General features: G+C 38.4%; 1 protein-coding gene and 3 long non-coding RNA genes across 4 annotated transcripts; 1 reads left to right on the top strand and 3 right to left on the bottom strand.

The window, feature by feature from the left end:
- Positions 1-7,097: 7,097 nt before the first annotated feature.
- Positions 7,098-8,773, bottom strand: LOC143220032 (uncharacterized). Its single transcript, XR_013011546.1, has 2 exons — positions 7,806-8,773; positions 7,098-7,703 (listed from the first exon to the last, which is right to left on the bottom strand). It is a non-coding gene; the product is annotated as an uncharacterized LOC143220032 (long non-coding RNA).
- Positions 8,774-49,978: 41,205 nt separating this feature from the next.
- On the top strand, positions 49,979-104,685 carry LOC143220022 (uncharacterized). The gene is made up of 10 exons (XM_076445782.1): positions 49,979-50,099; positions 58,176-58,610; positions 59,644-60,640; positions 64,252-64,908; positions 67,551-67,866; positions 94,576-94,646; positions 94,731-94,924; positions 97,148-97,275; positions 99,682-99,855; positions 104,477-104,685. Exons 1-10 carry the CDS (start codon positions 49,979-49,981, stop codon positions 104,651-104,653), a joined length of 3,270 nt encoding a protein of 1,089 aa, XP_076301897.1. The 3' UTR covers positions 104,654-104,685.
- A 4,532-nt stretch (positions 104,686-109,217) lies between these two features.
- LOC143220043 (uncharacterized) lies at positions 109,218-110,302 on the bottom strand. The gene is made up of 3 exons (XR_013011552.1): positions 110,232-110,302; positions 109,904-109,964; positions 109,218-109,755 (listed from the first exon to the last, which is right to left on the bottom strand). It is a non-coding gene; the product is annotated as an uncharacterized LOC143220043 (long non-coding RNA).
- A 3,782-nt stretch (positions 110,303-114,084) lies between these two features.
- On the bottom strand, positions 114,085-115,030 carry LOC143220042 (uncharacterized). Its single transcript, XR_013011551.1, has 4 exons — positions 114,889-115,030; positions 114,658-114,762; positions 114,432-114,530; positions 114,085-114,305 (listed from the first exon to the last, which is right to left on the bottom strand). It is a non-coding gene; the product is annotated as an uncharacterized LOC143220042 (long non-coding RNA).
- Between the last annotated feature and the right edge of the window lie 29,149 nt (positions 115,031-144,179).

Genomic DNA, 144,179 nt, shown 5'->3' with positions numbered 1-144,179 from the left:
AAAAAACTTTGAAAAAAACGGTATTTTGAGGAAAAAACTGTTAAATTCTATTCAGGGACCCCTAGTGTATGGTATATTCGTGATCAGCGTGAAATTTGCTATAGGAATTCGTCAAGAACAGACTTTTGTCCACTCCGACCATAAGAACGCCGCACTGTGGGTCGGTTCGGAAGTTTTTCGGTGGAAATGCCCGATTCTCACCACGATGTTTTGAACATTTCGGATAATCTGGCAAGAAAATGTTTCAAACAAAAGTTAATCGATACTCAGTCATCTATAAATCCCAATAAAAACATTTCACAAAACTTTTTTTTTTAATCAAAAAATATAATTATGTTAACTTTTTAAACGCCACTAAGTATTTTTTATTACATATTGTTGTAGCTGATGTCAAGAGGAATCCAATGACCTACTTAACTACGGCTTTAAGTCTTAAAATAATGCTAGAATAATTTTGTCCAGCTAAATGGCCCGTTTAGACCACTGTGCGGCGCCGCACAGTGGGACCTTTCGTCCAAATCGGAGACAAAATCGAAGAACTTTCGATAGAAATGAGGTAGAGCGATGAAATTTTTTTTAAATTAAAGCTAAAACTTTGCAGAATATGGGAAAAATAGGGAGATTATTGTACGAACGTTTTATAACCTTGAGAAAATTTGTTAAACTTTCACGATTTCAAGAAAATGTGGTTTCTCCGTTACCATGCGCGGAAATTTTTTTTAACATGCTATATATCATTTCCCGTAGATTTTTTCACGCTGATTTCAAATCTGGTCTTAAAATTTGTCTACGACCTCAGGATTTTGCAAAATCGATTCCTTGTAAACAGAACTAATGTAATCATTTTTTCGTTGAAATGATTTGATAACCCACTAGTTTGAAGGAATATTGTATTCTCAAATATAAAACACAATAAAATTAAACATAATGAAGTATTTGAACGTTTATTTGACGTATATTACTTGGCGAACGATCAACGAATTCTTTAACTTCTGGTGATGAAAATAAGAATAAGGTATCACCAGAAGTTAAAGAATTCATTGATGAGAAGTAAGTTAAAAAGATTAAATACTTATCTTACTTCCTGTGTAAATGAAAATATAATCATGGAAAATAGATATCTAATTTAAATTACATTACAATCACACTATTTTTCCCATATTCTGCCAAGTTTCAGCTTTAATTTTTAAAAAATTGCGCCGCACCGGTTAGAAATTATCCGGTAACAATATGTGCACCGAGGAATCGAGAGGAGCCACGCGAGACGGCAAAAATTCAATCAAGAATCTCATAAATGTCCCGCGAACGCGCCATGTGCCAGTTCACGAAGACTTCCGGGTTCTCTTCTCTACGACGCGACGCGACGCTGTTCCCCTCATTTTCGGGTAGCGAGAATCCCCGCGCTTCCGCCACGATCGGACCCGGTCACGTGACGCATTACGTATATGTCGTGCATGCGTCACAACGTCACGTGACTAATCCGGTAATGACACAGAGAAATAGTAACTGTATTCCCCTCGATTTCCCCGGTCTGACGACACTGCCTCTGTGCTCCTCTGCACTCTGTCCGTGAAAGGATTGCGCGGTTGCGTGACGTCAGTGCTACCAGACGCACGGAACGCGAAACGGACAGAGTACATTGCTGGAGCAAAGTATGTAGTTGTTCGCTACACTTCTGCTCTTCAGCTCTCCTTTCTCGAAAGACGATATGGGAAAAAACGGCATTCACAGCTATGACACAAGGCTCCGAAACTCGGTACTGCTTCTGGGATCACTCTACGTGGACTTGCAATCCCGCAAAATGGGATCCCGCAGGATCCAGCGTCATTTTTTGGTCCCGCATTTCTTAAATATGTAAGGAGGCTCGACACAACGCGGTGTGATGGTTGTTCATCCGTTGCTCGCTCGTGGGGAACTGTCGGTGGTGATTATTTAACAAAACCACAACGTAACGTACATTTTTTTAACAAAACGTTAACGCTACGTATAAATCGATAAAAACATATACAGGATCTGGCGACTTCGGAACTGGCGACGGGAAAAATATTGCAACTTTACTGTATTCAGCCTACAAGTTTAGAGGCTGAACGAGTTTTTTGCTGCAGGATATCTTTCTAATGATTTGAGGAGCAACTTAGGAGATACAACAATTAATTGTCAGCTTTTTACCATTATATTTTCAAAGTTCTACAAATTAAAATTGTGTTCCATACATTTTGTTCTATTTTAATTTAAAACTAGAGTAATAGATATGAAGATAATGTATTATAGATTTCTGTTAATGTTAATTGTATCGATTAATTTGTTAACATTTATTTTGTTTTTGGTTTCCTACCAACAAATGTATTGATATAACAAAATTGTAACAGATTCAAATAAATATTTCAAGAAGTAACACACGTCATTTTATTTAGAGGACTAGCTTACACCTCTACAATTTTAATTTAAACTATTTTAACTTTTGTTATTTTTACCCTTCGCAAAAATATTTTTGTTCTTGTTTTAAATGCCGCTTAAATCATTACGGAATATGATCCGTTTTATTTTCTCAGATTATAACAATACTAGTGAAAATCATCTCAGCGATTTGAATTAAACTTTCTCTGATCGCGCCATATTACATGTTATTGTGAGTTTATAAATATTCATAGTATGTACATAATGTATATACTGTATATCGTACGGCATAGTCTAAAATGTAACATATGGTCAATAGAAAGTACATGTTCAGTAATTTGCATCAAAAGGCTCGTCCTCTAAAAAGATCCCGGGGACGGGGGACGGGAGATAGAGAGGGGAATTTCGTTAATAAGTTGAGCGATGGATGACCATCGAGTAACACTGGTTTGCATTCCCGAACCGGCATGCACCATGCCATACAATAGAACCACAATTCCATACAGGAATTACGTATACCGTGATAACGCAATTGAATCTCCATTGTTGGGGGCAATAACAAGACGAATAGATATCGTGATTTCCTAAAACGGATACATCTGATTCGACATTGTGGCCGACACAAAGACAGATTAAAATTGACGCAATTTACATATTATTCTTTTATTATAGCCCATTGTGTGAGAGCTGTGAAGACTGTCGGCAGAACTGCAAATACAAAATAGGTCTATACATCGGAGTTTCTCAATCCGCTTTTGACTCACAACCAGGGTTACCACTAGAGTGGTCACTTATGAGTAAACTGCGGATGTTTATGCTATTAAAATATTATGAAATATGCAAATAACATATGTGAAATATAAAAATATAATACCGGGTATTTCACCTAACTTGACCACCTTGAATATCTTTGTTGTTTTTAAAGATACGTCAAATGTCTGAAGGACAAAGTTGAATGGTAAAATGGGGCTCATACGATACCAAAAAAATTTTCGTTTTTATGTAATTTTTTTAGAAAATTATGAAGGTCACGTTCATTTTTTTAATGGAATGAGGTATTTTTTAATACATCAATCGATGCAGCTGGACATTCGTTACAAAAAAGTGCTAACCTGTGTATGTCGAAAAGTTAGTAGTTCACGAGATATTTCGATTTAAATAACTCTAAAATACCATTACTGTCGTGTGTGTACTAAGTAAACTCTTAAATACATATCTCTCTCACTCTCTATGTACACAGAGGAATGATATCTGAAATGTCGCTGAAAGTAAGTTCTGCATTAATTAGCAAATTTTAGAGTTCACGGTCATTTCAAGGTCGTGCTATTAAACGTGGATGAATGCACAATAATGTTTGCTATAACATACAACAAAAAATGTGTGTATATATGTAAAAAAACACGAGTGACCTTGAAAAAACCATTAAAAAATTACTATCATAAAAAATTCTACTTTTTTTCTTGATTCGTCTTTTGAAACCATTTAGATTACGTTAGAAACATTTTTTGTATTTTCAAAGATAGAGGAGATATTTAGGTGTCCTGTTTTAGACGAAACACCCTGTATACATATGCATTTGTATGAACATCCGCTGTCTATTTATGAGATACCCGGGTACTCGGGTAAGCCATAAGTACACTGCGGATCTTTATGTATTTACAGCAAAATTGAGTAGATGAAATTCAAAATTGTTGGATAAAGTAGTCCAATCAATAAATGCTCATAAGGCGGGTGTAGAGGGAAATGGAAGGAACACAATTTTTAACTTTGGGACTTTGTTTGGACTAGTTAGGAGATAAACATATTAAAAGTCCGCACTCCTAGGAGGTGAGCGGAGTGCAGGGGGCATGTAGAAGGTCCCCTTTTCCGGTTTTCCGCTTACATCTCGGAAATTATGCGTACTAGCGATAAGACCATTCTACACAAAATTAAAGTTGACGAAATGTGCCACAAGATTGATTGGATCCAGTTTTTCGCTATCTCGCATAGTTTCCGAGATATCCGTGCTCAAAGTTCACTAATTGTGCTGAACAGTTTTGAAAAACTTTGAGCGCAGATATCTCGGAAACTATGCGTCTTAGCGATAAGACCATTCTATACAAAATTAAAGATGACAAAACGTGCCATAAGATTCATTATATTCAGTTTTTCGCTATATCGAATAGTTTCCGAGATATCCGTGCTCAAAGTTCACTAATTATGAAAAAGAAATGTTTGCTTCACGTTTTTTGCCTTATTTGACCAGCTAACTTTTCAGCACAATTAATGAACTTTGAGCGAGGATATCTCGGAACTATGCGAGATAGCGAAAAACTGATCCCATCAATCTTGTGGCACATTTTGTCAACTTTAATTTTGTATAGAATGGTCTTATCGCTAGGACGCATATTTTCCGAGATATAAGCGGAAAACCGAAAAAGGGGACCTTATATGTGCCCCCGTGCACCCCGCTCACCTCCTAGGAGTAGGGATTTTTAGTATGTTTACCTCCTAATTAGTCCAAACAAAGACCCAAAGTTAAAAATTGTGTTCCTTCCATTTCCCTCTACAACTTTTCATTGACTGGACTAAAACTAAAGACGTCAATATATGATTCCTCCTCTATTAAAATCATTAAGAGAAGAAATAACATTCAATTTAGTTTCTGTTCCTTGCAACCGATGCAGACAATTTTTATTTTACATTAAGATCTGCAGTCTATTTATTAGATACCAATGTATTTAATAATGTAAACAATATATTGAATAATGGTACTCTCTCTTTTCTCTCTCCGAGTCACCACGCGAGTGCTAATAGTTAATATAAATGCGCAAGGAAAAATGAGGTCAAAGGCGCGTCGATATCACCGTATCGAGCACACTGACATACACTTTCTCTAGAGTTTCTTTTCAAGGTTAATGATTCAGATGAAGACTCATTCAGGGAAAGATGCTCGATCGTTCGCCTTACAATATAATCACGTAACACGATTCATAGCATGGTTGGGTATCCCATTTGACACGATTCCGTATTATACATACTGTTCTTTTTCATAGAAAGGCAGATGATTCAACAACATGCACGCTGACTCAATTCGGAATTAGTCCGATTGCAGAATTCAGAATAATCTCATCATCGCGTGAGTTGTCGAATCAATTAAACGAATTATTATTATAGTTTGAAGATGTTTGAACTCTGGAAGAATAATTAATTCACGGGAGAACCAAGTGCATGATATATATAAGAAAACATGATAAATAACGAGTTCTGCCAAATCAAATTTGTCAAATCAGCCTAAAAAACTGAAAAAATCTGCTATACACAATATACGGTTTTTTAGCTTTTCAAATGGTATATTACATTCAAAATTCAGCAAAATGCTCTTGAAGATGATCCATAGCTAGATCGAAACGTTGAGAAAAATCTTTTGAATTGCAAAATTGCTTTGTTTTGATTTTGGATCGAACCTGTGCGCCGATAACAAAATAATTTTTTTTAATTCGTTACGATCGACAAAACGGAGTATTTAGTATATTACATTGTTTGTGACCTGGAGATACTGGGTAATAAGAATAAAAAATTATTTCAATATGTTTCGATGCATTTATTACGAGAAGCAATTTTATTGGAAAATATGTAATATTAAACAAAAAATCGGTGCGTCAAAAAGATAGCACACATTTCTTGAAATAACTAAAAAATAAAGTAAGTATATGTATAAAAAAATAGTGTCTTAATATTTTATAACTCCGCCTTTTGTTTGTATAACTTGGAATAAACGTTTCGGTATAGATTTATATAATTATTTAACCACGCTTCTGCTTAGCGATACAACAGTTTCGTTCAATAGAGGTTTTTAATTCGTCAAGGGTTTGAAATTGTCTTCCGTCGGCATATACTGATTTGGCTAACTGTGGGCCCAGCAATTTTCTATAATATTTAAATTTGGAGGCCTAGCTGGCCACTCCAAAATTTGAATATTCTCCCGTCTAAAATATAATATAATTTGTAATTTCGATGTCTGTGGCATAGTGCCTTTCGAAGAATATTTTTCAATACTAACAAAAGAGTATTTCTAGGAATCGAGTCGTTAAAGAATGCGAATAGGATTTCACTATCACTGATGTATTTTACATTACCGATTTCTAGATCTTCCGTTCCTTACTCTGAATTCGCGATTATTATCTATTTAATATCTATACATCGCCACCAAGGTGAAACATTCGAATTGGAATTTCATAAGGTGAAATGAGAAAATGAAATGCAGATATGAAACAGTGATTTCATTTACCGAATAAGCAAATTAAAATTCTTGATCTATATTTTCTTAATGTTTAGGCATTGTCAAAAGTGTCTGTCTTTTTAATGGAAGTACCTGAAAATAGATCAGAAATAATTTTTCATATATTTTTGTTTATTTGGTAATGACTGTTGGGAAACGTTTTCTGCATTCTTGAATTTCTTTACATATTTATTAATACACTGTCCGAAATTTTTATAAAGCCATCTTCTAACTATCATGTAAATATCGGGCAAAATCGTTATTGTCATTATTTTAAGATTGGTAAATATTTATATTATTGAAACTATGTATATGTGTGGAACTTAAAATTGTACCTTAAAATTGGGTGAGGCGCCAGAAACAGGCCACCTGAATAACTCGGCTGCTATTGGTGTTAGGAAGAAATGCATCAGATGGAACTTGCTTGGTTTCGAGGGGGCATTAATCAAATGTTAGTAGCTTTTTTGTAGGCGGACGCGTAAAGGACATATGAAGGTCAACTTCATTTTTTTAAATGGAACGAGGTATTTTTTATTACATCAATCGATGCAGCTGGACATTCATTATAAAAAAGTACTAACCAAGCAATTCGGAATCTATGAGGTTCTAACTTTGATATGAAGGGGAAGCGCGATATCACTATCATGTTGACTCTACGAGATGCAACACGACGTGACACGGTTCGTGACTACGCTAGTACTAGCCCACGAGAGTAAAAATGTAAGGGTTTATATAGCCCTAAAATGGATGGGGTGGTCTGTTCATAATTTGGGACCGCGTAGGGTCAGACTCTTGTTTTTTCTCACTTTCCATTAAATCGGACCAGAGCTCGATCTTCGTTAAGAGGGTCAACTATGATACGAAACGTTATCCAGGACGCTTCCTGGCCAGAGACGATCTTGAAGAGATGTGAGAAAGTCGAACTGAGTCTCCATTCGTAACATCAGCATTTTCATTGCCATGAATACCCAGATGACACGGTATTCAGTAAAATTGAGTTTTATTGGAATCAGGAGATTTCGTTCGGTGTTCATAAATTTTATTCCTGATAATAAGGATGTAAGGATTAAGACTGATACTAGTGGACTTAGGCAGCTTAAAGAACTTAGGCAGCTTAAAAAATCAGAAAATATAATAAAACACTGACCTTTGTTATTGAAGGCAACGTCTACAGCATCCATGAGTGCGATACACTCAGCTGAAAATATTGACGCATTTCTATTTGTGCTCCTTACTTCTGATAAATACAGATTGTGACATATGCAGGATGTTCCATCCACAGCGGCGTCATACAATCAGCAGCTTTTACTACGCAAGACATGATCAATTAAGAGGTTGGGACTCCTGGATTTAACCACGGTTCGACCAAAGTCAACATCAATTGTTATTTCATTAAGTAGGGCGGAATAATTATAATTATGTACATTGTAACAGTTAGAAGAATGTACATTCTGTCAAAAAAGTACCGGGAATTGGCCCATGAAACACAGAATATGTATTATTCAGAGTATTATTCATCCAAATTTATTGTATCGCCTTCAAAGTAGGCCCCTTATAAATAATATACTTATGCCAACGAATAACCCAATCTTCAAAACATTTTTTAAACGCATTTTTTGGAATCAACTTCAGTACTCCCCGCGAATTCTCTGTTATGTCATCTGTCGACTAAAAACGGGTGCCTCGAAGTGGTAATTTGAGTTTTGGAAAAAGAAAAAAGTCGGCCGGAGCCATATCAGAGGAATACGGTGGCTGCTCGATAAGATTTGTTGAGTTTTTGCCCAGAAATTCGTTCACAATGATAGTTCAGTTGAAGACCAGAGCGAGACAAATCTTCCACCACATCTCGACCGCTTTTAAATGCACTGTACCACTCATACGCACGTGTGGTTGATAAAATCGATTCACCGTAAGCCTTATGTAACATTTTCAGCGCTTCGACACACGAAATTCCATTTGCAATGCAAAATTCAAGACAGATTCTTTGTTCGATATTTTTATCCATTGTAAAAATCGCGCAAAACACACTTGAGATGAACTGACAAAATGGCGCACTGTAAACAAACTAATTGACAAGTGACGCTCAAACTCCGCGTGAGTATAGAGGACAGTTGTGCCAACTTAGCGACAAAAAGAATTTCAACAATTCTTTCAAGCGGGCTTTTTAAATGATCGATTCCCGGTACTTTCTTGACAGCATGTATATAATCGACTAGCTAAGATGCCTTGATCTTTTGAACAACGAAGCAACAATCGATTACATACTAAGTTTAAGTTTTGAGTTACAGGTTCTATAGTTCTTCTAAGCCTAGTAACAGTGTTATAAATTAATAGTCCCGTGTTAGAAAGGATTTTACAGAGATAATTATTACGCAGGAATTTGAAGCGCTCTCGCATAAGCTGCAGTTTGGATGTAGATAGAAGAATGTTGGTGGGAGTACTACATCTGTGTCCCAAGGCCAATCTTATGGCACGGTATTGAATTTTTTCAAGTACTTCAATCTATGTTGGAAAATAAACAAAACTACCATAGTCTGCTAGAGACCGAATAAAAGTTGAAGTTTCTTACGCAGTCTTTGGTTCGGTAAACGCTGTTTGTTCAGAAGCGTACTAAGTTCGAAGTAAAATTCCGGTTTCTGCAAGCTATAATCTATAAAATAGACATTTGCATAAACATACGAAGTTAAACAGCTAACTCTTTCCCTGTCCCTATCACGTTTGCGGTGTTATGACGATGTTTTGAAATAACATGTTGCGCGCTTATTGTACCGTAACTTTGCTGATCTGACGCGTGAATGTAAAAGGCGCAGGCTTTGCGTTACACGCAACGGAACGGTGCACAGTGGGTAAAATCGACGTTCTAGCTGTTCACGGGCTAAAAACTCAAAGTCCTCATATCGATTTTTAACGAATGCACAATGTTTCTTAAATGTCTATTACATTCGAAAACTTTATATTACAAGATATTACAAGATCAAACTTTTTCAGATACGATTTATCACCGAAAAAATTCCTTGTCTTCATAATGATGTCCTGGAAAACCTACTGAAGATTAAGTGACCAATTTTTTTTTATATGAAGAATGTATATCTATGTTGAGAACGCACCAGGAACTAAACATCATTGTTCATAATTTATTATAAAAAAAAATATTTAATCAACTAAGGAAAATTGTCGAAGTTTTTCACCTTTGATAAGGGATAAGTTAAAATGTCCGGAGATGTCCATGTTCTGACAAAGTGGAACATTTTCGGCAAGATCTCCTCTAAAAGATCGTGCAAAATTTAGTTCCAGTATAATCCATTATCCGAAGTTATGATAGTTTAAAGCGTCGCGTGACACGCGCACAGTGGTGAGTTCGATCGAAATCGTGGCCAAATTATTCATTATTCACACGAGTTTTCAGACATTTCCGGTGGTGTGACAAAAAAATGTTTCCTACAAAAAGTAATCAGTACACAGTCTTTTACAAATATCAATACAAAAAATTTTCAAAAAAATTTTTTTTCAATAAAAAATTGTGGTCACCTTCATTATTTATTTATAACTATATATTTTTTATACAATAATGTTATAGCTGACGGCAAGACGAATCCAATGACCTATTTAATGTGGTCTTTATGTATTGAAATAATGGTGAAATAGGCGTGAACAGCTAGAACGTCGATTTTACCCACTGTGCGGCGCGGCGCGGCACAGTCACGCCATTTTCTGGCCTACAAATACTAGTGAAAACAATTCCTAACCATAACGCGTTACGAAAGTGTACCAAATTCCTGAAAATTGAACGATACGAGCCTTAAGCATAAAAGCTTAGCATGATTCTTATGTCGTATTTTATTTTTAAGGAAAAAATTCAACTTCACCAAAGTACAGTAAGGCATTGCAATACACCACTATTTTAACAGATTATTAAAACTAATTACACTTATAATTGATTATATACTTTTGAAAACTGTCCCAGATATCATAGTCGGACTAATATAATGTGTAGCTGATGCACAGGATTATCCCGCTTCTGATTCGTCAGAATAAGAGTTAAGCCGCGTTTGCTATTGTTTTACTAAGAATATACACTCCTCAAAAGAATTAAGGGATCACTACTGCGAACCCGAGAAATTGCTCCCACTTTACGTGATCATAACTCCGCAAAAAATTACTGTACCGATATCGTTGAACAATGGTTTGAAAGCGTAAAACCTCTAGTTTCAGATGCTCTGTTTCAAATTGTTGCTATGTTGGTTTTTTACAAAGTTATAGCGAGATGAAGACAACATTGACGGTTAACAAAAATTTTGTGCAACTTTGGAACATAGCACGGGGAGCAAGAAATTTTTTTTATAAATCGCGTTAATATCATTTGGAAGGGCTATCTGTCCAGTGTATTTTGTAACAATTGTGTGGTTGTTGAATCGCACAATAGTGCGATTTTTTTTATTCGAGTTATTCAACATTGAAGTAAATGTTGGCTTTTTAAGTTTAACTGGCTCCAGAAAGCGAAAAAATTATCGTAGAATCTTGTGCAAAAAAGCAATAGAAAGAGCGTTTCTTTCTCTTCAAGGCACTCCTTTTGTTTTTTCAATTTCATTAAAATTTCGATATATCACGTGTTTCTGATAATATGCTTAAAAAATGCACAATTCCCATTTTTCCTTTAACTCGCTATATCTCGGAGAGAAATGATCGTAATACCATGATCCGAACGTCAGATTGAAGCAGAGATTCTGCCGATTCAATTGAGTACCCCATGAACTCGCTGCAACAATTTTTTACCTATGGTAGCTGTGTTTGAAGTTAGTGCTTCGCAGATATTAGCGCGTCACGTACAGCGGCTGCCTGACATCTCTGACAATGAATACGCTACCGCGCCGCGCCGCACAGTGGGACCTTTCGTCCAAATCGGAGACAAAATCAAAGAACTTTCGATAGAAATGAGGTAGAGCGATGAAATTTTTTTAAAATTAAAGCTGAAACATTACAGAATATGGGAAGAATAGGGAGATTATGGTAAGAACGTTTTTTAACGTTGAGAAAATTCGTTATATTGCACAATTTCGAGAAAATTGTGGCTTTTCCAATACCACGCGCGGAAAATTTTTAAAAAATTTTTGCTATATATCATTTCCCATAGATTTTTTCACGTTGATTTCAAATCTGGTCTCAAAATTTTTCTACGACCTCAGGATTCAATTTCTTGCAAAATTAAAATTAAAAAGCCCATATCTACTTCAATGTTGAATAACTCGAACAAAAAAAATCGCACAATATTCAACAACCACACAATTTACACAGGAAAGATAGCCCTTCCAAATGATATTAACGCGGTTTATCAAAAAAATTTCTTGCTCCCCGTGTGATGTTCCAAAGTCGCACAAATTTTTTCTTAACCGTCAATGTTGTCTTCATCTCGCTATAACTTTGTAAAAAACCAACATAGCAACAATTTGAAGCAGAACATCTGAAACTAGAGGTTTTACGCTTTCAAACCATTGTTCAACGATATCGGTACAGCAATTTTTTGCGGAATTATGATCACGTAAAGTGGGAGCAATTTCTCGGGTTCGCAGTAGTGATCCCTTAATTCTTTTGAGGAGTGCAGTTGAAATGTGCAAAAAGAATTGTGTACTTATCGTGTAAATTTGTCTTTTTTTGCATGTTTTGAAATGGCGTTTTCTGTAAAGGTTGGGTCACTCGTGTAGTATGTACTTATACTTATTTCGATACGGCATGTATAGGGTGTTTCAAAATTATCAGTCGCGATCACAATAGTGTGATTCTGCACCTCTAAATAGGTGGAGATTTGTTAGAAAAGTGGACCGCAAAATTGACCTTAACATTGAATTCTAAGGTCAAATTTATTTTTTATTGCATCCTATATAGTACTCATCGCGACGGGAAAAGTCTCACAGAAAACCATAGGTCTTAATTCAACCGTTTTCTTAAAAAACGACTTTAAAGATTCGCCAACTATTTTATTGCATATGTCTGCAGGGTGTCTTGAAATGGTATAAACGTGGAGGAGATGATTCTACACGGGAAAATAAGTCGAAAATATAGAATAAATTTGTTCATTTGTGACGCGTCGTTTTCAAGAAAGTTGACCAACGTTCCGTCAAGTTCGCGTGCCTAGCGTTCTTAAGTAGTAGAATGAGTCGGTAGTGAACAGACATAAATAGCGCCCGCGTGTTTGCCGAATTTTCAAACTCAAATTTTTCAAGAAGGAGGTGACAAGTGAAGCAAATTTGTTCTACATATATTTTCTTCTGTAGAATCAACCCCTCGACGTTTATACCATCCTGGGACACCCTATAGACATATGAAATAAAATAATTTACGAAACTTTAAAGCCGTTTTCGAAGAGAACTGTTCACTTCTACACAAATTTCAAATGCATTGAATATTTGCTTGATGAGATAAGTTCCGTGTCTGTGCGGATAATATAAAAGGACCTTCATCATTGCGCTGATCACAATTTTTAATAAATCTCATTAATTTCGTCGTCGCAATATACATTCAATAAACATCGATTTGGGCAAGTTACTTTTTTACCAAATGAAGTTAGATCGAACGAGTGGACCAGTGTGAGACGGTTCGAAAAGTCCGTACGTCTTTTGGCTATGATAACGTAGCAGCTCGCAGCACTTTGGTGCATTTAATCACAAAATTTGAGAATAGTGGTTCAATTCTGACCGCGAAAAGCAGTGGCCGTTCTCGTACCGGTCGGTCTAATGTCTATAAATCTTACAAGTATTTTCATAGCTATTAAAAATTCGCAATCAAATTTGCAGGGCTATCTGTACGGGTCACGGGGTTAGGAATCTGTATGGGGCTAGTAAAAATTATTTTGCACTTTTTAGTCTGTTTTTTAAACGTGGTATTTTTCAAAAATTTATTTTTATTTTTCGTATACCAAATAGTCTGCAAATAATTTAGGTGGCACACTTACAGGAAGCACTCAATGCTCGGATCGTAGCAGAGTTCTAGTATTTCTGTTTTACCGCATAAGAATAAGCAATGCTCGTGTAATTCAGGATGAATTAATTAAAAAAGCCTCCATAGAGTTAATTGAATAAAAATAAAAATCGTTTCTTTACTTGTTCACGTTTGGAATGTTACGAGAGCGTTGCATATTCGCAAGTGTTGGCATACGACTGTGTAAATAGTAAACGTGATACTGACAGTGAAAGGTTTGCCATTTTAATTGATTTGAAATCGTGCAAGGCCGTACCAGTTGTTAGTAAGCTAACTCGAAGATAACGAATAGTGGTTTAGTAAGCGCAACAGAAGCATGCATTTCTAATTGATGAGATTGAAGAAGTGTAAGCATTCTTGCATTATTATCTTGTTAATTACCTTCTGTACCTGATATGCATTCGCGTACTTATGGATCTGTTTAGAGTGAGTAATGTTATGCGTGTATAGTAGCACAGCTTAACGGTTTCGTCAGATCATAAATCGATGAGAACGAATACAAATAGAGTCAATGAATTTTTCAAAATAGAAAATCAACCGCTCAACTGCTAAACAATTACTATCAACCCTTTGCACTCCTTTGTCGAGTGTGACTCGACATCGGAGAAAGAAAAATGTAAATGAAACGGATTTTTATACTTATTTGGTTCTTCCTTTATTTATTTAATTTTTTATTTTTTAGTTAAAAACAAATATAAAAAATTACAACGAAGTTTATTTGAGAGAGCTGTATTTAATATACCTAGTAAACAAAATTGTTTAAAATAAGTAGCACCCAGATAGCACAAAGACGTCTTTAAGACGTTGGCATTCAGACATCTTAAAGATGTCCCGAATGTCCTACGAACGTCTTGTGTTAGAAAACGGTACGTCTTAAAGACGTCTGACATCTGTTCGGGTGGCCTTTAAGGTATCCCTAAGAAGTCTTAAAGGTCCATAATGTATAAATTAAAAGATGGGAAGACTAAAAATAGATTTCTAAAAATAGAAGAACGCATGTAGAATTGACATAAAAAGTAACAATTACAATTAAAATCACAATGGAATTGAAATTGAGATTGGAATTGGAATTGGAATTGAAATTGGAATTGAAATGGAGATTGGAATTGAAATTGAAATTGAAATTGGAATTGAAATTGAACGTTTTAAAGACGCCTTTTTAGGACGTAAGACATTCAGACTTAAAATAGACGTAAAATGGCCGTCTTTAAGACGTCGTGTGCTATCTGGACAGTCAATACTATATAACTTTTGGTAGACATTTTTGAGGTTGACAACGCTGCATTTTCAAAAATACATGCAGACGAATAAATTACAAGTATCTCTTCAGTTCCGGGGTTGATCAGCATTAGCAAACATCTGAATAAATAAAGTGTATAAAAAAATACAATGTGTAGGAGAAGTAAGGAATAATTCCAAATGTTAAAACCTTATACAGTAAAGCCTTGGGTTAAACTTCACCTGACGAAACCAGAAATTTTTAATTTTTTTATATAACCTTGTATATTTTTACGAGAAAAAGCCGAAAACTCAAGTTCTAATTTTAGGAATCCACTGGTTCGAAAGTTATACGTGTTTAAAGTTCAGCGATTTTCATCGTTTCCGTCGTCTAACGAGCGCAGCCGCTGGATGGCAGCACAAGCACGCGATCATGTTGATAATATACAGTGGTCGAAATTTCTATAAAGTCATCTTCTTTTTCATAGATATTTTAAAAATATCACCATTTTTGTTGATTTATCGTATTTGGTCTTGTGCCTTGTAGACACTCGGATAGAGGGACTGCGTACTTTAGACCGCTATGTTTACTATTTACGTTTTTTTTAATTTTTTTCTGTGTGGTGCAGAACACAAGTGCGAAGTTTCTATAAAGTCACTTAGTGTTTCTCTGTATTCTGAGCAGAGAACTACGGAAAACTGCGAATATTCTAAAAGTATTAGTTTTAGAACTCACAGAAATCCCCTGTTTGTTATAATTTGATTCACGTGTATGAGAATGCCGAGAGGAAAAGTACTAACAAGTGAAGAAAAAGCATCAATCGATGCTTATAAAGATATGGGCTGCTCTAATCGCGCAATTGCTAAGAAAACTAATCGGTCATATACTGTGATTAATAATTATATCAATTTACGTGAAAATTACGGGAAAAATCATCTTAAAGGTAATAAAAAATAGTCAAAGAGACAACATTCAATATTAATGAGGTCTGCAGCTAAGGAAAGGAAAAATGCAGCACAATTTCGAGCTGAATTGGAGCTCCCAGTAACAACAAGACGTGTGCAACAACTTTTAAATTCTTCTGGACAAAAATACAACGTAAATCAGGCCTTAAAGAAGTACATAAACCGGCCCGTATTGATTTCGCACGGGCACAAAACACAGTGACTTTATAGAAATTTCGACCACTGTACATAGAGCGGCTATCATTGAAATGTAAACTTTGTTGTGAGACAAGTTGTCATCGAACAGTAATTAAAATAGTATACAGAATCACACATATACATTATACATTACATTATACATGTAAATATACATTATACATATCTTGTGTTAGTCTGAACGTCCGTTTGACGTCTAACAGACGTTCAGGAGACGTTCGAAGGTCATTCGGAAGGTCTTTAAGACGTACCTAACAAGTCTTAAAAGTCCATAAATGGTAATTAAATTAAAAGAAGGGAAGAGCAAAAATGAATTTCGACACAAACGAGTTTAAAGTTAAACAGATAAATAGCTTTATTAGAAGAACGCATGTGGAATAGACATAAAAAATGTAATAAAAATAACAATTGCAATTAAAACCACAATAAAAATAATAAAAATTAAAATTACAATTACAATTAAAATCACAATAAATACTGAAATTGCAATTGCAATTGAAATTGAAGCAAAAACACTAACTCGAACAAATTATACCAATGCTAATACTTACTGCTAGATTATGGCTATGTATATCCCAGATAGCACACGACGTCTTAGTGACGTAAAATAGACGTAAAATGGAAGTCATTAAGACGTCGTATGCTATATGGGGATGTCTCCAAAAAGACGTCTATTCTGGATATAAAACGTTCTGACCTAAAATAAACGTAAAAGAGTCGTCTTTGAGACGTCGTGTACACAATTTGGGATAAATTCCATAATAGTAACAATTCATTGTATACTGTAAATTAGTAGTACAACAATTTATTGTACAGTGGCCGAAATAATGATAAGTTCACTTCAATTTGTTGACATAATGTTGTGTTTAATGCAGTATTTTTGATTTTACTTATCATTATTTATTCATTCTAATAAAATTAACAAAATACACAGCTCAATTGAATAACACAATGTTAATTAAAGTCAATCACAAATTTTCTATTGCAACTCTTGAATTTTAGTTGCGAAATAAACATAGGTTCATTATGTATTTTCACATAAAAAAAATTTAAAAAAATAAAAAATAAAAATAATTCAGTACTTAGTTGAACCTCCTTTGTGTTTTATAACTGCAAATATTCTGCGTGGAACTGATTAAATTAATTCTTTTAATGTTTCTAATTTAATTTCAGACCACGCCTAATAATCCCATTTTTCATTTTTGAAACAGTGCTGTACTGTTTTTCATTGTCGTGTACCTTTCGTGCTGATATTCCCCAAAGATTTTCAATCGGATTTAAGTCCGGACTCCTTGATGGCCAGGGTAAAACTTCAATTTTTACCCTCTCAAAGTAGTTTTTAATTGTTTTTGCACGATGAATTGCTGAATTATCGTGTTGGAATATTAAATTAGGTCCACCAATCTTGTCGCCATATTCATCCAGTACGTATTCCAATAGTTCCCGATATTTTTTGGCATTGGTTTTTGGAGGGAACCACATTAACGGAGACTTACCGTTCCAGCCGCATGCAGCCCAAACCATTACACATCCTCCTCCATGTACTCTTGTCATTTTTACACTTTTTCATCACGCAGATCGTGCCAGTAATATTAATACCCATCTGGGACGCCCAAATTAAATCTTTTATCATCAGAAAAAAATCACCGTCTTCTACTTTTCGGTCCATGACATATTATGATATCCTGCAAACTTTAATCTCTTCTCCTTGTGGAATTTAGTTAGTGGAGGTTTTTTCGCTTTTTTGGAACATTTAAGTGTCCTACTCGATCTCACAACTTGCTGTACACGTTGAACACCAACTAGCAAGTTAATTTCATTTTTATTTTAGAAGCATTAAGCATATTTTGCCATGCTTCTTGAAAAATTTTATATCTTTGTCCCTATGTGTTAATTTTTTGGATGACCTGTACATGTTTTACTGCATTCTTTTTCATTTAATTTTAAAAAATTGTTTATGACATTTAATGACCTTTTCAATCTTCTTGCAATTTCTCTGTTAGAGAAGCTCATATCGTGGAAAGCAATAATTTGGCCATTTTCGTTATCATTTAACGATTTCCCCGTGTCATATTGTGCTTTAACAATATTAAACGACCATAAAATATTTTTTATAATTCTTAAACATCATAAATCTGGGTACTTACCATACAAAAACGTTCAAAAAATTGCACTAACAATAGTAATTTTTAAATATTTCTCCGTGAACCTAAGATTATTTCGTATTTTGTACTCGATAATTTTCAAAGTATTTTTGAAACAGGTACATACATCATTACACTAATACTGTTGATAGTCGACTGACTGTTTACACAATGTGTAGAACACATTCTTGCGATATAAAAACAAATGTGCCAAGTGCACTTCCGAAAACGAAAATAAAAGTAGAAGCAGTAAACCAGCCAACTAGTGAACCTATCATTATTTCGGCCACTGTATATGCGTCTAAGTTGGCTTATATGTTACCTTTTGAAATAGGGAATCCCAACAAAAACATCCTGTAAACAGGAGCCAAGTTCTTATGGCCGTAAAAAGTTGTGAGATCAAACAAAATACGGCCAAGTTCGTTAGTTTAGAAATACCTCTTGCAATACTGAAAAAAGCGTCTGTAAAAATTAGTTTAAAAGAACGCTATTTAATTTTTAAAGAGTTACATGGAGGGCTAAATTACTCAAACTTGAACGCTACCCAACACCTTTTATGGCCATTGGTTTAAAAAGTAACGGCCAAGTTTGAATAATTTAGCGCTCCATGTAACTCTATAAAAATTAAATAGCGTTCTTTTACGAACTCTTTTTTCAATATTGCAAGAGGTATTTCTAAGCTAACGAACTTGGCCGTATTTTGTTTGATCTTACAACTTTTTACGGCCATAAGAACTTGGCTCCTGTTTACAGGATGTTTTTGTTGGGATTTTATCAATTTTTGGTGAATCGAAGATTAACACTCTGCCGGCGACGTAACGCCCGGATCCGTTTGCCCCCCGCCGCTATAGACGATGCTCGGTGCAGTTTCTTTTGTTTACGTTAGAGCGATTGTTTTTTTCATCAGTATTTGTTGCGACTTCGAAGCTAATAAACGTATACTTATGAATATGTTATGCTGCTATGTTCTATCCTACATACCTATTTCGTAATGTTTTTGTTTCAATACATCACCTTTAAGGTGTACAATTTCAAACTTTGATAATTATTCCTTTGACTGTTTGTTATGGTGGACCTATGTACCAAATTTCAAACTTGTAGGTCAATGGGAGGTACCCAAAAGGTTTTGATGATCTGTCAGTCAGTCAGTCAGTGACAAATTTAACGATTTTTAGGTCCTATATCTCGGAACCTACTAATGTTGGAAGATTAATGTTTTGTCAATATTGAGACATGATAGCATTTAACAAGTGTACGGAATTACATCTCTCCATCTGCCTCCAGTGCCGAGTTATAGGCCTCTAAAAAACGGCTAAGTTGTTTCGTGTAAAAGGAGGTAGTGCGAGAACTTGGCTGGTGCACTACCGTGCAGCTAGATAAAGAATGTATGTGGTCAGAACTTTTGCACTGGATATGGTTGTGATTCTACAGTCGTAATGCTATTTTTATGAAAAATCTGACGAATCTGACAGAGCAATGAAAGAGCCATGATCGGTAATTCGCCGAACAAAACCATAAGTTAAAGCTACGGATTCGTGTAAACGTGTGTGCTGGGAGTACGAGCGACCAAGTCGAAGGACGATCGAAAGGAGAACGGCTGCACTCGGCCCATTATTTACAATTTCGGTGCCTAAGCTTGGCACGCGTGACTACTCGCTCCTTTTCTGCACGTACACCCGTTACAATTCAACCAGACACTTCCTGCTGTTTCGATCGTGAAAGTATCGAACGAGCTCCGGGGAAAATACGAACTAGTATGTAATCGTATAATCGATTTCAAATTGTATCGATCCTCTATAAACTTATCGAATGTTAATCGAAATATGAGCCGTTTATTATGAAACTGCGACTACTCCAATTCTGAAAAAAATTTAATTTCATAGTGTTTCAGCTAGTTTCCAGTTCACCAGAATTTCATTATTCATTTACCATTCGAATTTTATAAACTATTATTGAATCAATCAATATAATATTGATTGATAACTGAGAGTGCAAAATCATTCGCTATGAAAGTAGAACAACTCCATTTGCTATGAACTTTTGTTTTACAATTACTTCAGTTGAAAAGTTACTCTCCAGTATAGACAACGCGACGCACAGTGGGCCCGATTTCAGCATATATGCCCGATTTCAGCGGCCACAGCTGGTTCAAAATTCGCTCAATATTGAAACTGCTGTAACTTTGCTAAAATTTAACCAAATTAGATGAAAAAACAACCATTTTAAAGCTTGAGATTTGTACTGTATACCGTTTTTGCTGAAACGGATGTTCCGAGTGCAAAATTTGTCCATAAAGGGGAGCGTATTAGATTGTAAAGTTTGTAACTATTTTTCAATCAAGTACTGCGGATTATAATCAATATTGTAACATTATTCGTCTATTTTATGTACACTATCGAAAAGTGTAATCATTTACATTTAGAATATGTTTTTTTTTAAATAGTTTTTACAAAGAATAATCTCCGTTACTTATAATAGTATGGAAAAATGTTATCAACAAAATTTGCACGGTTCATAGGGGGACATGTTGTGGCACAAACATTTTCTGGGTGGTTGGAGGCATAGAGGAGATTTCAAGGTCACCTTGATTTTTTTAAAAAGAAAGTCCTTTTTTATACCATAGATCTATAGAGTATCAAATTCTGAGTATAAAAGTGTTGACCTTCGTATGTCCTAAATCTAATAGTTAACGAGATATTATCAAAAGAAGAAAGAAAATTGTTTCGATAATATCTCGTTAACTATTACATTTAAGACATATGGAGGTCCATACATTTTTACTCCGAATTCGATAGTCTATCGATTCATGATACAAAAAGTAGGTCTTTTGATTTTAAAAAATCAAGGTGACCTTGAAATCTCCTCTATGCCTCCACCTACGCAGAAAATGTTTATGTCACAACATGTCCCCATCTGTACCGCGCAAATTTTGTCCATAACATTTTTTCATATTATTACAAATAAAAGCAATATTCAAAGTGGACATAGTTATTGCCCCACCCTGTATATTATTTAAATTTCATGTTGTTAGGGATTATTTAGTGGAAGTGAATAATACAAATAAAATGTAATTTAATTTTACTCAGACATACATGACGTGAACACTTTCAGCGACCAGAGGAGAAGAAGAAGGAGTAAAGAAAAGAACGCCCATTTTTTCTTGCATCTTAATCAGAAAACTTCAAAGAACACAATGGCACAGAAATGAACACCCGGTCGCACCCGGAGGTATAACGAAGTCATTACCAGAGTCTTAGAATCATAAAGAAAGTGACTGAATCGTTGGTTATCTTTGAAAATGAATAACTAAAAAAATGTATATAGTACAAAAGTGAATTTCTCGTATAAGTATACCTTATACGTTAGCTAAAAAAACTTCTATAAAATAAAAATCTGTTAGTGTATGTAAATAAGGTAACAATTACTAATAGGTGAATTCGTTGAAAAATGAAAGCATGTCAACTGAATTTCAAACTTTCGACTTTCAGTGCTTAATGGATACATGAATGGGAAAACGAATGATGGAAGATTGTTCCTCAGATATTCAACTAACTCAAGCTACAAAAATTGTACAATTTATGTAAAGTTTTAAAAATTGAATTTTGACCGCTGAAATCGGGCATACAGCCCACTGTGCGACGCAGTGTTCTGAAACGCCGAAAAGTTACTAAAAGTACCGTGTACCAAGATTTTTGGGGTCGCTGGTCACGAATTCAATGTTACATTTACATTTTAATCAACCGTTCGTTAAGACAAAAGTAAATATTTGTATAAAAATTAATGTTTTACATTTATGTATATATGAATGTAAACGTTTTTCTATCTATGAACATTTGTTTCAATGCCATACTATTCTTATAATAGCATGGTGTGTAAAACAAGGAGGTGTATAAATATAAGAAAAATAACACAATGATGAATAAGTTTCTTAATCTGTTTATTTGTATTATGTTTCATCCGGAGAATCAGAATCAATACATTGATTTTCCACTAGTACTGGTAAAACTTCAGATTTTAGGTTGAATATCACTCTGAGAAATATATACATACGAAGGTACCATCAATCCTGTGAGATATGTCCTCATTTGTTTTATCCGTAATTAAATTTAAATTTAAACAATTTCATTACTTAGTCATAAAGGCACAATTTTCAATCACAAAATTATTCTTTAAAGTGTACAGATTTAACAAAATATGAAGATACCACAAAGACGTTCAGGAGACGTTCGTAGGACATTCGGGAGGTCTTTAAGATGTCCCTAAGAAGTCTTACAGGTCGATAAATGTTAATTAAATTGAAAGAAGAGAAGAGTAAAAATAGTTTTCGACAAAAACGAGTTTAAAGTTAAACCAATAAATATTGTAGGATTTAAATCGTAAATTGAATAATACGTTCGTAAACTCGAAATGTTTTAATACGAAATTTGAATTATAACAAATACAACTAATTAAATTATCGCGTCTGAATCTCCGTCTGAGATCAAACACGTCTTTTCGTTTTCGTACGTCGAACCGGAACGACAAAGAAATCGCATATTACAAATATGAATAACGAAATCGATAAACATAATAACAGATATCGAATCGTCGCGTCGTTACAGTTACTAACGTCGTGACATTCAACGGAATTCTCGCCGCTCAGAGATGGCATCTCCCTACACTCGGCCATCCGACACTAGTCTCTGCCCTTAGAGACTGCGCATACTCTTTACTCTTCCTCTTCCTCTTTTTCATTATCAGTGTCTTCCTCATCTACGCCGACCCAAGATTTCATGGAGTCTGCTACCGTTGTCGTTTTCCGAGGACCCTCGCAGCTCCCAACTTTTTCGACTACGTATCTATCGTGCTGTAATATTCGGATGACTCGATAAGGACCCAGATATTTCGCTGCAAGTTTCAAACCTGGAACTTGTTGTGTTCGCCTGATAGCTACTAGGTCGCCTTCCTTATACGCTATTGCCTTTTTTCGTTTCTTATTAAATGACCATTTGTTTTTTTCCTGGATCTTAACTATGTTCTCTTTGGCCTTCGACCTTGCCTCGTCTCTTTTTTCTTGAAATAGAGCGGCCCACTCTTCTTCCAGTATTTCTTGGATCCGTGAATCATTCCCGACTCGCATTTTTGTCCCAAAGAGCAAAGGGCGTTGCGTTTAGGACGCGTTGTACTCCGTTCACGTATCGATACCAATCCTCCGGGTGTGGTGCTGCCAATTTAGTCAGTAAAGGAATAAGCGTTCGGTTGACCCGCTCTACTTGCCCGTACCCCCTTGGAACGCCAGTCGCAATAAGCGAGTGTTGAATCTTTTCTCGCTGACAAAAGTCTCGGAAATCTCCCGAGGTGAAGGCTGTTCCTCGATCTGAAACGATACGTCGCGGATTTCCGAAAATAAAGGCTTGTTTCTCCAGGTGTCGGAGGACTTCGTCCGTCTTAGTTGTCTTCGTGGTATACAACCACACGAATTTCGTGAATGCATCGACCACCACGAATATGTAGCGATAACTTTTCTTACTCGTCGGAAGTGGTCCCAAATGATCCACGTGGTAGGTGTCCAGAGGTACTTCCCCCTTAGCTATCGGATTCAGCAGACCTTCGAGTTTTCCCATTTTCCTTTCAGCTAAAATGCAATCTAAACAATTCTTAATGGCTTTCTCAATTTTTTGTCGAATACCCTGGAACCAATAGTCTCTCTTCAGCAGAGTTTCCGTTTTTCCCGCTGAAAAGTGGCCGTTTCCGTGAACATGTCGAATGACTTGTAATTGCAGGCTCTTTGGTACTACAAGATTGATGTCTCCGTCGATATTCTTGAACAGCAGTCCCCCCCGCAAGGTATATCCGTCTATTTTACCCTGCTGTGTCAACTCGGCAATCCGTCGCGTTCCTGCGTCGTCTTGCTGCGCTTTACGAATTCTTGCCGTAATATTATTCCGATCCGCGGACAACAAATAGCAAATCGGTAACGGGTTTCTACTCAAAGAGTCCACGTGGGCCATCTTATTACCTGCTCGATGTTCGATAGTGTAGTCGAATTCCTCTAATAAGAGGACCCACCTGGCCACGCGTACACATAAATCTCGTTTGCTCATCGTGAGTGTGAATGCTTTACAATCTGTAATTATTTTAAATTTAATTCCTAACAAATATATTCGGAATTTTCGTAGTGATCGTATAATCGCCAAGACTTCCAGCTCGTAACTCGCGTATCTAGCTTCGGCTGGTGTCGTTTTACCGCTAGCAAAATATATCGGGTGAAATTTGTTATCGTCGTCGCTGCGTTGCATCAAAACTGCTCCGAAACCGAATGACGATGCGTCCGTGTGTAACTCGGTCTCCGCATCTACTTTGTAAATGTTTAACACTGGTTTCTCCATTAATTTTGTTTTCAAGAGATCGAATGCACCTATCGCCGTACCATCGAGCTCGAACGTAATGCCTGCTCGTAACAGGTTCGTCAATGGTCTAGCGATTGTTGAATAACCTTCTATAAATTTTCGAAAGTATCCGGTCAGACCCAAAAAGCTTTGAACTTGTTTGGCGTTCTTCGGTACTGGAAATTTTGCTACGGCCGCTGTTTTACCCTCAGACGGCCGAACAGAGCCATTCTCTACAATGTGTCCCAAAAATTCGACTTTACTGCGTAGCCATGAACATTTTTTCCAATTTATTTCCAGACCGTGATCGCTAGCTACTGCTAAAACTTGTTCCAGTTTTTGTATTCCGCTTTCTAAGTCACTCGATGGTACGATGATGTCATCCATATAGGCCAAAATAACTTTTTGTTGCAAAAGATCTCTGAAAACCATATTAATGAATCTCACGAAGACAGCTGGAGAGTTAGATAAACCGAAAGGAACGCGTAAAAATTCATACTGACCATTGGGTACAACAAACGATGTGAACTTACGGCTATCCTTATGTACCGGCACATGGAAAAATCCATTTCTTAAGTCAAGGGTACTGAACAGTTTAGCGCCCTGTAACGCGTCCAGCTGGTCTTCCACGAAAGGTAAAGGGTAACGGTCCCTTACTATTTTCTGGTTTCATTTTCTATAATCTACGCACAAACGCATAGAGCCGTCTTTTTTCTTTACGAGAACGATGGGACTCGCGTATTCAGAGAGAGACGGCTGAATAATGCCATCCCGTAACCAATCGCTTATTTGTGCGTCTACCGCACTCTTTTCTGCTGGTGCTAAACGTCGTGGTCTCTGAAACACGGGTTCCTCGTCTTTCAGAACAATACTCATTTCTACGTTCACCTCCTTAATTTTTTTAGGCGCGTACTCGACAATAAAATTCTTGACTCGTTCTCGAATCGCAATATCGTCTATATGTGTTACATCTACTTCCTCTCGCTCGCATACGATCCGAAAAACTTCCGGTATACTTTCATCACACCATTTATCAGTGACAGGGTCTTCGCGAATTTTCTCTATCGTTATCTCTCGTCCGTTTCTGACTAACTTAACTTTATTTAAGAAGTCTGCGCCTAAAAGTAAATCGTGTTTTAGTAAAATATCGGAAACTACGTGAAATTCAATTTCATATGCGTGTTCATCGATAACAATGCTGGTTCTAAATTTGCCTAACGTCTTATGTCCGTTTGATCCAACGCCCGCAAAAGTCGTTCCGCTAATCTGTAAACACGGTGCTCCTATTTTTACAAGACAAGACGCGCTCATGAGCGTTAGATCACTCGCGGTATCTATTATCGACATCAGTTCAACATTGTTCAATCTTACCGCCTTACACGATTGAGCAGAAGGAAATCGTGTTACCAATTTCACCGTTTTTTCGGGGCCAGTATCTCGCTTTGGGCAGTTCGGCGCAAGGTGTCCATGTTGGCCGCACCGAAAACATTTGGGACCGCGAGACTTCGCCGGACAGTCTGCACTGAGATGACCTTCAGTGTTGCAGTTGAAGCATCTCCTCGATTTGTCTTTCCGGAACGTTTCCCTATCTTGTTGGGTTGTTTGGTAGTCTCCTCCGCTCGTCGATTAACGAATTTCCCGCGAAGCTCGTTGACGGAAGCATCAACTGTTCAAAAGCCACCAGCAATGCTTCTGGAGTCTTGAAACAATGCATTTTCGCTTGTGACCTCAGAGACCTGTCCGGAATGCCCTCGATGATGTGGTCGACAAGCTCAACTTCGTCGTCTATCGGTATACGGTTCGCCTTTATAATTTTATCGTGGAAATAGTCCTCGAAAGACTCGTTCTTCTTCCACACTCGTTCCCGTAATCGGTCGCGAAGCACAAGGTTGCTCGGCCTGTGGTAGAACATCTGTTCTAACTTCGAGAGTAAATCGTCGGCGAGCAGTTCAATGTATTCAGAACGGGAGTGAACCCAATCTCGTCCTTCGTAACACCTTTATTTGTTTCACCCACGTTGGATAGTCTTCCGACTTCCCATCGAAGTACGCGAGTAGCTCGGCGACAGTTTTCACACCAACTCGTCCGTGTGTGTTTTCTTCTCTCGGATTCGCATGTTCTGCTCCGCTTGAACGTCGTGTTTCTTGTATTAACGCAAGTTCGCGTCTCGTCAATTCTAGCTCCCTCTCTGCTATTTCTCTTTCTCTGTTTAAAAGGATTATCTCGCGCCGAACGTCCACTGCATCGTCATTCCTCGCCGTATTCCCCGAAGTATGACTCTCGTACACGTCTCCGCCCGCATTTTCGTTGACTGTGTCCGTCTGACCGCGGTAGGCCCATTGACATGATGGATCGTGTTCAATTAATCGTGCTATCAGCTCTGACTTCGTTCCAGACGTCTGTAGACTCTCATTTCGCAGAATTTCTTTTAGCTCTGCGACCGTAAGCGCGTTTAGATCCCGAGAAGACATTGCGGATGTACTCCCGTAATATTCCGATCACAATTTAGGCACACTGAACTGTCGTTGCACACGCGAACACTGCTTTCACGCACTGGCTTTAGGACGAGCCCCCAAAAATGTAGGATTTAAATCGTAAATTGAATAATACGTTCGTAAACTCGAAATGTTTTAATACGAAATTTGAATTATAACAAATACGACTAATTAAATTATCCCGTCTGAATCTCCGTCTGAGATCAAACACGTCTTTTCGTTTTCGTACGTCGAACCGGAATGACAAAGAAATCGCATATTACAAATATGAATAACGAAATCGATAAACATAATAACAGATATCGAATCGTCGCGTCGTTACAGTTACTAACGTCGTGACATTCAACGGAATTCTCGCAGCTCAGAGATGGCATCTCCCTACAATATTGGGTTGACAAGAAAGTAATTTCGGTATTTTAAGGTGAAATAAAACCGAATTTCTTTATTCAAGCAATGAACTGTAATCAATAAAATATTTTCTTATTTAATCTTTTTCGCAAAAGATCGTCGAACAAAAGGGAGAATATCTTATTCATTAAAATTCATTGCTTGGATAAAAAAATTGGGCTGTATTTCACCTTAAAATACCGAAATTACTTTCTTGCCAACCCAATAGCTTTATCAGATGAACGCATGTAGAATTGACATAAAAAGTGTAATAAAAATAACAATTACAATTAAGATCACAATAAAAAAAATACAAATTAAAATTACAATTACACTTAAAATCACAATGAATAAAAACGTGGTAAAATTGAAATTGATATTCATATCAAAATTGAAATTGAAGCAAAAACATTAACTGGAACAAATAATACCAATGCTAATACTTACTGCTAGATTATGGGTACATAAAGACCACACTGTTTACGGTCTTAAAGACGTCTTTTTAGGACGTAAGACTTTCAGACCTAAAATAGACGTATAATGGACGTCTTTAAGACGTCGTGTGCTATATATCTGGGTTATAACCTATATACAATCGATAAGTATGATTAGTGAATGTTGATTCGTCCGTAAACAAAACATTAGAAAAGAATGAACGATTTTGATGCAGTCCCCATTGACAAAAATTCACTCAATTTTGAAAATCGCTTCCGTGTAATTCCTGATATAGCGATATGTGAAACGGATGATGAAATTTATGTCGGGTCAGGACTCGTATTACGCTACCTTGACTCATGCTTGCTTTTCGGGCAATTTCTCTTGTACTCACATGTGGATTGACAGCTGTAGCTACTCAAATATTAATTACATTGTCTTCAGTAGTCATGGCATTCTTTCTTTTATGTTTTCTTACACCTACAGTTCCAGTATTTCTAAATAACTTGTAGACATTAGTAAAAGTCAGCCTAGAAGGAGTGTTTCGCTCAGGGTACATTTCTTCATAAAGCAATCGGGCCTGCAATACATTTTGTCTAAATTCACAGTAAACCGTTATCGTGTCACACCTATCAATCATTGAGTGAGGCATAGCGGAATTGCGTTTGGAAACACACTGTAATCGGCTAGGCTAGAGGATATTTGAGAACGTTCCATAGCATTGAAGGACCTTAGCATTAGGGATTGCAATCCCGAGCCATTTTCAATCTCGCGGGATTCATGTGGGATTTATTTAAATCCCACGGGACTGAGGATTTAGTTCTTCGATCTAATATATATTTAATAAAGAAACAAATTTTACTTAATGAGATAATCATCCCTAATCATAGTAGTCAAAATTTATTAAGAAAATACAAACAAAATCTAAATCTACATAAATTAAAATAAATCTCTCTTTGGAAAACAAACTATATAATTGAAATTGTATACATATACGTATATATATATGTGTGTAATATTAAAATAATTAATGTATTAAAAGAAAAATTAAAAAATATTAAAATTACAATAAAAGAAAAAAATTTTAATTTGTAATACTTTGAAAATATGAACGTAAAAAGCAAAGACTATTTATTGTTGAATCTTCTAGCTCCTCAAGTCATTGCAAAAATATCCTGCAGCGGAAAAAGCTCGTTCAGCCTCTACACTTGTCGGTCGAATAAGTTAATAAATATTCGTAAACATAAGTACATAAATATTTCCCCTTTTTGCTGTCGCTTTCAAAGGATGTCATCTCCTTCTTTAAAGTTTTGACGATATCTTCTACCAATTCCTTTGACTCAGCTTCTTCGATACTATTTTCTTGCAGTTGCAATTCTAATTCTTCTTGCAAGGATATGTTGGACTGTTGTCTATCTTCTCGTATATCTTGATCTTGAATATTTTCGTCTTCTTCAAAGTAGTTGAATGCTTCAGCTTCATCGCTATTATTCCCACATGTGTCGGTAAGAACTCTATCTAACAGATTTTTTATTTCTTTGCGTATTACGAATGTAGTATCTCTTAAACTTTTACATTCGTGTTCATATTTCTCGGATTTTGCAAATATACTAATATTCCACTTAAGTCGGTACGACGTTGTCGTATCGTTTTACGGAGTGCTGTGGCTAAATCAGTGCTAAGAGGAGTAGACTGTTTATCTAATTTTTCCAAAATAAATTTAAAGTTGTTTCTGCGGTGATCAGAGTTGAATCTCTTCTGCAGATTACTTCAAGTCCCACCTTAATCGGTTCCAGACACAACTTCAAGTCATTTATTTTGGACCATTCTTCATCGGTGAAATATATTTCTGATTTGATGTCGATTAAAGCCTTGCTTACGCACAATCTTAAGTTGTGAAAACGTTCCACCATACTCGATAAACTATTCCAACGAGTCTTGCAATCTAAAATTAATTCTAGATTTTTTCCCAGTTCTACTTGCACATATTTCTGCAAATAAATGTCATTTTTTGTTGGTGACTTCTTAAAAATCTTCACAGCCTTTCTCACTTTCGCAATAAGATCTTTATAATTTAGAACCACTTGTGCAGATGAAAAGTTTGTAGTTACTGATAAAGAACTTTCTTCGCCTACAACTTCGTTGTCTTCATTGTCAGTGTCAGACATATTGCATTGTAAGCATAGTTCTTCCAGTGATTTCTGCTCCGAATTTTTTTTGTATAAAACTTCAATAACAGCAAGTTGTATGCCGTGTGCATAATGCATAACAGAGTTGTTGATAGCAAGGTATAAGTCTACCAACTTTTACCATCACACTCGCTCCATCTGTTGTTATGCCAATAATGTCGTCTTTTATATTTAATTCGAAGCTTTTTAGACGTTCCTCGACCATCTTGACGCAATGCTCTGCCGTACATGAACCATGGATTCAAACCAAACCGAGATTAAAATATTTATTTTGATAATGTACATTTATGTTTAAGCATCTCCTATTTTTTCGAGAGATGTCCATTCATCAAATGTTAAAGAAAATTGATGATTTTCATTTTGCAGTTTAGTGAATTTTCTTATCATATCCGTTTTTACGGAATCTGCAAATGTAAGAAGGATCTTATTGTATTAGGACATGTTGGATGTTTAAAACCATATTTTATAAACAAATTTCTTAAGTCTACAGATTTGCAGAAAACGTTAAATGTTGAACCATCTTTAGCAACCATTCGTGATACCATTGTCTCCATAGAATTTTCTTTAACGAAAAAGCTGTCAATTGTTTTGGCTCTTTTTGTTGGTATAACATTTTCGCAATTATCGACAACTTGTGGTTGGAGTGGTGCTTGTAATTGCGGTTTTTTTGATTCAATGCAATGTTTGCTTCTCAAGTGTGTCACCAACCCTTTTCTTGATCGTTGACTTATTTTTAAAATCGCACTGTACTTCAAGCATTTGGCAGTTTGAGCAGAATCACTTTTCACAAAATAATCCCAAAGAGTTTTACTGGTATATCCTTTTTCACTGTCACACATGAATTCATTACTGGACATTGTACTTGCACGATACGAACTGGAATAATAGATCGACAAACAGATATGTACGTGGCACGGCAACGGAAAAAGTGAGGAGCGCAGAGCCGTGAAACAAATGCATCATCGAAATAGTTGATCGGGCGCGTCGTCGCGTTCGCAAAATTTTGATTATACGCATAGTCCCGCAAAATTTGCGGGATCCCGCATCACCTATCTAAGAAATGCGGGACCAAGAAATGACGCGGGATCCCACGGGATTGCGGCGTTGCAAACCCTACTTAGCATGTTTACTACAAGTCTCACCGGTGATAAACGTATTCTGCTTCCGTATTTTAGTTCTATAAGTTTTTTCTGTCCGTGACCTTGAATGACCTTATTGACCTTGAGTAATTATAGTCACTGAAATCGCACTAAAAGGAACTATCATTGTAGATGCTTAAAGAAGGGTGGTTCCATTTAAAAACAAAAATTTTTTCGGTATTGTATGAGCCCCATTTTATCATTCAACTTTGTCCTCTAAAGACATTTAATGTATGTTTGAAGATAACAAAGATATTTCAGGTGATAACGTTAGGTGACTCAGCCGACTCACCCTGTTAGTCCAGTCAATGAATGCTCGTAAGGGGAGTGTAGATGGAAATGGAAGGAACACAATTTTTAACTTTGGGACTTTGTTTGGACTAGTCAGGAGGTAAACATACCAGAAGTCCCCACTCCTAGGAGGTGAGCGGAATGCAGAGGGCCACGTAGAAGGTCCCTTTTTTCGGTTTTCCGCTTATATCTCGGAAACTATGTGTCCTAGCGATAAGACCGTTCTATACAAAATTAGAGCTGACAAAATGTGCCATAAGATTGATTGAATTCAGTTTTTCGCTATCTCGCATAGTTTCCGAGAGATCCGCAATCAAAGTTCACTAATTGTAACAAAGGAAATTTTTGCCTTATTTGGCTAGCTAACTCTTCAGCACAATTAGTGAACTTTGAGCGCGGATATCTCGGAAACTATGCGAGATAGCGAAAAACTGAATCCAATCAATCTTGTGGCGTATTTTGTCAGCTTTAATTTTGTATGGAATGGTCTTATCGCTAGGACACATAATTTCCGAGATATAAGCGGAAAACCGAAAAGGGGGACCTTCTACGTGCATTTGAAAAATTGATGTTGAAATTGAAGTTGAAAATGAAGTTCTGAAATTGAAGATAAAATCGAAAAATTGAGGTTGAAATTGGAAAATTGACTTTGAACTTGAAAAATTGAAGTTGAAATTGAGAAATTGTTGTTGAAACTGAAAAATTGATGTTGGAATTGTAGTTGAAATTAAGAAATTGATGTTGAAACTGAAAAATGGACGTGGAAATTGAAAGTGAAGTGGAATTTGAAAAATTGATGTTGGAATTGTAGTTTAATCGAGAAATTGATGTTGAAACTGGAAAATGGGAGTGGAAACTGGAAAATTGACATTGAAATTGTAGCAAAAACACTAACTCGAACAAATAATACCAAAGTTAACTTTCAGCGCGGATATCTCGGAAATTATGCGAGATAGCGAAAAACTGAATCCAATGAATCTTGTGGCACATTTTGTCAGCTTTAATTTTGTATAGAATGGTCTCATCGCTAGGACACATAGTTTCCGAGATATAAGCGGAAAACCGAAAAAGGGGACCTTCTGAATGCCGCCCTGCACCCTGCTCACCTCCTAGGAGTGGGGACTTTTAGTATTTTTACCTCCTAACTAGTAAAAACAAAGACCCAAAGTTAAAAATTGTGTTCCTTCCATTTCCCTCTATAACTTTTCGTTGACTGGACTATGTATATCACAAGCTGCACAAGGAAACGGTTATGTGGCTTTTATGAACGGTTACGAGACAGCCACTGTGTAGACTGATTGCGAAACAAAGACGAAAATAATCTACCGGTTCGCAGCATTTCCCTTGTTTAAAGGAAACGCAGCGAACCGGCTCGGGTTTGAAAAGTGCAAGTGAACTTTACCAGCCTGGAAATAAACAGGTACACGTATCGGACACTTAGATAGCTGTAAAAAGAACGTTCGATCGCAGACGATGGAACGAACGGGTTCCACTGTGTGTGTGTGTATAGTCTATGCAATACACTCTATTCTATATTTTGTGGCATGGGACCTCGCACGAAAGCACGATTAACGCATTCGAGCAGCGTGTGCGCGGTGTGCGCTGCGCCTTAATTTATACATATGCGCGCTCGGATTTCGAAGACCTCGAGGCTTGTCGATTCCATTGCGGCCACACCCACGGAACTATTCCAGTTACGAAACTCGGCGCTGACATAATCCTTTTCAGCAATAATATCTAGTCTTGTTACTGCTTCAATTTTATTCATCGTACGTATTGGATATGGGAATAAATTTCCGCCCCTTTTTGTTGTAAAGAAGCGTATAAACAATTCCCATAGCGTGAAAACGTTTTCCAACAGTAGATCGATCGACGTTTAATTCAATTGACAGTTCTGCAAGTGTTTCACGTGGATTTCCATCAAGTAATGCTGGGAAATCTGAATCTTCGAATTTTTTGGCATCGCGCGCGTCCCCGTAAATATATAATAAATATATATAGTAAATATAAATATATATATATAACACCTTTCTTTAAAACAAAATAATGCAACATGACTTCCCGGAAATGTTGCTTACTTGCAACAAAAGTCGACATTTTTCACGTGAAAAATTGACTGCTGTTCACGCTCGAAACAATTGCCACTAACTGCGTTTTGAAGCTTAGACATAGACCTTTCAAAAACATGTACTACGTTCCATCAAATACGCGATCGGTACTTGGTTAATTTTAGTATTTTCTTGAAAAGTAATAAATTTTAATATTCCGCATGTGTGCTCCATTAACCAATCCGTTTTCAACATCAATGTTATTAATAATTATCATATAGTTTATATTAATTTTCAATTTAAGCTCAGTTAATAATTCGTTTTGAACTGATTGTTTTTTTAAAGATTGTAATATAAATTTTTTTTTGTACTTTCATCGATAGTCTTTGGAAATGTATTCTCGGGAGTAGAGATGATTAACTCACTCTTGCATTGGGATAATTTTCGATTATTGTAAGCGGAAACATCATCGTAAGGTACAAAAAAAATTAAAAAAATCGAAAAAAAATTTTTTGTGTAATTACGTTTGTTTCTTCGGTGGAAACTTTCCGTTCTCTCGTATAAATTGCATTGTTGAATGAACTTCTTTCGAAAAAAACTAAAAAAACTAAAAAACTACTTGACCAAAATGGACCAAAATCTAATCAGCTCTAAGTTACAGCGGGGCACATCGATTGCATCATTCATCATCCTGATCGCGTTGTTACTTTTTCTGAAAACGAAAAATTTGATTACATAGAAACGGACATACGCGCGCGCGCGCGCGCGTACACACACACACACACACATACGAACATTCTGCTGAAAATAGTCTAAAATGACTGCAATGACCATGAAACGTGAAGATCTGCTAAAAAATCGATTTTCGATTTTCGGGGTCATTACAATAACTTCCCTATAAAATCGGGAAGTTAATAATACAAATTAAAATTACACTTAAGGTTCTTCTAGCGAAGATATATGCATAAGTGTATCTAATAAAAATGATTTCATTATTAATACATTAACACTCTCATAAAGCTCGAATTATTTTTCAGAGAACGCGCGTGATAAAAAAAGTTGCACGATAAGAATATCGATGGTAAAATGAGACAAGGCGAATAGTGAAAAATGAGAAAGTCGGGAAACGTACAGATCACTGCATTTTCCTCGATCAGAAAGTTTCATCGGTTTTCACGTTATGTGTAAGTGTCTCTTGCGTGAGGTCTCGAAAGTAGAGCGTACTTTTTTCTTATCGGAAGCTTACTACAAGAGACACAGCCACAATTATGTCCGTCGTAACGCCTATGAAATTGTCCGTGGTTACTCCCCCACTATCCTAAATTAAAGTATTCGTGGGAACAATTGCAAGATAATTGGCAATACATTCAACAACAACAAACAAAAACATTTTATGTATTGTGAAAAACATGCATTGTTATAATATGTATACAGGATGTTTCACGCAATTGTTTCAAATCGTAACTCCGTTATTAATGCATTTACGAAAAAATATCATAAGGGAAAGATAAATTGTTCGAAGAGCGCTACATTTGTAGGTCCTTGGATTTTTTTTAGCGTAAGACGTAAGAGCTACAATTATTTTTCGTGCAACAACTTTGTCGCACATAATAAGAACATTAATCAATTAATGTTCTTATAATATAAATGTATGTCGATTAAGTGACACACACGAGTCAAAGTATATTAAAAATAAACATTTTATACTTCCAATATTAAATAAAGATTTATTTTATATTTGAAACAAATATTTCATTCGTAATATGAAAGGTGTGTATGTCTTCCAACATATATATACATATATTCTGGAACAAATATTTTTCCATGATAAACATAAAATATTTCCTGCATATTTTTAAAAAATATTCTATTTCTAATATTAAATAAAAATTCATTTTATATTTAGAAAAGAATATTTTTCTTGTAACATGAAATAGATATTTCCTGCTTATATAAAAAATAAATTTGTCACGTAATGTAAAATAAATATTATACAGGGTGTTCATTTAAAAACTTTCCAGCCGAATATCTCGAAAAATATGAAAGATATTAACAAAGTGTAAAACTCTTGTCCACGGATTTCGAGGAGGAAGGAGGGGGCAGTATCAGTTTTTTGTTTGGGTGGCTTTTTCAAGGTGATTTGAAGGTCAACTTTGTTTTTTCAAATGGAAACCTATATTTTTTATTATGGAATCTTATTGTACGTAAAAATCCAGCAATTTTTGTAGGATACTTTTTTATCCGTTCACTAGTTTCGGAGATACTTAAAGAGAAGTAGAGCGAGTCATATTTATACTGCGAGAAAGTTTGTAATTTCTTTATAACTATAACAAATTTTCAAAATGTTCTCCGTTGTCTTCTAAACAATAATACAGACGATTCTCAAATTCTGAACGAACATTTTTGAAGGTATCTGTTGGAATAGCTCTACATTCCTGTACAATTCTGCGACGCAAATTGTTGACACCTTCTGTTGTGTTTTATAAACAACAGACATTAAGTGTCCCCACAAAAAAAGTCGACTGGAGTTAGATCTGGTGATCTTCGTGGCCACTCAATAACACCTCTGCTACCGATCCATCTTAGTGGGAATCGATTGTTTAACCACTGGCGAACTGGTAACGTGTAATGCGGGGGAGCACCATCATGTTGGAGTACAAATGATCTTCATTTAACATAAAATTGTTATCTACTTCTCTTTAAATAACTCCGAAACTAGTGAGCAGATAAAAAAAGTATCCTACAAAAACTGCTGGTCTTTTTACGTACAATAAGATCCCATAATAAAAAATATAGGTTTCCATTTGTTCCGGCCGATCTAGACCCGGCTGATCCGCTCCAACCAACATCGCGTAGTCGAGCGGATGACGTCACGTCAGCCGCTCGACCCCCCACTTCGCGATACGCCGAACGCGTGATTTTCGGTTACGCACCTGCTGATCGAGATCACCAGATCACTGTTAACGGCCACCGCGGATCTACCTTCGTTACACCGCTCTCGCGTAACCGCTACTGAAGTCGAAGTATTCATTCGTGGCACCGCGTTTGCACATAATTCAATGTATTTCATTGTTGTGTTTTGTTGAGTACGCTCATTAAACGTGTGTGTGAAACAACGTGTACTAGCTGCAATTTATAACCCACTGACTCCCACTGATCCTCGTATCCGATCTCCAACATTTTTTGGTCCTTCGAGCCGGATGCACGAGAGCGGAAGCGCGTGAGCGAACGAGAGCGGAGGCGCGTGGGCGCACGAGAGCGGAAGCGCGTGGGCGCACGAGAGCGGAAGCGCGTGAGCGCACGAGCGGAGACGCAAAGCGCACGGGCGGAGGCGCGAAAACTCGGCGTAACAGCTCACAAGCGGAGGTGTGAGAACACGAAAGCGGAGGCGCGGTAGCGCACGAGCGGAGGCGTAAGAGCCCACAAGCGTCGGTGTGAGAGCGCGAACACGGAGGCGCGATAGCGCACGAGCGGAGGCGTAAGAGCCCACAAGCGGCGGTGTGAGACCGCGAACACGGAGGCGAGATAGCGCGCGAGCGGAGGCGTGAAGACGCACGAGCACAAGTGTAAGAGCGCACAAGCAGAGGTGCGAGAGCACTAGAGCGGATGCACGAGAGCGGAAGCGCGTGAGCGAACGAGAGCGGAGGCGCGTGGGCGCACGAGAGCGGAAGCGCGTGAGCACACGAGAGCGGTGGCGCGAGAGCGCACTAGCGGAGACACGAAAGTGGAAGAGCGGAGGCACGAAAGCGCACGAATGGAGGCGCGAGAGCGCACGAGCGAAGGCGCGATGGCGCACAAGCGGAGCCGCAAGATCGTCCAAGCGGAGGTTCGAGAGCACGAAGGCGGAGGCGCAATGGAGCACGAGCGGAGGCGTAAGATCCCACAAGCGGAGGTGCGAGAACACGTTAGCGGAGGTGCGAGATCACGTTAGCGGAGGCGCGAGAGAGCACTAGCGGAGACACGAAAGCGGAAGAGCGGAGGCACGAAAGCGCACGAATGGAGGCGCGAGCGAAGGAACGAAAGCGCAACTGCGGGAGCGCGGAAGCTTGGTAGCGAGATAGCAGCGGCGCTAGAGCGCACGAATGGAGGCACGAGAGTGTACGAGCTGCGGCACGAGAGCGCAAGAGCGCGAGCGCGAATGCTTGGTTGCGAGATGGCGGATGCGCAAGAGCGCACGAGCGGAGACGCAGAGCGCACGGGCGGAGGCTCGAGAGAGCAAACGCAGCGACCCGAAAGTGCAATCGCGGAAGTCCGAGAGTGTAAACGCGGAGGCCCGAGAGTGTAAACGCGGAGGCCCGAGAGTGCAATCGCGGAGGCTCAAGAGTGCACGAATGCGTGAGCGGAAACACGGGAGCGCAGGAGCGCGAGAGCGGAGGCGCGAACGCGCACAAGTGGAGGCATGCACTCGCGAGAGTGGAGACGCGAGAACATAAGTGCGGACGCGCAAGCGGTGTAAGTCAGGACGTGCTCCTGGAGGCGGTCCTCGGTGGCGGCGATGACTTCGACGAGTGCTGTGGTCAGGAGCATCGGACGGAGCAGCAGTACCATCGGACGAGGCTGGAGTGACTTGATGAGCGGCTACGGATGATGGCTCGCCTGTCGGTGCTGACTCCATAGATGTAGAGGCGGGGGTGATGTTGTATGCGTCGTGCTGCGACGTATGGTGTATGATGTACTCCTTAAGTATGTTGCGCAGCGTGGCTTCGGTGTCGTTGACCAGGGTCTCACACTCGTCACGCAGGTTACGGACGAAATAGTCATGCGTTCGTTGATCGGCGGTACATAGCCTGAGGAGTTTCACATGGTTTGCACGGAAGTCGTCCCAGTTGCGAGAGAGTGCCTTCAACCGTACATGTATATAGGTGTCAGTGATGTTGGCCATTCCCTTCTTCTGTGTATTGGCGATGGTTTTCCCGATGATAGTATACGATTCAAATTGTAGGTAGAGAAGTGCTTTGGCCGTTGTCATCTTGAACGTACCGGTGTTGTACAGCACGCGAGGTCACGACACAAGCCGGCGCGACACAAACACCAAACACGCGAGTGGTAGCCAACGGTTAACGAACCGATTTGAAAGTCCCGTGCGATTTTCCTGTAACTCGCACGCGTGTACTGCTGCGTTTTCACCACTGCGTTACCCACTGATTATGATCTCAAGGAGATGCTGAGAGCCGCCGATCTATCCGGCTCGAAGGACCAAAAAATGTTGGAGATCGGATACGAGGATCAGTGGGACTCAGTGGATTATAAATTGCAGCTAGTACACGTTGTTTCACACACACGTTTAATGAGCGTACTCAACAAAACACAACAATGAAATACATTGAATTATGTGCAAATCCGGTGCCACGAATGAATACTTCGACTTCAGTAGCGGTTACGCGAGAGCGGTGTAACGAAGGTAGATCCGCGGTGGCCGTTAACAGTGATCTGGTGATCTCGATCAGCAGGTGCGTAACTTAAAATCACGCGTTCGACGTATCGCGAAGTGGGGGGTCGAGCGGCTGACGTGACGTCATCCGCTCGACTACGCGATGTCGGTTGGAGCGGATCAGCCGGGTCTAAAAAAAACAAAGTTGACCTTCAAATGACCTTGAAAACGCCACCCAAATAAAAACTGATCTGGCCCCCTTTTTCCCCCTCGAAATCCTTGGACAGGTGTTTTACACTTTTTTAATATCTTTCATACTTTTCGAGATATTCGGCTGGAAAGTATTAGTAGGTATTTTTTAATACATCAATCGATGCAACTAGACATTCGTTATAAAAAAGTACTAACCTATGTACGTCGAAAAGTTAGTAGCTCACGAGATATTTCAATTTAAATAACTCTAAAACACCATTACTGTCGTACTAAGACGTTACACAAGTAAACCCTAACATCAATTTCAATTTCAACTCTTCAACTTCATTTTCAACTTCAATTTCAATATCAACTCTTCAACTTCATTTTCAACTGCAATTTCTATTCTTCCATTTCAACTTCAATTTCTATTCTTCCATTTCAACTTTAATTTCTACTCTTCCATTTCAACCTCAATTTTTCAATTTCATTTCGTTCATATCAACTTCAATTTCAATATCAACCCTTCAACTTCAATTTCAACTTCAATTTCAATATCAACCCTTCAACTTCAATTTCAACTCGTCAATTTCAACTCTTCAATTTCAACTCGTTAATTTCAACTCTTCAATTTCAATTTCAACATCAAATTGCCATTTCAACTTCAATTTCAATATCAACTCTTCAACTTTTCATTTTCAACTTCAATTTTTCCATTTCAACTTTAGTTTCAACTTCAATTTTAACTCTCCCATTTCAACTTCAAAATTTCAACTCTTCCATTTCAACTTCAATTTATACTCTTCCATTTCAACTTCAATTTTTCAATTTCAATTCGTTAATATCAAATCTTCAATTTAATTTTCAACGATTTCAATTTCAACTCTTCAATTTACACTAGCAAGTAAACGCTAACGTCTTAGTACGACAGTAATGGTGTTTTAGAGTTATTTAAATCGAAATATCTCCTGAACTACTAACTTTTCGACATACATGGGTTAGTACTTTTTTATAACGAATGTCCAGCTGTATCGATTGATGTATTAAAAATACCTCATTCCATTTAAAAAAATATCGATGACCTTGAAATCTTGTAAAAATATGACCTTGAAAATTTTTGCCCTTACACCGTTACATGTGGCCCTTCAAACCGTGTAACTTTATCCTAAGAAGTTTTTTTGTACAACGAAAAGTAACGGAGATATTTAGGTGTTCTGTTTCTTCGGACTCACCCTGTATACCATACAAAAAATACTAACAATAAGAGAAAATATGGGACGAAACGATGAGGACATCGCAAAGAACTTTAGCAATTTTGCCTGGTGAAATATGCTACTTTCTATACGCTCTAATTTAAATGATCATAGTAACTAAAATATTTATTCAATTTCATTAATTTCTTCATTTTCAAGGTCCATAGACGCTTACAAAGCAATATGTTAGGATTATAGGGTCGTGAACCTTTGATAGACTTTATTACACGTTCTTGATGGTACAAAATCACATGCTTCCGCATGTAGAGAACAGAACAGAATGTTCGAGCGAAGAGAAGTACGCGAACGGGATCACCGCAAACAAAAACCGATCTGTCCGATAGTTCACGCATTCCCACGGAGATGGCGCTAATACAAAAACAGATGTCGAGTATTAATTCTCAACACTCCCCTTTAATATCGACGTATAAGCGAACTTCATTTCCATTTAATGCATCTTAAATAATTCCTAATTTATTCACGCAAAAATTGTGTTTTTGTCGCGGTAGCGCTTTGGTGAGTACATCAGCCGCCATCTCATTGGTTGATAAATATTCCAATCTGATATCCTCCTCCTTAAGAGCGCTTCTAATAAAATGGTACCGCATATCAATATGCTTTGTGCGGTGGTGAAAAACAGGGTTCTGCGTAAGCATTCCTGCCCCTCGATTATCGTTGAAAAGAACTGTTTTCGCTATATCATGAAAACCTAATTCATGGAGAAAAGTTCTTAAATGGATGGCTTCCTTGACTGCTTCTGCTATTGCCATGTATTCCGCTTCCGTTGAAGATAGGGCAACGGTGCGTTGTTTTCGTGATTCCCAACTCACGGTGCCGCCACCCAGCAAAAATGAAAAACCAGTATACGATCTCCGGTCTATGCTACAGCTTCCCCAGTCAGCATCTACGTAGCACAACAAATTTTCATCCGTCTTTCTGTAAACAATACAATAATTAGAAGTCCCGCTGAGATATCTAAGCACACGCTTAGCAGCTCTCCAATGTGTGCTGTTATGACAATCGTTAAATTGGCTCAGCACGCTCATTGAATGAGCAATATCGGGTCTGGTGGAAGTAGCCAAATACATAAGAGCCCCGACCAACTCTCTATAAGGCTTCCTCTCTCCATCGTCTTCATTCTGCTCATTTTTGACGAGACGACTTCCTACATCCAGTGGCGTAGAGACAGGGTTACAATCATTCATTCCAAATTTGTGTAATATATCCTGAATGTACCCCTTCTGTGAAATTGACACTTTATCCTCCGTTTGGTCTATTTCGATTCCCAAACAGTATTTTGCGGGTCCAAGATCCTTTATCTTAAAATTCTTCTGAAGACCCTGAATTATGTCTTGTATCCAATCCTTATTATCTGATGCAATTATAATGTCATCTACATATACTAGTAATAACATAATGGTATTTCCGCGTCGAGCAAAATATATACATGAATCGGCATTTGTTGCCATTAAACCCAAATCAAGAAGTTTTTTATTTAGTGTTGCATTCCATTGGCGTCCTGCTTGGCGTAAACCATACAGAGCTTTACGAAGACGACATACCTCGCCCCCATGATGCATTTCCTTGAGCATTCTTTGGGCTTGTTTGACCGCCATACTCTTCTTATCCTCACGGCTGACGATCAATTTTAGCATTTCCTCTAAGAAATCAGGTTTTTCCATGAATACCTCTTCTTCCAAATGTCCATTCAAGTATGCGGTTTCAACATCCACTTGATGTAGTTTTAGGTTATATCTAGCTGCCAAACTTAAAATCATGCGTAACGAACTCATTCGCGCTACTGGTGAAAATGTCTCCTTGAAATCAATTCCAGGACGTTGTGAGAAACCCCTAGCAACCACTCGTGCCTTTCGTCGCACAATCGATCCATCAGGAGCACGCTTGTTTGTTAAAACTGTACGACAAGTTACAACATTTTTACTCACGGGTCTACGAACGATGTCCCATGTGCCATTGTCCACAAGGCTTTTAACTTCTGAGTAAATCGCCTCCTTCCACTCATGGGCATTTTGACTCGCCATTGCCTCGTGTATGGTGACCTCGGAAAAGCAAACGGTCTCGTCACCAGAAACCGCATCAACGAATGCATCATCATCGCTCTCCGTTGTCGTAGCACCATTTTCACAATGCTCGTCATTCACAGTTTCCTCTAAGCATCCTTCAGTAGCATTTTCTTCAGTCTGTTGGCTAACTTCATTTTAGACTGTAATGGATTGATATATTTTCTTTGGTCTCCCTCTATTTCCTGTATGCACCTTACGAGGCCTACCACGTGTTCGTTTTATTGTAATGGGTTGACGAGGATCTGGCAGTATATCTTGATTTTGCTCAGCTTCTGAAAAAATAACATCAGTACCACAATTTTGATTGTCATTTCTTAACACGCCTCCTTAAATTTAACTCTCATCTTACACTCCCATTTGTTTACATAGTTTTAGCTTAATTGTGTATGTTTTATTTTCTCATCAATACTAACATATCTTCAAACTTTCTCTAAAAGTTTCAAATTTAATTCTTCCTAAAGACTTAGTTAATATATCAGCCGGATTTTCCTCAGAGTCTATTTTTATTACATCAATAATTCGATTCATGTAATTTTCATTAACAAAGTGGTAATGCGTCTCAATGTACTTTGAGTTTTTTGTAAGATTCCCAAACTTACTTATACATATTGATCCTGCGTTATCCTCATAAATACGTATTGGATTTTTAATTTCAATACCAAAATCCTTTAATAAGTCTCTCATTAATTTTACTTCGCTTACGCACACGGATAAGGCTACATACTCGGCCGCAGTCGACGATTTTGTTACAATGTCTTGCTTCTTAGATTTCCAAAATACAGTATTACCATACATTCTGATTACATAGCCGGTTGTCGATTTCCTATCCACAACATCTCCTGCCCAATCAGCATCAACGCAACAGTCTAGTATATCCGCATTTATGTTTCTTTCAAACTTCAATTTTAAATTTTGAGTATAATACAAGTATTTTAAGATTCTTAGAGCATACTTGTAATGACTTTGGTCATAACAATTTTGAAATCTACTTAAGTAGTTTACACAATAACATATGTCTGGTCTAGTTCCAGAGCCTATGTACAACAATGCTCCAATTAGATTTCTATATTTTATATCATTAGATGCTGATAGAGCAGGTTCACATCTTAAACTTTGCTCCATTGGAGTAGCGTATAATTTTGCATTTTCAATTCCATATTTTCTCGCGAGTGATTCAATATAATTTCTTTGATCTAGTGTCATATTTTTCCGCTCACAGTCATACTCAATATTTATACCTAAATAAGTTTTTATTTGGCCCATATCTTTCATTCGAAATCTTACTGCTAGTAATCTTTTAATATATTCTAGTTTTTGTTTATTTTTGCTGCAAATCAACAAATCATCTACAAACATTATCAAGTAAATCTTATCATCTTTGTTATTCATGAAATATAAACAATAATCAATTTTGCTACGATTGAATCCTAATGTTCTCAGATATTCATCTAAACATTCGTACCACACTCGTGGGCTCTCTCGCAATCCATACAAAGCCTTGTTTAGTTTGCATACTTTCCCTGTATTATCATCGTAACCTTGAGGCTGTTTCACATACACCTCTGATTTTATTTTTCCATTTAAAAATGCAGACTCTACGTCCATTTGATTTACCTCTAAACCGTTTTGCACACAATAATTTAACATAATTTTTAATGTTTGCGTTCTCGCTACTGGCGAATATATATCTTTCAGCACTTCTCTTTGTTGAAACCCTCTTACAACAATCCTAGCTTTGAATTTGTTATCCGCCTTTTTTGTATATATCCACTTTAAGTATAATACCTTCTTATCTTTTGGTCTGTTAACTAATCTCCATGTATTATTTTTATTTAAACATTCAATTTCTCTATTCATCGCTTCTATCCAATGTTCACTATCGCTACTACTTATTGCTTCATTATAATTTTCTGGTGTGTCTACACTAACATAGTTCACATAAATACAATTAGCATTCATCTGCGGGTTATATCTATCTGGCGGTTTTCTGTCTCTATTAGACCTTCTCGGTTCAGGAGTTACTTTTGGATCCTTAGGAGTTACGCTATCATTATCAGAGTCACAGTCTTTATTATCATTTTCAACGCCATTTTCATTTTGACTGTTTTCTAATGAATCATTTTCATCATTACCATTGAATCCTATTAACTTTACATTCTCTTCAACAATATCTACATGGCGAGCTACAATTACTCTATTATTTATCAACACTCTGTAGCCTACATTTTCATATCCTACTAAAATCCCCACGTCAGCTTTTCTATCCCATTTACTCCTTCTATTAACCTCTGGTACTCTTACAAATACTCTACTTCCATATAGTTTCAAATTACTAATATTAGGTTTTTCTCCCATCATAATCTCGTATGGAGTTTTTTTCACAATAGTATTCGCCAAGGTTCTGTTTTTCAAATAAACAGCGGTTTTGACTACCTCTGGCCAAAATCTGTTGTGTAACTTTGCATCAGCCAATAGACATCGCGCAGTATCCATTACTGACCTATTGTATCTCTCCGCAGTTCCGTTCAATTCGTGAACGTACGGAGGACACGGTTCAATGTAGATTCCCTTCTCCTTAGCAAAATTGTATATTTCTTTATTTAAGAATTCTCTACCGTTATCGCATCTTAACTTTTTTGTTCTTTTTCCTGTTAAATTTTCAAGTTGATTAATGTATGTTACGAGACAGTCATAAACTTCATTTTTTCCTTTAATCGTATAAACTTTTCCAACTTTACTATAATCGTCTATCAAAATCAAAAAATATTTTTCACCCATAAAACCTACTGTACTGTGTGGTCCATTTAGATCTGCGTGTATAATTTCAGCTACATCTTTTGCTCTAGTTCTATTATTTTCAAAACTTACATTATGCATTTTATTTTGTACACAGGTACCACATTTTAAGTAATCGCCTTCTAGTTTTTCTGGCAAACCATGGACTAAATTATTCTCGGTCAGAATGTTTAAATACTTGAAATTTACGTGACCTAAAACTCTATGATATTTTTCTTTCAATATCATATTTATATTCTCTGTTACATATGTTTGTTTTTTATCAACAAAACTACTTATTCTGTATAAATTATTCACTTTATTTGCAACTGCCACTAAATTATTTTCTTTAGAATAAATCTTCGAGGTATTTCCAATTGATACTATTTTATTCTTTTCGGCAATTTTTCCAAAACTCATTAAATTTCCACTCATTTCTTTTACATAGAACACGTCTTGAAGTTTTACTTCTACCTCGTTGTTATTTGTTATAAATTTTGTTATTAAGTCACCTACTCTAGTTGCCTTTAACGTTCTACCGTCCCCTATTTTAACATTAATGGGATTTTCTAGCCTATTAGATTTAACAAAGTATCTATCATCATTTATTATATGATCTGTCCAACCACTGTCGAGTACCCATTCTAACCTATTTTCACAATTATTTACTTCAATATTGCAACCTACCCTACCGACCACCTCTGTTGCGAACGTAAGCCTCTCTTGATCCGCATTCTGGCGGTGTTGTTGTTGATGTTGTTGCCAATTGCCACCTCGTCCTTGGTGGTATATGCCTCTGCCTCGGTTGTAGTTGCCACTGCCTCTGCTGTAGTAACCAGTGTTACCGACATCTCGATGCTGTTGAGGTTGAGGCTGTTAGCGCGCGCCTCCTCGCGCGTACTGCTGTCCTCTTCCTCTTGCGCTTCTCCACGATGTTCCTGCGCTGCTTTGGCTCGTACACTCGAATTGAACATGTCCGGACTTTCCACACTTATAACACGTTCTTTCCCTTTTCTTCTCAGTTTTGAATACATTTGAATATCCGGTTTTGTTCTTTGTATTGTCATTTTCATCCTTTTCCTTGTCTTCATACATTTTGATTTTATTAATCACAAACTCAACTGTTTGGTCTTCTTCTTTTAAGACATCGATCAAATCTCCAATATGACTTAGCGAGGTTGGTAGCGTTCTTAGTAAATAGTTCAGCTTTTCCTTTTCACTCACTTTAGCTCCGGCATTTTTCAATTCAATTATTAGTTTTTCAAAATCACCGTAAAATTGACTAGATTCAGTGTAATCTTTCAATTTTATTTTTTCCAACTTGTTTCTCACACATATCTGCAGTGCAGTTGACTCGCGTAAATACATCTTATCTAATTTCTTAATTATACCATAACTTGTATCTTCTTCATCGATGAGTTCCATTTGTCTGTTCGATAAAGCGCTGTACATGTAGTTCATCGCTTTCAAGTCAGCTTCATTCCACGTGGCTTCATTTTCAGTTCCAGCTCTCTCTCGCTGAATAACTTTCTCACATTTCTTCATTTTTAGAAATATCGTTATTCTTTTCTTCCATGTACTATAGTCGTTACCATCGAATACAGGTAGCATCATTTTGAATTCGTCAGCCATATTTGTTTTAGAACTTTCACTTTTGTAGTTTTCAAATATCACCTTTTTTATAATTATTACGTTTGTCGCAATTTGCAGAAATCTTCTCCTTAGTTCTTCAACATTTATTTCAACTTTACTCTTCGATTCACTTTTCGAACCGCCACGTGTTTTCATAACCTCTTAGTCACACTTCTCGAACTTTCTTCCATAGAACGGATTTTGTACGTTAACCACGCTCTGCTACCATGTTGAGAATCAGAGGTTAGATCGTAGAAATCCGTAATACACTGACTTTTACAAATATTTTAATCACAAACTTCCTCTTCCTTACATTTCATCAGATCTTACACACGCAGTTGCTTCGCTTGCTACCTGAGAGCTACTACGCATGCGTTGCGTCTTCTCTTCCTTCTACACTCCTTCCAGCGACACTCAACTCTCTCTCTGTGATATACATACATACATACACATGCCAGTACCGTTAAATTTAGTCATTTCTTAACAGCTATATTTATCGAGGAATCGGACATCCCTAGCAATGGTAACTCTTCTGTCTTGTGGTATCCAGACTCTATAGCCTTTCGTTTCGTCGGAATAACCCACCAGCATGCCTTCCTTTCCTCTTGGTGCAAATTTATCCTTATTTGGCGACTTATCCAGAATATACGCCTTAATGCCGAAAGAATGTAGATATTTTAACTTGACATTCCTCCCGGTCCATAACTCGTATGGTATTTTTCCATTTAAAGACTTCGTAGGACATCGGTTCCTGATGTGATTTGCCATTGCGACGGCTTCTGCCCAAAAAGATGATGGCGCTCTTGATTCCATGATCATGCACCTAGCCATCTCAACCAGTGTCCGATTTTTCCTCTCCGCGATGCCATTCTGCTGCGGAGTGTAGGGTACTGTCAGTCTCCTTTTAATGCCCTCCATACGCAGGAAATTATCAAACTCATGATTGCAAAATTCTGTCCCATTGTCTGACTGGAGATTTTTGATATGCTTCCCAGTCTGCTTTTCGGCCATATTTTTATATTCTTTAAATGCTTTTAGGGCATCCTTCTTACTTGTCAGGAATCTTACTTCACACCACCTAGTAAACTCATCGGTAAAGGTAATGAAGTATTTTGCCTTACCTTGAGATTCCGTACGCATAGGCCCACAGATATCCATATGTACAATCTCCAAAACCTGAACAGCTGATTCTTTCCGCTCACAAAATGGTAAAGCGGTTAGCTTCCCTCGGAGACAAATTTCACATTTACTTGGCATCGGCTTTCCTTCAAACTGGGTTATAGCACCTCTTTTGCTTAACTCGATGACATCTCTGTGATTTAAGTGACCTAATCTTCTGTGCCACAACTCTAAGGCTGGATACTGTTCATGAACCACACTATTAGCGTGTTCTGTTCCTTGTCTAATATAAAAGAGATCACCCTGACGATCTGCAACAAGTCTTGTTTTCCCTTCCTGGTCTTTTATCAGAGCAATGTTTTTCTTAAACACAACCTCATGACCCCTGTCAGTTATTTTTGCCACTGACATTAAGTTTGTATGCAATTCGGGTACATGCAGTACATCCTTTAGCTTCGTTGGATGTCTATCGTTTGACACTGATGCTATAAATTCAACTACGCCAGCCTGGGAAACACTTACAGAGGTATCGTTTGCTAAATTTACATTTTTAGGTTCTGTACTGTTTATGTGTGTGAACTTTGTCCTGTCCTTGCATAAGTGTGTGGTGCACCCACTATCAAGACACCATTTACTGCTTGATACTTTATCGCTTGCTTGCAGCGCAAGGAAATTTTCAGAAAATACACTTGCAAGGAAGTGTTAGCCTGACTATCTGAGTGTTTCTTATCGTTACCTCTATGCCAACATTGAGAACTTTTGTGCCCCAATTTATTACAAATATGACATCGCACTTGGAATCTGTCATTTGATAACTGTTTCCCCTCGCTCTTCGATTCAGTCCACTTCTTGACGAAAGGTTTCTTCTTTTGCTTTGCCATGAAAGCCCCTGTGGTACTTTCTCCGTTACCTTTTTGTGATCTGGCCTCGTACTCCTCTAATATTTTTATTTTTAATTGATCTGGATCAGGCAGCTCATCTCTACTCTCTATGGCACATCGGAAGTTTTCAAACGTACTAGGCAAACTATATAATAATAAGGTAGCAAGCATATCTTTGTGTATAGTTACATCCATGGATTTGAGTTTATCTACTGCATCAAAAAATTTCATGATATGGTCTCGTACATTACCGCTTTCACTTAACTTCTGCAATGTGAGTTGCTTCAGCAGTGTGGTCTTCCGGGCCGGTCCCTTTGATGCATAAACGGCCTCTAACTTTTCCCATAAATCATGTGAAGTCTCACATCCTCGTGCATTGTGCAGTTCCAATGGGCTTATCGATAAAATCAAATCAGATTTTGCTTTTTGATCTGCCCGTGTCCACGCTGCTTGATCCGCTGCGGCTTCCGGTTTAGGCAAAGTTCCATTTACATACATCCATCCATCGTTTTTTATCAGGAGTGCCTCAATTTGCATGCGCCACGTGTCGTAATTATCTTTTGATAATAATTCAATTCTGGTCGAGTTGACTAATCCCGCCATTTTTCGTCCTTATACACGCCACGTGGTGATCTAACCTCAAACTCACTCGTACAGCTCCCAAAAAAAAAATGGATTTCGATTAACCGATTTTAATTATTTACGTAATTTTTGTCTATCCGACACGTTATCTGGGCCCATAACCTGTTAGGATTATAGGGTCGTGAACCTTTGATAGACTTTATTACACGTTCTCGATGGTACAAAATCACATGCTTCCGCATGTAGAGAACAGAACAGAATGTTCGAGCGAAGAGAAGTACGCGAACGGGATCACCGCAAACAAAAACCGATCTGTCCGATAGTTCACGCATTCCCACGGAGATGGCGCGAATACAAAAACAGATGTCGAGTATTAATTCTCAACACAATACAAATTCATTAGTTTATACATATTTCGAAAAGTCGACTTTTTGGTCAAATGTCCCTAAATTCTTCGATCCGGACCATTGTGCGGCGGGCCGGATTTGGCCCGCGGGGCATAGTTGCCGGTCCCTGATTGAAGAGATCGTGTCGGAGAATAGAACGTAACGCCTTCATTGTTTCTGCCCGAATTTTCCACAGAGATGGGCGAACGATACGGTCTCTTATTCGAACAAACGATCGTTACAAAACATAGAAAAACAATGCTGGAAAACGTGTTCGCTTTCATTCAGACGGGACTCGGGACAGATTCTCACAAAATGCGTTAGTTTCGTCTGTAAGGCAACAATTCCTGCTTGATAATCCGTGAATATTCTGCCTGCCTATGTAAATTTCAATTCTTCTTACATAGTAGCAGAGGTGGGCATTATATATTTGGCGAAAAAAATATTTGAAATACTATTTAATATTTTTTAGATTTTATTTTGCTTAAAGATAATAGTATTTTATTTGAACAATCTGAACCTCGAAATAAAATATTTCTATTTTAATAATCTGAAACACAAAATAGAATATTTTATTTTTTGCATCGTTATACCTAATACTTTCAGAAATCGCATTGCTTATTTAATATTTCTTATTTTAGCAATAATTTTGAAGAATAAATAGTTTCTGAATATAAGAAACTATATCATTTGCCACATTTTCGTTTTATTTTTTTGTTTGATTGCTGCTATTACTGCGTACTGCGTATATCCACTTCAGTTCACAGCATGTGCCTACTGAGGTTTGTTAATAAACATACAGTGTATCTTATCACCAGGAAACTATTTATACTCAGAAATCTATCGAATGCGAACCATTATTTTGAACAATAATATTTAAAATTGAAATTGAAAATAAAGACATGTTACGGATAGAGAATATATTCCGTTCGTTTTCTCACAGGAATCTTTTCCAGATCGTCTCTGGCGGGAAGTGTCCTGGATAACCTTTCGAACCCTTTCATTTAGGACCGAGCTCTGGCTCCGATTTCATTAGAAGTGACAAAAATAAGAGTCTGGCCCTAATCTCTAAGCGCGATTAGATAATGAACAAAGTATTCCATTCATTGTAGGGGTATATGTATAAACCCTTAGATTCTCACTCTCGCGGGTTAGTACTGCAGTAGACACGTATCGCGTCACGTCGTGCTGCATTTCGGAAAGTTAACTTCTAACGAGATCGGGCTAAAGTACCTTTCGGGTCAAAGTCTAACATTATAGATTCCGTTTGATCGGTTTATAGTCTATTAGTCAGTGTTGAAGTTGTTTCCGAGTCCCCCGCATTGCCAGTGCGTGAAAACCGAGCACCGTAGTGTTTAGGTAAATTCTTTCTTTCACATTTTATATCTTTTACTCTCATTTCCAATCGCGACACATACACACTTGTATTACAGAATTTTATAAGTAGAATATATTTGTGTTATTGGTAATTAGAGCAAATTCATTGAACCTATAATTATCGTCCAAAATCCTTATACATATAGTAATTGAACGTTCCCACACGATACAACCTTACCGCTCGGGTTGTATCAATTAGATTATATTAGTTACGAGGCCTATTAACTATCCTAGCGACTCCCTGATTTCGCATCAGGTTCGTCTGTGCTTTTATCCAACCTCCCAGCGGCTCCCCAATCTCGCATTGGGTTCGTCCGCACTGTTCTACAACCTCCTAGCAGCTCCCCGGTTTCGCATCGGGTTCGTCTGCGCATCATTTCCTAGTGACTCCCCAATTTCGCATTGGGTTCGTTCACGAAGTTTCACCTTCCCAGCAGCTCCCTGATTTCGCATCAGGTTCGTCTGCGTCTGATTCCATTCCTAGAGGCTCCCCAGTTTCTCATTGGGTTCGTCCTCACTGTCTACATTCCTAGCGGCTCCCCAGTTTCTCATTGGGTTCGTCCGCGTACCTTAACTAACAAATTGATACCATATTCCTGGGTTTATAACCCTTCGCCGGCCACTCGTGCTACTCGCGGCCCTGGCTCGTAACAGACAAAGTCCAAATATTTTCAATATTCTTAAAATAAAATACTATTTTCAAATACTATTTTCAAAAATTATTGCTACAAATAAAATATTTTATTTTCATAAATTACTGCATCAAATAAAATATTTTATTTTCAAAGTGTTGAATTTATAGCGGTGCACCTGCGTTCGACTATTTAAATAAATGTACAGTAGAGTTTCTGTAATACTTATTTATTAATAATATAGTTATTAACATAAACTGCTAAATATAACACGAGGACAAAATGCTACTTTTCAGATCACGCAGTACAATCAAAACCGTTACAAGCGCGTCTTTCGTTAGACTAGATCGAACGCGCACGCGCATCAAGCATCATACCACGCACGACCAAACGGCTCAGAGCTGCCAACCTGAGCCAAGATGATGATTATTTTTCACACAAAGTTGTACAGACACTGTAAAAAAATAAATGGGATTATATATACATTATATATATATATATATATATATATATATATATATTTAAATTTACTATTTACTATTTCAAATACTATTTTCCCCAGCTCTGCATAGTAGGTAGGCAATCTCCGTGCCAAAGAAAAATTCTTCCCATCAATTGCGACAAAGCAATCGAACAAATTAAAGGTCCTTTCTTTATTTATAAGCTTATTCAGTTGTAAACAATATGTCAACATTCTTGAATTTCTTAAATCGTTTTACTGTTTGAAATTGGACCTATCTGTTTTTATCATAAATTCTAAACTGTACAATGATTGGCACCCTAAACTAAAATCGTGGCATAAATCTTTTTATCTCTTTTTGAAATGTATACACGATTTTAACTTTCTATTATTAGAAACTAATAGAGATTTTTCAGCGAAATCAAACAGTTTTACGAGTCATAAATCTTTCATTATAAAATATATTCAGTGAATAACAATCGTAAGACAAATGCTACAGTCATTGGCACGTTTGCTAACAGTCATATGTAGAACTTTGTTGTGAAAACTTACAACGTTGCTTTGAAATATGAATAAGAAGCAATAAAAAATGATTTTCTATACCAGGAATTCTTAATATTTGCCGTTTAAATCAAAAGTGCCAATAACTACTGCAGTGCCAGCAATAGTACAGTTTGTCCTTTTTATTCGAGTGAGTTCAATTCATGCACCACATTATGTTGGCAATCCTGTACTTTTATGTACAGGGTGTATAAAAAGTAATGGTCATCCGTCCTAGGAGTGAATCTACACCTCTACATCAGTGGACATTTGTAAGAGAAACTTGCCGCAAAATTGTTTATAACAAAGAAAATTGTTGTTAAAGTTTTTTTTTACAGCAACGCCTTCTACTCATCGAAAAGAGAAAATGTTTGAAAGGAACCATATGTTGCAAACAAATAGTTATTGATATATTAGCTGTTAAAGTTTTTGCAAAATTTGATTGTGTGCCTCGAGCTTGGTACGGGTCTAGCGACGAATGTCCCTTTTTTACCACGTTTTTATTAGCTCGCTTTCTTGTTTGTGTGTTTGTCTGTTTGTTCGGTAGCAAATTTTGCAATTGATTTTGAACTAACTTCCTGATGAGCTAGAGGCTTGAAATTTTAAACATAGCTCAGAACTGGATGACAATGCATTATTAAAAAAAAAAAATTTTTTAAAGTCTATCCGTTTTTTCGTTTGGCTCGAGGCACGCACACATGATCGTTCTGTCTCATCGACACGGTCGTGTGGACTGTGTAGTAGGCTTTTGTCTATGTATATACGTATAATTCCACACAGTCAAATTTTGCAAAAACTTTAACAGCTAATATATCAATAACTATTTGTTTGCGACATATATATATGGTTCCTTTCAAACATTTTCTCTTTTCGATGAGTAGAAGACGTTGATGTAAAAAAAAAAGTTTCTCTTACAAATGTCCACCGATCTAGAGGTGTAGATTCACCCCTAGGACGGATGACCATTAGTTTCTATACACCTTGTATACTCTTCAAAAGAATTAAGGGATCACTTGTGCGAACCCGAAAAATTGCTCCCAATTTACGTGATCATAATTCCGTCAAAAATTGCCGTACCGATATCGGTAAACAATGGTTTGAAAGCGTGAAACCTCTAGTTTCAGATGCTCTGTTTCAAATTGTTGCTATGTTGGTTTCTTACAAAGTTATAGCGGGATGAAGACAACATTGACGGTGAACAAAAATTTTGTATAAATTTGGAACATCACACGGGGAGCAAGAAATTTTTTTGATAAATCGAGTTGATATAATTGGGAACGGCTATCTTTCCTGCGTAAATTGTGTGGTTGTCGAATATTGTGCGATTTTTTTTATTCGAGTTATTCAACATTGAGGTAAATATGGGCTTTTTAACTTTAACTGGCTCCAGAAAGCGAAAAAATTATCGTAGAAACTTGTGCAAAAAGCAATGAAAAGAGCGTTTCTTTCTTTTCAAGGCATTCCTTTTGTTTTTTGAATTTTATTATCATTTCGATAGACCAGGTGTGTTTCTCAAAATATGCTTAAAAAATTCAAAATTTCCATTTTTCCTTTAACTGGCTATACCTCGGCGAGAAATGATCGTAACACCATGATCCGAACGTTTGAAATTTTGAAAATCTGAAATTTCGAGACCATATTTGAAAGCAGTGTGAAAAAATCTACGGGAAATGATATATAGCATGTTAAAAAAAATTTATCCGCGCATGGTACTGGAGAAACCACATTTTCTTGAAATTCTACATGTTTAACGAATTTTCTCAAAGTTAAAAAACGTTCGTACCACAATCTCCCTATTTTACCCATATTCTGCAAAGTTTCAGCTTTAATTTAAAAAAAATTTCATAGCTCTACCTCATTTCTATCGAAAGTTCTTTGATTTTGACACAGATTTCGTCGGTTTGGCCCACTGTTTGTCGCGTCGGCGCACAGTGGAAAATTTGGACCAGACTCGATTCAAAATCAAAGAACTTTCGATAGAAATGAGGTAGAGCGATGAAATTTTTTAAAAATTAAAGCTGAAACTTTGCAGAACACGGGAAAATAGGGAGATTATGGTACGAATGTTTTTTAACCTTGAGAAAATTCGTTAAACATGTAGAACTTCAAGCAATCGATTTTGCAATATCCTGAGGTCGTAGAAAAATTTTGAGACCAGATTTGAAATCAGCGTGAAAAAATCTACGGGAAATGATATATAGCAAAAATTTTTTAAAAATTTTCCGCGCGTGGTATTGGAAAAGCCACAATTTTCTCGAAATTGTGCAATATAACGAATTTTCTCAACGTTAAAAAACGTTCTTACCATAATCTCCCTATTTTTCCCATATTCTGTAATGTTTCAGCTTTAATTTTTAAAAAATTTCATCGCTCTACCTCATTTCTATCGAAAGTTCTTTGATTTTGTCTCCGATTTGGACGAAAGGTCCCACTGTGCGGCGCGGCGCGGTAGCGTATTCATTGTCAGAGATGTCAGGCAGCCGCTGTACGTGACGCGCTAATTTCTGCGAAGCACTAACTTCAAACACAGCTACCATAGGTAAAAAATTGTTGCAGCGAGTTCATGGGGTACTCAATTGAATCGGCAGAATCTCTGCTTCAATCTGACGTTCGGATCATGGTATTACGATCATTTCTCTCCGAGATATAGCGAGTTAAAGGAAAAATGGGAATTGTGCATTTTTTAAGCATATTATCAGAAACACCTGATATATCGAAATTTTAATGAAATTGAAAAAACAAAAGGAGTGCCGTGAAGAGAAAGAAACGCTCTTTCTATTGCTTTTTTGCACAAGATTCTACGATAATTTTTTCGCTTTCTGGAGCCAGTTAACCTTAAAAAGCCAACATTTACTTCAATGTTGAATAACTCGAATAAAAAAAATCGCACTATTGTGCGATTCAACAACCACACAATTGTTACAAAATACACTGGACAGATAGCCCTTCCAAATGATATTAACGCGATTTATAAAAAAAATTTCTTGCTCCCCGTGCTATGTTCCAAAGTTGCACAAAATTTTTGTTAACCGTCAATGTTGTCTTCATCTCGCTATAACTTTGTAAAAAACCAACATAGCAACAATTTGAAACAGAGCATCTGAAACTAGAGGTTTCAAGCTTTCAAACCATTGTTTACCGATATCGGTACGGCAATTTTTGACGGAGTTATGATCACGTAAAGTGGGAGCAATTTTTCGGGTTCGCAGTAGTGATCCCTTAATTTTTTTGAGGAGTGTACATATGTGTGAATCGCGTTTGTTCTTGCAGCGTAAGATGGGATACCGCAAACCTGCAATCCGCGTCATCTTTTGGACCCGCATTTCTTAAATAGGTGATGCGATATCCCGCAAATGTTGCGGGACTATGGGTGTAATTAAAATTGCGGGAATGACGACGCGCAAGATGAGGTATTTCGATGTTGCATTCATACTAACTATTCGACATACAAATGTAGAGGCTGAGATACAACAATTAATAGTCTTCGCTTTTTACGATCTTATTTCCGAAGTTCGACAAATAAAAATTTTGATTTCTAATTTGGACATTTTTCTGATTTTAATGTCATTAAAGTTACATTTACAGATAGCTCATTTATACAGGGTGAGTGACCTAACTCTTCGGCACAATTAGTGAACTTTGAGCGCGGATATCTCGGAAACTATGCGAGATAGCGAAAAACTGAATTGAATCAATCTTATGGCACATCTTGTCAGCTCTAATTTTGTATAGAATGGTCTCATCGCTAGGACACATAGTTTCCGAGATATAAGCGGAAAACCGAAAAAGGGGTCCTTCTACGTGCCCTCCAGCACCCTGCTTACCTCCTAGGAGTGGGGACTTTTAGTATGTTTACCTCCTAACTAGTCCAAACAAAGTCCCAAAGTTAAAAATTGTGTTCCTTCCATTTCCTTCTACAACTTTTCGTTGACTAGACTAACACGCGAGTACGAGAGAAATTGCCGGCGAGAAGCAAGCATGAGAAAAATTTCATCCGTTTCACATATCGCTACATCAGGAATTCATAAGATTTTCTCTGTCCGTGACCTTGCATGACCTTGAGTAAACATAGTCACTGAAGGTACAATGAAGGTGACCTTGATATCTCTAAAAAAAATTACATAAAAACAAAAATATTTTTGGTGTCGTATCAGCCCCATTTTACCATTCAATTTTGTCCTCAAGACATTTAATGTATTTTTGAAAACAACAAAGATATTTGAGGTGATAACGTTAGGTGACTCACCCTGTTCGTTCTAAACAATTCGTACCTTTACTTAAATTCCTTAACTTCACTAATAACTAAAAAAACGAAACCAACTACATTTAGGTAAAGAAAAAAATTCTTTCGATTCACGATTATTGAATTGATTATTTTATTTAAATACCTACTTTTCATAATTGTTAAATATAATTAATTATTATATATAATTATTATATTATATATTTTAAATTGTTACACATATATCGATTGTATACACAGGATGCCCCCCGTAACATTTTCACAATTTTTCAAGCACTTGTGATAATCTAACAAAATAATATTTTCAACAAAAGTTGATCAGTTTTCGAGTATTTTTTTGTCTGCTTACAGGGTGAGTCCGAAGAAACAGAACACCTAAATATCTCCGTTACTTTTCCTTGTACAAAAAAACTTCTTAAGACAAAGTTACACTGTTTGAAGGACCACATGTAACGGTGTAAGGGAAAAAATTTTCAAGGTCATTTTTATACACGATTTCAAGGTCATCGATATTTTTTTAAATGGAATGAGGTATTTTTGAATACATTAATCGATGCAGCTGGACATTCGTTATAAAAAAGTACTAACCTATGTATGCCGAAAAGTTAATAGTTCAGGAAATATTTCGATTTAAATAACTCTAAAACACCAATACTGTCGTACTAAAACGTTGCACAAGTAAGTAAATGCTAACCTTATTGTTAGTACGACAATATTGGTGTTTTCGAGTTATTTAAATCGGAATATCTCCTGAACTACTAACTTTTCGACATACATAGGTTAGTACATTTTTATAACGAATGTCCAACTGCATCGATCTGTGGTATAAAAAATACCTCGTTCGATTAAAAAAAATATCGATGACCTTGAAATCTTGTAAAAATATGACCTTGAAAATTTTTGCCCTTACACCGTTACATGTGGCCCTTCAAACCGTGTAACTTTGTCCGAAGAAGTTTTTTTGTACAACGAAAAGTAACGGAGATATTTAGGTGTTCTGTTTCTTCGGACCCACTCTGTATGTGAAAGGTTGGCCACCCCTGCTCTAGCACGAACTAAATCATTTAAAAGTCTTAAAAGTCGATAAAAAAGTATTGTCGAAGAAAGAATGATGTTTGATTGATATTTTCTTTCTGTTTGAAGGAGGAGCTGACTCCTGGGACAAGTTTTCACGGTTAATACCGACGAATTCTGTGTACGAGCAACAGGAGAAAAATGCTTCGCCAACCGGTAAGCCGACGGAAACGTTTTCACGATCCTTGGACGAAAACAACGTCATGGAAACGTCGAAGACAAACGAGAAAAACAATGCTCGCGAACAGATAGAGGAAGAAGAAGTTTACGCGGACGAATATGAGACTGAATATGATTCGAAATCGGAATTCGAACAATCGAAACAATCTAAATCACTCGACGATACAGAGACGCGTGAACAGTCATTCGCTGATTTATCTTCGAAAATGAAGGACTCCTCCAGAGATGAAGATTACGTTGAAGACCCATCGACGGGCCAATACGACACATATTATTACTATGACGATTATGAGCATAACAATAGATCACGATACGAAGCTGTAGGTGAGTTTTATGAAGCCAGCTACTTATAGTTAGTAGATTTTCAACTCCTATTATAAGTAATTAATAATGTTGGTAAAAAACATTTATCAATAGAATAGAACTTTCATTTAGGCTTGTCTACAAATGTCACAATTAACCCCTTGCCCTACGATTTATTTTACGGTTTCATAATTTCCTAAAAGGGAGAACATTTATATTTATTGTATGCCTAAACGTTCTCCAATAGCTGTACATTAACAAAACCAAAATAGAATTTTATTTCGGTTTAAAGAAAATTATTAACATATATTTTTATCAGAATGTGTTAAGAATCGTAATCGCGAGGCATTTAAGACAGACAGTGCCAACTAGCAGCTCCGGAGCTATCACCTTCCCCGCTTAGGTTCTTCCCCCACTCTTAGACTTCATCGTTATACAGGGTGGGGCAACAACTATGTCCACCTTGAATACCTCCGTTATTTGCGATTGTATGGAAAAATGTTATCAACAAAAATAGTACAGTACAGGGGGGGGGGCATGTTGTGACAAAAACAGTTTTTGCGTAGTGGAGGCATAGAGGAGATTCCAAGATCACCTTGATTTTTTTAATGGAATGTCCTATTTTTTATACCATAGATCGATAGAGTATCAAATTCTGAGTATAAAAGTGTAGACCTTCATATGTCCTAAACCTAATAGTTAACGAGATATTATTCAAATTAGAAAGAAAATTGTTTCGATCTATTTAAATAAATCAAGGTGACCTTGGAATCTCCTCTATGTCTCCACCCACGCAAAAAAAGTTTTTGTCACATGTCCCCCCCTGTACGGTGCAATTTTTCTTGATAACATTTTTCCATATTATGCAGCACTGTCGCGCCGCCACATTGCTTCTCGCGACTCCGCTGCATGCAGCCGAATAATGAAAAAATTACGTCTCGAAAATGCAAAAGTAGGCCACCTTCGGACACTTCCGTGCGTGATGTTATAAACATGAAAATTAAAAAATTAATAAAAGAAAAGAACCTATTGACGAGAAAAATTCATTTTCCAGTCAACGCCGACAACCTCGATTATCTGGACGTCGAGGAGGAAAAAGAAAAAGAGGTAGAAGGAGAAGAGAAGAGGATAGAAAACTCGATGAGGAACACAGCAAAGCATAGTCCACCGGAAAGAGACGAAGAGGAAGAGGAAGAAGAAGAGGAAGGGGAAGAGGAAGGAGAGAGAAATGCATTTGATTCGTCGAGCGCAAACGATACTTCCTCGGACCTGCTTGAGGAAACGGACCTGGAGTCATTGGTCCCTCTAACAGACGCGAAAGACGGTTCGTCGATGGAAGGTAGCCACAAACACTTCTCGTTCCTGGGACCGCCAGACGCAGAAACAAATTCGTCGGCAGACAGGTCGATTCTGATTGGCGAGGCGGTAGTGTCGGTGGTGACGACGAAAAGTGTGGTGAACGGGACAATATCCGTCCCAACGACATCTGCGCCGACCACCGTGGAGCAGGTGGCTGCGCCGCCATCGCCGTCGACGACGTTGATGACGGAGCGACCGGGAGTGACTGTCACCACAGAGGACACGTCCAGGATCCTGGCATCCGTGCAAACGAGCCGCAGCATTTCCGGTGCGCGGTTCTTACCGTACCCCGTGATAGATCGCGTCGAACCCATCGTACACAATGGCGAGAAAAAGACCTCGCCGCCCTCGGAATCTACGGAGAGCATCATCGACAAGCTGGACAGGGTACAATCCGAGTTGTCCAGCGGCATCCTCGTGGACGGCTTTAGAACAGCTGGCAACTCTCTGCAACTGGACGTCCTCGCCGAAGGGGGCAAGAATAATAGACGAAGATTCACTACCACCACGAAGACTCCGGTTATTAGTAAATTTGTCCCAAGACGTTATAACGATAAGCGAACCGATTATGGGAACGTCACGCCGAAACCGCGCATCGAAACCACGCTTGATAGTCTGGAAGGCCTCTTACCGCGAGATTATGTCGCCAAGAATCCTGCCGTCACCCCCGCACCCGTAAAGATTGGATTCAGGTTGGTAACCGATTGATAGTCGTTTAATTACATTTTCCAGCGACGGCGTTGAGAGAAAACTTCTTTTTCAAATGTTGCGCTACAGTGCTTCTATCGACAAGTGCAGTTTATTGGTGCAAAGGTGACGCTTGTCGAAGCACCACAGTCCAGTATAATTGACAGGAGTTTGCCGTGTCGCAGCGTCAAAGCATTTAGCTATCATGGTAAGATAAGAAGAAGAGCCCTGAACAGAGGAAAGGAGAGTACAGGGGCAAGAGGTATCTATTAGGGGTGTGCGGGTACCCGAAATTTCGGGTTCGGGTTGAGTCGGGAAATTTGTTCGGGTTCGAGTCGGGATCCCGAAAGTTTATAAACTTCGGCTACCCGCGATTTCAGGTAATGGCAGTCCGAAATGGCAGTCGGGTCGGGTCGGGTCGAGTCGGAGTCGGAGTCCCGAAAGTTTGCAATATTCGGGTACCCGAATGGTGGAAATACAATTGTAAACAACTACCTATATTTGCAGAAACAACAAGACAATACCTTGGCATTTCTGCCGCTCAAGTATCCAGCGAACGATTAATTCTGACGCTGGAAATATTGTCACAGCCACGAGATCAAAACTTGTATCGGAAAAGGTAGAGCAATTATGTTCCCTACACGCGAATTTAAAATAAAATACTGTTATTAACTTCCCGATTTTATTGTAGTTATTGGGAAGTTATTGTAATGACCCCGAAAATCTTTTAAAATTTTTTAGCAGATCTTCACGTTTCATGGTCTTTGCAGTCATTTTAGACTATTTTCCTGTGTGCGTATGTATGTCCGTTTGTATGGTATCAAATTTTTCGTTAACGTTTTCTGAAAAAGTAACAACGCGATCAGAATGATGAATGATGCAATCGATGTGCCCCGTCGTAACTTAGAGCTGATTAGATTTTGGTCCATATTGGTCAAGTAGTTTTTTAGATTTTTAGTTTTTTTCGAAAGGAGTTAATTCAGCAATGCAATTTATACGAGAGAACGGAAAGTTTCTACCGAAGAAACAAACGTAATTACACAAAAAAATTTTTTTTCATTTTTTTAGAATTTAAAAAAATTTTTTTTTGTACCTTACGATGATGTTTCCGCTTACAATAATCGAAAATTATCCCAATGCAAGACTGAGTTAATCATCTCTACTCCCAAGAATACATTTTCAAAGAATATCGATGAAAGTACAAAAATATTTATATAACAATCTTTAAAAAAACAATCAGCTCAAAACGAATTATTAACTGAGATTAAATTGAAAATTAATATAAACTATATGATAATTATTAATAACATTGATGTTGAAAACGGATTGGTTAATGGAGCACACACATGCGGAATATTAAAATTTATTACTTTCCAAGAAAATACTAAAATTTCGTGTATATTGTGGTTAGATTTTCAATTGGCCAGAGTAGGAGTGAAAGTAAGAACTCGTGATCGTGATTATATGAAAAATGCAAATATTCATCAACATTTAACACCAATAATAAAAATCTCGAATCATGTAAATATGTCGAGTGAGGAAAAATATCAAATCACACGTAGTCAATTTCCAGTGGTTCCTGCTGAAGCGATTACAATTCATAAAAGTCAGGGACAAACATACGAGAAAGTATGTTTGGATTTTAAAAAATCAGAAAGGCGAACTTTACAAATGTTGTATGTAGCACTGAGCAGAGTTTCAAAATTGAGCGCGGTTTATATATTTTGGGACAATTTAAATTAACAGTATCGAAGAAAACCAAGATCAATACTGCAAACCCGGATAATGAGGAGTTGTATCGTTTGCGAAAAACTAATTAAGACAATTTATTTTGCAACATTAGTATGCTATAACAAGGAACCAAGCGAGCAACGAGCCTACGATGTTGGTTTAATGCGACGCCATATAGCAAACATTTTAATAAGTAGAAAACTATTGAATTTCCCTGAAAACGTATAATCTTCTTAAAACGTACTAAAAATAATGATAATAATATACTGCAACTAACGAATCGGGAAGTTCTTTGTGTTGCTCTTGGAGAGTCACACACCAAATAAAAAACATTAATAGCTACAGGCCCTACTAGCCATGCGTACCACTAACCCTCTCGCAAGAGCAGTCCTACCCGCGAGCAAAAACAACCCTAATCGCAAGCGAACGAAGCGAGCGAGCAACAATAACCCTCTAGTTTCACATAATGTATTCGAAATTATTTCTTTTCGTCGCGAAGTTCGAGAACCAATTATACGGGAAATATAAAAATCATTCTGAACCTGCCACTGAAAATAAAAGATTGAACTGAAAAATCATACAACAGCCATTATACTTACATATATAAATACAACTTTAACTTCGGGTACCCGAATTTTGCAAACTTTCGGGACCCCGACTCGACCCGACCCGACTGTCATTTCGGGTACCCGAAGTTTATAAACTTTCGGGATCCCGTCCCGAACCCGAACAAATTTCCCGACCCGAGCCAAACCCGAAATTTCGGGTACCCGCGCATCCCTATTAGATACATTACCGTATTTCTGCGAAGGATCTTCTTCTTATGTCTCCACGGTACAGTACAATGTCTTATGTCTGACAAAGGGGCGCACAGTGGTACCAAGTCCCGAAAGCACGGCCAAAACCTCAAAAATGAACTTCCTTCTAGGAGTTTGTAATTGAATGCCAGCAGGGAAAAAGGTAAAATGTTTATGGTATGGTTCAGTAGTCAGTTCAAAGTTAGCCTTCGTTTGATGAGCATTTGTCGCGCGCATTAGTAGGAAATTCAACGGCCTCTTCTAAAGTGCATAAGTTTCAAAATAGTGCATCAATTTAAATTCTGGAAGTAAGTAGAATGTTTATCTGTTTTTGTATCTCCAAAATTGTTAGTCATTACGTTACACGATGGCAATATACTTTGGAGAACGTAGAAGGTAAAACTTGATGCGCGTATTGTAGAAACGTAGACGTAAGTTAAAAGTTTCACGTCGTGCCCTGGGGTTGTCTCGTTCCTCGTTGCGTTACACTTTCAAAATTTATAAAACCCAACTTCCAATAGATGCGCCTGTTTGCTCATACAAGGCTAAACTTTGTTTCTTTTCTATGGATTTTAAAAATACGATTTTACAACTTTTAGTAATGAAAAACGATTCGGACGATTAAATGTTATGTATTTATAATACAATTTATATAATACATAATTTACAATTATACTAATTCTTGATATACAAAGTGCAATTTTTTTGACATTTATACATTTTTACCTATCAACCACTCAAAACACATTTAATCCGAATTGTTGTCTAAATTTTAATCGGCCATTTTGTTTTTCAAATTTTCGAGTTCATATTTGTGATAAGTGATTCCAAAGGCTCCAAAAAGATCATTTTCCAAGCAGACCTAACCATTTTTTAATGTATATGTCCGCCATATTGGATCCGCCATTTTGTTTTTTGGAATTTGTACTTCATATTCGTAATCAGCGATCCCGAAAACCCCCGAGTATGAATTTTTGAGTGCATTAATGTACGTTTAGAGGTTTCGGCCGATTTTTTGCGATTTGGGAGCATTGTGTTAACTTTTACTTAAATCCAGGATACTATAAAGATCAACTGCTTAAATTTAGGTGGCCATCGAAGAGCACAACAGTGTCAGAAACGACAACTCAAATGCCAACTACCACAACGACTACCTCTGCTCCAACCACGAAAAAGCTAAAGACGAACACAGTGGTGCAAGATATCAGCCCGTTTTTGCCACCAGGTTACAAACTGAAGCAGGAGGACACCACCGTCACCGAAAGCTCTCTTTTAGGCGACATCCTTGCGAAATCGAAAGTCGATATCGCGTCGTTGTTACCACCGGATTATAATAAGAAGAAGGTCGAACCAAGCTCGACCGCGACGAGCGTGACTACTACCACGACTACGAAAAAGTCCGTGGATGTTTCGACAGAGAAATTGCCAGCGGAGAAAACGATACAAGATCTGTTCGCGAAATCCAAGTTCGATATTTCGTCTCTGCTGCCACGTGATTACGGGCAAAAGAATAAGAATCTTACCTCGGAGTCGAAAGACACTGAACCGTCTGCTGAACAGTCTACCGAGCCGTCTACCACGGAATCTGCATCCGCCACGACTGCAAAACCTGGTGGTTTGAAAATAGTGTTTCCCAGCAGACCCGGAGGCCGAAAGCCTATTCACAAAATTACTACGCCGCAAACTCCTCGCGGCGAAGCGGCTGGCGCTGTTACGCCGAAAATACAAAGAGGATGGCCGACCAGGTGAATATTAGAAACTATTCTCGTAATAAGTGAAGAAAGTATTTAGTAACGTTAGCAATTCAAATTCCTCTGGTAGAATGTATGTACTCTACGTCCAACCAAAGGTGGCACAGAAAAACTTGTAGGTACCACATGGTATCCCTACTTCGCGCTACACGTCCTCCGCGATTGGCCTAATCGTTTGACGAAGACAGCAAACGAGCGCCTTCAGTGCGACTGCAATAGAGCGATGTGGTGACCAGGGTTGCCATATGAGAGTCTCGCCAGGCCCCTTACCCTTCCGCTCCTCGCCCAGCTTGTCTGCTGAGTCCGCCCCACTCTTCCCACTCACACTGACGCGCAGTGATTTGATCAGACCCACCGTAACTCGCGCATGCGCGGCTATTTCAGCCTCAGTAGCGTAACTATTTCGATGAAATCGTGTAGCTTGAGCACCCCCCGCAGACTTTTATAATTGTAACTTATTCTTTATTTTGAGTATGGGATAGGGAAAGAGCACTGCAATAACTACGCAAAAGAATACATAATCGTCTCTCGTCCATCAGTCGTCCCGCCAATAACACTGGTACATTCCCGCCAGAATAACTGCCTCAAGGCGTCAGGGCCCTGGCCGCTCGGCTGCATCATTGTAGATACGCTACTGTCTTGGCCGCGCATGCGCGAGTTACGGTGGGTCTGATCACATCACTGCTGACGCGTACCGCTAACTTAACTTGCTCCGCGTGGTACGCGTGGTACCACATGGTATCCCTACTTCGCGCTACACGTCCTCCGCGATTGGCCTAATCGTTTGACGAAGACAGCAAACGAGCGCCTTGAGTGCGACTGCAATAGAGCGATGTGGTGACCAGGGTTACCATATTCTAGTCTCGCCAGGCCCCTTACCCTTCCGCCCCTCGCCCAGCTGCGCAGCGAAGCCTGCCTTTACTTCCCTCACTCTTCTCACTAAAGCTAACTTAGCTTGCTCCAGGTGGTACGCGTCAGCGTTAGTGGGAATAGTGGGGGAAGCAAAGGCAGGCTTCGCTGCGCAGCTGGACGAGGGGCAGAAGAGTAAGGAGCCTGGCGAGACTAGAATATGGTAAGCCTGGTGGTGACGCCGAGCTGCTATGACGACCGTTCTCGCTAGAACCTAAGAGCAAGAGGGAGATCCGCAGCCTAGCATCAGGAGTGGGTCTCGCAGATCCCCCTGCACACCGCTGCCAAAATCTCTGCCATCGCTCGTTGGACGTAGAGTACGTAGCCTGTCCGGAAAGTATCCGACCTTGTGCTGTAGCAGGTGGAAGTATCATTCCTGGTTGATATCAATGGTGTCCCCTTCAAAGTATTGTCCGTTAGAAAAGTCACAACATTCTTCCAGCGATCCTCGTACTTGCAGAAACACTCCCTAAATTAATCTTCTTTAGGGATAACGAACAGCTGGCTCGTCGTATTCTGTTTTATTGATTCTACGTCTGCAAATCTTTGTCCTTCGAGAGGTTTGTATTATCGAGAAATGAGAACGCGAATCCCGCACCTCTACAATCCTTGAAAAAGGAGTGTACTCCCTTAAATTTGCAATTAAAAGGGGTAAACTTTACTTTACCGTACTCCAAATTTTTGCCTTCCTCCTATAAATTATTATGTATTCGGTATGTAATCCAGTAGATTTGTACCCGGAGAATCTGCAGATCAAAGTTTCGATCCTGTAGGATCAATGGGGTTCAGGAGTTATGGTTGCTTAAAGTTGAGCAATCTGCAGTGTTTTTGACAGGTAAGGGCGCCGCCATATTGGTTTGTAGTGACGATCGCGACCCGCTTACCGAGCAGAACCGCTAGATTGCAGCACGGGCACACACTAATGTCGCTAACATAGAGAAAATATTCCAGAAAATGTTTGAGAAAAAATATCGTGGAAAATATTTACAGTAACCTAACCCAGACTTAACCCAGACCAGTTAAAACGCAACACCGTGGCCATGTCTTCCAAAATTCAAACAACAATCGCAATACCCGCTCTATATTATCAGCATTAACGCATGCCTGTGCTGTCATCTAGCGGTTCTGCTCGGTAAGCGGCGCGCGATCGTCACTACAAACCAATAATGCGGCGCTCTTACCTGTCAAAAACACTGCAGATTGCTCAAGTTTAAGCAACCATAACTCCTGAATCCCATTGATACGACGCGATCGAAACTTCGATCTGCAGATTCTCCGGGTACAAATCTACTGGATTACATACCAAATACATGTAGAATGGGTTATCAGGAAGAAATAATTGGGAGTACAGGGATCACGAAACTTGATAAAAAAAACGAGTTTATTGAGAAATTACGATACGCGTCCGTCGACGACTCGTCAAAGACTGCCGTTTCGGCCGCGTCTCTCGTTCAATTCCTTTTCGCGTTTTCGACTTTTTCGATCGTCGTTTATTAGTTCTTCATTTTCGTTTCGCTCGTCGCTTTTGTCATTACGCACACACATACATGCACACGCTCGTACACACGCTCACACACACACACACGCTGCGATCAAGCATCGATGGATCCACATACATAATAATTTATAGGAGAAACGAATAAATTTTGAGTCCGGTAAAGTAAACAGCAGCCAAAATTAGAAACTGGCAATGAGCGTAGAAATTCAGATTAAAATTGAATTTTTAGAGCTACCACAGAATTTACTGGTTGGCCGACTCCATCGACAACACCAATCTCGATAGAAAAATTGCTGGAGGCTGCCCGAACGGCAACCATATCTTCGCTGAATGCATCTCTTATACCAATAACGAAAGTAGCATCGAGTACTTCAACGACGACTACAACAACCACAACAACTAGACCTACTACTCCAGGAATTTGTGAGCAAGATTGCGAGGTCGCTGGCACGATAAAAATAATTGGTAATGCAACCTGGGTACCGGAATTGCTTAACCGGAATACTCAAGAATGGCAGAAACTGGCCAATGAGATTGAACAAGAGGTAAATTTATAATCGTAAGTGTATAGAGCAGGGTGAGAATTTTTTGCTAGATTGAGACAATAACCGTCCCCACCATAGCGCCCAATGTCCCCCACCAGCATCCATTGTTACCATGCACAGTGGACCAGGAGCCAGTTTTTTCTGGCCGAAGCTCAATTTTTCAAGTTTAATGTATTAAAACAATTTTTTCTCTAGAAACTGACAACCGATTAAAACTCCCAAGTCCAAAATATTATTCATTTTATATGATTTTGTGATCAGATACAGCGTTCTACAAACAAAATCATAAAATTCAAAGTAAAATTTAGCGTGTTCCATATCTATTTGTATATATTGCGACGTTGTCCCTTTTTCAAACGGTTTTATGGCCGACGAAAAACGGTCAACCCCGAGATTTTATAGGCTCTGAGACCGGGCCGTGCGCGGCCGTGCGGACACGGTCCTCTCGGTGCAAAGGCGGAACTCGGTGGAGGCTTGAACGAACAACGCGACGATAGTTCGGGCGCCAGGTATTTAGAAAATACCACGCGAAACACGATGGTGACCTCGAACTCGGGGAAGCCGAGTCCGAGAGTCAAGCCTCCACGAAACGCGGTCTGAAATAATGACGCGAACGGCCAGATGATTCGAGCGCAGGAGATAACGGGGACAGCCCTCACGGCAGGACGGATCTCGCAGGTGAAGAATCAACAAACGGAATTGGCTCTTAATCTTTAATGGTCACGAAAGTAAAAGATACAGGTGAGCGGCCACGAGGCCGCGAACCGGGAGCCCGCGCTCCTTGTACACTTTAGCGGAAGATGATCGTTCGCTGAGCGCGTTAGTCTATCGTGATTCTATCGCGGACGTACGATGCTACGTTACAATATTCGATTTGTTCGTCGATACAAGATTCCGCGAGGCGCGGATGAACGGCGCAATTCCTACGACTGTCGCGAGAGTCCGAGACGAAGCGAAATTGCCGACGTGCGATGGATAATCCACGGCCGTACGCGGGATTCGAGGCGCGTAGACCGCCGCGGTTCACGCGTAATTCCGCCTACGCTTCTACCGTCGCCGACTATCCGAACCGAAGACTATTCGAGACTTATTCGATTCCGACACAACTCCCGAGGAAGACTTCCGATTTACGAAATTAAGGGAACTCTTGTCGCGAAGGCTCACAGCGTCCTTGAGGAGGACGCGAGCGAAGGCTCGAGGCGCCCTGCGCCTCGGCTCTTACGAAATCTCCGAGGACGAGACGAACACGTGTCGTCCTCGCGCGAATAACACGAGCCACCACGATTAACGAATCGAGGAATCACAGAATCGGCTTACCGTTGACGATATTTACGCTAGCCGCTACCGATGGACGTCGTAGGCCTCGCTAAAGGTTGCCCCTCGACCGAAATTCCGAGCTGGATCCGGAAAAGCCACCCGCGACGCGAAACTAAGCGGTATTCGGTAGTTGCAAGGACGAGATTATTTGAAGCGAAACGCGACTATACTCGATGAGCCTCTGTGCGACAGTGGTTCCTCGATCCGCATCGACGGAACGCATCGATCCTGGTTCCCCCCACTCCGAGCGTATTGCCGAATTTTCCGATAGGTGCCGTACGCAACGCAACTAGGTTGTCGCAGGATCGCAACTACGAAAAAGTCCTAGGGCCCCAGACTTTACGCGACCACTTAATTTACCGCGACCTTTGAATTCCCGCTCGCCCTCGGCGAGCGGTTCGCATAATCCTCGGCAGCCAATTCGACACACCACCCACGCTGAGATCCTAGTTGAGCGGGATGAGACGGCGGCGGGACTCGGGCATGCTGTTGTTCGCTATAGGATCTCTTCGTCCCACGACGGCGCCTCCGGGTTTGTTCGCCCGTGTGTGGTGACTTGTTTTGCTGCTTCCGGCGCCGGATTTGTTCGTTGGCCATCCTTTTATTCGGTATTTGATCCTTCGGCACCTTTTCGGACTCGTACGCTTTCTTTAGGGTCGATAATTGCCTGAAACGTCGTACTCCGTACGCACAACAGATGGCATTAGTACGGTGCACGAAATCGGAAGATTTTCCTCTCGGAGTGCTCTTATGGCCTGCGGGTGGCTTACGTAACCGAAAAAGGTCGGTCCGGTCCACACGTAATTCGGCTGTTTGACCGAGTTCAAACGGCGAAGTGACGTCGCACGCTTGCAACGTCACAACTCCCCCCCCCCCTTAAAAATGGACCGGACTGCCCCGTGGCTTGTCGACTCTGTGACCTATGGCTCGCCAAATAAGAGCATTCCCTTCGGAAGTCAACCTTTACAGTAGAGCCTCCACCAGTGGACAAACACATACCCAATTCTTACCCTTCGATTACCGCTATCTTCTTCATGCTTTTTCCTTCTACTTCGGACGAGACCTGTTCACAACACCAAAAACGGAGGGAGAAGGTTCGCAAACTCGCAATGAATGTTACTACCTGTTACATACGAAAATATAAAGTTTTATTTATTCCCGCCTAACGGTCGGGACTGTCAACTTTCCGCTGCTGCGGATTTATAATCAGTGGATCGGGTCCGTATGGAACTGAAATCTATACTAAACAAAACGATTTTGATTCGATTTTTAACGTAACTCTTTGGCAAACTCTTTGGGTGACCGAAGTTGTTTCGGGAGTCGGTATTGCTCCTCACGCTTTTATACTTCGTAATATTCCCTTTTTGGGGCCCCGATCTTCGCGCGGTATTCTTCATTCATTTTCCGCCAAGCAGGCCCGCACGTCGGACACGTGCGCACCGACTTGCCGGGCTGGCCGCATTTGTAACAGTGCTCCTCCGCTTCCTTCTTACACTGGCTGCGGACGTGGCCATATTCACCGCAATTCCAGCAAGCGTCCGGGTCTTTGGCCCTGCTGGTGCTCGTCCCCTCGATCCTGGCCTCGAACTGCTTCCAGTTCGGGAGTTGGCGGCGGGGTTTATGGTACTCCGGTACCTCCGCGGTCGCTTGCTGGGGTGTATTCGGTGTCGGTGGCCGTGCCGACGGTGCGGGTGCCGAGATTGGCAATTCCTCTCTCCTCGGGGCTGTTGCCATTAGCCCGTACGGGGCTGCTCGTCTGGCCTCACAAACGGGGCACTTCGGTTCCGTTTTTGGAGGCTGGCGGAAGTATTCTCTCACGGCCCTCAAGTGCTGGATGGCCTTGCCGAAGTCCTTGGCTACCGCCTGGTAGCAACTGTCCAGCTCCGGCCGGACTATTAAGGCCTCCTCTTCTGGTTCATCGCGTGGTTCCTCCGTCATGGTCCCCTTCTCCACTGAGACCGGCTCGGGAGTAAGCAGTAACGTCAAGTTACTCTCCTCTTCGACCAAGGGTCCCAATAAGTCGTCGATCGGGACTTCCTCGTTGGTCTTGGTCGGCGGACGGAGTGCCAACTCGAGACCTTCGAGAGTTTTCTCGAGTGACTCGAGGTCGGAGTCGATTTGGCGGTACTGCTCCCGCACCTCCGGATTCACCTCGAGATTCTGCATCTGTAATTGATTCCGTTGTCGTATCGAGTTGTTCTTCCTCGCTCTTATCCGGCGGGGTGTACGTCTTAAGGTCTGACACGTGTGCTTTTCCTACGTCTTTGCCTTCCATTGTGGTCAGGCCGTAAACTACCGTCGAAAGTTTTTTCGCAATTCGCAACGGTCCGGCGTATTTCGGACATAATTTCGCAGCTATGTTCTGCGCTGCGGATGACAATACGCGATTTCGTCGCAGCACTAAGTCCCCTACCTCAAAACGCGTGTCCCTATGCCGTAGATTGTAATACCGCGATTGCGTTTCGTACGCCCTATCCAGATTTTCGGTTACCCAATGTCGTAGGGTCGCGAGGTGAGTCATGCGATTCCTCCATTCTCCTGTGAACGATACTTCAAGATCTACCGGCGGTTCCTGTTCCGCTCGACAACATTTTGCAGGTCTCGGCTCTCGTCCGAAGTTTAGGAACGCTGGCGATGTTTGCAGTACTGTGTGGTGTGCGGTATTGTATGCGAATCGAAATTTCGAGATATTCGCATCCCAATCGCGATGGTCTTTTCCGATATACGCGACGATCATTGTTTTCAATATCCTATTAACCCGTTCGACGGGATTTGCTTGGGGATGGTACGGCGGAGTTGTCGCGATTGTTATCCCGTAATCTTCTGCCAATTCGTGAATGGCCTTATTGACAAATTCGGTACCGTTGTCTGTTAGTAATACGTCGGGGGTTCCCCATCGCGAAAATATTTGATCTTCTAATACTTCGGAAATTTTCGGTCCCGTGGCTCTACGGAGGGGGCAACATTCAACCCATTTCGTGAATAAATCTTGCATTACTAATAGATACGAGAATCCAGCACGACTGGGTGGAAGCGGGCCCATTATATCAGTGGCTACGACCATCCATGGTGCTGCGATGCGACGCCTTCCCATGAGCCCGGAGGGGAGGGATTGTTCCACCTTCGTAGCTTGGCACGTAGGGCAGCGTCGCACGTATTCCACGGCGGTTCGAAACATCCCCGGCCAATAATACTTGGTCGCGATGCGATGATATGTTTTCTCTACCCCTAGGTGCGCCGCTTGCACTTCGTCGTGTGCCTCTCTTAGTATCTCGGTTCTTTCGGCTAACGGGACTACGAGTTTCCACTCATTTAAATCTCCCCCAAGAATTTCCGAAATCAATGGGTCGGTACGACGGTGATATAGCCTACCCTCGCGAATTGACCAGTCGGGGTATTTTTCCGGATTCGATTCTACTACTTTGAATCTCTCGTCATGCCAGTCTAACTGTGTCGCGGCTACTATCGGAATCTGTTCCCCTTCTCCTTCTGTTCCTTCGAACATTCGCGAAAGTGCGTCTGGTACGTGATTTAACGCTCCTTGTCGATATGTAATGTCGAAATCATACTCTAGCAGTTGTAATGCCCACCGCGCGAGCCTTCCCGAAGGGTTTTTCAATTGCCGTAACCAACGCAAACTACTATGATCCGTAATGATCGTAAAGTGATACCCTTCGAGGTATGCTCGAAATTTTTCCACGGCCCACACGATAGCGAGACACTCTAATTCCGTCGCGGAGTACTTTCGTTCGGCGGAATTCAACGAGCGGCTCGCGAACGCGACTACCCTTTCCTCCCCCTCGATTTCTTGAACCAGTACTGCACCGAGCCCTACCGTGCTTGCGTCGGTCTGCAGGACGAATGGGATGTCAAAATGTGGACAAGCGAGAGTTGGCGCGGTTGCCACTAACGATCTTAATTTTTCGAAGGCGGTTTGTTGTCCGTCCTCCCATTTCCACGTCTTGCCTTTCCGTAGTAAGATATTTAAGGGCTCCGCTACAGTCGCGAAATCCGGAATAAATCTTCGATACCACGAAGCCATTCCGAGAAATCGTCGTAACTGTTTTAAATTCTTTGGAGCTGGGAAAGACAAGACGGGTTCAATTTTATCCGCGTCAACTTTTAACCCTTCGCGACTCACTACAAATCCCAGGTACCGAACTTCTTCCCTGCAGAACTCGCATTTTTCGGGATTTATAATTAATCCAGCTGATTTTATTTTATTTAATACCCGACGCAGCCACTCGAGGTGCTTTTCGAAAGTTGTTGTTGCGATAATTATATCGTCCAGATACGCAAAAACATGTGGCTCCATTTCTGGACCGATCAATCGATCTAACAGTTTCTGAAATGTTGCCGGTGCTCCTGTGAGTCCGTACGGCATTCGCTTAAATTGAAATAGCCCTTTTCCGGGGACTGTAAACGCGGTAATCTCACGGCTGTCTTTCTCTAGTGGTATTTGGAAATAAGCCTGGCTCAGATCGAGAGTGGAAATGTAGCGCGCGGCGCGTAATTTATCGAGAATGCTCGTCATTATCGGTAGCGGGTACGCGTCCTTCTTGGAAACCGCATTGACTTTGCGAAAATCTAAACAAAATCGGTATTTGCCGTTGGGTTTTTTCACCATTACTACCGGACTGGACCATTCACTTTCAGATGGTTCAATAATATCGTTGGCCAGTAACGAATCTACCTCCTTGTAAATCGCTTCCTGTACCATAGGTGAGACAGGATAGTACCTTTGTTTAATAGGCCTATTCTCTCCCACATCAATTCTGTGAGTAGTCAAAGTGGTTAATCCCGGTACTTTGGCAAAGTCACTGAGTTCCTTTTCCAAGAATTCGCATAATTGTTCTTTTTCGCCGCCCGATAATATTTGCAGGCCGCAGCAAAGTTGCTCGTTCGAAATTGAACCGAAAGGGAATTCGATTCTCGGTCGCGACGCGAAGTACCAGCTTCCCCGGTGGTATTCGACAACGATACCGAATTGCGCTATTACGTCAATCCCTAGCAACAATGGATTCACAAGGTTATCGAGAACGCGGACGAAAATTTTTCGAGTTTCGTTCCGTATTGTTATATCTAATTCGGCCTGTTCCGAAGCTCTATCTACGGCCCCTGTTGCTAACAGAAAGTAGCAAGGTCTCTCCGAGATTGTTAACTTCGCGTGATTTCCGACAGCTTGTATTAACGCTCGATTAGCAAACGAAATGGATGATCCGGAATCTATTAACGCTCGTGCCCTGTACGTGCCGATTTGCGCGTCGATAATTAATAAAGACGGTCGAGACTTGGAATCGTTCTCCGCGTTAGTTTCCGAAATTCGGGCCGAGATTATCATTTGGGAAACCGTTCCGACCCCTACGAGCGGTTCCGTCGGTAGTTTTCCGACTTCCGATCGCATTTACGACAGTCGCGAGTTGTTACGTCCGGTTCTCCGCAGCGATAGCAATGAATACGCGGTTTTTCCTTGCAATTCCTGGATCGATGACCAGGTTTAGTGCAATTCCAACAAAGCTCGTTGCTTCTCGGTTTGAATTCCGAGGAGCAGATAGCGCAGATGGTTTCGTATTCGACGCGTTTGCTATTCGGCTGATTTCGGGAGTTCCCGCGCCTACTCGGATTTTCTGTCTGGCACGCGTGTCGTATTACCGGACGGGACTGTTCGCGGAACCGGGGATTCCGTCCTCGGCAACCTCCCTTACATTCGGTCTCGGCGGTGGCGTTTACCGATTCGTAACGCGGATTTCGATAAAACCTACCGCGACCAGATTCCTTCGACTGATTACTATCCTTCGGCGGTTGATAGGCATAAATTTTATTGGCGATCTGCTGCGATCGATAATTATCTGCTCTACCGGGCGACACGTTGCTTTCCGCTTCGCGTAGTTTCTTTTCTACCTCTTTCATCGTTTTGATGTTATCGATCCCTAATACATTTCGAAGCTTTTCCCTCGCGTTCCAGATTATTCTCTTTACGCATTTTTCCTCCGACCACGGTTTATCTAATCGGCTCATCATAATTTCCATGCAAGCAAGATAATCTCGTACCGGTTCTTCTTCGCCCTGTTTCCGTACTCGTAAATCGTGTTCTAATAATTCCTGATAATCGGGATCGAAAAAATTTTGTCGCCACTCGGAGACGAATTCGGCCCACGAGGTTAATCTTCCGCGAGTCTTATACCAGAAGGCCGCGTTTCCCGAAAAACAAATTGGTAGACAGTCGAGGAGGTCTTCGTCCTCGATTTTCGAACTCGATCTCAAATCCTCTAGAGTGGAGAGAAACGTTTCCGCGTCCTCGTCCGCTCTCCCGGCAAAATTCAAACGCCACTTTCTAATGGTGTCGAATGCTGCTGAGGATTTATCTCGCTCATCGTCTGATGATTCGGAACTATCGTCTGTCCTTCCTCCTCGAATCTCCGGTACTTTACGCGATCCGTATTGACGTGGGGACGGGCGTGGTGGCCGAAGTCTCGTATTATCGCTAGCTTTCGTTTCGTTTACGGTCTCTTCCTGTATGAATGGACCGTGCGAGGGAGGATCGCGAGACGTCCCTTCTCCCGGATCATAATCGCTATCGCTGTAAGCGGAGCGATAGTCTCTGTCCATTTTCGAGTCACCCGATATATTCGGTACGAAATTCGGATGTTTATTTTCCCTACGATAGCTAGCGCGCGGTCCTTCGTCGCCAAGGCCTTCGGTCGCTCGCGTTGTTTACTTTCCGCGTCCGGACGCTCTATCTCCCCGTACGAGATCTCTTGTTACGCTCTGTCGCCACGCGGCTCGAAATTGTCTCTCGAAAGTCTCTTTGTTCTCGATAACCCTGACTCTCGAATTTGAAACCGTTGCCACACAGTACGCCTCTTGTTCCTATTACCTTGAAGCGTTCTTGCTTCAACAAGGTCGCGAAGAGAAAAAAAAGAATTTAACCGATCGCGTAAATATTCTGTTCACGAACAAAGACGTGTACGACGAAATTCTAGGCTACGAAATTCTGGCCCAGCACCGTAAGACGTACACTCCCGTAATACAATTTATTACAATTTCACAATTATTACACGAAAATCAGTAAATCATGGCAATAAAATTGCTCGTCAATTTTGTACACAGAATATTTCGTGCTGGCTCTTCGGAATCTTCCTCGCCAGACTCGCAACGAATCGAAATCAAAATTTTTCGCTTTCGAATTGAGTGTGTTTCTCGTGTCTCACTGGGTCGGATCGAACAGTCTCTTTCGAACGTTCGCGATTTCACGATTCTACGAGAATACGACCTCGGGATTCCCGTAATTTACCACGATCAGGTAGTACCGTACGCTACCTGCGAGAGTCACCCGTTATTTTCCTGTGCCTCTCTCCGTTGTCGGGAAAAACCCTTGCGAGAGAGAGGTCCCTGTTCGGGCGCCAATTTGCGACGTTGTCCCTTTTTCGAACGGTTTTATGGCCGACGAAAAACGGTCAACCCCGAGATTTTATAGGCTCTGAGACCGGGCCGTGCGCGGCCGTGCGGACACGGTCCTCTCGGTGCAAAGGCGGAACTCGGTGGAGGCTTGAACGAACAACGCGACGATAGTTCGGGCGCCAGGTATTTAGAAAATACCACGCGAAACACGATGGTGACCTCGAACTCGGGGAAGCCGAGTCCGAGAGTCAAGCCTCCACGAAACGCGGTCTGAAATAATGACGCGAACGGCCAGATGATTCGAGCGCAGGAGATAACGGGGACAGCCCTCACGGCAGGACGGATCTCGCAGGTGAAGAATCAACAAACGGAATTGGCTCTTAATCTTTAATGGTCACGAAAGTAAAAGATACAGGTGAGCGGCCACGAGGCCGCGAACCGGGAGCCCGCGCTCCTTGTACACTTTAGCGGAAGATGATCGTTCGCTGAGCGCGTTAGTCTATCGTGATTCTATCGCGGACGTACGATGCTACGTTACAATATTCGATTTGTTCGTCGATACAAGATTCCGCGAGGCGCGGATGAACGGCGCAATTCCTACGACTGTCGCGAGAGTCCGAGACGAAGCGAAATTGCCGACGTGCGATGGATAATCCACGGCCGTACGCGGGATTCGAGGCGCGTAGACCGCCGCGGTTCACGCGTAATTCCGCCTACGCTTCTACCGTCGCCGACTATCCGAACCGAAGACTATTCGAGACTTATTCGATTCCGACACAACTCCCGAGGAAGACTTCCGATTTACGAAATTAAGGGAACTCTTGTCGCGAAGGCTCACAGCGTCCTTGAGGAGGACGCGAGCGAAGGCTCGAGGCGCCCTGCGCCTCGGCTCTTACGAAATCTCCGAGGACGAGACGAACACGTGTCGTCCTCGCGCGAATAACACGAGCCACCACGATTAACGAATCGAGGAATCACAGAATCGGCTTACCGTTGACGATATTTACGCTAGCCGCTACCGATGGACGTCGTAGGCCTCGCTAAAGGTTGCCCCTCGACCGAAATTCCGAGCTGGATCCGGAAAAGCCACCCGCGACGCGAAACTAAGCGGTATTCGGTAGTTGCAAGGACGAGATTATTTGAAGCGAAACGCGACTATACTCGATGAGCCTCTGTGCGACAGTGGTTCCTCGATCCGCATCGACGGAACGCATCGATCCTGGTTCCCCCCACTCCGAGCGTATTGCCGAATTTTCCGATAGGTGCCGTACGCAACGCAACTAGGTTGTCGCAGGATCGCAACTACGAAAAAGTCCTAGGGCCCCAGACTTTACGCGACCACTTAATTTACCGCGACCTTTGAATTCCCGCTCGCCCTCGGCGAGCGGTTCGCATAATCCTCGGCAGCCAATTCGACACACCACCCACGCTGAGATCCTAGTTGAGCGGGATGAGACGGCGGCGGGACTCGGGCATGCTGTTGTTCGCTATAGGATCTCTTCGTCCCACGACGGCGCCTCCGGGTTTGTTCGCCCGTGTGTGGTGACTTGTTTTGCTGCTTCCGGCGCCGGATTTGTTCGTTGGCCATCCTTTTATTCGGTATTTGATCCTTCGGCACCTTTTCGGACTCGTACGCTTTCTTTAGGGTCGATAATTGCCTGAAACGTCGTACTCCGTACGCACAACAGATGGCATTAGTACGGTGCACGAAATCGGAAGATTTTCCTCTCGGAGTGCTCTTATGGCCTGCGGGTGGCTTACGTAACCGAAAAAGGTCGGTCCGGTCCACACGTAATTCGGTTGTTTGACCGAGTTCAAACGGCGAAGTGACGTCGCACGCTTGCAACGTCACAATATACATATATCTATTTATATATATACTATTTATACAGGGTGTCCCAAAATTCGTGAAAATCCCGAAAGGGGGTGGTTCCTGAGACCATTTCAAGCGACATTTTCCTTTGCAAAAATGTTATCCGCGGCTTTGTTTAGGAGTTATTAGCGAAAAACACGGACCAATCAGAGCGCGACCTAGACGCGAGTTGCCACAGTCGGCCAATAGAGAGTTGGCGCGCCGCAGTGGGCAAGATCGACGCGCTAGCTGTTCATGAGCTAAAAAATGAAAGTCCTCCTATCGATTTTTAACCAATGCACAGTGATTCTTAAATGTCTATTACATTCGAAAACGATAATATTAATTAAAGTTATTAAGAACTCTTGTTACAATAAGCGTTCAAAGATCAAACTGTTTTAGATACGATTTATCACCGAAAAAATTCCGTTTCTTCATAACGATGTCCTGGAAAACCTACTGAAGATTAAGTGCCCAAATTTTTTTTATGAATAATGTATATCTATATTGAGAACGCCCCAGGAACTAAACGTTAAGGCTGCGCCGGACCAAAACTAGTAACTTCAACAGCGCCACTCGAGGTGAACTACGAAGACAGAGAGCAGATTTGTTTCTCGCAGGAAAGACACTGACGGAGAATATGAAACAGCTTGATTTTTTCGATCACGCGGGTAAGCCGCATTTCGCGAAGAAGCAATATTTTTTTATGCTCTTTGTGTTGTATTCTCTGTATATTCTGTATATTCTGTACTCTGTGTATTCTGTATATTCTCTGCATTCTTACGGGGTCCCGTACAGAGCCCTTTTTTGCAATTTGGCTCTTGGAACTTTATAAACAACAAAAGTGTACGTTTTTATTGAAGAACTTTTTTTCTGTACACTTTTTTGAAAAAAGAGCTCGGCATGCTAATCCCCAATAATACAGAGAGTATTTCAACGCAAAGAGCATTTGGAAAAAGTGTACAGAAAAAAAGTTCTTCAATAAAAACGTACACTTTTGTTGTTTACAAAGTTCCAAGAGCCAAATTGCAAAAAAGGGCTCTGTACGGGACCCCGCAATAATGCAGAGAATATTTCAACACAAAGAGCATCAAAAAATATTGCTTCTTCGCGAAATGCGGCTTCCCCGCGTGATCGAAAAAATCAAGCTGTTCCATATATTCTCTGTCAGTGTCTTTCCTGCGAGAAACATATCTGCTTCTCTGTCTCTGTCAACAGCGCCACTCGAGGTGAACTACGAAGACAGAGAAGCAGATATGTTTCTCGCAGGAAAGACACTGACAGAGAATATATGGAACAGCTTGATTTTTTCGATCACGCGGGGAAGCCGCATTTCGCGAAGAAGCAATATTTTTTGATGCTCTTTGTGTTGAAATATTCTCTGCATTATTGCGGGGTCCCGTACAGAGCCCTTTTTTGCAATTTGGCTCTTGGAACTTTGTAAACAACAAAAGTGTACGTTTTTATTGAAGAACTTTTTTTCTGTACACTTTTTCCAAATGCTCTTTGCGTTGAAATACTCTCTGTATTATTGGGGATTAGCATGCCGAGCTCTTTTTTCGAAAAAGTGTACAGAAAAAAAGTTCTTCAATAAAAACGTACACTTTTGTTGTTTACAAAGTTCCAAGAGCCAAATTGCAAAAAAGGGCTCTGTACGGGACCCCGCAATAATGCAGAGAATATTTCAACACAAAGAGCATCAAAAAATATTGCTTCTTCGCGAAATGCAGCTTACCCGCGTGATCGAAAAAATCAAGCTGTTTCATATTCTCTATCAGTGTCTTTCCTGCGAGAAACAAATCTGCTCTCTGTCTTCGTAGTTCACCTCGAGTGGCGCTGTTGAAGTTACTATTTTTGCTCCGGCGCAATAATTTATTATTTTAAAAAATGCTTAGCCAACTAAGGAAAATCGTCAAAGTTTTTCACCTTTGACAAGGGATAAGTTAAAATGTAAGCGGATGTAAGGGCTCTAACAAAGTATTGCTGAGAGCTGACAAGAAGATCCCCGGGGGGGCACAGAGGCAAGAGGGGTCTCCAGCTAGCGCCGCCTACCCCCACCTCTGACGGTCCGTACTCGCCGCCTACCCCCACCTCTGACGGTCCCGTACTCGCCGCGTGACCACGCCTTTTCAGCTGCTATGTCACACGACGCATAGTAGCAGGATTCCCGTATTTACGGAGGGCTACGATGTTTCACGACTTACAGCCCAGGGCTTGAAAACAGTTATGATATCGGTTTCGGTCCTTGAAACAGTTATGAAGGACCGATATTCTCAATAACTGTTATGAAGGCCCGAAATTTTGGTTGATATCGGTTTCGATTACGGTCCCTCGTACATGGATATCGGTCGTAGCATAACGGTCTAGGACCGTTATTTTTTCGGTCCTATATCGGTCCTCATATGAGTTCTAAGTTCTAAGTTTCAAGTTATAGCAATCAGGGCTTGAAACGGGTCCGAAAATAACTACCAACATTAAAAACGGTTATATTTTGGTCATAATTCAAAGTTGTTTTATTATAACAATAAATGTATACATTATTGACTATTTTTGAAGTGAAACTTCATTTGGCAGGGTGTAGGCCTAATTCGCGTCACGGAATTCGCGATACGAAAATGCGTAACGGAAGTGGTGGGGATGGTTAGCCGAGCTAGTCTTAAATAAAAAATGGCTGTATCTCGAGAAAAAATAACGAAATTTTCGAAAGGCTCAACCCCAAAGCATATAGGGTACGCCCAACCACATGACGTACGTAGTCTTTTGAATTTAAAAAAAAAACCACGTGCGGCAAAAGTGAAATTTCTTGCAGTCTAGTAATGTTTAGAAGTAAATTAAGATTGGAAATGGTAAATAATCCTAATGAAGCGACAATAAGATCAGGAACTTCGAAAGTTGCTGAGCTTCTCTCTAGGCTCTAGGTTTTCGCTTGCAGAGTGGTGAGTCTTGTGACCAAGAGGATGTGTTTTGTTTTACCAGAGATCATTCTGATTGGTATCCCCGCAAAAGCGTCACCGATGACGTGGAGTCAACAGTCGCGTCGGCAATCGACAATAAGGTGCCGGTCTCTTTGCCACCGATTACAAAGCATCGGCCGACCCTTAGAAGTCGCTGTGCCTAAAGCATCGGCCGAGCAACAAAGTATTAGAACCGATATGAAGACCGATATAGGACCGAAAAAATATCGGTCTTAGACCGTTATGCTAGGACCGATATCTATGTACGAAGGACCGTAATCGAAACCGATATCAACCAAAATCTCGGGCCTTTATAACAGTTATTCAGAATATCGGTCCTTCATAACTGTTTCGATCAAGCCCGAAATGAAACAGTTTCAAACAGTTATTTCCGGGCCCGTTTCAAGCCCTGCTTACAGCCAATATTCAATGCCGTGAATACGAGGATCCTATTGCAGTCATGAAAAGTGACAATTTACACAAGGAGAATGCAAAGCCTTCGCGTCACAGATTTAGTTGAGACTTTACCGAGTTACAGATCTCGTTCCCCTGATTACGAATATACCCCATTATAGGGGCAACTATTCAGTAATTTCCACATGTCAGTTTACATAGTTCACTCTTTTACTGATAATAAGTAATGGTGTGGCGTAGCGGCAGCGAGCTGAACTGCTATGCCGTGGGCTCGGGTTCGAGTCCCGTCGTAGTAACTTTTTTTATACTTTTTTTTAGCTTTTTACATGAGAGAGAGAGAGAGGGGGAGAGAGGGGGAGAGGGAGAGAGAGGGAGAGAGAGGGAGAGAGAGGGAGAGAGGGAGAGAGAGGGAGAGAGAGGGAGAGAGAGAGGGAGAGAGGGGGAGAGAGAGGGGGAGAGAGAGAGGGAGAGAGGGAGAGAGAGAGGGAGAGAGGGAGAGAGAGAGAGAGCGGTTTCGCCGCTCACGCACATTGGATGATGGAATTATGAATTCTGGAATAAACTTACCAAAATTCTCTCCCGCTCTCTCTCTCAAAAACTATTTTATACAATAGAAAAATACATAAATATAATAGAAAGATTTTAATTTATGGTGTTAATTAAAGATAGGATTACAATATATATACGATTATTAATATGTGCTGTAGACTGTTAATGTCAATACTGATTTGAACGTTTTATAATAAGAATAGGAAAATAAGAAAGTTTGACGTCATGACAGTTTTTCAGCAGTATTCTGAATTTTGTGCCTACGCCGTTGAGTACCCTCACTGAGTACCCTAGGGTACGTCTGATTCCCTCTCTTCGTCACGCGAATCGAGTAGTGGGGATGACTGCGTCGGCCAATAGGACGCTCCAGTCGAAACTGCGTGTGAGCCTAGGCGCCCCCCCCCCCCTCCAAGCCAACCAATCGGGCGCGCATTCTTGCCTACGTCACCGCATTCCTGCCAGGGATCTTCTTGTCAACTCTCAGCAATAGAACATTTTCAGCAACATCTCCTCTAAAAGATCCTGTAAAGTTCTCGTCCCAGCTGGTCCCAGTTCGGAAATTATGATGGTTTAAAGCGTCGCGTGACACGCAATTCCGCGGCGAGTCGCGTTGCACGAGACGCATGACGACCATTCAGCGGCTCTTAGGAGTATAAAGACCTAACCCAGACCTAACTTATGAATTTTTTTGATTATACGGCCATTGATAAACATTCGAACTTCTTGCTAGCTTAGTTGAATCATTTGTATTTGAGAGACTATAGTAACAGCATCATAGTATAGCAACACAGCAGTTTTTGCATATTGAAGACCTGTATTTTACCTTTGTTAAGAGGAATTATAGTATAGATTTTTGTTTATTCATAGATAAATAGAGTTATAAACGGAAAATCCGTATGATCAACTGAATATAGTCAATGACTTTGTAAAATATAATACTTAATTTTGTTTGAATTTTTGTAATTCTTTAAATATAAGACAGTAATAACACATTTTTGTTATTTCATTAAATGTAATAAACTTCATTCATTCAAAAATTATGGATTACTCTTGTATGAATGCCTGAATAGCCAGTTTCCAATTATTATTTATTATTCACACGAGTTTTCAGACATTTCCGGTAGTGTGACAAAAAAATGTTTCCTACAAAAAGTAATCAGTACTCAGTCTTCTACAAATCTCAATACAAAAAATTTGAATAATTTCTTTTTATAAATAAATTGTGGTCACCTTCAATATTTATTTATAACTATATATTTTTTATTTAATAACATTATAGCTGACGCCAAGACGAATTTAACGACCTATTTAATGTGGTCTTTAAGTTTTGAAATAATGGTAAAATAGGCGTGAACAGCTACCGAGCCATTCTGGCCTGTTGTGACAACTCGCGTCTAGGTCGCGCTCTGATTGGTCCGTGTTTTTCGTTAATAACTCCTAAACAAAGCTGCGGATAACATTTTTGCAAAGGAAAATGTCGCTTGAAATGGTTTCAGGAACCACCCCCTCTCGGGATTTTCACGAATTTTGGGACACCCTGTATATCTATTTGTATTTACCTACAGGTGGGAGAAAATTTAAGGGGTGGTTCTCGACGATAATATAAGTCGAAAATGAAGAATAAAAAAATTGCGATGTCGGCTTCGTTATTTAGTTATTTAAAATTTAAAATCTGCCAAAAAAGCGGCAACTTTTCAACAGCGGTGCACGTTGCGTACGTCACACAGGCGCGCGACAGTCTCGTATCAAGTGACAAACGCATGCATACCTTGGTTCTAATTTGGGGCCCCAGCGAGGTGAAAATGTTTAAAAAATCGTTGGACGACATTGAACCTACCTACTCGTTAAAATCCACAAGGGCATTTCTAATATCCGCCCTATGGAATTATCGAGTAGAAGGGGTAAATGCCCTTTCACTTTTAAATTCTTCTCACACATATCCACAAATCCTTATCCTGCACTATAATTGTTCATATAACACCGTACTTAATATACTGGAATAAACGTTCTAGCACTATTTACAATATCATACTCGTACACACGCACTACGAGTTTACAGAGAGTACAAGTTTACTGTGAGGGGAATGAGGAGAATGTAAAGAACTGGTAATCCTTTAATGTTGAAACACTGCACTTTATTGAACTTGATTTACGTCGCGAGACTCGCTCACAGACGGAACGGACCAGTGGAGCACCCAGGGGGGGCCAGGGGGCCAAGTCCCCCCCAAGAATAATGACACTGTAAAATTGGTCAAACTGTAGAATAGCTGCTTCCTCTACGATTTCGATGATTTTTGGATATTTTATGTGTAAAACTCAACATTCTGAACAACTTTACCCTTTACATATAAGGCATGCACTCGCTTGGGTTCCAAGATATTTGCAAAAACTGCCGATACTAGAACACTGAATTCTGCCTATTGTTGTGCGTCTGCGGCCGTGTACGCGTCAGTATTGGTGCTCCTACCGCGCCGCCGCGCCGCGTCGCGGCCGAGTGTCTTCTGTTTAAAAACAATAGTGCCCAAGTATCGGCAGTTTTTTCATTCATAGGCAATGATCACAGAGTCACCTAAGTTACACGTTGCATGCGATGCATCATATGCATTTTTAAATTGTCCGGTTAATGTGTGTTATTTTGTGCATTGACTTTATTAAAAAGCGTATCTTCAACCAACTTGATACTTAGTTTTTCATCTCTGAGGAGTAGCCTTCACTGTAAGTAAATTCTTCAATAACATTTTAAAGTTTTTGTAAAAGATTCGATATCATTTTTAGATTTTATACCTTAATTATGGCTGAAAAACGCAGACAAGGTATTTTGTTAAATTATTTTAACAAGAAACCTAAGATGGACGACTCAAATATTAATAGCAACATCGATGTTGATAATATTATTACTGCCAATTTAGATTCGGTTTCCCCAGCCGCAGATCAGAAAAAACAATATAATTACCTTGAAGAAACTGCATCGTTTATTAATCATAGTTCTTACGATATCGCATTATTAAAAAAAGAGATATTTATAATTCTGATGACAATTTGAATACCATAAGAAAGTTGTGGAATCCGGAACCTAAATTTAATTTTCAATTAATTTTAATTTATTTTTTCAATTCGCATGGTTTGAAAAATACACATGGATTTCGTACTCACAAATTGAAAACAGTGCGTACTGCAAATATTGTGTTTTTTTTTTTTGCACCTGCTAATGTCGGAAAATCGAAATCAGAATTACCTGGACAATTTGTTACACAAGGATATAACAACTGGAAGAAAACCGTTGATAAATTTAATAAGCATCAAAACACAAAATATTACATAGAAGCTGTTATGACTTACGAAAAACTACAAAATATTAGAGATGGAAAATCTCTTTCAGTTGATCGACAAATTGATGCAAGCAGGATATCACAAGCTGCAGTTAACCGGAAACGATTGGAACCGATTATAAAAACAATAATTTTATGTGGTCGGCAAAATATACCTTTGAGAGGACATCGCGATTATGGAGAAATTTCATTTGAACAGGAACCAATCGCTAAGGAAGGCAATTTTCGAACTGTGCTAAGAATGAGAGTCGATGCGGGCGATGAGAACCTCACTGAACATTTTAAACATGCTGCTAAAAACGCTACCTACATTAGCTGGAACATGCAAAATCAAATCATAAATGCTTGTAATGAAGTCATTTTGAACCATTTGGTAAAAAAAATTAATTCGGCGAAATGTTTTTCACTTCTTACCGATGAAACTTGTGACATTTCTACCACTGAGCAACTTTCCTTGTGTGTCAGGTTAGGGTGGACCTAAGCTATACTTGGCGAAAAATTTTTATCGAGATACAAAGCACGACGCCCCCCAGAATGGTTCTCTTTGGTGAGAAAAAAATTTGGGCAAAGTTTGAAATCGATCGAAAAAAAGGATCACGTGGCGCATTTAAATTGAAAATTTTGAAAATTTTGAAATTCATCGTAACTATAAAGTATTATATATCGTTGGATTTGTAATTTTTTTTTAAATAAGAATATGGAAAAATTATATGACCTTAATTAAAAAAAAAATAACGATGACCTTGAAATTTCGAAAATTTAATTTTTAAAAAAAATTTTTTTTGTGCCATTATATTTACCATATTGAACAGTGCAACTTTTTCCTCTGACATTTTTTCGTATAACCACAAATAACAGAGATATGTCATTTTGTATTGTACTATTGTACTATACATGTGAATGAATATTTTGAATATATTCTACAGAATAGTGATAAGGAACTATTTCTTATATTCTAATGTAAGACTATCCGCTTTTAAGATGGCAAGGACAGAGCGGGTCACCAAATAATACGCCGATCAATGGTGAAGCCGCTCGCCAAGAATGCATTTTATTAAATGAACAGACAAACAATACAAAATCTAGAGAGAGAATCCAAACTTGACAAGTCACTGGAAGAACGGGTCCTCAGACCCGAAGTGGCTGTAAGGACCCGCGCTGCCAGCGTATTTTATGACGCTACCCCTCTGGGTTTCCCTGAGAGGGAGGTAGCTGTGTGGTTCGCCTGTGCTGCGGACCCTCGACGTTCGATTTACATGTTTTTCGCTATTGTTGTTTTCGTTGCGTCAGGATATTGCTGGCGGTAATCTTTTACCATTTGCAGTACCAACTGCTTTTCTTCCTCATTGCGAGCTAAAATTTGATTGTATGTAATCCTGTATTAGCTTAACGGCTCTTTCTGCCGAATCATTGACCACAGGTAAAGCCTTAACTATATCTAAACCTAGTTTGTAAGAATCTTCATCTTGCCAAACTACTGGATCTTTTTTTAAAAATTCTGTCAATATATTAAATCTACTAAAAAATTTTCGGCTTTCGTCTGATATAAAACCTGAAATGTCCTCTTGCATGTGATCGGCCACATTAGTTGGTAAAATGACAAATTTTTTATAATAATCGCCGCTACTAAAAGATCACTAATTGATCAAGAAACTCTTGTTCCTGTTGATCTTGTATCTGGGATCGTCGTTTACAACTCTTTTGTAAGACCTTCCACTTGTGGTATAATGACTCCAATTTCTCGACGCAGCGACTGTTTAACTGAACTGGAATTTTGGCCTTTTCCCACAACACCTCCACTTCTTTAACAACAAGGTGTGCACTAGACCGAAGGTTCAATTTCACTTTCCGCAAATTATAAAATAGCACTCCTAAAACTTGTCGTTTCGATGGCAACTTAGCGTCAATTATCTGATTTTCATCATGTTCTAATAAGAACAGTTTTTCGCGACTTCTACTTTCCATTGGGCTTCTCAATTTATATAGAAATTGAGTAGTCTTCCTGTATGACTACTGTAACGTCTCGCGTCTGCCAAATCTGGATTGAACGACGATGATCACGAGTCCGATTTTGTAAGTTGAGGTGATAGTTGATCAAAGACAACACTTGAGGTTGTATGTTCGCTTACTCGATACTGATGATTACAGTTCGTTAGCTCAGACAGATCTAATCGGTGGTTCTCTGATACATCTAAATCTTACTTCGGTGTGGATGTCGTTTGTTTGAAAAAGCGTGATGATTGGTTGATGGAGTTGAAAGTAATTGGTGGAAAAACTTGTAAGGATAGGAGTAGGAATAGGAGTGGGAGTTTAAGTACGGGTTGTTATAAAATTTTTAACGAGGGTTTACATCTGTTTCCCGGGTGTGCGCTTATGAATTTCAAGATAGGTAAAATTGTAAAAAAGTGGACTTAAGGTCCACGGGGTACATCTGGAGGTAACGTAATAAATTATATTGGGTCATAGGTAATAAATGGATATGTTTAAATATCTGTTATTTGTGGTTCTACGAAAAAATGTCAGAGGAAAAAGTTGCATTGTTCAATATGGTAAATATAATGGCATAAAAACATTTTTTTTTAAAAATCAAATTTTCGAAATTTCAAGGTCATCGTTATTTTTTTAAAAATTAAGGTCATATAATTTTTCCATATTCTTATTTAGAAAAAAATTACAAATCCAACGATATATAATACTTTATAGTTACGATGAATTTCAAAATTTTCAAAATTTTCAATTTAAATGCGCCACGTGATCCTTTTATCCGATCGATCTTAAATTTTGCACAAATTTTTTTCTCACCAAAGAGAACCATTCTGGGGGGCGTCGTGAAAAAAATTCGTTGGTCAAAAAATAAGGACCACCCTAGTGTCAGGTACATAGACGAAGAAAATGATAGCAAGCTTTGTGAACAATTCCTACAATTTGTTCCTGTAACAAGTACTACAGGAAAAAACTTATCTCAGACAACATTAGAATGTTTAAATAACTATGGTATCGATTTATCTTATTTACGTGGGCAAGGTTACGACGCGACGGTGCCGCATCAATGAGCGGAAAGTTTAATGGTGTTCACGCTCATATATCAGCTATACATATATCCACAAGCTTTATATGTTCATTGTGCATCACATAGTTTGAATTTGGCAATTGGAAATGCTGTATCTGTGATTGATATAAGAAATGGCATTGGTATAATTGAAAAAGTACACAATTTCTTCAATACCCCTAAGAGACAAAAAATTCTTATCGACAATATTGATAAACATGTACCGGATACTAAGAGACAGAAACTACGTCAAGTTTGTCCCACTAGGTGGGTGGTACGTCATGAAGCCATCATGACCATGGTGGAATTATATGATGCAGTGATTCATAGTCTTGAAACAATCAGTTCTTGGGAAGACAGAGACTCGTCCTCTAATGCAAAACTATTGATTAATTCGTTGTGTGAATTTGGATTTATAATATCTTTATTTAGCTTGCAAAATATATTTGCGTACACTTTACCACTTTCTAAAATCCAGCAAAAGTCTGATAATGATCTATTAATTGCCCTAAACTTTGTTGATGATGTTGTGGCTCAATTAAGAATCGTTCGTGAAAAACCAGATTCTCCTTTTAAAGATATTTTTGATGAAGCCTGCATAGAAGCTAATAATTTTAATATTGACATTAAAAAACCAAGAATTGCATCAAAACAAACATTAAGGTCTAATGTCCCAGCTGATTCTGTAGAGGAGTATTTTAGGAGAAATATTTTCATTCCATTCATTGACCAAATATTGAATCAACTTCATGAACGTTTCACTCGACACCGCAATACGTTAAAACATTTTTTTATTCTTTTACCAAATGGAAAAGACGCTCCAACAGCAAATCTAATGGATGATTTTCGTCAGTTGTGTGAATTTTATGCCCGTGATTTAATTTCAACAAATCCAGCAATTCTAAACGCGGAATTCAAATTGTGGCGTGCAAAATTTGGAAAAGCGGTTGGAACAGATCCATGCACAAATGCCATTGATGCGATTACGAAATGTGATAAAATGATATATATATATATATATATATCCTAATATTTATAATTTATTAAAAATATTAGCAACGCTTCCGGTGACGACGTGCGTCAGTGAAAGATCATTTTCTACATTAAGAATTTTGAAAACATATTTAAGATCCACAATGACACAACCACGACTAAATGGGTTGGCTTTGTTATACATACACAGAGGCATTAATATAACTGTAACCGAAGTAATTGAAGAGCTGTGTAAAAAGAAAAAAAAACTAGATTTTATTCTGTAAATAAATTTCTATAATCATCTTAATGGATTTTATTTAATGTGCATTAAAAATCTTCTTGTGGGCTGATACAAAATGTTTCAATGTCAGTATTGATGAAGTACATATGTTACGGCAAACGCGATCAATCCGGTGACCATGCATAATAACCGGTTATTATACATAATCACCAATTTACCACATTTACCGTAACACACACAGTGAACCGGACCTACACTCGGACGCCCCAAAAAAGACGGCAACCCCCCAAATATTGCACTACATGATTCTAACCCCTCCGGGAAGCCAGAGCAACTAGTCCACTACAGGATGTGGAAAGAAACCCCTTCAAAAATTGCAATCGATGAAATTCTCTATGTGGGCCCATATTGAAAACCCAGAAAACTAGTAGATCTGTGTCGATTACATGCACTGCGAAAGTCTCATCGAAATCGGTTGATGTGGGAATGCAATTTTTACCATCTTTGAACGTTTGTAGCTCATTGCAACGCCGACCGATTCTGTCGAAACCTTCGGAATACTTTTATTTGACACAGATCCACAAAACGTGTTTTTCAAATTTTCAATACAGGCCCACACAAAAAAGTTGTGAATTGTACAATTCCGATCAATTGCAATCCCCACCAAATCTTCCTCACACATCCCGCAGCAAACCCATCGCTCCAGCCCCCCAAAAAAGCCCAAATCGCACGGCACAAAAACTGAATAAGTCAACGTCCCCCCGGAGCGCCCGAATACCAATCCGGCTCACTGTATATAAAACATGTTTAGCTTTTAAAAGTAAACTCGTGGAACAGCCCTGGGTACCGTCAGGGGATATTTTGTCTAAAAGAAAAAAAAAGGTCATTCATTGTCTAATTCGCGCTAACTGTACATTGGCAATTATTGCACCAGGCCACAAAATTTTGTCCGTTCAACTCGCCCCCCCCCCCCCCCAAGAATAAATCCTGGGTGCGCCACTGGAATGGACATCCTGAGGTCGTGTGTGATATCTGCGAACGGAAATCTTCGACGCGTGCAAGAAGAATCGTCCGTACAAGCTAGCATCCGTGTGCACACTGATTCAAGACAGCTGATGAGGTCGATGCCAGATCGATAAAACAAATGAAGATCTACAGCAAACTACCGCCCAAACATCGCGCGTTGCTATACCAATACATTGTCTATCCTGTTTTCACGAATTTCGTGATTCTTTCTCATTCTGTCTGTGACCGCGAAATATCTCATGTATGTGTATTGACCACATCAGCTGTCTTGAATTAGTGTGCATACGGATGCTAGCTCGTATGGACGATTCTTCTCGCACGCGTCGAAGATTTCCGTTCGCAGAAATCGCATGACCTCAAAGATATTCGTTCCGTCTATGAGCGAGTCTCGCGACGTAAATCAAGTTCAAAGAGTGCAGTGTTTCAACATTAAAGGATTATACCAGTTCTTTACATTCTCCTCATTCCTGTCAGTAAACTTGTACTCTCTGTAAACTCGTAGTGCGTGTGTATGATATTGTAAATAGTGCTAGAGCGTTTATTCCAGTATATTAAGTACGGTGTTATAAACAATTATAGTGCAGGATAAGGATTTGTGGATATGTGTGAGAAGAATTTAAAAGCGAAAGGGCATTGACCCCTTCTACTCGAAAATTCTATAGGGCGGATATTAGAAATGTCCTTGTGGATTTTAACGAGTAGGTAGGTTCAATGTCGTCCAACGATTTTTTAAACATTTTCAACTCGCTAGGGCCCCAAATGAGAACCAAGGTATGCATGCGTTTGTCACTTGATACGAGACTGTCGCGCACCTGTGTGACGTACGCAACGTGCACCGCTGTTGAAAAGTTGCCGCTTTTTGGGCAGATTTTTAACTGTTAATAACTTAATAACGAGGCCGAAATCGCAATTTTTTTATTCTTCGTCCTGTAGGTAAACACCCTGTATGTCAGGCGTGGGCACGGGTGGAGCCCCTCAAACGCCTGCTTCCCCCACCAAGCTTCCTTTCGGTGGCGCTCCTCGTGGTTCTGATGCACGAGGCCCGCGCACTGCTTGCGACAAGCGAAACGAGTCCTTCCTACGTAGTAACGACGGATGCTGGTAGGGGACAGTGGGCGCTACGGTGGCGACAGTTTTGCCTCAATTGAGGCAAAATTGCCCACGCCTGCTGTATGTATACATATTCCATATCAATTTGTGTTCCATATAAATTTGGAATATCAGAAAACGGATTTTAATGGTGGTTTTATATGTGTTAGGAGGTGTACTTCTCAAGCATACATGTAATCCAGTTTTTAGTATTTTTTAATTCATATACAGGGTGGGGCAATAACTACATCCACTTTGAATATTATCCTTATTTGTAAGAATATGAAAAAATGTTATATACGAAACTTATATCCTAACTTATACAGGGTAGGGCAATAACTATGTCCACGTCCACCTTGAATATCTCCGTTATTTGTAATAATATAGAAAAATGTTATAAACAAAATTTGCACGGTAGAGAGAGGGGCATATTGTGACACAAACATTTTCTGCGTGGGTGGAGGCATAGAGGACATTTCAAGGTCACCTTGATTTTTTTTAAACGGAAACACCTACTTTCTGTATCGCGAATCGATAGACTATCGAATTCTGATTAAAAATGTATTGACCTCCATACGTCTTAAATCTAATAGTTAACGAGATATTATTAGAATTTGATACTCTATCGATCTATTGTATAAAAAAAAGAACATTCTATTTAAAAAAGTCAAGGTGACCTTCAAATCTCCTCTATGCTTCCACCCACGCAGAAAATGTTTGTGTCACAATATGCCCCCTCTATACCGTGTAAGTTATGTATAGAACATTTTTCTATATTATTACAAATAATATTTTTATATTTTTTATACAGAAAGATTTTACGAACTAGACGCACGAGATATTCGGCAACATTATACACACATATTCTTCACTTTTAGACAACATAGAACTAGAATCATAATATTCAGTATAATATTATTATTTGTGATATTTTTAGCTATATGTATTAGGCACACTAAATGCATTTTGATTAAATATGAACATATTTTTAATTTTGGCCACAACCAGCGTGATTCCGAACCATTGAGAGCATTGTTAACACAATTTTTCAAATATTTTTAATGATCTGACAAAAGAATGTTTCCAACAAAAGTTGATCAGCATTCACTTTTCTACAATTGTCAGTATAAAAAATTTGATGAAAAATATTTTTTTTATAAAAAATGAAGGTCACCTCAGTTTTTAAAATGTTAACGTATATTTTTTACTTTATAAAATATTCTAACTGGTATATCGATACGAATTCAACGACCTATAATAACATAACATTAACTTCGTTACTATTGTTTTGGCCACAAAAAGCGGGCTTCTGGCCCACTGTAGGTGTCTTAAAATCGTATAAACGTGGAGGGGGTGATTCTACACGAGTAAATGTACAACAAGTAATGTTAAATATGTATATTCTGGAAATTAATATAAAATATTTTCAAAATTCCCAAAATGTTAAACCACTTAATTGAATATCTACAATGGAAAGATTATGCGGTCAGAATTAGTTAGGATTAGATGGCAGGGGGGGGGCAAACCGTCCTCGCATACGAAAATACAGGAGCGGTGTCGGTAAGGTAGGGAGTGACATTGAAAAGGTAAAAAATTTTTTTTCGAATCGCCACAAATCCTTCTGACAATCATCATTTTAGTGAAAGAAGAACCTATTCCCAAAATTTCATCCAATTCTGAGGTTGGACGTAAACGGAAACTTCGCCAAACGGTTTACGAAACTCTGGTATAAAGTATAGTAAACATAGAAAATACTAAACTGCGGATTTTTATACAAAATTCAATTTTTACGGTCACGGATGAAATATAGTTCCATTGTCGAATGAAATAATGCTAATACAAATAGCAATAATTGTGGTGAAAGTACAGTAAATTCGCGTTATTTGTCAGCGACCGCGCACGCGATGGTAGTCAGGTGCCTACTCACTCTACTGACAGCCAACGCTGCAGGGCGGCGATGATCGATCTCGGCTCGGATATATCGATGTGAACCACTAATAATCCACACGAAAAATTAATAGTTATGGAGACATTCTTCTCCAAATGATTGTTAATGCAAGCAATGTTTAAAATGTTCTCTACTACAATTAATGCATTTGCGTAATCGATCGATAAGTCCAAGTCAAACACATTTAAGTGTTACTAAATGCAGTTTCTTAAAATGCAATTTGTTCATAATTATAACAATATACATACATATATCATCACTATAAAAATAAAGTTAATATCACTTTTAAAGTTCTGTAAAACAATTTATATTTCACAAATCTTCTCATGTTTTCAATTTTTACAGTCGAGATTTTAAATGAAAAAATTGACAAAATGTCTAATATTTTTCACAATATATATTCACATAAAATAAAAAATAAACAGAATGACACCAGAAAATGGTAATACAAGTTTTTAGATAAACGAAACTTCATATAAAAGAGCTTTCCTTAATAAACTATCAAATAACACGTCGACGATTTACTTCATCTCAAATGCTAATGAATTTACTTCTTTTTTTATAGATGAATTTCGTATTTTCAAAATCTTCTGTTTTGACAAAGTGGTACAAGAAAGTGAAAATTGATTCGTTCAGGTAATGGTTCATACTACGTATGTTTCAGTCGAAAAATTGTTAGACAAACAACTCCTAATTAAGTAGTTAATCGAATAATTACAGCAAGGGAAGTATATTGGTGGACTATTTCGTCGAATTGAAGAACTTGGAGGAAGAAATCAATACGCAAGAGTTGAAAGCCATTTTCCATCATTCATTGCAGACATACAACACAAACAGATGGAATGAAACAAAAGTAAAGGACTCGATAAGATTAGGATCGTATATCATTGATCCAAGTTACACGGACTTTGTTGGTATGTTATTTAATGTATAAATATTTTTTCTAATATATACATCACTTTATTGCTCCCCTCAGGAGCAATAATCTTTACGATTCCCACTCCCCTTCCCTCTTTCTTCGCATTTCCGCCTGACGTCGCACTTATAACTTAACTTTAATCTAACTTAAATCTATCTTATATCCTAACTTATACAGGGTAGGGCAATAACTATGTTATAAACAAAATTTGCACGGTAGAGAGAGGGACATGTTGGGACTCAAACATTTTCTGCGTGGGTGGAGGCATAGAGGACCTTTCAAGGCCATCTTGATTTTTTAAAATGGAAACACCTACTTTCTGTATCATGAATCGATAGAATTCTGAGAAAAAATGTATTGACCTCTATATGTCCTAAATCTAATAGTTTACGAGATATTATCGAAACAATTTTCTTTCTTCTTTGGATAATATCTCATTAACTATTACATTTAGGGCATATGAAGGTCAACACTTTTGTACTCAGAATTTGATACTCGTTTAAGAGGGCAGCACGGTTGCATAGGCAGAATTCATAACCGAACTGCCTACGTTCAGAATGCCTTACATCTGTATCACAATAAGTATCGGCAGGGTGCGCTGTCCAAAATCGAGCAGATTCCGAGCAGATTCCGAGCATCTTCAGCTTCGAGCAGCGTTCTGACAGCATAATGCTCGTCATCTGCTAGCATCGTACGATTGCAGACTATGCTCGATATCTGCTCGAGGCCGAGCTGGCTAACTGAGCTGTTCCCCCATCCAACCTCATGCATACTTTCCATACTTGCTCCTCCTCCCGTCCACACACTCTACATTTTCTCGATTCCTCATCATCCATCCAATATTTCCCATCTATCATCTCATTTCCCAACCAGAATTTAGCCACCCCCTGCCATCTAATCTCCTCCCATCTTTTCCTCAAATATCCCGACAGCCCGTCTCCCTTCTCCAACCCGTACCATTTACTATTCTATTGTATCTAGACTTTCCTACCTTCTCCCACCTCTCCTCCTTCTGCAGTTTCTTTTCTCTTTGCTCTAACTCTTCGCTCACTATCCCTCCCTTTTCCTCTAATATTTTATTCATCCCCTCCGCTGTCCACCCCCTCTTATAAAAAAAGACCCATCTCTCCTTCTGCCACCCGTCCCCTACTTCCCCTTCCTATCCCCTTCTTTTATCTTTTTCCAACATAAATGCGACAAAACTCCCCCTCCCCCTTCTCAGTTACCTGCGCCCTTAAGCCCACCCTCCCCCTCAACAGCTCCATTTGCAGCTCCGACCTCATCATATACCCCGGCATACATCTTCCCACTTTTTTTTTGTTTAGAGGCAGTGGGGAAATGGATGTTACGCAACCTCCCCCCCCCCACTCTCCTGATGATGGTTCTCGTGTCGTAGTAGCTAGGTACCTCCTTTTTTTGTCGCGTGAAAATGCGTTACGCATACCCCGGCACCCTGGGAGGAAGCCGGGGTCATGTGGGGCTTCTTCGGGGAGGCGGTCGCCAAGCTAACAAAGCTTACCGATCCTCTCCCCCAGAGTACCCACTAAAAACACACGCCCGCCTAACAATAAGCTACAGGGGAAGTGCCTGGATCACGCGAGTACTCTACAGGTCACTTCCCAGCTAAACATTCACCCCGCGAGGGAGGGGTTAACCTCCCCCGCTACTTAAGCTGACCGGACCCCGGGCGGAGAGAGCCGCTCGGAGGGGGGACCCGAAGGTTCCCGCCCCGGCCAGGGCAAGAGAGCACCGACACCGGTAAGGGAGGGTCGTCGGAGGTGCATCCGAGACGCTCCGACCCTCCCCACCTCGCCACCCCGCACCTCCCCCCAAGACCTAGGCTCCGGGGGTGGCCGGCACCCCATCAAGACTTGGGTCTAAGGGCACCGGTCCACCCCGAGAGGAGTTAAACTCCTCCCTGGGAACTAGGTACCTCCTGTGGTCCGCTATCAACTAGGAGGACATTCTACGACCCTCAACCACGATCCTGTTCTTTGTTTGTACATCTTACAACCCTTAGGACCCACCTCAAATACCTTTTCAGCATTCTCTCCAGACTTCCCTCTTCTTCCACCCCCAGATTTCCACGCCACAGCTCATCACCCTGCAAATTAATTTGTGGACTAGCCAGATCCTCCTACCCCAGTCTTTCTCTTATGTATAAATATTATGTTGTGAAATTATTTCAATGTATTCTATTGAAAATCATTCTTTTTAGTGATACCTAAAGCTACTGCTCCTCAATATATTGATAAAGACGACAAACTGATGCCGCAGTGGGCTATTGCTGTGATTGTAATCGGAGTTGGCGGACTACTCTTTATTATTATATTTGGTGTTTCTGTTGTAAGTAACATATCGCGACAAGACATTTTCTATTACACTTTTTAATAATATTTATCATTATATAAGTAGACAATAAAATCGGCTGCTCTGAAACTTGCGTAACCAGAAATTTTTGCCTTCTTCATATGCAATTTAGTCGATTTGGATGAGAAAATTCCACAAATACAAGTTTCCATCCTAAGAGATCAGTGGTACAAAAGTTATGAGTGCTTAAAGTTGAGCGATTTTCAGTACTTTTGACAGGTAAGGGTGCCACCATGTTGAAATGTAGTGAGGGTCGGGCACCACTAGGTAGCAGCACAAGCACGCGGTGATGCCGATAATTAATAAGTTGGTTGGTAGTTAGGTCAGATCGTGTGGGGAGCGGAGAGGGCCGGTCTAACGGCTACGCTTGGGAATCTATAGGGTTTTCCTAAATAGACTATAGGAAGTTTCTTTTAAATAAAAAACATATTATTTTTAATTTTATTGGTCTTTTAATTTAATTATCGCGGTTGGGCTGCGCTCGATAAGTGGCGCGCGACCGTCACTACCCAGCAACATGGCGGCACTCTTACCTATCAAAAACACTGAAAATCGCTCAACTTTGAACACTCATAACTTTTGAATCGTTGAGTTTCTAGGATCAAAACTTCGATTTTTGACATTTTTTCGTCCAGGTCTACTGGATTACATAGGAGAAAGGTAAAAATTTCTGGTGACCCAAGTTACAGTTTAACCAAAATGTGCGTTGCGGCAAAAACGTGATTGAAGTTTTTTTACTGACACCGCTACGCCGGAGCATCCTTCTCCTGAAATTGTTATACCTTTGTCATTTCAATGAACCTGAGCATAAAATTTCGGGAAAGTATTTAAAAACACTTTAAATACCTTGAAAGGTTTGTACTTTTAAAAAATACTTACTATTTCTAAAAATCGATCTTTGACCCGTCTATATGAGACTGCCCCCTTAAAGCTGTGCCGGCAAACTGACGGATTTTAGATTTTACAATTTTTGAAATTTGTAGACTATACAGGGTGAGTCCGAAGAAACAGAACACCTAAGTATCTCCGTTACTTTTCGTTGTACAAAAAAACTTCTTAGGACAAAGTTACACTGTTTGAAGGGCCACATGTAACGGTGTAAACGAAAAAATTTTCGAGGTCATTTTCTTATGAGATTTCAAGGTCATCGATATTTTTTTAAACGGAATGAGGTATTTTTTAATACATCAATCGATGCAACTGGACATTCGTTATAAAAAAGTACTAACCTATGTATGTCGAAAAGTTAGTAGTTCAGGAGATATTTCAATTTAAATAACTCTAAAACACCATTACTGTCGTACTAACAATAAGACGTTACACAAGTGAGTAAACGCTAACATCAATTTCAATTTCAATGTCAATTTTTCAGTTTCAACTTCAACTTTTCAATTTCAATTCTTTAAGTTCAACTTCAATTGCAACTCTTCTACTTCGAATTCAACTTCAATTTCAACTCTTCTACTTCGATTTCAACTTCAATTTCAACTCTTCCATTTCAACTTCAATTTCTATTCTTCCATTTCAACTTCAATTTCTACTCTTCCTTTTCAATTTAAATTTTTCAATTTCATTTCGTTAATATCAACTTTTCAATACCAACTCTTCAACTTCAATTTCAACCTCAGTTTTCCAATTTCAACGTCAATTTCAATATCAACCCTTCAACTTCAACTCTTCAATTTCAACTTCAATTTTTCAATTTCAATTCGTTAATTTCAAATCTTCAATTTCATTTTCAACGTCAATTTTTCAATTTCAATTTCAACTCTCCAATTTACACTAGCAAGTAAACGCTAACGTCTTAGTACGACAGTAATGGTGTTTTAGAGTTATTTAAATTGAAATATCTCCTGAACTACTAACTTTTCGACATACATAGGTTAGTACTTTTTTATAACGAATGTCCAGCTGCATCGATTGATGTATTAAAAAATACCTCATTCTACTTAAAAAAATATCAATGACCTTGAAAATTTTTTCCCTCACACCGTTACATGTGGCCCTTCAAACAGTGTAACTTTGTCCTAAGAAGTTTTTTTGTACAACGAAAAGTAACGGAGATATTTAGGTGTCCTGTTTCTTCGGACTCACCCTGTATAAAGAAAATTCTGACTAAATTCTAAGACAACACAAACTAGTTAGTTGTAGTACTTGATGGTTATATTATTAACTACAATTAGAATTACTAGAATTAAGATTAAAATAAAATAAATGGAAGTAAACCCTTGTATTTCAGAAATTCTCATACATCATAAATACATAAATAAATAAAGACTAGCATCCTAAATATGTATAATAAATTACATTTTTAATAATCACACTTACTTGCATGTACGTTTAATAAAAATAAATTTAATTTATCATGTAATTCACTTTTAGCTCTTAAATCGTCATGGCTCAAAATTAAAACCATCTACAACTGCGATTTACGATGAAGAAGTATCGAAAACTATAACCCAGAGATCCACGGATTATTCAAAACCAGTGCACACAATATGGACTGATCCTGATGTTTCTTGGAATGACAAATCTTTTGAATCAACTTCTAATAAGGTAATAATCATTTTAAATGTTGTAGAATGTAGACGGATGAGAGAGAGGATTAAAAATGTTCCCAAATTAAATTGATGTTTGTTCGTTCTATTTGACAGGCTTCTCAATGGTATCACTTTTTTCTAGCAAGTTTCAAAGCGCTACGCTAGAGTGGTTCTTATTTCGACTTTGATTTTTTTTACGGCACCCCCCAAGAATGTTCCAATTGAAAAAAAATCTGTGCAAAGTTTGAGCTCGGCGAATAACGAGAAAACGTGACCCACGACCCTTAAACATTCAAATACATAATTAATTAAATGCTCATGACATCGTTTTTCTAGAATATCTTCTAAATTACATTGACTGTATCGAAATACAGGGTGAGTCCGAAGAAACAGAACACCTAAATATCTCCGTTACTTTTCGTTGTACAAAAAAACTTCTTAGGATAAAGTTACACTGTTTGAAGGGCCACATATAACGGTATAAGGAAAAAATTTTCAAGGTCATTTTTTTACAAGATTTCAGGGTCATTGATATTTTTTTTAATGGAATGAGGTATTTTTAACTTCCCGACTTTATAGGGGAGTTATTGTAATGACCCCGAATATCGAAAATCGATTTTTTAGCAGATCTTCACGTTTCATGGTCATTGCAGTCATTTTAGTCTATTTTCAACAAAATGTTCGTATGTGTGTGTGTGTGTGTGCGCGCGCGCGCGCACGCGCGCGTATGTCCGTTTCTATGTAATCAAATTTTTCGTTAACGTTTTCAGAAAAAGCAACAACGCGATCAGGATGATGAATGATGCAATCGATGTGCCCCGCTGTAACTTAGAGCTGATTAGATTTTGGTCCATTTTGGTCAAGTAGTTTTTTAGTTTTTTTAGTTTTTTTCGAAAGAAGTTCATTCAACAATGCAATTTATACGAGAGAACGGAAAGTTTCCACCGAAGAAACAAACGTAATTACACAAAAAATGTTTTTTTCGATTTTTTTAAAATTAAAAAAAAAATTTTTTTTATTTTTTTTTTGTACCTTACGATGATGTTTCCGCTTACAATAATCGAAAATTATCCCAATGCAAGAGTGAGTTAATCATCTCTACTCCCGAGAATACATTTCCAAAGACTATCGATGAAAGTACAAAAAAAATTTATATTACAATCTTTAAAAAAACAATCAGTTCAAAACGAATTATTAACTGAGCTTAAATTGAAAATTAATATAAACTATATGATAATTATTAATAACATTGATGTTGAAAACGGATTGGTTAATGGAGCACACACATGCGGAATATTAAAATTTATTACTTTTCAAGAAAATACTAAAATTCCGTCTATATTGTGGTTAGATTTTCAATTGGCCAGAGTAGGAGTGAAAGTAAGAACTCGTTATCGTGATTATATGAAAAATGCAAATATTGATCAAAATTTTACACCAATAATAAAAATATCGAATCAAGTAAATATGTCGAGTGACGAAAAATATCAAATCACACGTAGTCGATTTCCAGAGGTTCCTGCTGAAGCGATTACGATTCATAAAAGTCAGGGACAAACATACGAGAAAGTATGTTTGGATTTTAAAAAATCAGAAAGGCGAACTTTACAAATGTTGTATGTACCACTGAGCCGAGTTTCAAAATTGAGAACGGTTTATATATTTTGGGACAATTTAAATTAACACTATCGAAGAAAACCAAGATCAATACTGCAAACCCGGATAATGAGGAGTTGTATCGTTTGCGAAAAACTAATTAAGACAATTTATTTTGCAACATTAGTATGCTATAACAAGGAACCAAGCGAGCAACGAGCATACGATGTTGGTTTAATGCGACGCCATATAGCAAACATTTTGATAAGTAGAAAACTAATGAATTTCCCTGAAAACGTATTTTCTTATTAAAACGTACACTTAATAATGATAATAATATACTGCAACTAACGAATCGGGAAGTTCTTTGTGTGGCTCGTGGAGAGTCACATACCAAATAAAAAAAAACATTAATAGCTATAGGTACTACTAGCCATGCGTATTGTCCGACCGCCGAGAGTTGGCACGAGAAACTCGTAGGTACCACGTGACGCCCCTACTACGCGCTACACGTCTTCCGCGATTGGCCGAATCGCTTGACGAAGGCAGCAAACGAGCGTCGTGAGTGTGACTGCAACAGAGCGATGTGGCGACGCCAGCTCAGAACATTGGCGTAACCCTCCTTCTATGATCAGGTAAACGGCTTAAACCCAGTGGCGGATCTAACGATAAGCGGACTAAACGGCCGCGTGGGGCCCTGGGATACCATAGGGCCCCGAATTTTAAATAAATAAATTTATTACATTTAATGTGCAACACACACACGGTATGAAATTTTTCATTACTTTTCTTTTTTAATAAGTTTGTGAGAGTTTTCTTGCACCTTTTATTTCTAACTTGAGTTTGAGGGCCCCAAAATGTTTACCGCTTGGGGCCTCCACTTGACTTGAGCCGCCACTGCTTAAGCCGTTAAGTTAAAAGTCTAAATTTTTTTTGTAATAGAACACAAAGAAGACAGAATATTCCTGAAAATTGGTTTTAAAAAAATATTCTCATAACGCGTCTGACTTGTTATTATAAGGTAAAAGACTAAGAATATGATATAAAATATACGTGACATTTACATTTTATTAATGCAGTAAGACTCCAGTCTTCGCGGTTAGTGAATCAGAGAATATTATATGCCCCCCCGTTGTTTACGCGGATTCTACTTATTTACGTCTATGTTAACCGGTCACGCCCAACGTCGAAGCGTAAGAGTGGGGTCGGCAGCCTTGCGTCAAGAGTGGGGACTCGGCGAGTCCCCCTGCACCCCACTGACGAGATTCTGTGCCAACTCTCAGCGGACGGACAATACCTCTAACCCTTTCGCAAGAGCAGTCCTATCCGCGAGCAAAAACAACCCTACTCGCGAGCGAGCGAAGCGAGCGAGCAACAATAACCTTCTAGTTTAATACATCAATCGATGCAGCTGGACATTCGTTATAAAAAAGTACTAATCCATGTATGTCGAAAAGTTAGTAATTCAGGAAATATTTCAATTTAAATGTTAACCGGTCACGCCCAACGTCGAAGCGTAAGAGTGGGGTCGGCAGCCTTGCGTCAAGAGTGGGGACTCGGCGAGTCCCCCTGCACCCCACTGACGAGATTCTGTGCCAACTCTCAGCGGACGGACAATACCTCTAACCCTTTCGCAAGAGCAGTCCTATCCGCGAGCAAAAACAACCCTACTCGCGAGCGAGCGAAGCGAGCGAGCAACAATAACCTTCTAGTTTAATACATCAATCGATGCAGCTGGACATTCGTTATAAAAAAGTACTAATCCATGTATGTCGAAAAGTTAGTAATTCAGGAAATATTTCAATTTAAATAACTCTAAAACACCATTACTGTCGTACTAACAATAAGACGTTAGCGTTTAGAGCCGGTTCAGACACGGCGGAAACCGCGCGTTTCCGGCCGCGCGATTTTTGTTTTTGATTGTTCGACCGCGCGATTGCGTGTGAAGTGAACGAATCCATATACGCTAACGCAAATAAGGTCCGCGCGGTCGAAAACGCGCGGAATCCGCCGTGTCTGAACGGGATCTTACTTACTTGTGTAACGTTTTAGTACGTCAGTAATGTTGTTTTAGAGTTATTTGAATTGAAATATCTCCTGAACTACTAACTTTTCGACATACATAGTTTAGTACCTTTTTATAACGAATGTCCAGCTGCATCGATTGATGTATTAAAAAATATCTCATTCCATTTAAAAAAATATCGATGACCTTGAAATCTTGTAAAAAGTGACCTTGAAAATTTTTTCCCTTACACCGTTACATGTGGCCCTTCAAACAGTGTAACTTTGTCCTAAGAAGTTTTTTTGTACAACGAAAAGTAACGGAGATATTTAGGTGTTCTGTTTCTTCGAACTTACCCTGTATACCTGTATCGAACTACAGGGTGTTTCGTCTAAAACAGGACACCTAAATATCTCTTCAGGTTATTGTGATGGAAAAAATGTTTGTTACGTAATGTGTATGGTGTCAATGGACCAAATATGTGACACGAATATTTTTTTCCGAAGGTCATTTTTTCGGAGTTATCAAGGTCATCGATGTTTTTTGATACATAACTACATTTTTATTGTATTGCATCGGGTAACTGATCGAAAAGTACATTCAGATATGTATAATAACATGACCTTGAGCTTGATCTGAAGGTAAAACTTTAATTTTCGAAGATCAAGGTCATTTTAAGGTCATGTTATTATACATATCTGAATGTATTTTTCGATCAGTTACCCGATGCAATAAAATAAAAATGTAGTTGTGTATCAAAAACCATCGATGACCTTTGGAAAAAAATATTCTTGCCAGATATTTGGTCCATTGATGATATGCTTCGAGCGACGTTCGGCCAGTATAATGCATGTTAGGTGGCCTCCGCACGCTGGCCTCGATTTCTGCCTCGACAGGCCTGGTTGACGGGGTAGTTCTTTTTTGTCTGTCGTAAATTTAAATAGTTTAAATACGATATATGTCAGTTGGATATCGTACAACCACAAAACTATATATTATTTGTGAGAAAAATATAACACGATGAATTCATTTACAGGTACTCGTCGAAAAACCATTTCCAGACAATAAAAAATACAACATGTACGATAGTTGGCGATCGGAATGGAATGGCTACTACAATAACGGGTCTCACACCAGCAGCAAATACGAGGGCTACGACAGCACGACAAATTTATCGAGTCGGCATCATCCTGATTATGACACGAATTTCTAGTTGAGTAATAAAATAAACTTTCGATCAATCTATTTCTATTTAATTCATTCTCAGTGCCTTAACTATGCCATCGAATTTCATCATCCTAAAAGTAGGTACGTGTCCATCTGACAATGAGAGCAAAACTATCGCGAGTGACACTCGCTATCAAGAACCAAATTCGTCAGTGTAGACAGTGCGCCCAGATTTCACGCTTTTTTTCGTGCATGCGCGGCTTTTCAGCCTCAGTAAAGTACGCTTCGCGAGGAAATGTGGCACCTTGAGCGCCATGCCGAATGGAACTGATTATGAAAAACGAATGAATGACAAGTGTATTTGTATATATATTCGTATATACATATGAAATATTGAAATATAATATATACATATGAATTGTTATAATATATATATATTCGATTTCGATGAAATTTTCAGTATGCATATAAGTTACCGAAATCTATAAAACACATTTTTTAAATTATCGTTACAGGCCCAGATAAAAAAGTTGGCAAAACATCATATTTTAAAATTTTGTATAATTCCTACCAATTGCAATCGTAATAAATTTTAGTTTACTTATTCTCTAGCGAACTAGTCGGTCTAACATCTTAAAAAAATTCAAGTCCTTTGGACCAATTTCTAAAAAGTTATGCGATTTTTAAGCGTGTCCACTTATTATCGCCGCTGACTGTAGCTGCCTCAGGGCTCTGCTACATCATCGCATCGGCCGCAACATAGCTATACGTTACTATTTTGACGCGCATGCGCGAAAAAAAGCGTGGAATCTGGGCGCACTGAGTGTAGACCAGGCATGGGCAGAAATAGCGCCGAAGCTAGGGAATTCTCGGTGGACGCCTACTTCTCCCGCCCGCGCGTCTTGCTCCCCGTGGCGCCGTATGCACTGCGCGTGGCGCGTTGGGGCGACTCGCGTACCCATAGGTTTCCACATTACCCTATACTTTTCCACTACCCCATAATTTTCCACATTTATTTTTTCAAAATTATCGTGTCGCGCAGTGGAATAGGCCTATAGGGGAAACCACTTACAAAAAAAACGCATTGACCATAGTACCTCATGGGTAATGTGGAAACCTATGGGTACGCGAGTCGCCCCAACGCACCACGCGCAGTGCATACCAGTGCATACGGCGTGCGGTAGGTACGGGCCTGAGGAGCTCCGCGGGACTATGGCCACCACGGGGAGCGAGACGCGCGGGCGGGAGAAGTAGGCGTCCACCGAGAATTCCCTAGCTTCGGCGCTATTTCTGCCCATGCCTGGTGTAGACGGTACCACAGCCTACTCTAGTACTAGCCGTCAGTGATTCCAGACGGGTCACCATTTTTCGCGCATGCGCGGCGTTTTCAGCCTTAGTAAAGTGTGCTTCTCGAGGGAATGTGGCACCTTGAGCGCCACACAGAACGTTAAGAAATTGATATAATCTGATTTTGAAAAACGAATGTATGACAAGTGTATTTGTATATATAACCGTATATACATATGAAATATTGAAATATGATATATATTTATATATATAATCTAATTCACACACTTATTCTATTGTATTTTGAGGATGGGGAAGGGAAGAAGTGCTGAAATAATTATGGAAGATAAATAATAAACAATAAAATCTTTGACTTTTGCAATCCTAAGTCGTCCATTTGGACCACTGTGCGTCCCGTCAATTATATCGGTACATTCCCTAGCTGCCTCAGGGCCACTCAGGGCTCTGCTACATCGTCGCCTCATCATAGATACGTGATACGTTACTGTTTTGGACGCGCATGCGCGAAAAAAGGTGACCCGTCTGGAATCACTGCTAGCCGTGCTGAAGGTAAAAACGGCAACGCTGCGAGAGTCCGATTGATATATATATACAGGGTGTCCCAAGACCCCTTCGACTCCGGGAAATGGGAGGTTCCTTAGGTCATTTGAAGCAACATTTTCCTTTGCACCAATGTCAGCCGGGGCTTTGTTTAGGAGTTATTAACGAAAAACACGGACCAATCAGAGCGCGACCTAGACGCGCGATGGCACGTTCAGCCCGGCGCGCCGGGAGACGAGCGTGGTGTAACGCCGCGATGCCGTAACGAACAAGAGTTTCTCGAGATTATGTGAATCCTCCCCGATTTGGATGAGCTTTGGATATGTTGTCAAGACCATGATTCTGAACAACATTTCCCTTTACAGTTTTTGTCGGCCGGCTTTAGTTTACGCGATAAATGTAAAAACTTTTAATTGTAAATCGATCGATTGTACTATCTTTTAACCGATTTGGATGAGCTTTGGATATGTTGTCAAGACCATGATTCTGAACAACATTTCCTTTAGACTTTTTGACGGTCGCGGAAGAACTTTACTTGTCAATTCATATGGGTGGATCTTTTTACCCGACTTACGGCAACGTTACCCGAACGAGAGAAGAAGCAGAAACTGATTGTATTGAAAACTCACTTATTCAGCCGTAAATCCATTTGCTGCTTCGAAATGTGTGTCACTGGGTCACTCGGTGACGAACTGTACAGATGTCTTCAGGTATACGACAGTACCGAAAGCTAAGGGACGTACGGCCAGGTCGACGAACTGCACAGCCGGTGGTAGAAGGCCTAAGGGATGCGCGGTCAAGTCGACGATCCAGAATTTCAGTTTCACTTTCGAATCGATAAATAATTCGTATGTTTATTTCACACAGATGCCTTGAAATTTTTCCACACTCACAATCACTGTTCACATTTGTCAACACATAGTTATGCACTAATAATAATTGCTTAAACTAATTAAACGATTATTTAATCTAATCACTAGACTGCGGATCTTTATGTAAAATGAAAGTTGGCTGCCGCTATTACAAGGGACAGGAGCCAGACAGATATTTGATTCTTACTGTGATCATTTTAAGAAGTTGAAAATAATACATTGGTGTTCTGAAATTACTTTAATCTCTCTAGTGTCTTAAAATGCACCTATTCATGTTTGCTACAAATGCATGAAATCCGCAGTCTAGTGATTGCATTACCTGATTGTTGTGATTTGTGCAGCTGGACAAGGGATATGGCAATTATTATTAGTGCATAACTATGTGTTGACAAATGTGAACAGTGATTGTGAGTGTGGAAAAATTTCAAGGCATCTGTGTGAAATAAACATACGAATTATTTATCGATTCGAAAGTGAAAGTGAAATTCTGGATCGTCGACTTGACCGCGCATCCCTTAGGCCTTTTACCACCGGCTGTGCAGTTCGTCGACCTGGCCGTACGTCCCTTAGCTTTCGGTACTGTCGTATACCTGAAGACATCTGTGCAGTTCGTCACCGAGTGACCCAGTGACACACATTTCGAAGCAGCAAATGGAATTACGGCTGAATAAGTGAGGTTTTAATACAATCAGTTTCTGCTTTTTCCCTCGTTCGGGTAAAGTTGCCGTAAGTCGGGTAAAGAGATCCACCCATATGAATTGACAAGTAAAGTTCTTCCGACCGACAAAAACTGTAAAGGGTAATGTTGTTCAGAATCATGGTCTTGACAACATATCCAAAGCTCATCGAAATCGGAGAGGAGATAGTTCAGATAGTATTTAATTTAAGTTCAGATTTACAATTACAAGTTTTTACAATTATGTATGTCGTAAACTAAAGCCGGCCGACAAAAACTGTAAAGGGAAATGTTGTTCAGAATCATGGTCTTGACAACATATCCAAAGCTCATCCAAATCGGGGAAGATTCACATAATCTCGAGAAACTCTTGTTCGTTGCGGCATCGCGGCGTTACACCGCGCTCGTCTCCCGGCGCGCCGGGCTGAACGTGCCATCGCGCGTCTAGGTCGCGCTCTGATTGGTCCGTGTTTTTCGTTAATAACTCCTAAACAAAGCCCCGGCTGACATTGGTGCAAAGGAAAATGTTGCTTCAAATGACCTAAGGAACCTCCCATTTCCCGGAGTCGAAGGGGTCTTGGGACACCCTGTATATACCAACATACCTAACCCAACCCACTGAATCAGACTCTCAATCTCCCCTACCGGCCTCTCAGTTTCCCGCGTAGTTTTCAAATGTTCTCATAAATGTGTAGTACACATTGTGTACTTATTATTATGTAGTATAGCTAATTTTCGAAAATAAAAAAGTGCAATAATGGAGATAAGTATTATTTATTAACATTTAGGTCTTTATCTTTGTGTGTAGCACATTTACTTAATAGAATCTATTGTTTTTTCAATACATTTCAATTTAGTATTAATAACATTTTCATAATATCACATCTAAATTTTTACAAAATTATATGTATTATATACATACATACAGAGTTTTTTGAAAATATGTTTTACATAGTTCTTTTCACAAGTTTTATACTGTATTTATTAGTTAATAATGCCACGGCGTTGTTATGTCCCCAATTGTAAGGGTAAGTATAATAGTACGCTGAAAGAAAATAATTATATTTCTATATTTAAATTCCCCAAAAATGAGCAATTACGGAAAAATATGGATGGCTGCTATTCCCCGTAAAAATTGTCACCAACATAATATTCTGCAGTTTGTAGTCTGAATTTGCAGAAACTGATATCCAAAGGTATCAGAATATTCCATCTCCTAACAGTGTACTGGAGAATGTTTTGTTCAGATGTCCAAGACTTATTATGGAAAATGCAATACCTTCCATTTTTTTCCAATTCACCATCAAAATGTGTGGCACCGTAAAGAAAAGATCCTGTAGAGCGCAGGGAAAGAATAATTGAAAAGCATGAAAATTTAGTTATAGAGTTTATTGATTCTGATCTAAATAATTAATGGTTTCTGAAATTTAATAAACAATTATAAAGAAAAGCTTGTAATTTCGAACCATTGGAGTATTAAAACAACAAATTCAAAAATTTATTTTTGCATGCTTATATGTAGTGATACTTTTGATTACTTGGTACTTAAAACACAGATTGTGATTAGTGATGACACGAAATTACAAGTTTTTCAAGAAGGTAATGACGTATTATTTCATGAATTCCGATGATGATAGTAATGATCTTCATAATCTTTCTGTTGATGTCAGCAGTTTTTCAGTGATTATTTATCCACCAATTGTATTGTTGATGATTCCATTAAGATTTATACATCCAGTTATGGGTTCCATTCTGTTACAAAAAAATTAGAGTTTAATATATGTAAATTATTAATTGTGGAGGATAAAGGTACAATTGTAAATAATGTATATTTTGATCATTTACAAAGGGGTAGTCTTTCCCCACTACTATAAAAGATATAACAATTGTATTTACTCACATGTATGCAATAATCGAAGCCATAATAAATGTTCCTAATTTGGAATCAGATTTTCTGAAATCTGAAAATCATAAACACATTTTACGTAAATTAACATATTAGCATACAATCAGATATACATCATTTAGCATTTTTAGATAGATGCATTTGTGGTAAAGATTATCACAGTATTTTGTGTAAATTATTATGAATTTTTTCTAATATTTTACTACATGATTATGTTATAACTATAAACAATAGTCAATTAGAAATTAATGCACATATCATTTCCAAAAATTGACAACAATTATAAAATTATCCTTTATAAGACAATATTATAATATATTACCTGCACAACTTTTCTCATCGGTAACTGATTACCCAACCTCTTTGACTATACACGCAGTCACTTAAGGGGGTAGTCCACCCTGGATTTGTAACTAGAAAATACCTAGAATATTACTAGAAAAATGGCTCGAAACATGGGTTTGCTGGTTTTCAGTTAGTGTCCTTATTTGAGCAAATTTTGGGCTGGGTGAGGGCTCATTCGAAAGAGGAAGGTTCACCGCAGGGGGCTCTGGTCATGAGGTTAACGAGAATATGTTTATATCTAATAATATTAGTGTCCAAAGTAGAGTAAACATCTAGGAAAAAAAACCAGCAGATTTCAATGCATTTTTCTGTCTCCAAAACTCTTTTTGGCTGATGGGATGACCAGAGCCCCCTGCGGTGAACCTTCCTCTTTCGAATGAGCCCTCACCCAGCCCAAAATTTGCTCAAATGAGGACACTAACTGAAAACCAGCAAACCCATGTTTCGAGCCATTTTTCTAGTAAGATTCTAGTTATTTGCTAGATATTTGCTATTTACTAGGATCTTACTAGATTTTGGGTCGAAAACATGGGTTTCCTGGTTTTCAGTTAGTGTCCTCATTTGAGCAAATTTTGGGCTGGATGAGGGCTCATTCGAAAGAGGAAGGTTCACCGCAGGGGGCTCTGGTCATCCCATCAGCCAAAAAGACTTTTGGAGACAGAAAAATGCATTGAAATCTGCTGGTTTTTTTTCCTAGATGTTTACTCTACTTTGGACACTAATATTATTAGATATAAACATATTCTCGTCAACCTCATGACCAGAGCCCCCTGCGGTGAACCTTCCTCTTTCGAATGAGCCCTCACCCAGCCCAAAATTTGCTCAAATAAGGACACTAACTGAAAACCAGCAAACCCATGTTTCGAGCCATTTTTCTAGTAATATTCTAGGTATTTTCTAGTTACAAATCCAGGGTGGACTACCCCCTTAAGGGGGTAGTCTACCCTCGATTTGTAACTAGAAAGGGACTAGAATCTTACTAGAAAAATGGCTCGAAACGTGGGTTTGCGCGAATCGGTTGTTTGCCCTTATTTGAGCTAATTGTGGGCTGGGTGAGGGCTCATTCGAAAGAGGAAGGTTCATCACACACGGGTCTGGTCATGATTTTAACGAGATTATGTTTATATCTAATAATATGAGTGTCCAAAGTAGAGTAAAAATCTAGGAAAAAACCAGCAGATTTCAATGCATTTTTCTGTCCCCAAAAGACTTTTTGACTTATATTATGACCAGACCCGTGTGTGATGAACCATCCTCTTTAGAATGAGCCCTCACCCAGCCCAAAATCTGCTCAAATAAGGACAAACAACCGATTCGCGCAGACCCACTTTTTCGATCGAAAATCTAGTAAGATTCTAGTAAATAGCAAATATCTAGCAAATAACTAGAATCTTACTAGATTTTCGATCGAAAAAGTGGGTCTGCGCGAATCGGTTGTTTGTCCTTATTTGAGCAGATTTTGGGCTGGCTGAGGGCTCATTCTAGAGAGGATGGTTCATCACACACGGGTCTGGTCATAATATAAGTCAAAAAGTCTTTTGGAGACAGAAAAATGCATTGAAATCTGCTGGTTTTTTTCCTAGATTTTTACTCTACTTTGGACACTCATATTATTAGATATAAACATAATCTCGTTAAAATCATGACCAGACCCGTGTGTGATGAACCTTCCTCTTTCGAATGAGCCCTCACCCAGCCCACAATTAGCTCAAATAAGGACAAACAACCGATCCGCGCAGACCCATGTTTCGGACCCAAAATCTAGTAAGATTCTAGTAATTTTCTAGTTCCAAATCGAGGGTAGACTAGCCCCTTAAGGGGGTAGTATACCCTCGATTTGTAACTAGAAAGGAACTAGAATCTTACTAGATTTTGGGTCGAAAATATGGGTTTGCGGCCAGACGTTGATTGACCTTATTAGAACAAATTGTGGGCTGTGTGAGGGCTCATTCGAAAGAGGAAGGTTAGACGCAGCGCGCTTTTCTCACGAGGTTAACGAGATTATGTTTATATCTAATAATATGATGGCCCAAAGTCGAGAAAAAATCTAGGAAAAAATCCCGCAGATTTCAATGCATTTTCTGTCTCTAATAGACTTTTTTGGCTTATGAGATGAGAAAGGCGCGCTGCGTTGAACCTTCCTCTTTCGAATGAGCCCTCACACAGCCCACAATTTGTTCTAATAAGGTCAATCAACGTCTGGGCGCAGATCCATGTTTCGACCCATTTTTCTAGTAAGATTCTAGTAAATAGCAAATATCTAGCAAATAACTAGAATCCTACTAGAAAAATGGGTCGAAACATGGATCTGCGCCCAGACGTTGATTGACCCTATTAGAACAAATTGTGGGCTGTGTGAGGGCTCATTCGAAAGAGGAAGGTTCAACGCAGCGCGCCTTTCTCATCTCATAAGCCAAAAAAGTCTATTAGAGACAGAAAATGCATTGAAATCTGCGGGATTTTTTCCTAGATTTTTTCTCGACTTTGGGCCATCATATTATTAGATATAAACATAATTTCGTTAACCTCGTGAGAAAAGCGCGCTGCGTCTAACCTTCCTCTTTCGAATGAGCCCTCACACAGCCCACAATTTGTTCTAATAAGGTCAATCAACGTCTGGCCGCAAACCCATATTTTCGACCCAAAATCTAGTAAGATTCTAGGTATTTTCTAGTTACAAATCGAGGGTATACTAGCCCCTTAAGGGGGTAGAAGGGGGTAAGAATGAGCCCTCACAGAGCCCAAACTTTGCTCAAATAAGGACAAAAACCGACAGCGCGCAGACCCACTTTTTCGGACCCAAAATCTAGTAAGATCCTAGTAAATAGCAAATATCTAGCAAATAACTAGAATCTTACCAGATTTTCGATCGAAAAAGTGGGTCTGCGCGCTGTCGGTTTTTGTCCTTATTTGAGCAAAGTTTGGGCTGTGTGAGGGCTCATTCTAAAGAGGAAGGTTCAACGCGCTGCGCCCTGGTCATCTCATAAGTCATAAAGTCTTTTGGAGACAGAAAAATGCATTGAAATGTGCTGGTTTTTTTTCCTAGATTTTTTCTCTACTTTCGGCCCTCATATTATTAGTTATAAACATAATCTCGTTAACCTCGTAACCAGGGCGCAGTGTGTTTAACCTTCCTCTTTAGAATAAGCCCTCACTCAGCCCAAAATTTTCTGAAATAAGGACGAAAACCGACAGCGCGCAAACCCATGTTTCGAGCCATTTTTCTAGTAAGATTCTAGTTCCTTTCTAGTTACAAATCGAGGGTATACTACCCCCTTAACCTCTTCGACTTCGTCACAATAATTTCGTCTATTTCAGGCTTCTATTGACTTACATATCCCTTCATTCATTTTTAAATGTTGCATTTTAGATCAAAGATGATTTCCCATTGCCTCATGCTTCCATTTTCTTAAAACCACTGGAAATATTTCACATATTATGTATCACAACACCAAACTATTCCGAGAGTCCACAAAATGTATACCGCATTTATAAATACTAATATGCTTTAATATCACTTCTACTTCCCAATGAGCACAGGACTATTCTATGTACGTCCAAGGGTGGTCTGCTTCGGACGTTCGGGACGATCGGAAAACGTCCAGAATATCCTAGTAAGGGGCTAGAAACATTCTAGTTCACAGCCTCTGAATGGTCATGTTAGGAAGTAGACTATCCTGAGAACGTACGGTGACGACATACCTAGACGGTTTTTAGACTGTTCGAAAGTACCGTTCTCCGGAAATTCCTAGAAACGGTTTTTAGACTGTTCGAAAGTACCGTTCTCCGGAAATTCAGAAATTTTGTGAACGTTTAAAGAAGGAACAACATTTATTTAAAATTTCATTTATTTTAGGATTTTTTTCGCATTTGGTATATGTAACAAACGAGATTTTACAAGATTATACGGACATTTACGAACATAACAAGATTTTAAGTACATTTGCTTCTTATTTCCGACTGCTGCAACTTCTTGGCTCCGCTTCCTGCTGTCTTCTTTCAAACTCTCTGGGTCTGTTTAGAGTCAGCAAATCCCCGCTGGAGGCAGTAACTAAAAATGAAATATGTTTTTATGATAAAAGATATACTAATTACAGTAATAGGATGAGATGTACAGCTATGAATGTAATAAATTAATGTTCAATATGTAGAGCGATTCTTTTTTGTATCTACGTACCAATCTTGCTGCAACTTCTTCGGTCCTCTTCCTGCTGCGGTGTTTCATATACTCTGCATCTCTTCAGGGAGGGCGGCAATTCCTCGCTGTTGGCAGTGACTGCAAATAAAATATGTTTTTATGATAAAAGAAATACTATTTACAGTAAGAGGACGAGATGTACAGCTATATGAATGTAACATTTGATGTTCTATATCGTAAGACGCTTGCTTTTGTATTTACATACCAATCGGGCAGGATCTTCTTGGCTCCTCTTCCGTTTGCTGTCTTCTTTCATGCACTCTGTTTGTTGTGGGGTAGAAGGGCGTCAATTCCTGACTGGCAGCAGTAACTAGAAATAAAATATATTTTTAAGGAAAAAGATATACTGATTACAGTAAGGGAATGAGATGTACAGCCATGAATGTAATAAATTAATGTTCAATATGTAGAGCGATTCTTTTTTGTATCTACGTACCAATCTTGCTGCAACTTCTTCGCTCCTCTTCCTGCTGCGTTGTTTCATATACTCTGCATCTCTTCGGGGAGGGCGGCAATTCCTGGCTGTTGGCAGTGACTGCAAATAAAATATGTTTTTATGATAAAAGAAATACTATTTACAGTAATAGGATGAGATGTACAGCTATGAATGTAATAATTTTTTAATGTTCAATATGTAGAGAGCGATTCTTTTTTGTATCTACATACCAATGTTGGTTTTCTTCACCAAACTTAGGGGAGTGGGTAAACTTGTCTTTTCTGTCCCACACAATACGGTTTTCCTTCGTTTTGACTTCTTCGCCGCTTGCGTATGGTCACAACTCGTTACAGACGAGAACACTCCTCATCTTGGATTTCCAGGATTCATCGTCTACTTTGTCGATATTCTGCGCGCCGTGTAAATAGTAATGAATGGTACCTTCATTTTTTGATCGCGCAATGGCGGCGATTTCAGCTTCAGTAGTCGATGAGATGGCGTCAGATGGGGTACCTCGAACACCCCGCAGCAGTGCTTCGATTGAGCCAACCTTTTTGATACGATGGATGGCCGCTAGAGGCGCTGCGCGGAAAAACAGTAACGTATCTACCAGAGAGTATATGAGAGTGCTCACGCCCGGGTTTTGGCCGTGCCCATATAGTGCTGCCCCCTAGTCTAGTACTTAGCCTGGATCAGCTCCTACATCATCTTTAGCATGGACAAGATCCTACATCATCTTTAGCATGGACAAGATCCTACATCATCTTTAGCCTAGAACAGATCCTACATCATCTTTAGCCTGGATCAGATCCTACATCATCTTTAGCCTGGATCAGATCCTACATCATCTTTAGCCTAGAACAGATCCTACATCATCTTTAGCCTGGATCAGATCCTACATCATCTTTAGACTGGATCAGATCGTACATCATCATTGGCCAGGATTAGGACATACAGTTTATATTGTTTTATATCAAATATGTAACTAATATACAAATCTCTAATAATATAAATTATATTCATAGAAGTATTTTAATTTTTCCCGAGCCTTTGTTGCAAACTCTAGTTTTAAAAAATAGAAAAGCCGGAAGATTTCGAAGAAACACAGATTTTATATCGAAGTTTAAAAGCCACCATCTTGGAAATTAATTTAATGATGAAATACTTACTGTCATCAATACTGTCTCCAATTTTTTTCATATTTTTAGGCACAGTTATTATTAATTAAACCAAATTGAAAACCAATTTTTTCTACGAAAATTTAGAAGAATAACTTTAGGGTTACCCTGAAATTTTCAGAATATGTTTAATAGACACAAATCTATAAAACGTATTTTTTAAATTTTAAGTATACAGGGTGATTCACGCAATTGTTACAAGTCATAACTCGGTTATTATTGCATTTACAAAAAAATGCAAAAGGAGAAAGATAAATGGTTCGAAGAAAACTACATCTGTAGGTCTTTAACTTTTTTTGGATGCAGCAGTGCATGTGCAATTAACAATTGCATCATTTCTTTATGTAGAAATGCATATTGTTGTTTACACAGATCGATTCTTCTGTTCATTCTACGTAAAAAATGATTGGGGTACACATGGCAAAAAATTATTAGATCTCGAGATATTTTCAAAAAATGTCTTTATTGAAGAAGATGCTCAAACGCTTCTCCATTACATTCTAATATTCTATATTAGTTATTTTGTTTTCTGGTTCGAAAAAAACGTCGACGTTACAAACTTGAAAGGGTGGTTTCTCAAGATAAAAGTCTGCTCTATCGCGTGGTATAGTTCGATTTTCCGCTGGACCCTAATTTTTTGAGATAAATTGAAAAATATCCTCAAAAATTGGTGCAAAAGTAGTGTCTCTCCGTCTTTAATCATTGTTTAAACATGTTTAAACAATCATAATGTATTAATATGGATATCACTGTATTCGGGAAAGTCTACAGAATCTTTTGCTGTAAAGAACAATTCAATATCTTTTATAATAACCACAATATTTGTTTAAAGTTGAAAAATATGTTTTTTTTCAAAGCCATGTTTTTCTAAAACTGTGCGTATAGGAGAAAAATTAAGGACAGATTCGGAATCAGCGCAAAAAACTCTATAAGAAGGACCCAACAGTATATTGAAAACAAATTTGGTGTTGGACAGTGTAATCGGTTCTCCAGAACCGTTAGGCCTGTTGCACAGTCGAGCCCAATTTTCCGGTCTCAAATACGTTCTAAAATTCTAAAAAAAATGTTACATATTTTGGATCCTAAGATGCATTTTATAGAATTTTTTCAGATTTTTTGGTTGCAAACTGTAGTCGTAAACAATGAAAAACCCCCAAAAATCGGAAAAATGCAGATTTCTAGAAAATATGAAAACATGCTATTCTACTGTTTGGTTCCTTGATAAAGTACTACAGCAGGCAGTGTCGTCAAGTTTTTTCAGATTTTTTTTATTGTGGGACATCATTGTCAAAATTTTTTCGACGTTTCTGCTGTGAGGACGAAAGTTATACTTACTGATTTTACCGCGGGTGTATATTAAGTAATTTTTAACGTTATTAATATTGTATTAGTATTGTAATATTGTATCTTTAATATTGTACTATACGATTTGAACTTTTTGGGAAGCTAGAACAATTAGTTTAGTACAGGATGTGAAAATAATTTTTTCAAAAATAGCAACTGATCGGAATTGTAGAAAAAATGAGAGACACTTGGGGAAACTAAAACACCTGGCAGAAGACTGTGAAGGGGTAGAAAAAATTAACATAAGTATAGAAAAGATAGTACAGGAGAAAAGAGTGGGAGAAATTGTAGAATGGGTTAGGAGTATAGAGAAAAAAGGAAAGAATTAATCACAAGAGATAATCAAGAGAGAGGCGGGATTAGCGGGGAGACATTGGGATTGGGATAGATCAACATAGACAATAAGGTATTTGATGTGGCATGCGATATGGATGGATGGGTGGAGGAACGGATGAATGGATAAATAGAGGGATGAATGGCTTCGAGAATTATAATCCAAGTCCAATTTCTGGGCCACGAGGCTGAAATAAATAAATAAATACGTATTTACTTACTTACTAAAAGTTGCATTTTACAACATCTTTATATGGGCCTACATTGAAAATTTAAAAAATACGTTTTATAGATATGTGTCAATTAAACATATTCTGAAAATTTCGTCAAAATCGGTCAACGTTGCAATAAGCTACAAACGTTTTAATATAAAATAATAATTCTTAAAAAATATTGTGTTATTAACTTCCCGATTTTATAGGGAAGTTATTGTAATGACCCCGAAAATCGAAAATCGATTTTTTAGCAGATCTTCACGTTTCATGGTCATTGCAGTCATTCTAGACTATTTTAAGCAAAATGTTCGTATATGTGTGTGTGTGTGTGTGTGTGTGTGTGTGTGTGCGTATGTCTGTTTCTATGGTATCAAATTTTTCGTTAACGTTTTCTGAAAAAGTAACAACCCGATCAGAATGATGAATGATGCAATCGATGTGCCCCGTCGTAACTTAGAGCTGATTAGATTTTGGTCCATATTGGTCAAGTAGTTTTTTAGATTTTTAGTTTTTTTCGAACGGAGTTGATTCTACAATGCATTTTATACGAGAGAATGGAAAGTTTCCACCGAAGAAACAAACGTAATTACACAAAAAAATTTTTTTTTCATTTTTCTTAAATTAAAAAAAATTTTTTTAATTTAAAAAAAAATTTTTTTTTTGTACCTTACGCTAATGTTTCCGTTTACAATAATCGAAAATTATCCCAATGCAAGAGTGAGTTAATCATCTCTACTCCCGAGAATACATTTTCAAAGAATATCGATGAAAGTACAAAAAAAATTTATATTACAATCTTTAAAAAAACAATCAGTTCAAAACGAATTATTAACTGAGATTAAATTGAAAATTAATATAAACAATATGATAATTATTAATAACATTAATGTTGAAAACGGATTGGTTAATGGAGCACACATGCGGAATATTAAAATTTATTACTTTTCAAGAAAATACTAAAATTCCGTCTATATTGTGGTTAGATTTTCAATTGGCCAGAGTAGGAGTGAAAGTAAGAACTCGTTATCGTGATTATATGAAAAATGCAAATATTCATCAAAATTTGCCACCAATAATAAAAATATCGAATCAAGTAAATATGTCGAGTGAGGAAAAATATCAAATCACACGTAGTCAATTTCCAGTGGTTCCTGCTGAAGCGATTACGATTCATAAAAGTCAGGGACAAACATACGAGAAAAGTATGTTTGAATTTTAAAACATCAGAAAAACGAACTTTACACATGTTGTATGTAGCACTGAGCAGAGTTTCAAAATTGAGCGGTTTATATATTTTGGGACAATTTAAATTAACAGTATCGAAGAAAACCAAGGTCAATACTGCTAACCCGGATAATGAGGAGTCGTATCGTTTGCGAAAAACTATAATAATTAAGACAATTTATTTTGCAACATCAGTACGCTATAACAAGGAACCAAGCGAGCAACGAGTCTACGATGTTCGTTTAAGGCGACGCCATATAGCAAACATCTTGATAAGTAGAAAACTATTGAATTTCCCTGAAAACGTATAATCTTCTTAAAACGTACTAAAAATAATGATAATAATATACTGCAACTAACGAATCGGGAAGTTCTTTGTGTGGCTCGTGGAGAGTCACACACCAAATCATAAAAACATTAATAGCTATAGGTACTACTAGCCATGCGTACCACTAACCCTTTCGCAAGAGCAGTCCTATCCGCGAGCTCGCGAAGCGAGCGAGCAAAAACAACCCTACTCGCGAGCGAGCGAAGCGAGCGAGCAACAATAACCCTCTAGTTTTACATCGATATACCCGACCCGACCCGTATCATGTTACAATGTTTCACTCCACTCCGCGGCAACCGAAGCCCTCGAGCTTCACTTCCCTTTTTTCCGTTCGTCATCATAGAATAGTGTTTCCTGAAAATAATGTTTCTGGCCAGACTCGAGTTTTCGACATTTATAGCAAGCTTGCTATAATCGTATTTTATTTGTCAAAATTTAGTTTTTCATTTAAAATATTTTGTTGTTAAAACTCATTAATAGTTTTAAATAGTACTTGAAATATTTAAAATGATACTGAAATATTGGAATATTACAATTTGGAATGAAGGGTCTAGCCGCACGAGGTAGTCCTTCGAATTATTAAAACAGCCGTTGCGCCATTCAATTTTCGGTCAATTTTTCCTATTTACTTGCATTAATTTAATCATATAACTGCATTTAATTGAAATTGATATTTGAGATTTTTTCCCGATTTTTTGGTTCAAAATGTTAATTACACAAACTGAAAAACACGCAAAAATTAGACAAATGCAGATTTTTTAGAGAAACTGAAAAATAGCATTGATCATATTTTTAGACTAGCAACATACCAGAACTTTTTTAACGACAGCGCGTAAACGACAAAGAGGGACTTTTCAATGACTCCAAGAAAAATGAAAAACTTAATGACTCCGAGAAAAATAAAGAACTTAATGACTCTGAAGAAAATGAAAAATTGAATGACTCCAAGAAAAATGGAAACTTCAATGACTCTATGAAAAAACTTGACGACACTGAAGAAAATGAAAAATTTAATAACTCCAAGAAAAATGGAAAACTTAATGACTCCGAGAAAAATAAAGAACTTACTGACTCTGAGGAAAATGAAAAATTTAATAACTCTCAGTTAATAAGCTGTCTTCAATGCCTCTTAAAAATGCAATTAATCATGTAGGGATTGATCAGGTGTTTCTCGCTATATTAAAAAATATTTACAAATCCTTTGACAAATTCTGCTTTGTGGCGTCAGGATACTGCTTTCCATCACAGTTTGTATAGTATACATATATTATTTCTCCTCTTTGTTTCTAGATAAAATTTTATTATGATCCTCCATTAGTTTAACGCCCCGTTCAGCGGTATCATTGACCACCTTCAGTCCATGTTTCAGTCAGACTACTTATTATTCATAATAACTTCTTTTTCCGATATTAGAACTATTCTTACCACGTTTTTATTAGCTCGCTTTCTTGTTCTTTTGTAGATTGGATCGTATTAATGAATTTATTTATATGTAATATCTCTGCCAGTTATGTATATATGAAAAAACTCTTCAAACAAAAGTTGTAGTATATAAGGAGGTGGATATAGTATCAAAGGAAAAAAATTTTTTCAAAGTCATTATTTAAAGTTTTCAAGGTCACGGATGTTTTTTCTATCAACAACTGTTTATGCTATATATGGATTCTTAAAGAGAAAAAAGACAAATTCAACGATATATCATAACGTCTATTTATGTCAAGATTTAAAAAATTCCCATTTTCCATTAAAAACTCATTTTCCCATTATTCAAACGGCCCCAAAATTTTTCCAGACCATTTTCTCAACATTTGTCACAATTCTGGTTTACGGGACCAAAAAAATTTCATGGTCGAAAAATAAGGTCCACCCTAATGTTGCATATACGTAAATTACGAGAAGCAGTAAAGAGTGTTTAACGTCGAAGAAGAAAATCCGGGTAACTAAAACTTAATATGTACTACATTCCACGTTATTAGAATAATTGTAGTTTAATTATGATACATTTTATATCAACATTTTTTATTTACACCTGCTAGAAACGCCACTGTCTCGGAAGGAAATGGACATTCGAGAGAAGCAATGAAATTAGAGCATCATTGCGAAAAAAGATGAGTTTGCAATAACCTCAATATACATTTTATGAAATTCTATTATAATTATAGTTATGACTGTATTTTTTAATAAATAAACTTGTGTATGCTAGTATAAAATCAATTTATATATATTATACAATTTATTTTATTATTTGTTTGACAACTAATAAATCTACAAATTGTTTCATAAACTAAAAAATACTTCCTGCATTTTCGTATTCTCCAATCAGTCCAAATAAATACCATCAACCTGTTCTCGATCATATACCAATTTTTATTAATGCAATTATGACAGTAACAAAACGTTTCTATTTAAAATGAATACATATTTTGAACATAGTTTTAACATTTTTAATTTTTTGGAAGGTTAAAAAATGTAATTAAAAAAGTAATGAAAAATAAAAATAAAAAAAAAATCCTCGCTGCACGGGGACCCGAAGGCTAGCTCCAGATTGCGATTCATACGCTCGACGGCTCGACAGTCGAATTTCAGTTTCGTTTCCGTAAGTTGTAAAGCAATACAACATGGCAACATGGCAAGTGCTAAAAATAGATTGTGGCTGGCATAAGCGCACAAGCAGCGCACACGGATATAGTAAAGGTACGCTGGTGAGTGTAGCGCGCGGGCGCGTTGCTAACACGATACAGTGTTTTCTGCACCGACGAAATGCCGTCGGTGGCCTCTGGTGGCCTCCTGTTTCTCACTCCAGTCAGAATATATCCTAGAGGGCGTAAGAGAAATATTCGAGCGACACAGATTGTCACAGATGTCGTCAGATGTGCTAACAGTAAAGTGGGTTCTGTTTCTTGCTAAAGATGATGTAGGTTCTGTTCCATGCTAAAGATGATGTAGGAGCTGTTCCAGGCTAAACATGATGTGGAGACAAAAGCGGCACGGCCAAAACCCGGGCGTGAGCACTCTCATATACTCTCTGTATCTACTATTGGGTAGCAGAGCGGCCAGAGCCCTGAGGCAGTTATATTGGCGGGAATGTATCGAAATAATCTTACCGGACAAAAAGACTCCAGGACGTGTCCTACGAGTTACAAAATATACACAAATACACTTGTTATACATTCATTTTTCAGAATCAAATCATATAAATTTTTTAAAATTCTGCGGGGTGCCCAAGGAATCCCATTTCATCTACCCAATAGTAGATACGTTACTGTTTTTCCGCGCAGCGCCTCTAGCGGCCATCCATCGTATCAAAAAGGTTGGCTCAATCGAAGCACTGCTGCGGGGTGTTCGAGATCGAAAAAATCAAGCTCCCTGATAGCACAACGGACTCCACGGGGAGTGACGAAAACGCGCATAGGTTGACTCCACCAGAGAGTATATGAGAGTGCTCACGCCCGGGTTTTGGCCGTGCCCATATAGTGCTGCCCCCTAGTCTAGTACTTAGCCTGGATCAGCTCCTACATCATCTTTAGCATGGACAAGATCCTACATCATCTTTAGCATGGACAAGATCCTACATCATCTTTAGCCTAGAACAGATCCTACATCATCTTTAGCCTGGATCAGATCCTACATCATCTTTAGCCTGGATCAGATCCTACATCATCTTTAGCCTAGAACAGATCCTACATCATCTTTAGCCTGGATCAGATCCTACATCATCTTTAGACTGGATCAGATCGTACATCATCATTGGCCAGGATTAGGACATACAGTTTATATTGTTTTATATCAAATATGTAACTAATATACAAATCTCTAATAATATAAATTATATTCATAGAAGTATTTTAATTTTTCCCGAGCCTTTGTTGCAAACTCTAGTTTTAAAAAATAGAAAAGCCGGAAGATTTCGAAGAAACACAGATTTTATATCGAAGTTTAAAAGCCACCATCTTGGAAATTAATTTAATGATGAAATACTTACTGTCATCAATACTGTCTCCAATTTTTTTCATATTTTTAGGCACAGTTATTATTAATTAAACCAAATTGAAAACCAATTTTTTCTACGAAAATTTAGAAGAATAACTTTAGGGTTACCCTGAAATTTTCAGAATATGTTTAATAGACACAAATCTATAAAACGTATTTTTTAAATTTTAAGTATACAGGGTGATTCACGCAATTGTTACAAGTCATAACTCGGTTATTATTGCATTTACAAAAAAATGCAAAAGGAGAAAGATAAATGGTTCGAAGAAAACTACATCTGTAGGTCTTTAACTTTTTTTGGATGCAGCAGTGCATGTGCAATTAACAATTGCATCATTTCTTTATGTAGAAATGCATATTGTTGTTTACACAGATCGATTCTTCTGTTCATTCTACGTAAAAAATGATTGGGGTACACATGGCAAAAAATTATTAGATCTCGAGATATTTTCAAAAAATGTCTTTATTGAAGAAGATGCTCAAACGCTTCTCCATTACATTCTAATATTCTATATTAGTTATTTTGTTTTCTGGTTCGAAAAAAACGTCGACGTTACAAACTTGAAAGGGTGGTTTCTCAAGATAAAAGTCTGCTCTATCGCGTGGTATAGTTCGATTTTCCGCTGGACCCTAATTTTTTGAGATAAATTGAAAAATATCCTCAAAAATTGGTGCAAAAGTAGTGTCTCTCCGTCTTTAATCATTGTTTAAACATGTTTAAACAATCATAATGTATTAATATGGATATCACTGTATTCGGGAAAGTCTACAGAATCTTTTGCTGTAAAGAACAATTCAATATCTTTTATAATAACCACAATATTTGTTTAAAGTTGAAAAATATGTTTTTTTTCAAAGCCATGTTTTTCTAAAACTGTGCGTATAGGAGAAAAATTAAGGACAGATTCGGAATCAGCGCAAAAAACTCTATAAGAAGGACCCAACAGTATATTGAAAACAAATTTGGTGTTGGACAGTGTAATCGGTTCTCCAGAACCGTTAGGCCTGTTGCACAGTCGAGCCCAATTTTCCGGTCTCAAATACGTTCTAAAATTCTAAAAAAAATGTTACATATTTTGGATCCTAAGATGCATTTTATAGAATTTTTTCAGATTTTTTGGTTGCAAACTGTAGTCGTAAACAATGAAAAACCCCCAAAAATCGGAAAAATGCAGATTTCTAGAAAATATGAAAACATGCTATTCTACTGTTTGGTTCCTTGATAAAGTACTACAGCAGGCAGTGTCGTCAAGTTTTTTCAGATTTTTTTTATTGTGGGACATCATTGTCAAAATTTTTTCGACGTTTCTGCTGTGAGGACGAAAGTTATACTTACTGATTTTACCGCGGGTGTATATTAAGTAATTTTTAACGTTATTAATATTGTATTAGTATTGTAATATTGTATCTTTAATATTGTACTATACGATTTGAACTTTTTGGGAAGCTAGAACAATTAGTTTAGTACAGGATGTGAAAATAATTTTTTCAAAAATAGCAACTGATCGGAATTGTAGAAAAAATGAGAGACACTTGGGGAAACTAAAACACCTGGCAGAAGACTGTGAAGGGGTAGAAAAAATTAACATAAGTATAGAAAAGATAGTACAGGAGAAAAGAGTGGGAGAAATTGTAGAATGGGTTAGGAGTATAGAGAAAAAAGGAAAGAATTAATCACAAGAGATAATCAAGAGAGAGGCGGGATTAGCGGGGAGACATTGGGATTGGGATAGATCAACATAGACAATAAGGTATTTGATGTGGCATGCGATATGGATGGATGGGTGGAGGAACGGATGAATGGATAAATAGAGGGATGAATGGCTTCGAGAATTATAATCCAAGTCCAATTTCTGGGCCACGAGGCTGAAATAAATAAATAAATACGTATTTACTTACTTACTAAAAGTTGCATTTTACAACATCTTTATATGGGCCTACATTGAAAATTTAAAAAATACGTTTTATAGATATGTGTCAATTAAACATATTCTGAAAATTTCGTCAAAATCGGTCAACGTTGCAATAAGCTACAAACGTTTTAATATAAAATAATAATTCTTAAAAAATATTGTGTTATTAACTTCCCGATTTTATAGGGAAGTTATTGTAATGACCCCGAAAATCGAAAATCGATTTTTTAGCAGATCTTCACGTTTCATGGTCATTGCAGTCATTCTAGACTATTTTAAGCAAAATGTTCGTATATGTGTGTGTGTGTGTGTGTGTGTGTGTGTGTGTGCGTATGTCTGTTTCTATGGTATCAAATTTTTCGTTAACGTTTTCTGAAAAAGTAACAACCCGATCAGAATGATGAATGATGCAATCGATGTGCCCCGTCGTAACTTAGAGCTGATTAGATTTTGGTCCATATTGGTCAAGTAGTTTTTTAGATTTTTAGTTTTTTTCGAACGGAGTTGATTCTACAATGCATTTTATACGAGAGAATGGAAAGTTTCCACCGAAGAAACAAACGTAATTACACAAAAAAATTTTTTTTTCATTTTTCTTAAATTAAAAAAAATTTTTTTAATTTAAAAAAAAATTTTTTTTTTGTACCTTACGCTAATGTTTCCGTTTACAATAATCGAAAATTATCCCAATGCAAGAGTGAGTTAATCATCTCTACTCCCGAGAATACATTTTCAAAGAATATCGATGAAAGTACAAAAAAAATTTATATTACAATCTTTAAAAAAACAATCAGTTCAAAACGAATTATTAACTGAGATTAAATTGAAAATTAATATAAACAATATGATAATTATTAATAACATTAATGTTGAAAACGGATTGGTTAATGGAGCACACATGCGGAATATTAAAATTTATTACTTTTCAAGAAAATACTAAAATTCCGTCTATATTGTGGTTAGATTTTCAATTGGCCAGAGTAGGAGTGAAAGTAAGAACTCGTTATCGTGATTATATGAAAAATGCAAATATTCATCAAAATTTGCCACCAATAATAAAAATATCGAATCAAGTAAATATGTCGAGTGAGGAAAAATATCAAATCACACGTAGTCAATTTCCAGTGGTTCCTGCTGAAGCGATTACGATTCATAAAAGTCAGGGACAAACATACGAGAAAAGTATGTTTGAATTTTAAAACATCAGAAAAACGAACTTTACACATGTTGTATGTAGCACTGAGCAGAGTTTCAAAATTGAGCGGTTTATATATTTTGGGACAATTTAAATTAACAGTATCGAAGAAAACCAAGGTCAATACTGCTAACCCGGATAATGAGGAGTCGTATCGTTTGCGAAAAACTATAATAATTAAGACAATTTATTTTGCAACATCAGTACGCTATAACAAGGAACCAAGCGAGCAACGAGTCTACGATGTTCGTTTAAGGCGACGCCATATAGCAAACATCTTGATAAGTAGAAAACTATTGAATTTCCCTGAAAACGTATAATCTTCTTAAAACGTACTAAAAATAATGATAATAATATACTGCAACTAACGAATCGGGAAGTTCTTTGTGTGGCTCGTGGAGAGTCACACACCAAATCATAAAAACATTAATAGCTATAGGTACTACTAGCCATGCGTACCACTAACCCTTTCGCAAGAGCAGTCCTATCCGCGAGCTCGCGAAGCGAGCGAGCAAAAACAACCCTACTCGCGAGCGAGCGAAGCGAGCGAGCAACAATAACCCTCTAGTTTTACATCGATATACCCGACCCGACCCGTATCATGTTACAATGTTTCACTCCACTCCGCGGCAACCGAAGCCCTCGAGCTTCACTTCCCTTTTTTCCGTTCGTCATCATAGAATAGTGTTTCCTGAAAATAATGTTTCTGGCCAGACTCGAGTTTTCGACATTTATAGCAAGCTTGCTATAATCGTATTTTATTTGTCAAAATTTAGTTTTTCATTTAAAATATTTTGTTGTTAAAACTCATTAATAGTTTTAAATAGTACTTGAAATATTTAAAATGATACTGAAATATTGGAATATTACAATTTGGAATGAAGGGTCTAGCCGCACGAGGTAGTCCTTCGAATTATTAAAACAGCCGTTGCGCCATTCAATTTTCGGTCAATTTTTCCTATTTACTTGCATTAATTTAATCATATAACTGCATTTAATTGAAATTGATATTTGAGATTTTTTCCCGATTTTTTGGTTCAAAATGTTAATTACACAAACTGAAAAACACGCAAAAATTAGACAAATGCAGATTTTTTAGAGAAACTGAAAAATAGCATTGATCATATTTTTAGACTAGCAACATACCAGAACTTTTTTAACGACAGCGCGTAAACGACAAAGAGGGACTTTTCAATGACTCCAAGAAAAATGAAAAACTTAATGACTCCGAGAAAAATAAAGAACTTAATGACTCTGAAGAAAATGAAAAATTGAATGACTCCAAGAAAAATGGAAACTTCAATGACTCTATGAAAAAACTTGACGACACTGAAGAAAATGAAAAATTTAATAACTCCAAGAAAAATGGAAAACTTAATGACTCCGAGAAAAATAAAGAACTTACTGACTCTGAGGAAAATGAAAAATTTAATAACTCTCAGTTAATAAGCTGTCTTCAATGCCTCTTAAAAATGCAATTAATCATGTAGGGATTGATCAGGTGTTTCTCGCTATATTAAAAAATATTTACAAATCCTTTGACAAATTCTGCTTTGTGGCGTCAGGATACTGCTTTCCATCACAGTTTGTATAGTATACATATATTATTTCTCCTCTTTGTTTCTAGATAAAATTTTATTATGATCCTCCATTAGTTTAACGCCCCGTTCAGCGGTATCATTGACCACCTTCAGTCCATGTTTCAGTCAGACTACTTATTATTCATAATAACTTCTTTTTCCGATATTAGAACTATTCTTACCACGTTTTTATTAGCTCGCTTTCTTGTTCTTTTGTAGATTGGATCGTATTAATGAATTTATTTATATGTAATATCTCTGCCAGTTATGTATATATGAAAAAACTCTTCAAACAAAAGTTGTAGTATATAAGGAGGTGGATATAGTATCAAAGGAAAAAAATTTTTTCAAAGTCATTATTTAAAGTTTTCAAGGTCACGGATGTTTTTTCTATCAACAACTGTTTATGCTATATATGGATTCTTAAAGAGAAAAAAGACAAATTCAACGATATATCATAACGTCTATTTATGTCAAGATTTAAAAAATTCCCATTTTCCATTAAAAACTCATTTTCCCATTATTCAAACGGCCCCAAAATTTTTCCAGACCATTTTCTCAACATTTGTCACAATTCTGGTTTACGGGACCAAAAAAATTTCATGGTCGAAAAATAAGGTCCACCCTAATGTTGCATATACGTAAATTACGAGAAGCAGTAAAGAGTGTTTAACGTCGAAGAAGAAAATCCGGGTAACTAAAACTTAATATGTACTACATTCCACGTTATTAGAATAATTGTAGTTTAATTATGATACATTTTATATCAACATTTTTTATTTACACCTGCTAGAAACGCCACTGTCTCGGAAGGAAATGGACATTCGAGAGAAGCAATGAAATTAGAGCATCATTGCGAAAAAAGATGAGTTTGCAATAACCTCAATATACATTTTATGAAATTCTATTATAATTATAGTTATGACTGTATTTTTTAATAAATAAACTTGTGTATGCTAGTATAAAATCAATTTATATATATTATACAATTTATTTTATTATTTGTTTGACAACTAATAAATCTACAAATTGTTTCATAAACTAAAAAATACTTCCTGCATTTTCGTATTCTCCAATCAGTCCAAATAAATACCATCAACCTGTTCTCGATCATATACCAATTTTTATTAATGCAATTATGACAGTAACAAAACGTTTCTATTTAAAATGAATACATATTTTGAACATAGTTTTAACATTTTTAATTTTTTGGAAGGTTAAAAAATGTAATTAAAAAAGTAATGAAAAATAAAAATAAAAAAAAAATCCTCGCTGCACGGGGACCCGAAGGCTAGCTCCAGATTGCGATTCATACGCTCGACGGCTCGACAGTCGAATTTCAGTTTCGTTTCCGTAAGTTGTAAAGCAATACAACATGGCAACATGGCAAGTGCTAAAAATAGATTGTGGCTGGCATAAGCGCACAAGCAGCGCACACGGATATAGTAAAGGTACGCTGGTGAGTGTAGCGCGCGGGCGCGTTGCTAACACGATACAGTGTTTTCTGCACCGACGAAATGCCGTCGGTGGCCTCTGGTGGCCTCCTGTTTCTCACTCCAGTCAGAATATATCCTAGAGGGCGTAAGAGAAATATTCGAGCGACACAGATTGTCACAGATGTCGTCAGATGTGCTAACAGTAAAGTGGGTTCTGTTTCTTGCTAAAGATGATGTAGGTTCTGTTCCATGCTAAAGATGATGTAGGAGCTGTTCCAGGCTAAACATGATGTGGAGACAAAAGCGGCACGGCCAAAACCCGGGCGTGAGCACTCTCATATACTCTCTGTATCTACTATTGGGTAGCAGAGCGGCCAGAGCCCTGAGGCAGTTATATTGGCGGGAATGTATCGAAATAATCTTACCGGACAAAAAGACTCCAGGACGTGTCCTACGAGTTACAAAATATACACAAATACACTTGTTATACATTCATTTTTCAGAATCAAATCATATAAATTTTTTAAAATTCTGCGGGGTGCCCAAGGAATCCCATTTCATCTACCCAATAGTAGATACGTTACTGTTTTTCCGCGCAGCGCCTCTAGCGGCCATCCATCGTATCAAAAAGGTTGGCTCAATCGAAGCACTGCTGCGGGGTGTTCGAGATCGAAAAAATCAAGCTCCCTGATAGCACAACGGACTCCACGGGGAGTGACGAAAACGCGCATAGGTTGACTCCACCAGAGAGTATATGAGAGTGCTCACGCCCGGGTTTTGGCCGTGCCCATATAGTGCTGCCCCCTAGTCTAGTACTTAGCCTGGATCAGCTCCTACATCATCTTTAGCATGGACAAGATCCTACATCATCTTTAGCATGGACAAGATCCTACATCATCTTTAGCCTAGAACAGATCCTACATCATCTTTAGCCTGGATCAGATCCTACATCATCTTTAGCCTGGATCAGATCCTACATCATCTTTAGCCTAGAACAGATCCTACATCATCTTTAGCCTGGATCAGATCCTACATCATCTTTAGACTGGATCAGATCGTACATCATCATTGGCCAGGATTAGGACATACAGTTTATATTGTTTTATATCAAATATGTAACTAATATACAAATCTCTAATAATATAAATTATATTCATAGAAGTATTTTAATTTTTCCCGAGCCTTTGTTGCAAACTCTAGTTTTAAAAAATAGAAAAGCCGGAAGATTTCGAAGAAACACAGATTTTATATCGAAGTTTAAAAGCCACCATCTTGGAAATTAATTTAATGATGAAATACTTACTGTCATCAATACTGTCTCCAATTTTTTTCATATTTTTAGGCACAGTTATTATTAATTATACCAAATTGAAAACCAATTTTTTCTACGAAAATTTAGAAGAATAACTTTAGGGTTACCCTGAAATTTTCAGAATATGTTTAATAGACACAAATCTATAAAACGTATTTTTTAAATTTTAAGTATACAGGGTGATTCACGCAATTGTTACAAGTCATAACTCGGTTATTATTGCATTTACAAAAAAATGCAAAAGGAGAAAGATAAATGGTTCGAAGAAAACTACATCTGTAGGTCTTTAACTTTTTTTGGATGCAGCAGTGCATGTGCAATTAACAATTGCATCATTTCTTTATGTAGAAATGCATATTGTTGTTTACACAGATCGATTCTTCTGTTCATTCTACGTAAAAAATGATTGGGGTACACATGGCAAAAAATTATTAGATCTCGAGATATTTTCAAAAAATGTCTTTATTGAAGAAGATGCTCAAACGCTTCTCCATTACATTCTAATATTCTATATTAGTTATTTTGTTTTCTGGTTCGAAAAAAACGTCGACGTTACAAACTTGAAAGGGTGGTTTCTCAAGATAAAAGTCTGCTCTATCGCGTGGTATAGTTCGATTTTCCGCTGGACCCTAATTTTTTGAGATAAATTGAAAAATATCCTCAAAAATTGGTGCAAAAGTAGTGTCTCTCCGTCTTTAATCATTGTTTAAACATGTTTAAACAATCATAATGTATTAATATGGATATCACTGTATTCGGGAAAGTCTACAGAATCTTTTGCTGTAAAGAACAATTCAATATCTTTTATAATAACCACAATATTTGTTTAAAGTTGAAAAATATGTTTTTTTTCAAAGCCATGTTTTTCTAAAACTGTGCGTATAGGAGAAAAATTAAGGACAGATTCGGAATCAGCGCAAAAAACTCTATAAGAAGGACCCAACAGTATATTGAAAACAAATTTGGTGTTGGACAGTGTAATCGGTTCTCCAGAACCGTTAGGCCTGTTGCACAGTCGAGCCCAATTTTCCGGTCTCAAATACGTTCTAAAATTCTAAAAAAAATGTTACATATTTTGGATCCTAAGATGCATTTTATAGAATTTTTTCAGATTTTTTGGTTGCAAACTGTAGTCGTAAACAATGAAAAACCCCCAAAAATCGGAAAAATGCAGATTTCTAGAAAATATGAAAACATGCTATTCTACTGTTTGGTTCCTTGATAAAGTACTACAGCAGGCAGTGTCGTCAAGTTTTTTCAGATTTTTTTTATTGTGGGACATCATTGTCAAAATTTTTTCGACGTTTCTGCTGTGAGGACGAAAGTTATACTTACTGATTTTACCGCGGGTGTATATTAAGTAATTTTTAACGTTATTAATATTGTATTAGTATTGTAATATTGTATCTTTAATATTGTACTATACGATTTGAACTTTTTGGGAAGCTAGAACAATTAGTTTAGTACAGGATGTGAAAATAATTTTTTCAAAAATAGCAACTGATCGGAATTGTAGAAAAAATGAGAGACACTTGGGGAAACTAAAACACCTGGCAGAAGACTGTGAAGGGGTAGAAAAAATTAACATAAGTATAGAAAAGATAGTACAGGAGAAAAGAGTGGGAGAAATTGTAGAATGGGTTAGGAGTATAGAGAAAAAAGGAAAGAATTAATCACAAGAGATAATCAAGAGAGAGGCGGGATTAGCGGGGAGACATTGGGATTGGGATAGATCAACATAGACAATAAGGTATTTGATGTGGCATGCGATATGGATGGATGGGTGGAGGAACGGATGAATGGATAAATAGAGGGATGAATGGCTTCGAGAATTATAATCCAAGTCCAATTTCTGGGCCACGAGGCTGAAATAAATAAATAAATACGTATTTACTTACTTACTAAAAGTTGCATTTTACAACATCTTTATATGGGCCTACATTGAAAATTTAAAAAATACGTTTTATAGATATGTGTCAATTAAACATATTCTGAAAATTTCGTCAAAATCGGTCAACGTTGCAATAAGCTACAAACGTTTTAATATAAAATAATAATTCTTAAAAAATATTGTGTTATTAACTTCCCGATTTTATAGGGAAGTTATTGTAATGACCCCGAAAATCGAAAATCGATTTTTTAGCAGATCTTCACGTTTCATGGTCATTGCAGTCATTCTAGACTATTTTAAGCAAAATGTTCGTATGTGTGTGTGTGTGTGTGTGTGTGTGTGTGTGTGTGTGCGTATGTCTGTTTCTATGGTATCAAATTTTTCGTTAACGTTTTCTGAAAAAGTAACAACCCGATCAGAATGATGAATGATGCAATCGATGTGCCCCGTCGTAACTTAGAGCTGATTAGATTTTGGTCCATATTGGTCAAGTAGTTTTTTAGATTTTTAGTTTTTTTCGAACGGAGTTGATTCTACAATGCATTTTATACGAGAGAATGGAAAGTTTCCACCGAAGAAACAAACGTAATTACACAAAAAAATTTTTTTTTCATTTTTCTTAAATTAAAAAAAATTTTTTTAATTTAAAAAAAAATTTTTTTTTTGTACCTTACGCTAATGTTTCCGTTTACAATAATCGAAAATTATCCCAATGCAAGAGTGAGTTAATCATCTCTACTCCCGAGAATACATTTTCAAAGAATATCGATGAAAGTACAAAAAAAATTTATATTACAATCTTTAAAAAAACAATCAGTTCAAAACGAATTATTAACTGAGATTAAATTGAAAATTAATATAAACAATATGATAATTATTAATAACATTAATGTTGAAAACGGATTGGTTAATGGAGCACACATGCGGAATATTAAAATTTATTACTTTTCAAGAAAATACTAAAATTCCGTCTATATTGTGGTTAGATTTTCAATTGGCCAGAGTAGGAGTGAAAGTAAGAACTCGTTATCGTGATTATATGAAAAATGCAAATATTCATCAAAATTTGCCACCAATAATAAAAATATCGAATCAAGTAAATATGTCGAGTGAGGAAAAATATCAAATCACACGTAGTCAATTTCCAGTGGTTCCTGCTGAAGCGATTACGATTCATAAAAGTCAGGGACAAACATACGAGAAAAGTATGTTTGAATTTTAAAACATCAGAAAAACGAACTTTACACATGTTGTATGTAGCACTGAGCAGAGTTTCAAAATTGAGCGGTTTATATATTTTGGGACAATTTAAATTAACAGTATCGAAGAAAACCAAGGTCAATACTGCTAACCCGGATAATGAGGAGTCGTATCGTTTGCGAAAAACTATAATAATTAAGACAATTTATTTTGCAACATCAGTACGCTATAACAAGGAACCAAGCGAGCAACGAGTCTACGATGTTCGTTTAAGGCGACGCCATATAGCAAACATCTTGATAAGTAGAAAACTATTGAATTTCCCTGAAAACGTATAATCTTCTTAAAACGTACTAAAAATAATGATAATAATATACTGCAACTAACGAATCGGGAAGTTCTTTGTGTGGCTCGTGGAGAGTCACACACCAAATCATAAAAACATTAATAGCTATAGGTACTACTAGCCATGCGTACCACTAACCCTTTCGCAAGAGCAGTCCTATCCGCGAGCTCGCGAAGCGAGCGAGCAAAAACAACCCTACTCGCGAGCGAGCGAAGCGAGCGAGCAACAATAACCCTCTAGTTTTACATCGATATACCCGACCCGACCCGTATCATGTTACAATGTTTCACTCCACTCCGCGGCAACCGAAGCCCTCGAGCTTCACTTCCCTTTTTTCCGTTCGTCATCATAGAATAGTGTTTCCTGAAAATAATGTTTCTGGCCAGACTCGAGTTTTCGACATTTATAGCAAGCTTGCTATAATCGTATTTTATTTGTCAAAATTTAGTTTTTCATTTAAAATATTTTGTTGTTAAAACTCATTAATAGTTTTAAATAGTACTTGAAATATTTAAAATGATACTGAAATATTGGAATATTACAATTTGGAATGAAGGGTCTAGCCGCACGAGGTAGTCCTTCGAATTATTAAAACAGCCGTTGCGCCATTCAATTTTCGGTCAATTTTTCCTATTTACTTGCATTAATTTAATCATATAACTGCATTTAATTGAAATTGATATTTGAGATTTTTTCCCGATTTTTTGGTTCAAAATGTTAATTACACAAACTGAAAAACACGCAAAAATTAGACAAATGCAGATTTTTTAGAGAAACTGAAAAATAGCATTGATCATATTTTTAGACTAGCAACATACCAGAACTTTTTTAACGACAGCGCGTAAACGACAAAGAGGGACTTTTCAATGACTCCAAGAAAAATGAAAAACTTAATGACTCCGAGAAAAATAAAGAACTTAATGACTCTGAAGAAAATGAAAAATTGAATGACTCCAAGAAAAATGGAAACTTCAATGACTCTATGAAAAAACTTGACGACACTGAAGAAAATGAAAAATTTAATAACTCCAAGAAAAATGGAAAACTTAATGACTCCGAGAAAAATAAAGAACTTACTGACTCTGAGGAAAATGAAAAATTTAATAACTCTCAGTTAATAAGCTGTCTTCAATGCCTCTTAAAAATGCAATTAATCATGTAGGGATTGATCAGGTGTTTCTCGCTATATTAAAAAATATTTACAAATCCTTTGACAAATTCTGCTTTGTGGCGTCAGGATACTGCTTTCCATCACAGTTTGTATAGTATACATATATTATTTCTCCTCTTTGTTTCTAGATAAAATTTTATTATGATCCTCCATTAGTTTAACGCCCCGTTCAGCGGTATCATTGACCACCTTCAGTCCATGTTTCAGTCAGACTACTTATTATTCATAATAACTTCTTTTTCCGATATTAGAACTATTCTTACCACGTTTTTATTAGCTCGCTTTCTTGTTCTTTTGTAGATTGGATCGTATTAATGAATTTATTTATATGTAATATCTCTGCCAGTTATGTATATATGAAAAAACTCTTCAAACAAAAGTTGTAGTATATAAGGAGGTGGATATAGTATCAAAGGAAAAAAATTTTTTCAAAGTCATTATTTAAAGTTTTCAAGGTCACGGATGTTTTTTCTATCAACAACTGTTTATGCTATATATGGATTCTTAAAGAGAAAAAAGACAAATTCAACGATATATCATAACGTCTATTTATGTCAAGATTTAAAAAATTCCCATTTTCCATTAAAAACTCATTTTCCCATTATTCAAACGGCCCCAAAATTTTTCCAGACCATTTTCTCAACATTTGTCACAATTCTGGTTTACGGGACCAAAAAAATTTCATGGTCGAAAAATAAGGTCCACCCTAATGTTGCATATACGTAAATTACGAGAAGCAGTAAAGAGTGTTTAACGTCGAAGAAGAAAATCCGGGTAACTAAAACTTAATATGTACTACATTCCACGTTATTAGAATAATTGTAGTTTAATTATGATACATTTTATATCAACATTTTTTATTTACACCTGCTAGAAACGCCACTGTCTCGGAAGGAAATGGACATTCGAGAGAAGCAATGAAATTAGAGCATCATTGCGAAAAAAGATGAGTTTGCAATAACCTCAATATACATTTTATGAAATTCTATTATAATTATAGTTATGACTGTATTTTTTAATAAATAAACTTGTGTATGCTAGTATAAAATCAATTTATATATATTATACAATTTATTTTATTATTTGTTTGACAACTAATAAATCTACAAATTGTTTCATAAACTAAAAAATACTTCCTGCATTTTCGTATTCTCCAATCAGTCCAAATAAATACCATCAACCTGTTCTCGATCATATACCAATTTTTATTAATGCAATTATGACAGTAACAAAACGTTTCTATTTAAAATGAATACATATTTTGAACATAGTTTTAACATTTTTAATTTTTTGGAAGGTTAAAAAATGTAATTAAAAAAGTAATGAAAAATAAAAATAAAAAAAAAATCCTCGCTGCACGGGGACCCGAAGGCTAGCTCCAGATTGCGATTCATACGCTCGACGGCTCGACAGTCGAATTTCAGTTTCGTTTCCGTAAGTTGTAAAGCAATACAACATGGCAACATGGCAAGTGCTAAAAATAGATTGTGGCTGGCATAAGCGCACAAGCAGCGCACACGGATATAGTAAAGGTACGCTGGTGAGTGTAGCGCGCGGGCGCGTTGCTAACACGATACAGTGTTTTCTGCACCGACGAAATGCCGTCGGTGGCCTCTGGTGGCCTCCTGTTTCTCACTCCAGTCAGAATATATCCTAGAGGGCGTAAGAGAAATATTCGAGCGACACAGATTGTCACAGATGTCGTCAGATGTGCTAACAGTAAAGTGGGTTCTGTTTCTTGCTAAAGATGATGTAGGTTCTGTTCCATGCTAAAGATGATGTAGGAGCTGTTCCAGGCTAAACATGATGTGGAGACAAAAGCGGCACGGCCAAAACCCGGGCGTGAGCACTCTCATATACTCTCTGACTCCACCTGGAACAACCTGGAACCGTCTGGATGCAGCCCACGGGGAATGCAGCTTTCTGCAGTCCAGCTGGAACGCCACTCTATCCTGGATTCCGCTTCCCCGCAAGATGGCAGCACGGTCGCACTGATTGTGGGCTCGGCGCTGCACTCGCCCAATGGCAAGGCTCCGCGCCTGCGCACAAGCTGCTTCGGAGAGAAACGCTGGGATGAGCTATTACGCTCATCCTGTTCGTCGTGAGATCTCGTTGTATCAACACGTATTGTTCTTCGCTCCTGCGTTATCTTCGAAAAGTGTACTTGTTCACCACGTGGTGGTTTCTCTTTTGTGATCTTTAGTAATCCATCGGGTTATAGTATTTATGTGCACGTTGGTGACTTCACCACGAATAAATCGAGGTGATCGGTGATAGTTGTGAACATTTATTTTCCTTGACGAAATCCCTCGTTGACCGTGTCATATTACGTGAGTGTGTAGGCTCACGATAATTCCCCTACACTGGTGACCCTGAGTTAGTTGTCGGTACACCGCGTGTGAAGAGACGGTGGATGATCTAGTCACTCCACATTGGTGACCCCTTCACCCTCTCATTTCCACATGATTAATGCGGCGAATGCCGTTATACAGGCACCGACGAGATACTATTAAAGACTGCCAGCCTTATGGGAGTTGGCGAGCCCGAATTTTTCGGTGTTTCTTACGCCCTCTAGGATATATTCTGGCTCCATCCAGAGAAACAGAAGGCCAACGACGGCATTTTGTCGGTGAAGAAGACCACTGAGGAGATTCGCTACTACGGCTTGCCAGACGTAGGGTAATCATGGCGGCGTAGGTACAGTTGGGTACAGTTATGACGTCAAAATAAGTAGAGGGGAGAATAGAATAGGTGGCGCAGTAGTCATGTCAGTGACTACCTTAGACCAGAGAGGATATGAGAGTGCTCACGCCCGGATCTGAGTTGCCACCACTTTCTGGCACGCTCACGCTTAGCACGGAACAGCTCCTAGACCGACGGTAGAGCCCGTTTTTTCCACGAAACAGCGACCATACCATGCAGCAGCATGTTTTAGCATGAAACAGAACCTTTACTAGCCTGTGGCATAAATCAGAACTAGCGCTATTCAGCGAGCCCGGTCACCGACGAGATACTATTAAAGACTGCCAGCCTTATGGGAGTTGGCGGGACTCGAATTTTTCGGTATTTCTTACGCCCTCTAGGATATATTCTGGCTCCATCCAGAGAAACAGAAGGCCAACGACAGCATTTTGTCGGTAAAGAAGACCACTGAGGAGATTCTCGTCGCGATGCATCGGCGAGAATGCGAATTATCGCGAAACTATATCGATTATTATTAAATGTTACATTCTCCGCCATATTTCAGACGATGTTTTGGCATTATTGTGGCACTATTTCGAATTTTTAGCGACGTGGTATATCAGATCACTGTAACTTTCACGTTATCTCCGCGCCCGTTGCGCCAGGTTACCGGGCTCGCTGAATAGCACAGGGCACCGACGAGATACTATTAAAGACTGCCAGCCTTACGGGAGTTGGCGAGCCTAAAATTTTTCGGTGTTCTCTTACGCCCTCTAGGATATATTCTGACTGGAGTGAGAAACAGGAGGCCACCGACGGCATTTCGTCGGTGCAGAAGACACTGTATGTATCGTGTTAGCAACGCGCCCGCGCGCTACACTCACCAGCGTACCTTTACTATATCCGTGTGCGCTGCTTGTGCGCTTATGCCAGCCACAATCTATTTTTAGCACTTGCCATGTTGTCATGTTGTATTGCTTTACGGCGGAAACGAAACTGAAATTCGGCTGTCGAGCCGTAGAGCGTATGAATGGCAATCTGGAGCTAGCATTCGAGTCCCCGTGCAGCGGGGATTTTTTTTTATTTTTATTTTTCATTACTTTTTTAATTACATTTTTTAACCTTCCAAAAAATTAAAAATATAAAAACTATGTTCAAAATATGTATTCATTTAAAATAGAAACGTTTTGTTACTGTCATAATTGCATTAATAAAAAGTGGTATATGATCGAGAACAGGTTGATGGTATTTATTTGGACTGATTGGAGAATACGAAAATGCAGGAAGTATTTTTTAGTTTATGAAACAATTTGTAGATTTATTAGTTGTCAAACAAATAATAAAATAAATTGTATAATATATATAAATTGATTTTATACTAGCATACACAAGTTTATTTGATCTTCTGTCTTCCTATAATAAAAAAACACAGTCATAACTATAATTATAATAGAATTTCATAAAATATTGAGGTTATTGCAAACTCATCTTTTTTCGCGATGATGCTCTAATTTCATTGCTTATAAAATGTATCATAATTAAACTACAATTATCCTAATAACGTAGAATGTAGTACATATTAAGTTTTAATTACCAGGATTTTCTTCTTCGACGTTAAGCACCCTTTACTGCTTCTCGTAATTTACGTATATGTACATTAGGGTGGACCTTATTTTTCGACCATGAAATTTTTTGGCCCCGTAAACCAGAATTGTAACAAATGTTGGGAAAATTATCTGGAAAAATTTCGGGGCCGATTGGATCATGGGAAAACGAGGCGCAGTAAATTTGAAAATTTTAATTTTTTAAATCTTGACATAAATAGACGTTATGATATATCGTTGAATTTGTCTTTTTTCTCTCTAAGAATCCATATATAGCATAAACAGTTGTTGATAGAAGAACATCCGTGACCTTGAAAACTGGAAATAATGACTTTGAAAAAATTTTTTTCTCTGATACTATATCCACCTCCTTATATACTACAACTTTTGTTTGAAGAGATTTTTCATACATACATAACTGACAGAGATATTAAGGGGCGTAATTTGCATTATTCGGAAGCATACAACTGCGCATATGTATAGCTATTTTCATAGCTACATGCTGCCGAATAATGCAAATTACGCCTCGTAAACGAAAAAATAGGACTTTTGAGGCAGATAGCGCCCTAGATCGATGTTTTATCTAGCGTTTTTGACTAGTGAAAAACCCCGTGTTTGTATTATCGAGAAATGAGTAAATGAATATCTTGCAGTCCTGGAAGTCTCTCTACTCCCTTATAAATAAATTCATTAATACGCTCCAATCTACAAAAGAAAAACAGTTATAATATCGGAAAAAGAAGTTATTATGAATAATAAGTAGCCTGACTGAAACATAGACTGAAGGTGGTCAATGATACCGCTGAACGGGGCGTTAAACTAATGGAGGATCATATTAAAATTTTATATAGAAACAAAGTGGAGAAATAATATATACTATACAAACTGTGATGGAATATCGACAGCAGTATCCTGACGCCACAAAACAGATTTGTCAAAGGATTTTTAAATATTTTTTAATATAGAGAGAGAAACACCTGATCAATCCCTACATGCGATTAATTGCATTTTTAAGAGGCATTGAAGACAGCTTATTAACTGAGAGTTATTAAAGTTTTCATTTTCCTCAGAGTCAGTAAGTTCTTTATTTTTCTCGGAGTCATTAAGTTTTCCATTTTTCTCGGAGTTATTCAATTTTTCATTTTCCTCAGTGTCGTCAAGTTTTTTCATATAGTCCAGTCGGCAGGTCGAAAAAAAGGCGTCTACCTGGAAAGTATTCCGAACTTAATTAAATTTTGACACGTCATTTAGGGGTACTCTGGGGTGTCGAATCTCAGTTTTCGACCTCGAGGACCCTGTGCTAACTTGGGGAGGGGGGAAAACCACGATTTTTATTACATTGTTTTGGTTTTTCGCCTATTACTCTGTTACGAGCCAGGGCCGCGAGCAGCACGAGTGGCCGGCGAAGGGTTATTACCCTAGGAATATGATATAAATTTGTTAGTTAAGGAACGCGGACGAACCCAATGCGAAATTGGGGAGCCGCTAGGATTATTGACAGCGAGGACGAACCTGACGCGAAGTCAGGGAGCCTCTAGGAATGGAGTCAAACGCAGACGAACCCGATGCAAAACCGGGGAGCTGCTAGGAGGTTGTATAATAGCACAGACGAACCTGATGCGAAATCAGGGAGCTGTTAGGATGCGGACGAACCCAATGCAAAACTGGGGAGCCGCTAGGTTGGATAAATCTCTGTTCGGACAATTGGAATGTCGCGAAAGAACCTGATGGTTAATCAGGGAATTGCTAGGATAATTAGTAAGCCTCGTAACTAGTATAATTTAATTGATACAATCCGAGCGGTAAGATTGTATCATGTGGGGACGTTCAATTACTTGGTTAGGATATTGGACGATAATTATGGGTTTAATGAATTTGAGTTAATTATCAAAGAAGACAAATATATTCTTACTATAGAGTTTCGTTCTACAAGTGTACTTGTGTCGCGAATGAACTGAATTTAGAATAGGAAAGAAATTGAAAGGTGATATTACCTAAGCTAAGACGCACGGTGTTGACGCACTGGCAATGCGGGGGACTCGGAGCAACCTTGTCACTGCCTAACAGATTTTAGACCGAACTCGCGGAATCTGTACGGTTAAACTTTGATTCAAAAGGAACGAACGTCCGATCTCACTGGTAGTTGACTTCCGAGATGCAGCACGACGCGACACTATTCGTGATTACGACAGTACTAGCCCCCGAGAGTAGAAATGTAAGGGCTTATATAGCCCTGCAATGACGGGTGGTACTTGTCAGTACCCTTCAAGTGAACATTCGTATTTTGTCAACGACCAGTTGGTCGTGCGTACGTTTGGGCCCTAAACTAACCTAAACAATTATGTAGATTTATCTAGGCTAGCTCTGTTCGTTTATCTAGGACGGTTTCTGCCAGAGATGATATTGAACACCTGTTCGTCATCCGTAACAACTCAAAAACTGTGGGTCCTCAGAACTCTTGTTTTTCATTTTTGGAAAGAGCATTAAATTTCCTTCAAATTTCACTGGTCAATCTTTTTTTTTGACCCAACAGGCACCGATAGACAGGCGTTCAAAATTAGGAAATGTTTCTCAAAATGACATTTTGAGCCACGCATTGTGACATTTAGCAGGCAATTGCAAGTTTTTGGCTCATAACTTTAGTTTTTCAACATATCTATATATAATCTTCATACTACGGATACCCCTTACATTTTCACTATTAACTGGGGAGGATGGCACAATTTATTTACTTCAACCGAGTGGATTCAAGCCTTTTTATATTTTTGTTGGTGTTATGTTTAATAGCAATATAGATATTAATAATAAAAAAAACATCCCCGATCGGACTCCGCCGTCGTTTTTTCAGTTTTTGAGTAATAGGCGAAAAACCAAAACAAGGTAATAAGAATCGTGGTTTTTTCGCCCAAGTTAGCACAGGGTCCTCGAGGTTGAAAACTCAGATTCGACACCCCAGAGTACCCCTAAATGACGTGTCAAAATTTCATTAAGTTGGGAATACTTTCCAGGTAAAAGTACCTGGCGACTGGACTATACGCGCTGTCGTAAAAAAAGTTCTGGTATGTTGATAGTCTGAAAATATGATCACAATGCTATTTTTCAATTTCTCTAAAAAACCTGCATTTGTCGAATTTTTGCGTGTTTTTCACTTTGTGTAATTAACATTTTGAACCAAAAAATCGGGAAAAAATCTCAAATATCAATTTCAATTAAATGCAATTATATGATTAAATTAATGCAAGTAAATGGGGAAAATTGACCGAAAATTGAATGGCACAACGGCTGTTTAAATAATTCGAAGGACTACCTCGTCCGGCTAGGCCCTTCATTCCAAATTGTAATATTCCAATATTCCAATATCATTTTCAATATTTCAAGTACTATTTAAAACTATTAATGAGTTTTAACAACAAAATATTTTAAATAGAAAACTAAATTTTGACAAATAAGATAAGATTATAGCAAGCTTGCTATAAATGTCGAAAACTCGAGTCTGGCCAGATATGAGACATTCAATTTTCAGGAAACACTATTCTATGATGACGAACGGAGAAAAGGGAAGTGAAGCTCGAGGGCTTCGGTCGCCGTGGAGTGGAGTGAAACATTGTAACATGATACGGGTCGGGTCGGGTATATCGGTGTGAGACTACTAAATCAAACAACAAAGCTTAATTATTTATCATTACTTTTTTATAGGATTTTCCTTAACATATTTGGTGAATTTTGTTTCTTTTTATGAAAATGATACCAAAATTATATAATTCCGATGATATTTGCTTATGCAATGAGCGACGCAAGTTTCGGACACAATGAAGGACAGCGTGGGGAAAAAAAGAGACGCGGAAAGTCCTTATTCTTTTAAGATTTCGACTTCGACTTCGTCTGCTAGCTCTTCGCCTCGTCGCACAATGTACTCATAAATGAATCATGTTTCAGGAAGCGGTTCAGTTCAGAATGAAATAAAATAATGTTACACGCACTTTTTAAATAGCGTCATATATGGTGCAAGAAATATTCGTATAGAGTCAAATAGAATTATTTTTTTAGATATCTTCGTACGAAATACTGCCTCTAAATAACATTGTATGGATAGGAGCCGTCGAAAATTAGTTTAATTAGTTAATACTTTTATCTTGTTACTACCTCTACTTTAATCATTGCAGTCAATAATGCTGTCGAGCATTACAAGTATGGGATAAATAAGTAAAAAAATTAATTTTCTGTTTCCTACTAAGGATCTTAATAAGAACGATTGAATTTTGTCATTACACAACATAACAAAATATTTTTTAAGAATCATTATTTTATATATAACGCAATAATGTTCAAATTACTTTTAAATTCCAATA

The sequence above is a fragment of the Lasioglossum baleicum genome, unplaced genomic scaffold (genome assembly GCF_051020765.1).
Source record: "Lasioglossum baleicum unplaced genomic scaffold, iyLasBale1 scaffold0142, whole genome shotgun sequence".
NCBI classification, from domain to species: Eukaryota; Metazoa; Arthropoda; class Insecta; order Hymenoptera; family Halictidae; genus Lasioglossum; species Lasioglossum baleicum.
This window is presented reverse-complemented; position numbering and strand designations above follow the sequence as displayed.

Bases quoted from the DNA above. Each gene is read 5' to 3' on its own strand.
- LOC143220022 (XM_076445782.1), top strand. From the start codon at position 49,979: ATGGGCGAACGATACGGTCTCTTATTCGAACAAACGATCGTTACAAAA. The intron at 94,925-97,147 runs GTATGTTATTTA...CATTCTTTTTAG, and splicing joins AAGTTACACGGACTTTGTTG to TGATACCTAAAGCTACTGCT. The intron at 99,856-104,476 runs GTAATAATCATT...ATTCATTTACAG, and splicing joins TTGAATCAACTTCTAATAAG to GTACTCGTCGAAAAACCATT.